The sequence below is a fragment of the Eptesicus fuscus genome, chromosome 12 (genome assembly GCF_027574615.1).
Source record: "Eptesicus fuscus isolate TK198812 chromosome 12, DD_ASM_mEF_20220401, whole genome shotgun sequence".
In the NCBI taxonomy this organism is placed as follows: Eukaryota; Metazoa; Chordata; class Mammalia; order Chiroptera; family Vespertilionidae; genus Eptesicus; species Eptesicus fuscus.
Window position 1 is genome coordinate 78,436,126 of NC_072484.1, and position 144,179 is coordinate 78,580,304.

At 39.8% G+C, this 144,179-nt stretch overlaps 1 protein-coding gene across 1 annotated transcript; it reads left to right on the plus strand.

Moving 5' to 3' along the window:
- Positions 1-14,993: 14,993 nt before the first annotated feature.
- Positions 14,994-91,513, plus strand: PIK3C3 (phosphatidylinositol 3-kinase catalytic subunit type 3). The gene is made up of 25 exons (XM_028136118.2): positions 14,994-15,110; positions 17,977-18,165; positions 21,020-21,163; positions 25,678-25,807; positions 34,272-34,358; positions 37,359-37,454; positions 40,438-40,509; positions 44,248-44,352; positions 44,987-45,079; positions 52,320-52,505; positions 55,318-55,472; positions 58,064-58,154; positions 59,417-59,484; positions 62,778-62,883; positions 64,490-64,606; positions 67,765-67,896; positions 69,362-69,490; positions 70,154-70,223; positions 72,536-72,600; positions 74,637-74,721; positions 75,725-75,799; positions 85,758-85,926; positions 88,444-88,534; positions 89,622-89,747; positions 90,877-91,513. The coding sequence occupies exons 1-25, from the start codon at positions 15,043-15,045 to the stop codon at positions 90,889-90,891; spliced, it is 2,664 nt and encodes an 887-aa protein (XP_027991919.1). The 5' UTR covers positions 14,994-15,042; the 3' UTR covers positions 90,892-91,513.
- Positions 91,514-144,179: the final 52,666 nt, after the last annotated feature.

Below are 144,179 nucleotides of genomic sequence, written 5' to 3' on the forward strand. Positions count from 1 at the left end.
ATGATAAATAAATGGAGCCAGGCAAAACCCGAGGTGGTTTGGAGTTTGAGCTGGGAGTATTGCATTTACACTTTCCAAGTTTCCTTTCTTAACTTGTGACTCTGGGGCTGAAATAATGATCTCTTTTTTTCCCTTTAAAATAAATCTTTCCCTGCTTCTAACTACCAGGGGAATATTATGAAAACATTCAGAACTAACATTACAGAACTAACATAGCTAAAAACCATGCATCAGCATTGTGAAAAGGCCTATAATCCCAGAGAGAGAACAACTCCAAACATTATCAGCCGTGCAGGGCTCTTTACTGTTGATTCCTAGAAACAATAAGTTTGGGGTTCTTGCCTGCTCATTTAGCAAAAATAAAACTTTTTTAAAAAAGGAAGGAGGAATAAAATAAAAAAGAAAACAGGAACCACATAGAAAACACTTCCCATGTTACCCTTCACCTTGGTCCTCCATGATCAAACAACCTGAGGTGAGAGCTTTCATCAGGAGAGGTGGGGAGGACAGCTTGAAAAGAAGGAGGGACAGAATAGGACCTTCAGGCCTCTGGGGTGTTACCTCCTCCTCCATGTTGCTTTGCTCATCCAGAAAAGAAGACAGATGTCAGTTTTACTCTGCTGTGCCTTCTCAGAGTGGAATTGAGCTCAGGTTAAAAAAGCAGATGTCCTCAGAACAATTATGACTGCCTCCCTACACAGAAAATTAAACCAAATGCTGCTATCTTGCCGCAAGTCCTCTGGTTCCTTTCAGTATTTAGTTATTTTCAGTACTAGAGGCCTGGTGCATGGATTTGTGCACCAGTGGGGTCCCTCGGCATGGCCTGCAGGGATCTGGGGAGGAGCCACTCCCGCTCATTCCAGCCCTGCTGTTCCTGGTCATCTGAGTGGGCTCCCACTGTGGGAGTGCAATGACCATCAGGGGACAGCTCCTGCATAGACTGGTCGCTTAGGCTTTTATATATATATAGACTAGAGGCACAGTGCATGAAATTTGAGCATGGGGGTGGGAGGGTCCTCAGCCCAGCATGCACCCTCTCCAACCCGGGACCCCTCGGGGGATGTCTGACTGCCGGTTTACGCCTGATCCTGCAAAGATTAGGCCTAAACTGGCAGTCGGACATCCCTCTCGCAATCTGGGACTGCTGGCTCCTAACTGCTCACCTGTCTGCCTGCCAGATCGCCCCTAACCACCTCTGCCTACTACCTGATGCTCCTAATTGCCTCTGCCTGCCAGCCTGATTGCCCCCAACTGCCCTCCCCTGCCAGCCTGATCACCCCTAAATGCTCTCCAAAGCTGGCCTCATCACCCCTAACTGCTCTCGCCTGCCAGCCTGATCATCCCTAACTGCCTCTGCCTCGGACCCTACCACTGTGGCTTTGTCTGGAAGTACTTCCAGAAGATGTCCAGTCTAATTAGCATATTACCCTTTTATTAGTATAGATAGTTTCACTGTGTATAGCTCTCTCACAGCACGCACAACTGTGTGTGTGTGTGTGTGTGTGTGTGTGTGTGGAGGAGGAGGAGGGGTAATTTTTGTTTTGCTGTATCATCACTTGATTATGAACTCCTTGACAATAATCATGAATCCCTAACAGCTTGAAAAATATCTGGCACATAGTAAGCATTCAATAGTAAAATAATTATTATTTATTGAGCAACTACTAACTCTGATAAATGGAGCAAATTTTACATGGCTTGCAAACAGAGGTTTAAAGGAATTAGGTAACTCATCCAGGGTCACCAGCAATTAAGGGCAAGTTAGCCCCAGGTGCTAGGCTCCTGACAAGCAATAAAGCCTCCCGCATTTATTGAATGAAAATAGGAATCTATTTTACTTTCTTCCCATTGGGGATGGAGCCCACAACCTGGGCATGTGCCCTGACCCCGAGAATGGAACCATCCATAGTTCGAAGCTCAGCCACTGAGCCACATCTATCAGGAAGCCTGCTTAGTTATTTCACAGATCATCCCAGCAGGAGGGAACATTCCCTCTGAGGTTAAAATAGGCACTCCAGTGAGCTGAATTCCCAGAGTGGAACTCTCAGGGACCATCACCCCACTTAGGAACAACTCCGACTGCTCCAAGGACATCAAGCCTCCCAGGCATGTGTCCCTCACCACCCGAAGTCCAGGTCCTCTGTCACTACCTGAATAATCATTCCCATTGGGCCACACCAGAGCAATCTGACTCGATTTCATCCTTCTCTCTGAATGCTTTTCCTGGGCCTTCCGGAACTACCTTTTGCAATCGGACGGTAACGTCAGCCTCATTTCTGAGAGCTGTTGTCTCATTTTTCCTCTTAACACACCACCTACTCAAGGCCAGGAGTTGGATTAAACACTGGACCCTCACTGCTGTATCCAACCATTCTCCTTTGTGCCCCTTCATAGGAAGGGCAACGTACCACTGGGCACAGCAGGCACAGTACCTGTGCTACTTTTAGGAAACTAGGAACATATTTTGATTTCTTTTAAAATCAGAAGAAAAAATAAATATGATCCAGTGGAATTATATTCATCTTTTATTAATGAAGATGTAAAATATCCTTTTCAGTATTTTTTTTTTATGCAGGAAGGGGCTAATAAAAACATAACATGGCCTTGCTTTAAACTCCATGCTCTTTCTGAGCTCCTGCCTTCAGAGCCCATCCCCTCTCCCTCCTAATGGCCCATCTCAGGACTAGGTTTCTGCCTTTATTGATTGAAGACCTGATCCTTCCACTCTTCTCTCCATCCTCATTCTAATATCCAAGGTTGGCCCAGCTGTATCCTAAGACATTAATACAAGAGGCCACACTTCTAGATCAGCCTCCCCACTGGACTAGAGGAGGTCGTGTGTATTTGGGTGTCTGCAGGGGAGAAGGGTAAGGAAAGAATCAGAGCCTAGAGCTGGACATCTCGATGTCCAGAGCATCGCAGGCTGCAGCGGGACTGGCAGGCCTGGTGAGAAAAGCTGAGGAGGCCGAGAAAGGGAGCACAATCAAGTGCCTCCCCCTTATCCACGGGGATGGGTTCCCACACCTGCAGTGGATGTCTGAAACCACAGAGAGAACCAAACCCTAAACATACCATGTTTTTCCTATAGGTACACAGCTGTGGTCGAGTTTCATTTATAAATTAGCACAGTAAGATAGGAACGTCCATAACTACTAATAAAACAGAACCATTACAACAATATACTGTAACGAAAGTTATATGAATGTACTCTGTCTCTCTCGCAAAATATCTTTTTTTTTAAATATGTTTTATTGATTTTTTTATAGAGAGGAAGGGAGAGGGACAGAGAGTTAGAAACATCGATGAGAGAGAAACATCAATCAGCTGCCTCCCGCACACCCCCTACTGGGGATGTGCCCACAACCCAGGTACATGCCCTTGACCGGAATCGAACCCAGGACCCTTCAGTCCACAGGCCGACGCTCTATCCACTGAGCCACACAGGCTAGGGCTCTCGCAAAATATCTTACTGTACTCACCTTTTCACTGAAAGGAAGCACGTGATGGCCTCTCATTGGCATATCTGACTTGCCAGCATCGCTACTCTTGGGCTTCGGGATCCTCTTAAGTAAAAGAATGGTTATTAAACGCAAGCACTGCGATGCGAGGACGTTCCACCTGGTAACCAAGATGGCTGCAGCGTGACTACGCACGCACGTGCACGTGGCGGCGTGACGACGCTGCGTCTCATCCCGCGGGAGGGAGCTGTGTGTACCGAGATTTCATCACTACTCAGAACAGCGCGTAATTTAAAACGTATGAGTTGTTTATTTCTGGGTTTTTCCATTTATTATTATTTTTTAATATTTTTATTGATTTCAGAGAGGAAGGGAGAGAGAGAGATAGAAACATCAATGATGAGAGAGAAGCATTGATCGGCTGCCCCCTGCACTCCCCACACTGGGGATCGAGCCTTCAACCTGGGCGTGTGCCCTGACTGGGAATGAAACCGTGACCTCCTGGTTCATAGTTCAATGCTCAACCACTGAGCCATGTGGCCGGGTCCCGTTCCATTTATTATTTTCAGGCCATGCTTAACCGCAGATAACTGAAACCAAGGAGAGCGAAACTGCAGGTAAGGGAGGACTGCTGTACAGCAGTTTGGGGTCGTTCACCAAATATTCTCTCCCTCTCTGTCACCTCAGGTCCTCTCATTTACCTGGCAGGGCTGATGGACCATGGAGGGAGGCCAGGTGGCTGCTCCTGGCCCAGTGCTGATACGCACCTCCTGATGCTTTAGTCCTGGACCCGCGGACCACACGCCTTCAGCCTCAGTGCCCCTAATGAAAGCCACATGTGAGTTTTCATGGTGCTTCAATGCATTCTGAAGGAAAAACACTGCTCATCACAATGGAGGAAGAGAGAGAGAAACACACACACACACACACACACACACACACACACACACACAACCTGAATTCTTATTTCCCCTGAAGCTTCAGAAGTTCTTGAAGTGCAAAGCAGAGAGAAGGGCTCAGTGTGTGTGCAGAGGGCTCTTCATGCTGTAAAAGCCTGTCTGAGAGTGGCAAGGCAGCGCTCATTAAGCGGGATCCTGAGAAAGCCTCTTCCTCAAAAGGCAGGAGGCATGGTAGCCGCTGATGGGGCAGATGTGTTTGTTTTAACCTGGGCTGGGACTGCCCTGTGGAGTAGGAAGATTGCTTGGGGTCAGAGAATGACCCTGCCCCAGGCATATCTCTCTCTCTCTCTCTCTCTCTCTCTCTCTTCTCCTTCCCCTTTTCTCTCTTTGTTAAAATACAGCTTTACATCAGGAAGCAGCCCAGCTTCATAATGATAGAGACCGCCTCTGTGCAGATATAATCTCTGATTGATGGGGTATAGAGAGGGGAGGAAAAAGACAAAAGAGAATTTATTATTTCACTCCAAGATTCAAATCTGTCAGGGGGCCTGCCAGTCTCCTTAGACATAAAATGGGGCAAGGCAGAGGTCAGCACCTGCGGTGATGTTTTACTTGCCCCCCCCCCCCCGCCCCCTCCCCTGCCTTTCCTCTAAATCTATTTACTCACTTAACAATCTACTGCACTTTCAGAAGAGAACCTTAGCATTCCTTCTACATAAGGCAAAACAGAAAGGGAGATGCTTGCTTTTTCTTTTTCTTTTAATCACTGCTCTACCCTGGGGACACTAGAAAAACTGAATTTCTTGGTTCAATTTTAAATTTTTTTTGTCTATGGTTTTCCCAGTGGAATGCCCCAAGGTTATTTAATTTACTATTTGTCTCAGTATTTAAAAGATCAACATATTAATAAAAACAAAGATTTGCTCATTGTCACGCACCTAGGGGCAATTACTCAAAAGATAATTATATATATATTTGTCCTGGAACCTTTTGTGATTATAGAAAATAAAGGTCATATTCCATGCTAATCAATGTGAGGTGAAAAAGCAAAGAAAAAGTAACGACAGGCAAAACCATGTCCCTTACACATTCTAGGTGTTCCACACATGTATTGAATGAATAAAGCTTATATTTTTATATAGCAATACTGACCTGTAAATGCATTATGCCATTTCATAATTCTGATTACTTTACCCATATAACATGCAAATCATTTTGTTTCAATGAAATTAAAAAGAGTGAGGTCAAAAAAAAAAAAAGAGAGAGAGAGAGAGCGAGAGCGAGAGTGAGAGAGAGAGAGAGAGAGAGAATGAGGTCTTTTTCCTTTCCAGGTGAAATCACTTGAGAGGCTAAGAAAAAAAAAAAATCAATGAACCACAGAAAAATTCTAAGTCAAGGCAGAACTATTTAAATCAGTATAAGCAAAATGTGCATTTTAAAAGGATGCCTTCTATAGAAAATGGGAATCCATAATTTCTGTGTATTGCACTGAAAAACACTTTCAGTAGCCCAAAAGTCATCTGGAAATGCAAATACTGAAATGCATGTCATCAAATGATTCATATGATACTAAATGATTTTATGCAGCAGGTACCACTAAAGACAAAATAGCATTTGTATAATTTTACCTGCAGAAGTTTTTTCTCTTTATATAATTTTAAATTGTTTCAGTTTAATTGTAAATAGTTACATCCAATAAGAAGTTTGTGGGTTTTTTTTAATCAGAGATTATTGCTCCCAATAGCAATATATTCAAGCAATAGATGCAAGAAATACAGGATGAGACTTCAGCTCTGGAAGGGAAAAGAGAAGCAAACTGATTTGACATTGAAACTAAGGTTGACAGGAAATAATAATTTCACTGAACCTACAAGTTGATTATTAAATTCTAGATTTCACTCCAATTTCAGGGCTATTTGGAGGTACTTGGACTCAATGATTGATTGGTTCTTGTCAAAGACAAAGACCAAAGAAGGAAGACAATTATTTTAATTCAGGCTACAACTATAGGGAGAACACTCCAGATCTAAAGATCAGAGTGTTTCAGCAAGATGGTTTCATCTTAAACTTTTATAGGGAGAAATAGATAGGTTATAGCTGGAGAGATTTTACAGTTGGCATTGTTTTTATAATGGGGGGAGGGGTCTCACTAAGTCACTAAACAAGAAATATTTCTCTCTGTGTCTGGTTAATTTGGGGAAGACAAATAGCTTAGTTAATTACTTATGAGACAAAAAATAGAAATTTAGAGTCTGTGTCTGGACTCGTCAAAATTAAAAAGAGATTCATTAGCAAGTTTTGTGTAAGTCATAGGGAGAAGGGTGGTTCTTCGTAGTAAACTATCTTCCCAGATCACAAAGAGTAGAGGTTTCTTACCATCTCTGTTGTCCAAGAACACAGGGTTCAAATAAAGTTCAATATTGTCAATCTCAATCCAGTCATTAACTAGAACTAAATTATCTTCCTATTTTTTTTTTTAGTTCAAAAATACTGACATGAGTATGTAAATTAAGGTAAAATTGCTTTTTCCAAAGATGGTGGAGGGAAGTCAATTTTGATATGTCTCTAGGAATTGTTTTGCCTTGCTATTAGTTGCCTACAACTTGCAAAGTGGTAAAATCACTCAAAAACAAGGAAAGACTAAAATCACATAATCTGGAGGAATGTCAATGGAAAATGCATTGTTCTTCCTTTTTTTATGCCTTGCCTTTAACGCTAAAGTCTGAACTTTTTAGTGTTCTTTAACTAGGCCCTGGCTCCTCCTATCTCTAACCCTCTTTCATAATCTTTCCTGTCAATTATAGGTAGAATTGTTTTCCCTCAAAATTCTTATGTTAAAGAATGCGACCTCAGGTAGAAATAGGGTCATTGCAGATATAATACAAAATATAAGTACAAACTAAACAATCTGTTTAGTGCAAATTAATTTGGTACTAAATATATGGTGTCCCCCCCCAAATGTATACACACAATGAGGGTATTTCCTTCCTTTTAGGTCTCTGTCATTTTTTTCCTGTCCCTTTACAGAATAAGGGTAGGTAGCAAAATGACTTAGAATCCCTTCAGGAATCTCAAAGAAGTACCCATGTCACCAATTATTGTATATAATTATAATTGTACCTCTTCCTTCTGTCTCAGAGAAGCAAGTCTGAGTGTTGGGTCAATAACCTTTCTATGATTAAAATTCATGCACAAACACAAATGCACACAGGAAAGGCAATAAGCATTGCCAAAAACACAGCAGCTTCTCTGTCCTGTGGGGCATGTAGGAGCACAAAGTGAAGGATGAACACAGGACAGAATTGCAGATCAAACATAATGTGGGCTGAGGATACATTCATTGCAATGGGTTTTCTAACAGTGAATTCTCAGAAATATAGAAAGGTAATATTGTAAACCCATGCAACCATTCTTTTAACCCTTTGCACTCGCTTGCTTTTTTCTCAATTCCTTTATTCTACTCGGGATTTAATTTTTTAAATACCCCAGATTTTACAAAGCGCGGCAGTAGAATGAAAAACTGGAGTTTCTTTTCATAAAAACTTATTTATTTGGAATTTTTTATATTTCAAATTATTGATACATTCAAAGAGTAATTTTAATCTCGACATCCGAGTGCAAAAGGTTAATATTGCTTCTGTAAATGATGACTTGTAAATTCACATGTAGCTACCGATAAACAGCCTGTTTGCTTAAAGGATTCCAGGAACTAACCTCAAAGGAATCCAACTCCAGCCTTCAGGCATTTCAACTCCAGGAGATTTGCTCCTGGAGTTGAAATGCCTGAGGAAAAAAGAGACCATAGATTGACCAGCTCCTAGATGGTTAGCAGAGCCAACTGTGCTGAGTAGCACATAGCATCCCCAATGAGAGCCCACAACACCCTCCATTTTCCTTTGTTCTGCCTTCCCCTTCCTGGCTCATAAAAACCCCTGTCTGCACTGAGATGTTAAGATTGTCTTTGAGCCGAAACCGGTTTGGCTCAGTGGATAGAGCGTCGGCCTGCGGACTGAAGGGTCCCAGGTTTGATTCCGGTCAAGGGCATGTACCTTGGTTGCGGGCACATCCCCAGTGGGGGGTGTGCAGGAGGCAGCTGATTGATGTTTCTCTCTCATCGATGCCCTCTCCCTTCCTCTCTGTAAAAAAATCAATAAAATATATTTTTTTTAAAAAAAAGATTGTCTTTGAGACAACATCCCCCTATCTTACGAAGCTGCTGGTTCTTGAATAAACCTGCTTTCCTTCCATCAGACCCTGTCTCTTGATTATTGGCTTTTGAGCAGCAGGTTTGGTGTCATTATCATCCCCCAATATTATAGAATAAACTAGAGGCCTGGTGCACGAAATTCATGCACAGAGGGGGGTTGTCCCTCAGCCCAGCCTGTACCCTTTCCAATCTGGGACATCCCTCTCACAATCCAGGACTGCTGGCTCCCAACTGCTTGCCTGCCTGCCTTCCTGATTGCCCCTAACCGCTTCTGCCTGCCAGCCTGATCACCCCCTAACCACTCCGCTGCCAGCCTGGTTGATGCTTAACTGCTCCCCTGCCAGCCTGTTTGCCCCCAGCTTCTCTCCTCTGCCGGCCTGGTCATCCCTAACTGCCCTCTCCTGCAGGGTTGATCACCTCCAACTGCCCTCCCTTGCAGGCCTGGTCCCTCTCAACTGCCCTCCCTTGCAGGCCGGGTGCCTCCCAACTGCCCTCTCCTGCTGGCCATCTTGTGGTGGCCATCTTGTGTCCACATGGGGACAGGATCTTTGACCACATGGGGGCAGCTATATTGTGTGTTGCAGTGATGATCAATCTGTATATTACTCTTTTATTAGATAGGATAGAGGCCTGGTACAGGGGTGGGGGCCAGCTGGTTTGCCCTGAAGGGTGTCCCTGATCAGGGTGGGGTTCCCTTGGGGCGTGGGGCGGCCTGAGCGAGGGGCCTGTGGTGGTTTGCAGGCCGGCCACGCCCCCTGGCAACCCAAGCAGAGGCCCTGGTATCTGGAATTTATTTTCCTTCTACAATTGAAACTTTGTAGCCTGGAGCAGAGCCAAGCCTGGGGCTCCCTCCGAGGCCCACAGCCATTTGTGTTGGGGTTATAATTGAAACTTTGTTGCCTTAAGCGGGTGGGCCCGGCCAGGGTGTGTGGAAAGCTTTGCTTCCCCTGTTGCCGGCGGCAACCCTGGCCTGCTCTCTCAAGCTCCATTCTACCGCCATTTGTTTGAATTTGTTTACTTTCTATAATTGAAACTTTGTAGCTTGAGTGGAGGCTTAGGCCTGCAACGGCTGGCAGAAAGCTTGGCTTCCTCTGTTACCTAGGAAACCTTGCTCTCTGTGGCTGTAGCCATCTTGGTTTGGGTTAATTTGCATACTCGCTTTGATTGGATGGTGGGTGTGGCTTGTGGGCGTGGCTTGTGGGTGTGTCGGAGGTATGGTCAATTTGCATATTTGTTTATTATTAGATAGGATGAAGTACAGCTCTTTGGGCCTATGTTCTTATAGGACAGATTGCATGGTGGCATAGAAAACACACGCTGAGGGGTGCTGGGATGGTACCATATGCAGATGGTGTTCCCATTGTCTCCCTGATGAAATTGGAGAAGCCAATGTCTAAAACAATGCTTGGTGTAGTTCATGGCATATTTTAAGCACTCACTAAATATCCTTTATAATAAAAGGCTAATATGCAAATAGATCAAACAGTGGAACAACCAGAACTGAACAACCGGTTGCTATGACGTGCACTGACCACCAGGGGGCGTGTGCGGAACATGGCGGGCATCGGCTATGGCGGGATGGTGGAGCAGGTGAGCAGGGGTGCCAGAACAAGGTGGGGCACCAATCGCTGTCATCGGGGCGAGCCTCTGGTGGTTACTAAAAATTCTTTGCCGTCACGCGCCGTGGTCCTGCCTGGTGCTCACACCCACTGCCGGCGCCAGAGCTACCACTTGCACCCATTGCCAGCACCGGCCCCACTCGCAACCATAGCCAGCGCCAGAGCCACTGCTCACACTCACTGCTGGCGCCCGGCACCGGTTCCAATCACTCAGTGCCGTTAGCCGGTGCGAGAGGCAGCTGCTGGCCCCGATCACCCCTAAGGCTTCTCCACCTCCCCTTGCTCCTGAGGGGCGATCTGGGCCAACAGCCGCCGCTTACACCCACTGACAGCACTGGCCCCGCTCACACCTGCTGCTGGTGCTGTCACCAGGTGCGGCCGGTGCCCTCAGTACATGGGAGCGGCAGCAGCGGGAGTAGGGCTGCCAGCAGAAAGAGGACGGGGGGGGGGGGCCACGGGAGGAAGGGCCTGGCAGGGGCACAGAGGATGGGACAAGACCCACCCCTGTGCCCACTGTAGCCTTGCGGCCCACAGTTCCTTTCATGGTGCATGAATTCGTGCACTGGGCCCCTAGTTTGTTAAATAAATGGATGACTTGCAAAGATGCTGAATGGGCCAAAATCTCCTCCATCCATGTAGTTAATCTGTAGAGAGGAAGAGGAATCAATAACAGTGCTAAATAACACCAAGGATGCTAAAGATACTGCCATTAGAATTTATTTTCTGTTGCAAAAAGTAAGTCCAAGAATTGCTCTGGAACATATCATGGTAAGTATATCATGTTTATGAAGTCAGTGGTTCTGCCCTGTATTTGCTCAGAATCATATACAAATTACCTAACCCACTTTACAGTTACTTTTCAGTAAAATAGGAGAACATTACCTAATCCACTAATTTGTTGAAATAATTAAATAAAATAATATACCTGAAATTGACCAATGTGTTATCAGGAACATGGTGGTGTGTTGAGCTCTCTGTGCTTCCTCACCCTCCTCACTCAATATAGGAGTGACAGGTCTGTAGTGCTCAGACCTTGGAACGGAGAGCCAAAAAACAAACAAACAAACAAAAAACTGTGTGAGGAATGTCTGATTATTATGTTATTTTCAATCAAAATATTTAAATTAAAAAAAAAAACTCTTAGCCCCATGAACTCTGTGAATTACAAAACTGCACTGGGCCCTGAGGGAGTACCAGTCTTTCTCCCCTACCCCTGCAAATAAAATTCTTTTACATCTCAGCATTGCAAGCCTAACATCACATTCTCAGAGAAGTCTCTTCGCACCTCACCCTCCTCCCCTACACTAGTTAAATCAGCACACTCAAAAATCTATCCCTTATTTTGTTCTTCTTTCACAGTGTTTTCAAGAGTTTCTATTATAATATGGGTATCCCCACTTTTCAGAAGTTCAAGTTGCACCAATTCACTTTTACTTAAGACCTGCATTAGTACCTGCATTCACTAACCAAAAGAAATCCAAAGAGGAATTTTGCTTTTAAGGAAAAAGAGAAAATAGCATTCCTTGTTTGTTTTGCAGAGAGCTATTATAGAGGCAGCCACACCTGGAACAAGGAGAATGCACACCTCCCTACCCGCTTCCCTGGGAACTATACTCAGCATCTCAGCATAAAGCTACCATCATTTTGAACTGCATCTATATGGATCTGTACTTTATCTTGATTTATTTTTGTGCATCCATTAGCAAGATGTATTCTAAGGTATCAGAAAAGACTTTTGCTTTTAATCTTTCACTTTTATAGCTGATTGAAGTTGCCTTTTTTTTTTTTTTTTTTTTTTAATGGAACCACCCAAGCCTTGTGAGTTCCTGCTCCAGGATCACTAGTAGACATTCTCAAGTACATAGCTTTCCACAATGTCACTTGACAAATGGTCAAGAGTCTTGGCTTATGAGGTAGGATTTTTCAATTTTCCTCAGTGTTATCTGTTCTACCATGTTATTAGATTCCAAATGACCTGGAGTTATTAGAAAACTCCTAGAGGCAATTTTTAAATTGGAGCAAAACTTTGTGAGATAATTTCAACTTCACAATATCACATTTATTTTTTTCTTGATGAAAGCTCAATAATAGATGGCAGCTTTTTAAATCTAAGAGTGAAATTTTTTATTACCAGCTAAAGAGGATTAATTGGGTGACAGAAATGGACAAAAACAAACCTGTTTATCACTGCATGAGTCCTGGGTCACTTAAAGGAATGGACCATTATCAAAAATTTTCTTCACCATTATTAAAACCTGTTAGTTGAATAATTAAACATAAAATTGAAGCAAGATTGCATAAGAAAACAAAATCAAAATGGCAACTCCAAAGGTGAATTAAATATGGAACCAAATAGTCAATGAAGTAGCCTGCCACACAAAGAAACATGCATGTATAAAAGTTATTTTTTTAAATATATCTTTATTGATTTTACAGAGAGGAAGGGAGGAAGGGAGAGGGAAAGAGAAATAGAAACATCAGTGATGAGAGAGAATCATTGATTGGCTGCCTCCTGCAGGTCCCCCATTGGGGATCAAGCCTGCAACCTAGGCATGTGCCCTTGACCAGAATCGAACCTGGGACCCTTCAGTCCGCAGGCTGACACTCTATCCACTGAACCAAACCAGCTAGGCAAAAGTTATTTTTTTTTAAAGACAGGCAGTGGTCTGTGCTATGGATTCTTTCAATGCAAATTGTGTTGTGTTGTATAAGTGTATGCTATATTTATGAGTTGTGAAAGATCACCTGGGAAAGAAAATATCATGTTTTTTCTCTTTATAATAAAGTTTCCATAATACATTCCATAATACATTTCCATAACACATTAAGAAGTTTCCAAAATACATTTTTAATTTTTAGTTTTTCTCCATAATTATCTTTTAAAATTTAACATAAGTTTATGCTGGATTCTATGAATGAATATCTTAGCACTGAGTACTGACATTTCATTTTTATGCTTTTATCTGTGTTGTGTTTGTGACATGACAGTTGGTGTCAATTACTATTACTTTAACTGTTATGAGTTAATGAGAAAAGGACAGAGATAGACTTAGGACAAAAAATGCTTTGGGGGCCACGTAAAGGCCAAATGCTATTACAGTACTTACACATGAAGATTTCATAGTCATTTGAATAGAAAATGAGGCAAGAAAATTGAACTGCCATGTGGTATGTAGTAGAATAGACCTGCAGAATTTCAAAGAGCTGGTACTGTAAGAGTAGTCAATACCATATTCATGTTGTATGCAGTAGTTTTAAAAAAAGATAGTGTTACTTTAAGATTGTTAATTTCAAGTTTTTATATTCAATTTTTAAATTTGGTTTTAAAATAATTTATAAGAAATATATGTGTATGCTTATCTATGAAGTTTCATTTAGGTTTAGACATTAAATAACACTATAATAAAAGTAATTTAAGTCAGTACTGGGGTCAGAGAATTGAGTTCTTTACAAATTGTCAATGTTTTATTCACGTTTGAGAAACTTGAAATCAAACCTCACACCCACTGCTGGAATTATCCAGAGACAGGGCACTTGTAACCATTTGTTTTACTGTTGGACAGCTCTGCTGATTCAAAAGTTCAATTTTTATTCATTGCTGCAATTACATTTTTTTGGTAAGTTCCAACCATTGGTGGTAGTTATACATAGGAACAAATTAAGTCTGCTCTCTTTCTGTTGCACCTTTTAGTTATAGGAGAATAGCATGTTTTGCCTTAATCTTGCTTCCACAAATATTTTTGAGAACTTACTTTGGACAAAAAATTGTACATTAGCCTTTTTTTTTTGCCCTGAAAGGCACTATACTTCCTTCAACCTTTCCTTGAAAGTTATTTTTTTCCTAATCACTGTAAATTATACATACTCTAGCGATTCCTCTCTTACCATGTGACACTTAAAAATAAACACATAGAAAAATGGAGACTTTTATTCATATCACCAATAATAGTAACAAGGAAATATTAAACTCATTAATGTGCTAGGCACTAAAGGGGGCAGGTACAGAAGTATACTGACACACTATTCTTGCCTTCAAAGAGTTTGAATCTAGTTGGAAATGAAGATTAAATTTTTACATAATATTAAATATAAAGACAAGAATTGTAGGAGTTCAGAGGGTTCAGTAACCCGAGTTCTGGAGTCATTACTGGACGTTTATGGGTTTCAACTAGAGTTCAGTCTTCAAAGCTACAGTGGGTCTGAATATACCCAGTGCAAACAAGCACCCAACTGCTTTGTCCAAAGTAACATAAATGCCAAAACTGGAAGTAAGTGTTTTTTGGTTTTTTTTTGCTTTGTGTCTAGTCCTTTCTTGACTCTCTAGAGCAGAAAGAGAAAATCGTTGCGTGAGAAATCAAAATTTTTATTAAATCTACAAATTTTGGAAAGATCACTGAAATTTAAACTTGGCAAAATTCTAATTCTTGTGACTGTCCCTGGTTTAGCCTGTAGCCAGTGAAAGTTGCTACAATTATTTTTGAAACGCATTTTCTTTCGGATTGATCTTAGGAACAGCTCAAGCTCAAATGACAGCTTGCTTTATTTAAAAACAAAACAAACAAACAAAAAAAGTCCTGTCCAAACAGGAAGAATACCCAAAGTCTGGGAAGTAACCAGACCGCCTGTGTTGCCGTAATTCTATTTACCTCTAAGCAAGACGGAAGGCTGCTTTGCACATGCGCAGAAGGGAAGGTTGGGCGGGGAGTTCCGGCGCGTTGGGTCGCGCCCCAGGCAGCGATTGGCTCCGACCTGGCCGAGAGGCGGGACCGGAAGCGCCCGTGTTGTGGGACTCAGCTGGTTGAAACCCAGCGTCTTTCCAGCGCCTTGCTTCCCGCGGTAGGTGCCCAGGCAGAGGCGCCATGGGGGAAGCGGAGAAGTTCCACTACATCTACAGCTGTGACCTGGACATCAACGTGCGGCTTAAGATGTAAGAGGCTCTGGGGACAGGGACGGGGGTTGCTGGAGTTTAAGGAGAGGAGGCGGGGGCCTGTGGGTTGAGGGTAGAAGATGATTATTGGCCTGGAGGCCGGCCTGGGGCGGCGGGGAGAGCTGTGGCTGGGGCCGAGGGGGAGAACGCGGCGTGGAGAGGGCGCTGTGGGAGAAGGGGGGCGGTAGGAATAAGCCCTGGAGTCCAACGCAGTTTTACTTTCTTCAAAGCATTGTGCTGTGCACAGCAACCTTTTGAGGGGTCACTAGTCCCATTTTACAGATGAAGAAATCTAGTCTCGGAAAAGTCTAGTCCCGCAGTCAAGTCTAGTCTCGGTGAAATCTAGTCCCGCCGTTGATAATTGGAAGATCTTCACTTTAACCCGGGGCCGGAAGGTGGAGCAAAGACTGCAGAGTTATGGAGACACAGGCAGATGAGGGTGAGATGAGCACATGGATGTACAGTAGTAGAAGCCCGGGAAGTGACGGAGGGTTGGGGTGAATCTTTGGACAGTCTGGCGTGGTTTCGCTAGAGGCGCGGGGAGTGAGTCTAAGATGAGGGTGCCAGTTGCAAAGGGACCAGAAGAGAGGAGACAAGAGCCTTGCAGGGAAATCTTGGGGCTTCGCTGTTGAAGTCAAGGTCCAGGGCATGACATCTTGAGATGAGAATAATGGAACTGAGGTGGGGCACAGGTAGAACCGAGTCGGAAATTATGTCCACTTCCAGGCAGTCTTAGAGGAGTGTTTTCAAATGCAAAAATTATCCCAAATTATTCGTCGTAACATCATTGGTAATATGTCAGTAGGTAGTGAACAAATGTTCCTCAGGCAGAGGGCTGCATACCTGCAGTAAATACATCTCAGTTGTCAGGTGCACCCTTGACTGTTTCTTTTTATTTTTCAGAAGTGACATAAGACTCTGACAATTTACTCTTTGTTTTGGGTGATGGTAAAAATAATATGTCAACAACTGTACTGCTCATTTGTATAATACTTTATACACCCATTTAAGTTAATTTCTGCATCAAATACCACTAGATGCTTGTACATACATAGGACCTGTATGTATGCCATCATCTAGTACAAGGCTTTTTCCTTCAGTCTCATTCCTCTCAGTATTTCTTGGACATGTTCATGTATTTCTGGAACTTTTGGCCATTAAAAGGAAAGAACAACAACAACAACAAAAAATGGTCCATTATTAACAGATACACACATTGACTCTTTTAAGGCAAAGATAAAGCATTAATCAGAAGTTTGGTAAAATTTGGTACTAACCATCTTGTAGCTTCTCAGACTGACATAATTTTTCGGGGGGTGGGGGGGTGGGGCTGGAAGTGTCAATTTAGAATCATAAAATCAGAGAACAGTAAATTTTTTAATTCTGATTTTTCTCTCCCAGGCCTTTTAATCTATTTCTTTGGTTTTAATAACAGTTTGCACTTTGATGTCCCTTTTCTTAGCACTGTCATTGAATATCAAATGGCCTATAAGACATGGTCACTTTAGATGTCCCCAAGCACTTTAAAAGTAACTGGTTCCAGATTGAGCACATCATTAGCCTACCCCTCTAACTCTGAACTTTCAATATTGTCTCACCCTATTTTGGTGATTATTAGCAACATTCATCCAGTTTAAGACACAAAACTTTTGAGTCATGCAGACATCGTCTCTTACCTTCTTTATTACATCATTCACAAGTTGTCTTGAATCTACTGGCTAAATATCTTTTCTACCCCACTGCTCTAGCCTTAACCTGTCTTTTTCCTTCATAATTTTTAATGAAAATGTAACTGATCTTGCTTTCAGTTACACCTCTCCATTATGTTCTGAAACTCCTGCCAAAGGTATCATAAATACCAATCCGACTATAGTACTCTCATGTCAAATAATTCAGTTAGATTTTTGAATGTTCATTGTGTAAGGCATTGGACTGAATTTGGTGACTGCTTAGCCTCATTTGCCCCCCCACACACCCCCTTTTCCTTCTCTAGCTTCTTCCCTCCTTGAGCTTTATGCTTTAACTATACCAAACAACTTGAAGTTCTCTAAACATGCCATCTTTCTCTTTGCTTTGGTCCATGCTGGTCTTTTTTATCTTTCTGGGACTTGGAGCCCCCAGGCTCCCAGACCTTCGATGTACAGTATCTTTCTGTGGTGGGAAGAACATTGGCTTTGGCCTTGTCTGCCCGGGCTTTTATTCTCAGCTCTGTTACTGTGTGACCCTTGAACTCTGAGTCCCTGCTTCATCATTTATAAAATGAGAACATGGTTACAATTTTGATTTCCAATTGGTGTTTCTACCTCTTTCATAGTTTCCTGTGCCTGTCTTTTATTACTTTTAATTTAAAGAAATGATCAGATAGTACATCCACATAGTAAATAAATTTTAAAAAATTGAAAAAATACAAAAAGAATATGCAAATAAAAGTAAGTTTTCGCCCTAGAAATAAGGACTTAACATTTTCTTGTAGTGCTGTATTGTTTATCTTGTCTTTCATTTCTGGGCCACTATGCCTAGTACAGTAAATGTTTTGAAAGAATAGATAAATAAGTGTTCATCTTGAAATTAATAAAAGTGAAACTAAGGCCTGGAAAGCTAGTGATGTCTGGAAGGTAGACCAAGAGTTGATGACAAGATTTGAAATTAAGAAGCTTAAGATAGGGAAATATATTGATGAAGATAGAAATGATTGTAGGCATGTTAGGATTTTAAGATTTATTTACTAGATGTAAAAATAATTTTAACTTGATATACAGGAAAATAGGTAGCATAAGGTTGCTGTGATGCAATCATAAACTTTAGTATTTGTTGCCTATATGCTTAAAAAATGTTTGTCTAAACATTATTGTTCTTGTACTTTCAGAGGAAGTTTGGAAGGGAAGAGAGAACAAAAGAGTTATAAAGCTGTTCTAGAAGACCCAATGTTGAAGTTTTCAGGACTGTACCAAGAGACCTGCTCTGACCTTTATGTTACTTGTCAAGTTTTTGCAGAAGGGAAGCCTCTGGCCTTGCCAGTGAGGACATCCTACAAGGCATTTAGTACAAGATGGAAGTAAGTTGTTTTCTTGAATATGGTGAGTTCCAGACTGTTCTCCAAAGTCTTTATAGATGTTGTAAGTATGATTTAGTAGTGATTACAGAGGATTTAAAAAAAATCATTTAATACTTGTAAGCATTGATTGACCTAGATAGTTAAGATGGAAGTAAATTTGTTTGTATTCAGTATATTGACATATTTTTATGAGAACTTGACTGATTCACAAAGGACCCAAATCAAAAACACATTTTTATTATATGAAACCAACTTTTTAAGTTCATGTTTTATTGAGATGGTACATTAGCAAACCATTGTCAGGATGCAAGGGACATATAATGAACATGAAGTTCCTGTTTTTCCAGAACACACAATATTGTGGGTCCTTAATTTAACCTCTTGATACTCCTTATTTGATAGGTTATATGGAGCAGTTTTAATGCTCAATCCATGAGTGTTGTTCATTACCCTGGTAGGCTACACAGTTGTACCTTCAGGAAGGAGCTTATGCCCACAGTGCTCATGGAAGATAAGGTGTGGCCACATGGACTGCCAGGCTCTGGTATTGAGGGTACAACCCTCTGTTCACCAAGCGCGGCCCAGCAGGCTGGGAAGTCTTTTTCAGAGAGAGCAGAAGCCTGAGCTCTGGTGATCTGGTTGCATTGAAACCAATTATTTAAATGATGTAATTTCTTTAGTAGTCTTTTTGTGAATGAACACACACACACACACACACACAGAGAAGTATGTATTTATGTATATACTTGTTATTCTGGAAATTTTCAAATCTGTAAAAGTAGAGAGTATAATAAACTTCCAAGGCCCCATCACCCAACTTTGATAATTACTAACTCGAGGCCAATCTTGTTTTATCTATACCCAGTGTTATTTTGAAGCAACAATACAAGAATTAACCACAGAATTCGTAAATAAGTGCAACAACAAATTGATGCATGTGTATCTCTCTCTTCCCCCCTTCCTCTCTCTCTAAAATCAATCAATAGTAATAATAAATAAATAATAAAGTACTAAAAAAGAAAAAACATAACTCATGCTAGGTTAGGTAACAGTAGGATAGGCTTTTTACTTTGCACATCCATCAATTTCTATAAGCACTTACTTAAGGTAAAATTCTCATTTTTAGATGTGGAATTCTGCAAATTTTAAAATTTTATATATGAAAATTATTGTGTAGGCAAGTGATTTAATTTTTTTTTAAATTAAATATTCTTGTCCCATGATGGATTTAAAATGGCTCTAGAGAGACACATATACTAACAGCCTAACATAATTTAAAAATTCAAACGTTGGGATTTAGGAGTGTATTAATCAGACTAGAGAATTAGTACAGTGGTCTAATTAGTACAGTGAGGGTGGGGGTGGGTGGGATTAGACCATCAAGAATCAGGCTTTAGATCTCGCAATATTGTGGAAGTTTTATTAGGTGAATTTGTCTTGAGCTTAATGAAGGGGATGGCATAGGGATGATGCATGGGGAGGTGGAGAACAAAATGGTATTCAAAATACACATTTTTCTGATGTCTGACCAGATCTTTCCAGAATTCCTAAAATATCAAGAGCAGTTTTCAAACTGTATATTAGCTGTAAATTTCATTTTCTTCAAAATAACTCTTCTGCAGAAGCCCCGTATATAAAACAGGTTCAAATACCATTGCTTTGATTAAAGCCTGGGGTTAGAGTGCAAAAGATTTAAGGCAAATGATTGTTTGATTATATATATATATTGTCTCCTTCTCAAAGGACAAAATATAGATGTGAGAATTTTCACAGTTTATTTTGGATATTGTCGCTGGCTGACTTTCTTTAATTGTAGCCTGTGTTAATAATCTCTGGTTTGTTCATTGGCAGAACATGACACTGCTTAGTATTTTCCTTTTCAGCATAGTCCACCCTGTGGATAGTAACTAAATAAATTTGTTCCTCTAGCTTATCTGTAGTGGAGAATGGCTTTTTCAGGGTGTGATTTATTTGTTCGAGACTTTTATGGAAGAAAAGAATGACTGATTCTCTTTTAAATGGCTAGCCATCTCCAATTTTCCTGTAGGCCCTTCACTTTATATGGTGGGTATAAATGATTTATCCTTTTAAGTTTTTGAAAGTTCTATTCAATATGTTGAGCTGAATAAAGAGTAAAAAAAAAATTAAAAAGATAAAACCAGCTGTGCTGTCATTACTTTATTAAGAACATTCTTTAGGGAAATCATATATACAAACATTCTTTAAAAAGCATAGAAAAACTAATAGGTAAGCATTATCAGTATTAATGAAATAACTTCAGGAATAGAAAAATCTCACATAAGAAAATGTGACCTTGCTGTCCAGAGCTGTCTGGTAACTTCGTTATAAAGTAGTAGATAGTCTACTTCGACATTTTAAGGCTTTTGTTGTTTTCTGCTTTATTGAGGTACATTGTAGGGCCATGTTATCCTCAGCATCACTTTGAATGTATTATGAGTAATTCTGATTGTTTTTTTTTCCATACCTTTGTTCCGGGGAATGCTTATACGAAATCACAATTTGGTTCAAAACAAGTTTGGTTATAACCAGGTTTAAGTGTTTTTCCAGATTATTATTAGCCATTATCATATTTCTTGTGTCTTAGTGACATTGTCTGAGTTTTTTAATTAAAAGATTTACCGGTGTTGTTTTTTATGAGGTTTTTTTTTCTTTTTAATGTATTCTGTATTTAAAATTGAAGTTGCTTAGAGTGAAACTAAGGTAACTCACATTATTTTTTGTAGTATTAACTTAATGAGGCATTTTTTCTTGCCAAACCTTCTTGCGTGGTTTGTTAATTTAAAAGAAAGTTTTAAATATATAACTTATGCTTATGTTGACTTTATTTCCATAGCTGGAATGAATGGCTAAAACTGCCTGTGAAGTACCCTGACCTGCCCAGGAATGCCCAAGTGGCCCTGACTATATGGGATGTGTATGGGCCAGGAAAGGCAGTGCCTGTGGGTGGAACAACAGTTTCGCTCTTTGGAAAATATGGGTAAGCATTCTCTTCTAATCTTTAGGGATGTTGTAGTTTCCCATCCTTTTTCTTTTTGGGAAGTTCATGCCAGTCTGGTTCTCTGTGTGTACATGTTTGCTACATGATTCCATAATTCTTGAGACTGAATTTCCTATGGGATATACAGATAGATTAATTAAGAAACACAATTTATATGACTCTACTGATAGTGATGGGTAATGTGATTCCTATTAGAAAATAGTATTGGAAATTAGAATCTTTCTTTTAGGAAAAAAAGACTATATGGCATATACTGTGAGAGCTTGGTTTTTCTGCTTTGTCATAATAGTGATAAAAAGAACAATGAGTAGGGTTAAAAAGCACTAATTTGCTAATAGTGGTAATGACTATAATAGAAGAGTTGTTAATTCAGTTTTTAAAGATTTACAGATAATAGAAGTTTATTTTGAAAAAACTCAACCCATATCCCTTTTGTTGATATTCTATTATTCTTTCTGTGTATATTAATTGGAATTTTTCTTTGAAGAACTTGATCTTTTATCAAGTTTAAGAATGAGTTGGTGCCCTGGTAACATGCAAAAGTAATTGATGGTTTTTGTTTTTTGTCTTTAAGTTTTGTCATGAACTTGTAGTCTTAAACATTTTTGAAATGTTTCCATTGCTATCTTTATTCTTTATAATGTTCAGAAACTCCCCTTTTTGGTCAATCAGAGCTCCTTCAAGTTGACCCATGTCCTTTGGGTAGTACTTCAGTAGTCATTAGTAGTTTCTGTGCTTTTTGGCAGACAAGCTATTCCAGGCTCCTTGGGCAATTTTCTGCCCCAAACTTGGTGTCTCTGAACACATCAGATGTTAGATACAAATGAAACATGATAGCGAGCAGCTCTGATTCTGATAAATTACCTCCCTTAGAGCAGGGTTTCTCAAGTATGAGTCATTGATTTACCACTTTCAGAATTCCTGCATATCTCTATATTAAATACATTCAGTCTTATTTACTTGGTATTTTTATTTACATCTGCTCACTCTTTTTACTTCCATTTAATTGAAAGCAACATTTTAATATCTTTTGCTGTACATGGAAAATAAGTGTTATTTAACTTTGGTGGGTAATGAAAAAAATAAATATAATGAAAATAACTGTGTTACTAAATATTACAACTTTAAGCAAAAAAAAAACACAAGAAACACAAATCATAGTAAATCTTGTTTGCTTTGCAAATATATATATATATATATATATATATAATACCTACCCAAAAAAATCCTTTAATTAGAATGGTTCTATTCATGTCTAGTCAGATATAAGGGGATATTCAGCTCACTGTCACTTTATTTAAGGTAAAGATAAGGTTTTACATTAACATTTCCTCTTACACCTATATGGTAGTAGGGCATTTATTCAAACGATAACATTAGGTAGTAATAGAGCTCTATGGGTACTCTGAGCAGTGGGGAAGGAATGTGAAAAACCTGTCCTATTCCCTCTAGGCTGATGCTTCTACTGACCTTCATCTCAGAAAAAGGAATTCAAAGAAAACCTATGCAATTAAAATAACTCCTTTTTCTCTCTGTGTCCTGGGCCTTTCCTTGGGGGTGAACTTGGTTTCATGGGAGACAAGCCCAGGGAGTCCCTAGCATGGCCTTGCCCTTCCTGTGCAGCTTTGGATTGTGGAGGAATGTGGCATTCAGGGTGTTCAGGGGCTACAGCAGAGTGCAAACATGGACTGTACTGCTGCACAGCTGTGCGTGGTGCTGCTGACATCCAGGGGGAGAGCGCAGCATGAGGCTTCTGCGTGGCCTTGGCAAGGAGCCTGTGCAAACGTTCTTCCACCTGCCATTAAAAATCCTGCCATGTGCCTCCACATTCTCATGACTTAGGGAAGCGGTAGTTTCCTCAAATGTTTCTTAAACAATGAAATAACACCAGATGCTCCCCACCGTGTTCCCTAAGTAGTCCTGGTGTGGGCTTAGTAGCTTTTAAAAAGTGGTCCTCAAAGTGCCTAATAGTTGCATTATAGTATTGGGAGTCTTGTGACTATCAGCTCCTGCTATTTGCTAATATCTCTTTTGTATACTTGAGTCAGTGTGAAGCAATACTTCTTGGAGAATAGTGTAATTAATAATTGAAAGACTAATCTGTTAGAATATGGCTAGAATATTTAATTGTCCTCATTCTGAATGTCTAGCTTGTAAGATTTCTAAGGAGGTGAGGAATGGATTGATCGTTAGATTGAATTGGCAAAGAACTATAGGCAAGCTGCAGATTTCTCTTGCAGATACTTTTTCCAAATGTGAACTCGGAAGTCTGGGCAGTTGCTGCTGCAGTGGCTTGGCATGGGAGCTGGAGCAGCAGCAGCAGCTGTTGCTGGGGCCTCTGCAGGCATCTGAAGGGGATCCTGCTGTGCTTCCTTTTGTCTTGCCTACTTGGCTTAATTTCCCAGGTGGACAGGATGCTCTGAGCATCTTCTGGCTTGCCACCTGGAGGCTGTGTAACTAAAGTTTCCATTAGCGTCAAAAGAAAGTAATACATTCACTTGATCATTGAGTCACTTGCTACCACCCCTGCCCTCCATGTCCCCTGTCCTTAAATCTTCTCTCCAGATCCATTCCAAGGCACGTAAATCATTTAGTAAACTGACTTCCTGCCAAATGTACTTATTTTTCATTTAAGTTCAGCCAGTCAAAGTATTCACTGGGGTACAGGGAGGTGGAGAAAAGGAAGGGAAACCTGATGTTTCTGAAGGTACATTTAAGGATAATCATTTAAAGTGATGTTGCTGCCTCATTGTACCCAGTTTCTTAGAGTCTAAGCAGGGCTGCTTGATGTTGAATCTAATACTCAGTTGAAAGGGAATGAAAATGTACTTTATGCAAGGCTTGTATATGTGTGTTTTTTGTAATGTAATCTTTTTTGAAATCTCTTAACATGGTAAATACTAAGATTTTTGGTTCTTTACTACAGTCAGTGCATTTGTTTTGGGCCTATAATGTAAACTTTCGAAGATATGGTTGCTGGATATTACCTGTTTACTGCCAACCTTAGAGCTAAACCTTGCAACAGATATGGTCTTTAATCTTACTGTGCTCATGAGCTTGCAGCTATCCTTTATAGTTCCCAATCTAAATGTTTATGGCATCATTACTTGGCATAATGTTCTGTGAAAATCCTCTTTATTACTCCAGGAAAATCTGTGAAGAAAGTTTCTATTAGTCAAAGCGTGATAATAATAGTTTTTAAAATGTATGTAAAACTTTTATTAAAGTATAATGTTTTTAAAGATAAAAAAAATCAATATATATGCAACATGCACCTTACTTTAAAAAATATTTAATGTGAGAACAAAATGCTTTGGGCTTGCCTATTCACCTGCACACACTTACAGTCTTATTCTTTCTTCCACAATTGGCAGCTTGCTCTTTCAGCTTTGGGATGATGCTATTTGAGGAGATATATTGTCTGAACAGTTTTATTAAAAAAACAAACACACACAAAAAAAAAAAAACACTTAAAAAAGAAAGAACGCATTAACAGAAGACTTTCTTTATTTTTACCTCCATCCCCATAAAAAACACAAAAAAAAACTCAGAAAGGTGACAGTAGCATATTTATCAAAACACAGTTGTCAAAACTTCCTTTATGGATTTGTTCAACCTGTATTCTACATCTTGGTAGTTTTTTGAAGGAAGCAGGACAATCAAAGGTTATAAAGTGTTTCACTTTAAAGCAGATGATCAAGCTCAGATTGAAGTTCTGATTATATATTTTGTAGACATGGGAACTTTTTCTTATATAAATCCACTATTGTATTTCCCATTAGACATTGCTCTTACAGAAAAGACAGGAGAATCAACCTGTACCTAGTGAAAAAGATAACAGCAGTTAACATTATTGAATACTTATTATGTGGCAGGTACTATTGAAATACTTTTTACTTGTGCTGATTTATTTAATTTTTCTAATAGCCCTGTGAGATGCAGGTACTCTTTATAATCCCATTTTATAGATTAAGAAATGGAGGCACAGAGAAGTTAAGCAATTTACCCAAGGTCACTTAGGTAATAGATGGCACAAGTGGGATTCAAACCCCAGCAGTTTGACTGTGCAGTCTACTATGCTGACTTGTCATGTAAAGTAGACAGTTATGTAATTATTTAAATTTTGTTTCAGTCATTGTAAATGTGACATTCTTTCATTGGGTCAAAATTTGGTCTCCATTATTTCAAGATCTCCACTGAAGTTATTAAGGGTGTATGGTCCATTATGATCCTTCTAAATATTTGTCCAGTCCACCTTTAGGATCTCTGTAAAAGTTCTGACTGCTTGGAGGAGAAAAGAATGGCATGTGAAAAGCGGTGTGACATAGATTTTAGCTGCTTAGTTAATTGCAATAGAACTCACTGGAGGCTTAAAGGTTGGCAAGAGAGACATGCATTTCCTAGTGTGGAATTCTCTCTGTTTAGGGATTGAAAATTTCCTGTAATGAATTGCACTAATTTACTTCTACCCTGTACATTCTCTTTTTGCCTAGCATGTTTCGCCAAGGGATGCATGACTTGAAAGTCTGGCCTAATGTAGAAGCAGATGGGTCAGAACCCACAAAAACTCCTGGCAGAACAAGCAGTACACTCTCAGAAGATCAGATGAGCCGCCTTGCCAAGGTAAAAAGAAACTTTTCCAACTAGTGGAAAGCTCTGAATGATGTCTATTGTAGTGAATTCTGTCAGATTATTTTTTTAATTTAGATTTAATTTTTTAATAGTAGCTTTATTGAAATACCCATATATCATAAAATTCACTCTTGAGAAGTATACAGTGCATTAAGTTTTAGTAAATTCTGAGCTGTGCTATCATCACCACTATTTAATATCAGAACATTTTCATCAAAAATGTAACCATGTACCCATTAGCAGTCATTCCCCATTCCCTCCTCCCTCCAGCCCCTGGAACTACTAATCTTCCTGTCTTGGTGAATTTTCCTATTCTGGACATTTCATACAAATGGAATCATACATTATGTGGCCTTTTGTGTCTGTAATGCCATCAGATTTGAAAATGGGGAGCTTTTGGTGATATTTTCAAGATGAACCTTTTTTGGTGACATGCTAGAGCACCTTGCGTTGTTTTGAAGTGAAGATTACTTAGTCTAAATTGTCCTCACTCCACTCCCACTTCTGTTTTTGTAAGCAGACTGAGGTATTACCTTTATCTTTCAAAATTGTTTAAATGAAGTGTTTTTATTTAGAAATACAAAAGCTAAACTCAAATCTGAGCTTAAGTCAGAACAATATAATTTATTTTGTCAATATCTGTTCCCAAAGCACTTTGCTAAATACTGTTTGAAGATAAAACTGGGAAAGAAGGTGTATGCTCATGTTTCTATTTTTATACAAAAGGAACGGAAATTGTAGATGTAATACTTTATATTTTACACACTCTCTCTTTAAGACAAGAAAGGAGTATACAAATAGATGAGGTTTATGGGGATAGAACGAAATGGTTTGTTTCCTGTTGCACTTGATTTTCCAGCCAGTGAATTTACTATGCCTGTTTCTAATTGTTGAGAAGGCAGTTGGCATAAGAGTAACAAGGTGTACATAAATCTTAATAATAGGACAGTGTAGTTACCGTGCATTGTACCCACGAGCCAAAATAAATAGCATAGTGACAGTTTTCAAACTGCAATGTAAGAAAGTTTATTTAGTTATAGAACTGCCTAAGTCTTGGCTGCCTGGGGATAATGGCACAAGAGGACTGTGAAATGAAGATGAACTATTTAAATGGCCTCTGAAAAGATGGTGTTATATAATTATTAAACAAAGAACCTCAAACCCAAGCAAGATTAAATATTCTTATTCTGATTTATTGCTCAGCTATGCAAATAGAATTATAATGGCAATATGAATAACTGAAGTTTAAAAGCCTTACTTCTAGGTTTAACAATTTAAAAATCCAATCCTTTCAGAAGAAGAATTTTAATGGAATTAACCTCTCTAATGATTTTACATTATTTTGTGAACATGTGTAGTTTTCCTTTGAGGAAAAATGAGTGTGAGAAAAGGAGACAAAACTGAATAGTCTTTGGTTTAGTTACTTTATATAACTGGATTTCTTAGACTCAGTGGGGACAGTAAGAAATTAACATAGTACAACCCCCCCACACACATACACACACACACATCTTCCTCATTATTTTCTCTTTCCCATCTCTAAATTGCCCTAATAATTTTTATTAATATAAATATTTCTGTTTGAATTGATTTGTGAAAATAAAGGCCAGACTTCTGGGACATTCATTACACTTTCATTGTCCATGACCCAGCCTTTTAATGATTGTGGCCTTGAGCAAATCTGCCCATTGTTCCCATCTGCTCTGTTTTTCAGCTTGTCATATTTTAAGAGTTTTATGACTAGGATGCATATCCACCTGGGGTTTTGGATGTGACTACCAAGCTTTAGTGTTTGATTTATACTTGAATCCATGTCTTTAGACATGAAAGGTTAGTGCAAAAGCATGCTTCTCTACTGTCTCTTTTTCATTTTAGCATCTCTGCTTGATGCCTTTGGAATGTGCTTTAGTTTCTGTCAATTTGATTAAGAGGCCGCAAAGAGAAAGTAACAACTAGATGAAAAATGTTTTGTGGTCTGAGTGACACAGATAGTGGGGGAATGTTGAGCAGTGTGTAAGTGAGCATTGCTACAGTGAAGTAGTGTAAGATGTGATGTTTTAGACTGGCCTTCAAATTGCCTGCATGGGGTCACTCTGGTCCAGGCTCCAGACCTCAGTTTTATAGCAGTGGGAGCTGGATTTTTCTAATACATCCAGAAATAACTAGTTATATTGAGAAAAGGTTCATGTCAGTCAATTCAATTGGTTATTTACAGTTTACAGCTGTAATAGTGACAATTCACATGTGGCAATTTAAGTTTAAGTTCATTAAAATTAAATAAAATTCAGAATTTTATGTTACCATAGTTACATTGTCATAATCACACTTTAAGTGCTCACTAGCCACATGTGGCTAGCAGCTACGTATTGGACAATGAGGATAGGGAATCTTTTTATTATTGCCGAAAGTGCGATTGGATAGCACTGGCCTAGAGTGCCATTTTACTAATTTGTAATGGATGAGTAACCATAAAATTGTCTTCCTGGTAATCACGTTATTTGTGTGTCTGCTACTCAGGACACCGTTTTTCAGTACCTTGGAAATTAAGTTAGTCTTCAGGAGATTGCTGATTCTTAGTGAACCATGAAGCATGAGCTACCCTGAAGGAACCAGAAAGTTGTGTGAGATATTTCTCTCATTTTGAGGGAAGTCTTAAAAGGGCTTTCTCTCTTGACATTATCTTTCTAGTTGCAGTATTACTTGAACCTGCTGTCTGCACAATATTGTAGGAACTTCAGGGTACAGACATATGAGAACCCTTTACTAAGGATAAAAGTCAAGTAGAACAGATGCTGCCCTGACAGTTGGTTAGAGTATTGTCCCCATATGCCAAGGTTGTGGGTTCGATCTCTGGTCAGGGCGCATATAAGAACCAACCAATATATGCGTAAGTAATTGGAACAAATCTCCACACACCCCCCCCCCCCGACCTCCTTCTCTTTCTCCCTCTCTCCCTTCTCTCTCTCAAATCCATTTTATTTTTTAACTTAGAAGAACAGATGCTGATAAACTTATAGAAACATTTTAGGAGCCACACAGAGAAAGCAGTTGCTAGTTTCTTTGTGTGATCAGCTAGAAAGTTAGTATTGGTAAAGAAGTCTCTTTTATTCAATCCATTTAGATTAACCTGGAAAAGGGAAGAGATTTATTGGGGGAAAAAGATGGGCAAATGTTTTGTCTTTTAGAAATATGATTTAAAAAATGAGTTTTGTTATAAGCTGGACATCATTTTTTGTTACAAATACTAGAATAGATTATCAAATTGATTTATGTGGATTTAAAATTCTGTATGTATCTTGTAGTTAGGTTTTAGAGAAATGGGGAACATGGGATTATCCTAGGAGATGTTTTGATAAATAGAGGCATTACCTTTCTTTTTATGCTTTTAAAATTAATAGAACTATCAAAACTGGTGGAAGATTTAAATAGTAATAAGTTACATTATAACTGGGTAGAAAGATTGGTAGTCAAAAGACCTGATTTATAGCTCTGACACTGGCTCATTGAATAACCAGTTATTTTTGTACTTGTGAATATTTTTCATTGAAGAAGTGTGGTTAGTTGGGCTTCATTCTCTCTATTTATAAGAATCATAATTATGCAATTATTATTAACATTTTTTAGCTATTTTGAAAATGAAAACCTCAGACCAGTTTGTTCATAGTATAGCACGTTAAGTGTACTTTTCTTGGGTTCTGAATACATTTCTACCTTGAAGTAGCTTTGTGAGAAAACATTCATGTAAAACTAGTTTAATAGAACACATTATTTAGTAGGACCTATTAATAATCTTTTTTCCTCCTTTTAATGACATAGTTTATTGTTTTCAGAATGTAATACTGAGTCCCTAGAGATAGTTTTAATTGAGTTTATGTTAGGGCTTTTCTAGGGAAGTTATTATTCTTTGTAATATCTTTACTTGATTAGGTCTCCTCACCTAAGTGTCAATGTTTCCATAGTGATACTGATTTAACTTGATAATCTTTTATTTTTCTATCTTCCAACCAGTTCACTTATGAACTGATATTAGTTATGGTGTAAACTATGTAATGCAGTATTGGACTAAATTGGGCAGAAAAGTCTCATTTTGTTTTATTTTCTTTCTCAATGTTTGTAAATGGAAATAATAACAGATTATGATGACAGATAGTGAAATTATTCAAAGCTATGAAACTTGCTTATTGGCAACATTGGCATCAAAATTATCTCTTAGCTATAGGGTTTTTTTTCCTAAATAGTATGTGTAACTTTTATAAGCATAGCTTATTTTGTTGTGTGTTGCCATTTTTTTCTGTCATAAAAGAAGGATTTGGGAATCTCTTAGGAATGTATTCCTGATGATACATAGTAGAATCTTTTCTATCCGTCATTTTGGTTTGCTTACTGTTGTCTGAGACTGTCTAACCTTCTCGATTTTTCTTGAAATTAATGGTAGCAAGTAGACAATTAGTTTGAGAAGGGAAGATTGAACCCTGAAATAATATTGATTTATGTCTGTCTTTAGAGCTATAATTCCTGCCAGAAAAAAATAGAAGGTAACATGGTTTTAAGACTAGATTAATCTCTGAGAAGTTTAGCTGAATGCAACTTTTATGAGGCAAAGACTACTCTTCCTGAGTAAGATTTCTATATAAAGTTTCAAAGTAAAATTGAAGATTTGTGGCTAAGACTTCATTAATCAGGAAGCTGAAAGCACTACTATGCTACCTAAGGACTAAATACACAGGCATGTGTGCAAATTCTCTAGGAGATACATACAACTCCATTTTTGCTTTCAGTAGTAGTTATTATATACAGCTGCATTTTGTCTTGAATTATAAATTACTGCATTGCTTGCATTTTATTGGATACAGATAAAACTCAGTGTCTTAATGTTTATTGAAGAATTATACTTTTTAATAATAAATATTTATGAATGAACCATAGTGCATTATGCAAATAGATTAGCTGAGGGTTAATGGTATTCTGTTCAATGACTATTAATTTAGCTCAGTTGTAGTCTAGGCTCAAGGAAATGTTAGAGTTGAAAGAGTTATATTATGTCCTTTAACTGAAAGGAATTTAGAGGAATAAGATAGGAGGTAGTTCAAGAAACACTCTCCTATATGACTGTGTGTGTTGGGCGGGGAGGGGGAAATAGTCTTACTTATGGCAGTACCAGGCATTTTTATTGGGCAGTGTTCCTACAAATGCTTCAAGAGAGAATTTTGAACATTCTCATAGGCTCTGTGAATCTAAAAGTTTTGTCTGGTGTCAGAGCAGAATGGATTTTTTTTCTGCTTATTTGTGTATTGTTTTTTTAAGTGGCACAGAAAAAACAAAGTAAAAAATATATAGTTTTATCATTATTTTCCCCCGCAATTTCTCTAAGAAAGCATATGTGTATCTGTGCCGATATCCCCTACTGTATAGCAACTTTTTGAGGAGAAATCCGTTTATTGTGTAACTTTCCTGTTAAAGTTTCTTGACAAGACCAAGCTTGGTGCCTAAAGCCTATAAATTTCTATATTATAGGAGTTTTTATTAACCACATATTGAAAACGGTAGCATTGCTTAATTTATATCGTTCTTCAGTTGGATCTAGACGAAAGGCCCTTGGAAGAAATAATTTGAGAGAACAATTATGTTAGTACCTGGCTTTCATTTCAGATGGAGAAGTAATGTTAATCAAATGGGTTTTTATTCTTTGGGTTTTAAAATATGAGGTAAAATAACTTTATTTGGCAGATCTTAATAAATGCTAATTTTATTGGTTTTCTCACAGCAATCTTTGCACAATGAATTGTTTTTTAAAATAGCTTTAGTTTTTAAATAACATTATTTTTTCTTATTACAAAGATAATACACATTTTTACCACAGTAGAAGGTGGTTAAAGCACAGACACTATAAAAATCACCTCTGACCCTCTGCCCAGAAATAACTGTCATTAATATGTTGGTAGATTATGCTTTCAGTATATTAACATGTATGTTATGTATGAATTTATTTATAGACTAGTGGCCCAGTGCACGGATTTGTGCACATTGAAAGGAAATTAACTAGAAAAAAAGATTCGTGCAGTAATTACATTACTGCAAAAAATTACATGTTGAAATAGTATATATAATAGCCTATATAATAAAGCCTAATATGCTAAGTGTCCGGTCGTCTGTTCAACCAATCAAAGCATAATGTGCTATTAATATGCTAAGGCTGCTCAACCACTCGCTATGACGTGCACTGACCACCAGGGGGCAGACACTCTGACCTGTTGGTTAGCTTGCTGCTGGGGTCCGGCTGATAGGGACTGAGTGAGATGGGCCGGACATACCCTAGAGCTCTCCCGCAGTCCTTCCCTGGCTAGCCAACTTCCCATGTCCCTCCCTGGCCCCAATCGTGTACCAGTGGGGTCCCTCGGCATGGCCTGCACCCTCTCGCAATCCAGGACCCCTCGGGGGATGTTGAAGAGCCAGTTTTGGCCTCATCCCGCAGACTAGACCAAGGGATCCCACTGGTGCACGAATTCGTACACTGGGTCTCTAGTAGTATTATAAAATTAATTAAAACACGCGTGCGATTGGTGCCAGCGAGAGCTTTATATGTATCACGCATGCACGAGTCAACATTTATTTTTAAATTGCCAGTGCGTGTCACATATACCAGACAGTTGGATGGACCTACGATCACTTAGCCTTTTATATATATAGAAGATATTTTTAAACTGTGATCATATTGTTGGTGTGTGTGTTTAATTGAACACTGCTATAACACTTAATGGTATCTCAGAATTGTTTCAGGTCATTTAAGATACAGCAAATCCTCAAATGATGTCATTTCCTTATAATGTTGATTAGATGCCATAGCAACAGAACTCGTGTTTATATCAATTTGCCTATGGTAAAATTTGTTTTGTTACAGGTCATCTTGTTTGAAGTCACAGAACCTATCAACAACTTTAAGTGAGGACTTACTGTACTAGTACAACATGTTTATAAAGACGAAGTTTTTGCATAGTGTAGATATGCTATAATTCATTTCCGCAATCTTCTGTGGTTGAATATTCAAAATGTTTGTGATTCTGTGCTTCTGTAAAGCTGATATCCACTTTAAATTTCCTATTGGCTTGAAAATGAAAAATGAGGGTTGTACTACACTTTTTCTTTTAAGGGTATAAGTCCTGTCTCTAGATTCATTTTTTGTATGTGGCTTTCTAGCTAGTTCTTTTGTTGAAAAGACTATCTTTGTTCCTTAGAGTTTGGAACAAAGCCTCCACTGCTTTGTTAAAGATCATTTAAATATAGTTATGTGAATATATTTCCAGGGTCTTTATTCCATTAGTATATTTGTTCTTTTGCCAATGCCAGACTGTCTTGATTATTGTAGCTTTATAATAATTATTGATTTTGGGTAGTGCCAGCCCTCAAATTTTGTTATTTTCCTTCAATATTATGTTGACTGTTCTGGATTGTTTCTTCTCCACATAAATTTTAGTGTCCTTTTGTTATCTGCAAAATAACTTGCTGGGATTTTCACTGGGATTACATTAAATTTATAGATCAAATTTAATCAAACTGGAAATCTTTACAATTTTGAGTCTTCCTATCCATGAACAGGAATATCTCTCCATTTGTTTAGTGTTGTTTTTTTAATTTCATTAATCAGAGTTTTGTGGTCTTCCTCATATAGATCTTTTACATATTTTGTTAGATTTTTACCAATTTCATTTTTCTGGGTGCTCATATAAATGATGCTTTAAAAAAAATAACAGCTTTATTGAGATATCATTTACATACCTCTGTGTTTTTATTTTCAACTAGAGGCCTGGTGCACAAATCTGTGCACAGATGGGCTCCCTCGACATGGCCAGTGATCAGGGCCGATAGGGGAGCCAGCTGGCGGCGGGGAGGTACTGTGGGAGGTTGGCCCCAGCAGCAAGCTAACCAACGGCTAATTCTGCAAGGAATCCGGCTTCCTCCTCCCTCCTGTCTGGGTCCGGGGTGCGGGTAAACCAGATTCGGGTCTGTCAGGGCCCCAGCAGCAAGGTCTGGGTCAGTGCGTGTCATAGCTACCAGCCAGTTGTCCATTCGTTCTGGTCGTTCGGTTATAATGGTCACTTAGGCTTTTATATATATATAGATTCCACGTGTTTATTGCTGATATAAGAAAGTAATTGACTTTTGTATATTAATCTTATGTTCTGCAACCTTGCTATAATTGCTATTAGTTTTAGGGTTTGTTTGTTTTTTGTACATTCTTTCATATTTTCTACATAGATGATCATGTCATCTGTGAACAAAGATAATTTTATTTCTTTCTTCTCAGTCTCTCTTATTACATTAGCTAGTATTTCCAGTATGATTCTGAAAGGATGTGATGGGCATTGCTGCCCGCCCCACCCACCCCCACCCCCCCACCCCCCCGGCTCCTTTCTGTGAGGTCTGTGTTAAAATTTTCTTCATTATATTTGTTCTGCAGCTCACCAAAGCCCATCGACAAGGACACATGGTGAAAGTAGATTGGCTGGACAGATTGACATTTAGAGAAATTGAAATGATAAATGAGGTGGGTTGTATCCTCTTTTATATTTCAAAATATTTTCTCACAACTATCTAAATCAAGAATTTTTTGACAAGATTTATTGTTGGCATCTATTGGGGCTATTGAATGACGTGTAGTTTAGGGAGTTCTATGCTGATAAGTGAAAACTTGGGATATGCCTTTCTTATATCTTAATGTTATAAGTAGGTAGTGGATATTACAAGTGTATTAAATATTATATAAGTGAAGCCTTTGTGAACTTGATGCTTCATTTGTGTTTTCTATCTCTATTTTGGCAGCTCATTATGTTCAAGTTCAAGTCAATATTAGATAAATTTATCAACAGTGCTACCTCTTCATTTCAGTTACCTTAAATCATCGTTAGCAAGTTCTCTCCCCAGTTAGATACTTCTTATTTTATGTACTGCAAAAAGACTCTGCACCCTTAATAAAGTTGCGTGGTTCAAGTAGTTGATTTATTTCTTGATCTTATGTATTGGTGTAGAATATGTTTAATTAAAAAATGACATCAATGAAACTTTCTGAAAGAACACATATTTTTCTTTTTTGTGTATTTACACTGAAATACTAGATGTCTGGTCTAACATTCAGTATCTACTAGTAGATAGCAGAAAAAACAGTTAAATTAATTACATTAGGAAAGAGGAGTGTCAATTTGGTGTTATGCCTAACTTATAGAGACCTCTACAGATCACTGTTCTTTGTAAAATGTTCAGGAGGTGGAGAGAGAGAGAAATTTTTCATTTTTATAATGAACACTTGTAAAAGTTATATTCTGGCATTATTACCTTTTAAAAAAATTAGTGGTGTTTAACCATTTATATGCAGTATGAATACTGGGCGTCATTTCCAAATTTATTTATACTACATTCTCACATTCAAACTGGAATAAAAGTTTACTTTTGTGAATTTTTATAATGGTCGCATTCCAAAAATAATTTAATCAAAATACTTTGCTATTATTTTTTTATTCTTCAACTTAGGTTCCCCTAGGGTAGAAAATATAATGTTAGGGCTTACTTTGCCCAGCCTTTCCCGTGTCCTCCCCCCTCCCCCCGCCCTCCATAAAAGGTAGGAGACCATTACTTACCCTAATCTATCTATCTATCTATATCTATCTATCTATCTATCTATCTATCTATCTATCATCTATCTATCTATCTATCTATCTATCTATCTATCTATCTATCAAATATATATATTAGGGGCCCGGTGCACGAAAATCGTGCACTGGGGGTGGGGGGTCCCTCAGCCCAACCTGCCCCCTCTCACATACTGGGAGCCCTCAGGGGATATCCTTCTGACACCTTAGGCCCGCTTTCCACGGGGAGCGGGCCTAAGCCACAGTCTGGCCTCCCTCTGTGGGAGGTGACTGGGCTGATCAGGGGAAGGCACCAGCCCCATCCCCCCGCTGCTGCAGCCACTGCCAGTCACCACAGCCACCAAGGTGTTTTCATCAACACTACTCCAGTCCCTTCACCATGAAAAAATGACAACTTTCTTTAGGCATTTTCAAGATGTCTCTTTCATAGGATATGACATTTCTTTTTTTTTTTTTTAACCTCACCTGAGGATATGTTTCCATTGATTTTTAGAGAATGTGGAAGAGAAAGGGAAAGACAGAGAGAAACATCAAAATGAGAGGAACACTTTGATTGGTTGCCTCCTGCATGAGCCCTGACCTGGGCCCCGGCCAGGGAGGAGCCTGCAACCTAGGTACATGCCCTTGATCAGAATCGAATCCAGACCCTGTGGCATTATCCACTGAGCCAAACCGGCTAGGGCAGGATATGACATTTCTTAGCCCTCCAGCAGCGGACCTTCATTTTTTTCTCCAGAGGTGTGGTGGAAAAACCCTAGATCACCTTTTTGGATTCTTATTACCCAAGTTACTAAGAATATTACCAGTGGCATACTGGAAGCTTAGCCAATGAGCAGTCAGAAAAGGTGTTTCCTCTGTAATATAATGTTAGGGCTTACTTAACCCAGCCTTTCCCGTCCTCCCCCGCCCCGCCCCCCACCCCCCCCCCACCCCCCCCCCCGCTGCCCTTCAGTAGGACATCCCCTGAAGGCTCCAGGACTGTGAGAGGGGGCACCTTTCCCCGCCCCTTCCCTCCCCAGTGCATGAATTTCGTGCACCGGGCCTCTAGTAGAGTATAATATGGTTTATAAAGCTGAAAATTTAAGTGACCTCCTAGACTTTTATATGATTTTATACATGTAGATTTAAAACCATTTTAAAAACTGTTTTGTGTCAAGACTAATCACCCTTTTGACTTCATTTGATTTTAACTTCTTTAACAACATAGTATTTGCTTTTTTTAAGGGGAAAAGTTTATACACAGAATCAATATTTTTCATGTTAAGGAGGAAGTAACTCTTTTCCAGTATACTTTTAAAAATTTGATAAAAATTTACAAATGCCTGCAAGTCATCTCAAGTTCATTTATAAATTATGAAAAACTTATAAAGTTTATATTTTTTAGGTCAAATGACCTCAGTCCTAAGTTTAATTAAAAGATGACTTCAATGAAACTTTCTAAAAGTTAGAACACATATTTTTGATTTTTGTCATAGTTGTATTAATTGCTATAGTTAGATTAGTAATTTGGTTTAAGAATGAACTGTTCTTTGCTTACAATTGTTAGAAGTACAAAACATCCTTATTTTTGAAAGTAAATAGTTCTAATGCAATATATACATAATACCATCAAGATTTTACATAATAAAATCCAAACTACTGAATAAACCTACAATGTCATTAAGTTTTAGGAGAGGGTTGTAAGTGACTAGTAGACGGTACTAGATAAAAGAGTGGTGCTGTATATAAGATATACGTGCAGTATGAAACAGTGCATTTATAATAACGAAATGAAAATTTGTCACATTCTAAGTTGTACCTGATAGATCCATGTATTACTGAATTGGGAATAACGATTCATACTGATTCTTTAAGAGAATGTTGAAAATGATTATTTTTCATAAGAATTTTTTTTTTTTTAGAGTGAAAAACGAAGTTCTAATTTCATGTACTTAATGGTTGAGTTTCGATGTGTCAAGTGCGACGATAAGGAATATGGCATTGTTTATTATGAAAAGGTACTTGCCTTGGAACTGTTATGGTCTCTAAAGTAGAGGGGAGGGGAAACATTAAAAAAAAATTACTGTTGTTCCTGCTGAGATGAATTATTTGGTTGCAGGACAGAAGACAGCTGTCAGCCACAGCTGTTTATGTATGCACAAATCATCCTGTAGCTCCAAGATTACAAAAGCCGATCATTCATGGAATGCAGTTATGGGTTACAGAATTAAATAAATATGCAAGAGATCAAAAACTTTTTGATTAATTGTTCTGAAAAGTGACAAGTAAGATATTAAAGCAATAACTTTATTAAGAATTAAAATTCATTTGAAAAGTAAAAAGGGGATCATGCTTTTTTTTTAAGTGGTACGCTATTGAACATTAAGGATTGCTTATTATTTGAGTATTTATATATAATGTAATGGAATTTTATATGTGATCCAAACATAAGTATGCTTATGAAAGACTTCACAAATCTGCATTTATTTATATGTAAAATAAATGCAGAATTAAGAAAATAATGTTATTGGTAGGCTGAGTGATAACATGCAATTCTGGATTTTCTCTTCTCTGCTCATTATGTGAAAGAAAGTGGTGTGTGGTAAAGTGGTGTGTGGTTTGACATGTAGCCTCTAGAAAATAAAATTGCTTGTTGAAGCGTCTTCATTTAAGTACCACAGAAATAACTGTATGCATAGTTCAAAACAACATAAACCAGATATCTGCAATCATTGTAGAAATACTAAGACAAGTGCTTACATCAGTATGAATAAGGACAGCCTTTTAATACATGGCATAATAAAAAAATATTTTCTCTAGCATATAACTAAGCTTATATGCAGTATATTTGTTCATTAGAAGCAGCATTTTAAATCACATTTTAACTTTAGTGTGTTAAAGCTATCACAAGTGATTTAAAATGTATTTATAACTATAATTTATTATTTGAAGGATGTATTTATAATGGAGGTGTAGGGTTTGTAGTTAATTTATGAGCACTTTTCTGGTATTTTTCAAGTTAATATTTATATTTTTCCCCTTGAGCTTATATCCTTTCTTTTTAGTAAAAGATTAGGAAACATTAACTTGTTTCATATTTTTATTTTATAAACTAGAGGCCCAATGCATGCAATTCGTGCACTGGCGGGGGGGGGGGGAGGGCCAGCCTGGCCTGTGCCCTCTCACAGTGCAGGAGCCCCTTGATCAATGGCCCCAAAGAGGTAGGCCCCGCCCACCCATCCAGGGCTCCTGGATGGATTGCCCCAAAGAGGTAGGCTGGAGCCTCGGGTCCCCTGGCCTCGCCATGCAGAGCCGCGGGGCCCACCTCCTTGCAGCGCACGCACGCAGCATCAAGCCCCTGCCCACCCGTGCACACACGCAGCCCCACCCACCCGCGTGCGTCCGCTATGCACGCAGGTTCCTGGTGATCGCTCGTTAGGGCATGAGGGCGTCACAGCATGAAGGCATCACGACCACATAGGCTTTTATTAATAGGATGATATTTCTTGGGGTGGGGTGGGGAAAGGAGATAAAAAGATAGACTAACATTGTTTATTAATTCATTAGAAAAATGATCTTATAAAAAGAAAGGGAAATGTAGGTGAATGAAATTTTGTCACCAATATATTTTAATAAAATTACATTTTATACTTTATGCCATATGTAATTTCATTAAAAGTATTATCCTCTGCCATATGGAGTTTATATTGCAAAATCATACTGATGGAGGTGATAATTTAGAACATTGGAGATGTGAAGGATCTTTTGAAAGACTGTTTTGATAATAGATGAAATAACAGAACAGAAATTAGAAGAATTTCAAGTATTTTTGAAAAGGTTCTTGACCCCTTTCTACTGCTTCTTGAAAAATTGTCCATAAATTAATGCCTGTGTACCCATCCTGTCATATTTCCACTTAGTGTAAAGATTGCTGGGCCAGTGTATTGAATCTAATGGAAATAGACTTTCTTGTCACCTGTCTTTTGTGACAGATAGCCTTAGTGAAGATTACTTGTCACAGTTGGGCTGATAAATGTGTTTTCTGGAGTTGTGACTAAGAACCAGCCTGTTAAACAATGGCTGTGGGAATTCGTGGTTTCTCTAAGACTCAATTACTGGACTAAAGTAAAGTCACAGTACTTCCCCTCTTTCAGTCTCCTGATTTTGTTGCACATATCTAAAGTTGAAATTATAGGAGCATTTGGAAATTGACAGAAAAATTTGATGTTGGGTATACAATTGTGAGGAAATGAATTTTGACTTTAATTAGTTTAGTCTTTTCCAGTTCTTATGCAGTGACATTTTATTATCCTATATTACCTTTCTTGCCTGAATTGGATCAAAATAAAAGCCAACATTTTTCAAAAAATGATAATACCAACAAAATAAGACAGCTTTATTTCTTAAGAATTGATGGACTGATTCTCGTTATTCAGGTTTGCATTGTGTTGAGTAGCTATCCCTCTGAGAAGCCATGCTGCTGAGTCTCTTGCTGTGTATAAATTTGAGTAACATTAACCCCACACTTATAATTCTACTTCTGAGTGGAACTCAATTGTGATAATTTGAAGTTGCCAATATCTAGTTAGTAGTTTTTGCAAGTGATGTAACTCATCCATTATATCGTATTTTAATTAGCTCTGTGATTTCTTACTCTAAGTTTGACAATTTGAACATCTTTTTCATGTTCTGTCATTATAAACAGTTTTAAAAAAAGACAAAAATCATCTGATTTCTAGACCTCATATCTCTAAAAAAAACTATATTACAAATTTTTTATTGTAATATTTTATTTTTCTTGAAATATTTTATCAGCAACAAAAGGTAAAAATATAATATATTTAAAAATGTAGTTGAAAGAAGATTAATTTTTGAAAGGGAGGATGTTCATTAAATAGAATTAAAGTACATTGAAGTGTACATTATCATGTATTGTTTTTTACCATTTGGTTAAACTTTATTTACCTTCTTATTTTGGAAATTTACAACATTGTAATCCAGGATGGTGATGAGTCATCTCCAATTTTAACAAGCTTTGAGATTGTGAAAGTTCCTGACCCTCAGATGTCTATGGTGAGTTATTATCCAATTTCTTATGAAAATGCTCCTATCCAGAGTGATTATGACTTAGATGGACATCATACACTTCTTTTTAAAAAGTATATAAGTACCTCAGTTACCTAAAAGTGATTCATAAATCCACTTCAGCTATCTGGAATCAAGTTCAGATGGAATTTTTATCAGAAACCTTAGCACATAAAAATAAGGTCAGGATAGTGTGGTGTTGGGAAGCCATATTATTTAGATTATGTAGTCATGCAGTGAGGACTTGGGGAACAGGTACAGGCGCACCTTGGAGGTTCTGCCCGTTTGGGTCCACGTTACCACAATTAACCATTTGTGTGCCATAGCGTCTATAGACACAAGAGGTGGACCTTTTTTAATTAAATTCAAAATATCGGGCCAGTTAGCTGGGTAAGCGGATATCCCAATAAAGCAAGTTACGGGAATTTTTTGGTTCCCGATCTCTGCTAGCTTTAAACATTTCTTCTGCAGCTTTCTCACTTCTTTCAGCCTTCATAAAATTGAAGAGAGTTGGGGTCTTGCTCTGGATTAGACTTTGGTTTAATGGAATGTTGTGGCTGGTTTGATCTTCTGTCCAGACCACTAAAACTCTTCATATCAGCAGTAAAGCTGTTTTCACTTTCTTGCCATTTGTGTGTTCACTGTAGACCCCTTTTAATGTTTTTTAAGAACTTTCTATTTGAATTCACAACTTAGCTAATTGGTGCAAGATGCTTAGCTTTTGGCCCATTTTAGCTTTCAGCATGCCTTCCTCAGTAAGCGTAAGCATTTCTAGCTTTTGATTTAAAGTGAGAGAAGCCATTGTAGGGTTACTAATTGACCTGATTTCAATCTTATGTGTTGGAATAGGGTGGCCTGAGGAAAGAGAGAGAGAGAGGGAACAGCTGCTCCGTGGAGCAGTCAGAACACATACAACATTTATCAATTAAGTTTGCTGTCTTATATGGGTGAGTTTGTAGTATCCCAAAACAATTATAATAGTAGCATCAGAGATCACTGATCCCAAATATAATAAAAATGAGAAAATGTGAAATATTGCAAGAATTACCAAATGTAACACAGAGATACAAAGTGGGCAAATGCCATTGGAAAATGGAGCCTATGGACTTGTTTGATTCAGGGTTACTACAAACCTTCAATTTGTAAACACACACACACACACACACAAACACACAACAGCAACCCTTTAATATCTGTGAAGTTCAATAAAGTGAAGCGTTATAGAACAAGGCATGCTTGTATTTGAAAGATTGTCGTCATCCAGAAGGGGAATTGGTTTATACCAGGATGTAAAAGCATCAATGATTGAAATTTTTAGGGAGACTGGGTTGGTTGCAAAATATGGAGGGTCATTGTAGCTCTTAGAAGTATTCAATTTGAGTCATGATGTCTTGGATGATTTTGAGATACCTCCCTATTGCATTTTTGAAATCTCTTTTTAATGGATACAAAGAGTAAATCCCTCTTTTGCAGCAGAACTTTAATTAGATGACTTTATATTTAGAAAGTTCCAGCCAAAAAAATCCTCTTATCAGCTTAATAGATATGATAGTCCTACTTAAAATGCATCTACATCACTTTGAACCATTTTATTCTTATTTTATGAATTTCTCATTAGATTAGCTACCTTCCTAGTCAGACCAAAGTAGATTAAAGGTAGCATATTGGAAAATGAAAACATGAGGTAAATATAGGTCATTGAATCGGGAAGTAGTAGCTGATGACCTAACATCAGAGGAAGAGACGGGGTAAAAAGAGTATAAAAGATTCGAAAAGAAAGGTCACTGGGGAATCTTTTAGAAACAAACACCCTAAATACCTTCACAGAGCCTATGCATAACGTAATAAAATTGAGTCAATATATCTAAATTTGACCCTGAGTTTTCATTATAAAATCAAATTATATTTCACATTATGGATATTTGAAGCACACAAATAGATGTACTCTGTGGGTACCTTCAAAATAGCCAAGAGTAAACAAGTTTTGTCATATTGGGATCATAGGTATTACTTTTGTGTAACTCCTATCAAAATGTCAGGTCAATGAGATGTCTGTATATTTAGTGTGTTCTTTTCTAAAGAAAATGGCCATCAGCAGTTATAGCTTTAATATTATGGATGATGTATTTTTTTTAAAAAGGAACTAGAGCCCCTGTTAAAAAAATTTTAGTTTTAAATGAAACAATCACAAAAGAAAAGTTAAAAAAAGCAAACTACTCTTCTCATACCCCTGTGCTCAAAAACTCAGTTCAGTTTGTAGCCAGCATTGTTTACTAGAGAAATATATTTTAATAAAGTAACTTTGAGTGCCACTTAGCTGGTATACCAGGTATCAGACAATAAAACAGACTGTAAAACTATAATTACAAGTACAGTACTAGCACATATACTGTATATGCACAGATAGACTGGTGGAACCGAATACAAAAATAGATTCAAGTAAATATGGAAATTAGTACATGGTAAAAGTAGCATGTCATCACTAAAGCATAGTGCTGGGGAACTGATTAGCCATTTGGAAAAGATTAAATTAAACCCATTCCTCCCCCAGATCATAAGGAAAATCTTCAAATGAATCAGGGATTTAAATGTTAAAAAATGAAACTTTATTGGTATTGTACTCTCAGTGTAAGGAAAAACTTTGTAATGATGACTCAAAACCCAGAGGCAGGAAAAGAAATGATTGATAAATTTGACTAGATTAAAAAATTGACTGCATGGCAAAAACACCAAAGCAAAGACTATTGATAAATTGGGAGAAACTGTGACATACATCTCAGACAAAGGGGCGGATATATAATACATAAAGAAGTCTTAAATACTGAAGAACAAAGGACCAAAAGCCAATTGAAAATTAGCAAAAGGACTTGAATAGATAATTTACACATGCCAAAATAAATGCAATAAAAAGTCTCTTAACCAAGACAGTGTTTTAAAACATGATTTTGGACCTGGCGGGTGTGGTTTAGTGGTTAGAGTGTTGGCCAGCACACTGAAGGGTATTGGGTTCAATTCCTGGTCAAGGGCATACACCTGGGTTGCAGGTTCATTCCTGACCCTCGTTGGGGCATGCGTGCGGGACAACCAATCCATGTGTCTCTCTCACATTGATGTTTCTTTCTCTCTGTCTCCCTTTTCCTCCTTCCCTTCCACTCTCTCTAAAAATCAATGGAAAAAATATCTTCAGGTTAGGATTAACCAAAATTTTTAAAAATAAAATGAAACATGATTTTGGCCATAGGTAAAATAGTTAACACCAAATATGTACATTTAATTATTATAGTCACTGTTTCTGCCCTCAAGCTACTATTGGAAGTAAAACTGCTGAGGTGATAGTCCTACAGTGTATCACAAGGTATTAGTAGCTCATAGGAAAAGGGGAAGCTTTAGTCTGGGTTGCCAGGGAAGATCTTAGAAGGTGGTATTTGCATGGAGAGAGAACATAAAAACCTTGAATACCTGGAGAATAGGGATAGATGTTTAAGAAGCTGGAGCGCCATGTGCATATGTATTAGGGCAATAGTGTAGCATAAAGCATGTTCAGTTTTATTAGCTCAAAATGGCGATATATTTTTAAAACACATAGGAGACTAAAGTTGTAACCAAAATAAAATAGTATTATAAAATGGTCTTAAGTAACTTTTAACTTTTCTATTTCTAACTGGTATTGAAACTTCCTTTTGGTGAAGTTTACATCATTGATAAATATTTTAAAATAATTAATAGGAGAACTTGGTTGAGAGCAAACACCACAAGCTTGCCCGGAGTTTAAGAAGCGGACCTTCTGACCATGATCTCAAGCCTAATGCTGCCACAAGAGACCAACTAAACGTAAGAATTTATAAAGTGTTAATATAAAAATAATTACATGGATATGTTGGTTATAATTGATATGATACCACTTCACTTTATGAAGATTAATGAACCCAAAGTAATTTCAAATTTCGGTAGTTTTTTTTTATTATTTTGGGGCTTTCAGTAAATATATCCATCCTGGAGATAGACCTACAAATAGCATATACTTTCACACAATAGCACTCTTACAACTGTCCCTACGGCCCTAAGCTGCATTGCCCAAGAGAGGCCTTGGTGTGCACACAGGCATGGTTGTGCATGTTGACTGGATAAGAGAAAGATTTGTTGTTTGGATTTTTCCTGTTTAAGGGGGAGGCTTTCGTTATTTTGTTTGGTTTGGTTTGGTTTAATTAAATTAGGTCTGTAGTTATATACTTTATATGGAGTATGATTTTTTTCATCTTATCTTTTTCTCCCCTTTAGTAATACCTTTTTTGGACTGATAAGAACAGTAAATTTAAGTCTTACTTGGCTGCATGCACATTCTCCATGCTTCCACAGTAGTTCTATAATAGAAATATTTAAGTAAATGAAAAATTTTAAATGAAATGGAAATACACAGGAAGAATATCTTTGATAAAAGTCGTTCTTTTTTTTTTCTTTGTTGTAGATTATTGTGAGTTATCCACCAACCAAGCAACTCACATATGAAGAACAAGATCTTGTTTGGAAGTTTAGATATTATCTTACTAACCAAGAAAAAGTAAGTTTCTTTAATGTTTTCATGTATCAAATGTATCTACAATGTTTGTTGCTAATGAACGAGGTGAGGCATAACTGCCATGGAAATACAGAGTTCTTGTCAAATTTATTAAAACGTTGCAGAACAATATATGTGATAATCCATTTTTTTTAAAAATTATAGAGGTAGACACACAAAGACACATGTACCCATTTGTTGATGTGTAGATAGCGACTGAATGGGTTAGGTCAGAGGCATGAGTTTGGTTTCTGGTGCTGCAACTTATTATTAGTAGATAAGATGAGGCAATTTACTTTGGAAGCTTGGTTTTCCCATTTTTAATGGTGAAATGCTCCTTAGCAGGTGAGATAATATAGGTGAATAACCTGTCCAAGTACCTGGTAAATAGTAGGTACAGAATAAATGTTGAGTTGCCTCTTTTATTCTCACTTCTTTGAGCCTGGATTGGCTAGCAAAATATTTACATCACTAAAGGACTGTAGAATTCTGGAGGATGAATGGCTAGAGAGAGTATGAGAAATGTAATTTGAAATGTATAAATTGAGTTGGTAGAGTGGCAGCCAGCTTGGAGTGCAGGATAGAGGCTGGGTCAGAACTAAACATTTGCTTTCCATAATGAAGCCATGGAGCAGATAAAGTCTCTGGGGAGAGGGAATTATGATGAAGTCAGCACTAGACCTTCGTCTGCAGACTTGGTTTTGACTCTCAGTATTGCCACTAATAAGCTTTTTACTGCAGGCAGATTATTTCACCTACCTAAGCTTTAATTTCCTCAGATAGAATATGATTGATTAAATGACAGTGAACTTTAAGTCTCTTCCACTTCTTAAAATAGTCTGCAAATTCTTAGAACATTGGTTCAAAGACTTTTAAAATATGATAATAGTAGCCAGTATCTATTAAACAGCCTTTTAACTCAAGGATCTTTTATGCCCCATAACAACCCCACAATTTAGGTATTAGTATTAATGATAATATGTTTTTATTGATTTCAGAGAGGCAGGGAGAGAGAAAGAGAGGAATAGAAATGTCAGTGATGAGAGAGAATCATTGATCAGCTGCCTCCTACATGCCCCCTACTGGGGATCAAGTCTGAAACCTGGGCATGTGCCCTGACCAGGAATCAAACTATGACCTCTTGGTTCAGGGTTCAATGCTCAACCACTGAGCCTCACCGGCTGGGCCAATTTAGATATTATTACTGTTCTACGGGTGAGGAAACTTGAATCTTAGATTAAGGAACCTGTGCAACGCAAAGATTTTCAATGCTGCTTCTTGATGTGCTCATATTTATGAGTTAGAATAGAAAGTCATCAGTGAAGACAAAATAGAGGATTGTAGAGATTCTAGTTTGTAGCATCATGCACATGCCTCAGCAGAAATTATGAAATGCATTGGGGGCAGAACAGAGAAATAAAAGGAAAATTAATATCTTTCAGAAAGCTGTTCTATAATTCTGTAAGAATGAATAAATCCTCCTATATAATAAAAGGCTAATATGCAAATTGTCCCCTTGGGAGTTCGCTCTCTTGCTATGAGGTGCTCTGGAACATGGCAGGCGACCAGTGGCGGCAGCAGGGCACTGAGGGAGTGAGGGAAGGAGGAGGTGGGGAGGCCGGCAGGCTGGGAGGCGGGGAACCTGATTAGCCCTGATCACCAGCCAGGCAGGCCTAAGGACCCTACCCATGCACAAATTTCATGCACGGGACCTCTAGTATGTTTTATATCTCATGAGATAGTCTTTAGCTGCTTTAACTTGTTTTCTGAAACAATTGTATTTTCTTAATTTCAAAATAAAGATAAAAATCCAGCTGCAATTCATCTTAACTCTTCAGCTTTGAATCTTTATCTTTTATTGAGGCCTTTGGAAATTCTTTGTAGTTGAGTCATCTTCATTCTCTTTATATCCATAACAAGAATGAGAGAAGAATTTTTAAATTTACTCTAGCTTTGAGTGTTACTCTCTTCATCACCACAAGAAAGAAAATATTCCTCAATAGAATCACAGGTTTCTTATTTTGTGTTTTATAAAAATAAATTGAGTTAGGATATGATACTTTGTTAAATAAAGAATAATGTTGGTCACAGAAATTGTATTTTGAATGCAGCAGTCTTGTCTAAAATACACAGTAAGATATTGAATTAAACTGTTAGAATGTATAGGCTCAAGAAGCATAGAATAGATTTACAGAGCAGAACTGCCTCAGATAGAAAGGCTCGCAAGAAAAATAGTTTGTTTAAAAAGTAGTCACTTCCCACTGAAATTCAATTACTTCTAGATATGTGCAAAAGAAATAAAATGCTCAAGTGATATAAAGTGTATGACAAGTTTCATTTAACCAGTTGATTTTAAGTTTTCGAAGAGTGGGTGATGAAACTTCAATTCTCAGGACATATTATAGGATTCTTATGATCACTAGGCCAAGTGGACGATATTTTCCAATGTTTGGGAAGCACTTTTCAATATATTGGCCTTGAAGTGACCAGAGAACATATTCACACAGACACATTTGTATCTTTGTAATAATTTAAAATGGGTTTTGTAGGAAACAGATACTCCTGTACCCTTGTCCTTTAATTTATCTACACAAAGAAGGTCGATTTCCCAGGAACAGTGCTTTAGGTTATTTAGCATTTGGTCCCTGAGGCTAAAAAGATTTTCTGGAGGAGATAGCAGTGCCCAGAAAACAAATTGGTGGAAGTTTGTTCTTACAAAGTTATACTTATTTTTTGTTGTTAAATTTGGTCTTTCTACCTATTTTTGTCTATGTGACCTTCAGGGCTTGCTGGAACACAGTCTTCAGTACTGCCAATGAAAGCCATCTAGCCTAGACTTGATGTTGCACTTAGAAAGTTTATAGCAACTTGTCCAACAAAACCAGTTAAATTTATGAAGTATTTTAAAATCTGTGGTCCATAGCATTTAAGAAGTGATTCATTTTAATGGAACCCAAAATGTGAATATTGTAACTTTTCAAAACTAGCTTTTTTCCTGGTAAACATCCTTTCTTCTTATAAAAATGTTAATTTAAAAAAATGACTGTTATGTGTACTTAATACCTTTCAATTATGTTTGGGGGAAATGCAGCAGGAAGAGTCATGTATGGTAAAGGTAATGGTGATACACTGAATGTTCTGAAGGTAGCTACTGAGACAGTGACATTGGCACTGTCAGGACACAATCATATTTTTGCATCCTGACAAGAAGTTGGTGGCAAACCATGGTGGGAATTCATTCAGTTCAAGAAGCACTTGTTATCAACTCTTGGCCTAGTATTATTAAAAAGTTCATACTTTCGATATCATTTCTTAGTCTTCATATAAACTAAAACTGTTTCAGGGAAAGAACATCTATAATTCTATAATAATAAAAGCGTAATATGCTAATTAGACTGGACAGCCGAATGACCTTCTGGACGAAGCCACGGGGGCCGAGGCAGAGGCAGTTAGGGGCAAACAGGCAGGCAGGCAAGCAGTTAGGGGTGATCAGGCAGGCAGGCAGAGTGGTTAGGGGTGATCAGGCAGGCAGGCAGAGTGGTTAGGGGCGATCAGCCATCAGGCAGGCAGGCGAGCCATTAGGAGCCAGCGGTCCCAGATTGCGAGAAGAATGTCTGACTGCCGGTTTAGGCCCGATCCCTGTGGGTATCGGACAGTCGGACATCCCCCGAGGGGTCCTGGATTGTGAGAGGATGCAGGCCGGGCTGAGGGACACACACACACACACACACACACACACACACACACGTGCATGAATTTCGTGCACCGGTCTTCTAGTTTAAATATAATCAAAATGGAGAAGTATGTGATAGTAATTGATCAAGGGTTATTCTCTTAGCAAACGTTTAGGTAATTACTGTAACAGAAATGTTGAGTAGAGCAAGGTCAGTGTGCTGTGATATGAAGGAGGTTTCACAGAGCAAAGACTGGTCTTTAAATTTGAGTATGCTTTCATGGTATTTTTTATTTGGTGATCATCTTCATGGGGATGAAAAGCATGAGTAAGGCAGTGTTAGGCTTAGAGACAACGCCTCTTATGAAATAGGAAAGATGGAGTCGGCTTGTGATGAGCCTCCAGTTCTGTGCTTGGGACTTGGATTTCACGGGCAATAGGAAACCACGAAAGCATGTGTCTTAACAAGTGATGTTTTAAGGAAGACTAACCAGGGTAGATGGGAGCAGAGCTGAGAATGAAAAAAAGGCATAAAGAAGACTCAGGGTACTGATTTTGAGAGCTAAGTTGGAGGACAGCGAAGAAGAGAATGTATAAAATGACTTGGAGACTGCTCCCAGGACTTCGGCCTCAGTGCCTGGACAAAGGAAATGTGGCCAGTGAAATGAGCAGGGTGAGGAGATACTTTCATTTTTTAATGTTTTGAATTGAATTTATTAGAAAAACAACTGTGATACTGCAATATAACAAGGAATATACATTTGGTCTTTAGTTCCTGGCATAGTTTTTAAAACCCAGGAATTCCTGAGTGGTAGTGATAGGAGGAAACATGTTTATAATGAGTTCTTTTCAACTACACCTGAGTTTATGCTAATGAGATGGCTCCTGGAGGCTGGGGTTGGTTGCCAGAGGAACCAACTTGTGATTAGAGGGTTAGAACTTTCAGCCCCACCCCCTGATCTCTGGGAGAGGGCCTGGGAATTGAGAGGGGCCAGTGATTTAATAAATCATGCCTATGTAATGGAACCTTCATAAGCACCTATAGTGATGGGATTCATAGAGCTTCTGGGTTGGTGAACAGGAGAGTGGCACCAGAGACTGTATGGGGACAGGAGCTCTTAAGCTTGGGACTCCTCCAGACCTTGCCCAGTGTACCTCTTCATCTGGTTATTCATTTGTATCCTTTATAATATACCAGCAGTAGTAAGTAAAGTATTTCTCTGAGTTCTGTGAGCCAGTGTAGCAAATTATTGAACTGGAGGAACGTATTCAGAAATCTGGGCAACCTGGGGATCCAAAGTTGGCATCTGAAATGGGAATTAATCATGTGAGACTGGTCCCAGGTGTTAATGTCACAATTGAATTAAGTTGTAGAATGCCCAGTTGGTGTCCTCAGAAAATAAGGGAGTTGAATGGTATAAAAAACGCACATGTTTGGTATCAGGATTGTCTTGAGTAGAGGAATAGGTTTTCCTTTAGCAACAAAGTAGAAATTTCCACTAACTGAGTTGGTAGGAGTTAAAATTAGAAATATATATGATAAGTATTGTATTTTCAGCTATAAAGTGATTGTCCTTATGATTGTAAGAATAGGCAGTACCAGTGAGGTGATTCTAAGATCAAAGGGAGTTTAACAAAAATATTTATTGCTATTAATATAAAACATAGTAATAAGTGTGATAATGTTAACATTTGATGTTTGACTCAACATCAGAAATGGATTAAAATATTGGATAATAAAATATTAGCATTTATCAAGTATTTATTATGTATTAGCTATTGTCCTAAACATTTTTATTCAATAACTTATTTAATTTTAACTACAACCTAATGAAATAGGTCACTTAGAAGTTAAATAATGTGCTCCAAATGACTCAGCTAATAATTGATGGAGCCAAGAGTTGGGATTTGACCCCAAACACACTGGTTCTCAAGCTTATGTGTGCACTCCAGGGATCACATTATGTTTGAATCCTGTACTTTTACAGAGATCAATAAAGCATCTTTAAGAATTTAAGATGAAGTATCATCATTATTATTGCTGTCTTCAGAGTCTTATGCTTTCTGTCTTTATCATTTCTCTTCTTCTTGTTTCCTTCATTCTACTACCTCCTTGTTTATATTTGTAACATTTAACGTTATAAAGTTGAGAAAATCTTTGTACAGTGCCTTATATATCTTGGCAGTAGTGTATGCTATAAATCTTACTAATAAGTCTACAAATCTGAAAATGTGGGAGTTAGACTGTTTCAGTTATTGAGTTGAGTATATAGGCATGCTGCAAGATTTGCTTATAATAAGCACATAGCCGCGTGTTTCTATTAAGGTTGCTGATGTAAGATGAAATGGAAAACCTTTTGCAGTAGTTATTTAAGAAGTATTGCTTTGTTTCCACATTCAACCTAGACATACATTTGAGAAGTGAAAAATAATTGCATGGATGGTTCCTAGGGCAGTGTGTGTTCTTGTTGGGAGGGGAAACACTGTACTAAACTGTGTGCAGGAGGTGCAGGAGAAATAGATAGCTATCCTTGGGGAATGCAGACTCCAGCTGCAGAAATAAGAAAGCCCTCAAAAGTATTTGGCAGTTAGAAGAGCATCATTTAAATGAAGGTAGTAGGATTGAGGCAGCTACTGAAGGAAGGGCTGAAAGTTGCCAAAAACTTCGTGGAAAGTTGAATTTTTGACAGGTAAGCACCTTTCTTTAAAGAGCATCTATTATGTATGCAACCATGAGTGACATGCTCCAAGGTAATTTACTTAACCTGACAGTCTGGTGAAAACTTCAGTATGCTACCGATCTAAAGTAGTGAGGTTTCAGAAAGCTACTAAAAACAGCTGAATCATAGAATATTTGCTACTGCTTCTGTGTTTATCTATTTTTATACTTGTTTCTGTGGAGTGTTTGTGTCTGTGAAGAGATATATAACATAATCATTTATTTGAAGCCTTATGTATATGAGTATCTAAGAAACCCAATGACTCTAGAGAAATGTTCAAGGTGAGTTAGTGGTGAGGAGTCTACCCTTCTAGTGTTTTAAAATACCAAAGCATGCCCGGCTGGTGTGACTCAGTGCTTGAGCATTGACCCAGGAACCAAAAGGTCTCCAGTCTGATTCTTGGTCAGGGCATATGCCTGTGTTGTGGGTTCAATCCCCAGTGGGGGCTGTGCAGGAGGCAGCCAATCAATGACTTCCTCTCTCATAAACGTTTCTATCTATCATTCTCCCTTCCTCTCTCTCTCTAAAAATCAATTATACACACACACACAATTAAAAATAAATAAAATAACAAAACATAGTGAAAAAAAGTAGAAGAAAACTGAAAAAATTTATAGTGCTCTGAAAGTAGTTTGATCTGTGAAGTTAGAGGGAACATGCTTTTGTATTTTCCTGCCCTGTATTGTGTTTCTAGGGTGAAATCTATGACTGTGCAGTGTTCACAGGAGTCTGTCACTGACTCTGCCACTCTTCCATCAGGACCAAGGGGAACCTGCTTCATAACCCTTGACCTTCCCTGCCCCAGGTCATAGGCTGCTGGTTCTAATTTAAACATCTTTTCTGATTTTAGGCTTTGACAAAATTCTTGAAATGTGTTAATTGGGATCTACCTCAGGAGGCCAAACAGGCATTGGAACTGCTGGGGAAATGGAAGCCCATGGACGTGGAGGATTCCCTGGAGCTACTGTCCTCCCATTACACCAACCCCACAGTGAGGCGCTACGCTGTGGCCCGGCTGCGCCAGGCAGATGATGAGGTACATCAGTATTCATCATTCCTCTTTGGGTACATGTTAAACTAGAGCCTGATCCTAGGCACTGAGTAAGAGAGAGAGAGAGAGAGAGAGAGAGAGAGAGAGAGAGAGAGAGAGAGAGAGTGTGTGTGTGTGTGTGTGTGTGTGTGTGTGTGTGTGTGTGTGTGTATTAGAGAAAGGAGGGGTAGGGAGAATTTTTCAGGGGAGAAGAGGATATACTGGGTATGTTTTCAGAAGTAAAATTAAAATATTCCTCCAGGGACTCCTCTGTGAAATGAAAATTTACTTCCTGATCTGTTTCATGATAGGACAATCTCTCCCAGGACACTCACCTGGCAGCAGAGCTTGCTTCTCTCTGTCTGGAAAGAGGAATTCTAATGAAAAATGGTTTAATGCAGCACCAGCTAGGGAATAATTCAGATCCCCTCTATTAGTCAGTATACAACAAGCCCCATTTAATTGTAGCCTTGCAAAGCCCTTGGGGCCTCTAAAACAGAGGTGCATGGTCATCTTATTCTCCTTCAAACTCCTTTAAACTTTCCATTGCTGACAGTTGTGTGTATGTATAGACTTTCTGAAGGTGGTTTTGAATCCTCTGGAAAGCAAAGCCTGTAAACTTGATGCTGGCTGTTTTCATATCTCAGGCCCCAAGGGATGGAGGAACAGTCTGTGTTGACACAAAGTATTGCTGCATCTTGAATTTTAATAATTCCTAATAAGGTAGACTAATCCAGCAATATTTTTTACTTATGAATTTTTATAGGGTGAATGTGCTCTCAAACATAATCTAATAGTCTATGCCAGCCTGCAGTGCTTTTGGGATATGGAATAACTGCTCAAACCTCAGTATGTATCTAGGAATGCTGATCCCATAGAACATTATCAAAGATCTTTATTAAGCACAATTAAATCATTTTGAATTCGTAGTGGTATCTGAATTTCAAAAAGCAAAACTCAGCCTTTATTAAGGTCGATATTTATATGTGTGTATTTAATTATTGTAAAGTTTAAACACTAAAATAAGTAGAATAGTAAGTGCTCGCATTTAAAATACCCATCTTTAACAAATGCCAACTCATAGCCAATCTTATTTCATCTATAACACCTCTTATTCTCTCCTCCCTGTTCCCTCCCATTCACTTCCTTCCCTGAGGAAAATCTCAGATATTGCATAATTTTATCAGAACAGGATGTTATTCACTCTCCTTTTAAAGAGCAGTTCTTAGCCTTGTGATTTGGCATATTATCTTCTCCTTCCTAATTGTCTTTACTGTATTGCAATTAAAAAATTATTACATATTTATTTGAAATGTCAAAATACTTATTTTTAAATTCATTAGAAATTTCACGCAAGTCATTAATTCTTTATGTTTGACATGAATCATAGAGTTTAGATAAAGGCCTCTATGGTGTTGTCAACACAATCCCTCAGTGTGAGTTCATAATGTAAATAGAAAAATTGTAAATCATTATTTCTGATTGTCTGGCTTTGGTTCCCTCAGTAGAGGCTAAGTCTTTGTGTCTGGAGTTAATCAGTGTTCATGTAGATACTGAGCTCTTTCTAGACCATTTATAATTTTTGTTATGAGGTAGAGAATAATAGAAACATTATTACATGCATTCTAAACTGCAAACTATGGTTCAATGATTAATTTTTAGGGTGGGTTTTTTTTTGAAATTTCAAAAATATAGCATAAATACTATGGTGGTTAAGTTAGCTCATGGTTTCCCTTTCTCTGACCTTACTTCAGTACTGAATTATATATACTCAGCTAAAAAAACTATTAATTCATTAGATGTACTAGTACCGTGGTCTGCAAACTGCGGCTCACAAGCCACATGCAGCTCTTTGGCCCCTTGAGTGTGGCTCTTCCACAAAATACCATGGCCTGGGCGAGTCTATTTTGAAGAAGTGGCGTTAGAAGAAGTTTAAGTTTAAAAAATTTGGCTCTCAAAAGAAATTTCAATCGTTGTACTGTTGATATTTGGCTCTGTTAACTAACGAGTTTTCCGACCACTCTACTAGTATATTAAGATCTGAATTTTGTCTTTTCTCTGACTCTATATACCTCTATGCACTGAGTGGCCAGATTATTATGATCTCTGAATGCATAATAATCTGGCCACTCAGTGTATATCCTATATAATAAAAGGCTAATATGCAAATTGTCCCCTCGACCAGGAGTTTGACCAGCAGGCAGGCCGGCCAACCGCCCATGTCCCCTCCCCCTGGCCAGGCTGGCCGGACCCCACCCATGCACGAATTCATGCACCGGGCCTCTAATATATATATGTATATATACACTGAGTGGCCGGATTATTATGAATTCAGAGATCATAATAATCCGGCCACTCAGTGTATATGTCTTTGGGAACACTACACTCTGTATTATTCTCACCTCAGTTTCCTTTCCAAAAAAAGAGTGCTAATAGTTGCTTATGTCACTTGATAGTTATGAGAAAAAATTAAGTGGAGCAAATTTGTTTGTTTTTGGTGTTTGCTTTTCTTTTTGGATACTACTTTAAACAAGGCATTTACTGGCCACTTACTCTGTGCCAGGCACTATTCTGTGACTTTCTTCTATTAATTGATTTAATCCTCAGACCTCATTCCTAAGGCTTGTATGATCTGTCCATCTATAGATGAAGACCCAGTGAAACACCACAAGGTTAGGTATCCTAGTGATCTGACAAAGGAAACACAGCTGATAAGTAGTAGAAAAAGTGAATTGTTAGCATAATATTTAGAATAAGTTATGTCTATAACCATACTGCATTTGTTTTTTTAATATTATCTCATTTCTTTATTTTCCAGGATTTATTGATGTACCTATTACAGCTGGTCCAAGCTCTCAAATATGAAAATTTTGATGATATAAAGAATGGATTAGAACCTACCAAGAAGGATGGTCAGGGTTCAGTGTCAGAAAGTACATCAAATTCTGGAATAAATTCTGCAGAAATAGATAGGTATGGTTATCCAGGGAGGACTGGTTTTCACATTGGAGAGTTTCTCTCCTTTTCTAACTGTCTTCTTTCCATTTTCCCTGTGTGTACAAAATCCTAGTTGGTAATAAGTTTGAAGTTTTACCAATGAATATGGCAAGTGCACTCACAGTTTTTGCAGGCTCAGGAGTCAAACTACCTAAGTTAAAATCTTGACTCTGTCACTTACTAGTGTGTACATTGTGTAAGTTGCATATTCTGTGTGGCCCCAGTTTCTCATCTTAAAAGCAGGGATATAGCAATAGTAACTGATCTTTAAGAGTTGTTGAAACATTGGATGAGTTAATACACATAAAGCATTTAGAAAAGTGTCTGACACACAATGCTCAGTAAGTGTTAGATGCTATTTACTGTTCATGCAAATAAAGGACAGGGCATGTTAGTGGACTCAAGTATTTTATTGTAAAAATAGAGGCCCGGTGCATGAAATTCGTGCATGGAGGGAGGTTGTCCCTCAGCCCAACCTGTACCCTCTCCAATCTGGGACCCCTCGAGGGATGTCACAATCCAGGACTGCTGGCTTTCAACTGCTTGCCTGCCTGCCTTCCTGATTGCCCCTAACCACTCCACTGCCAGCCTGTTTGCCCCCAACTTCCCTCCTCTGCTGGCCTGGTCACCCCTAACTACCCTCTCCTACAGGGTTGGTCACCTCCAACTGCCCTCCCTTGCAGGCCTGGTTCCTCTCAACTGCCCTCCCTTTCAGGCCTGGTCCTTCTCAACTGCCCTCCCTTGCAGTCCGGGTGCCTCCCAATTGCCCTCTCCTGCTGGCCATCTTGTGGTGGCCATCTTGTGTCCACATGGGGGCAGCTATATTGTGTGTTGCAGTGATGATCAATCTGCATATTACTCTTTTATTAGATAGGATAGAGGCCTGGTACAGGGGTGGGGGCCAGCTGGTTTGCCCTGAAGGGTGTCTCTGATCAGGTTGGGGTTCCCTTGGGGTGTGGGGCGGCCTGAGCGAGGGGCCTGTGGTGGTTTGCAGGCCGGCCACGCCCCCTGGCAACCCAAGCGGAGGCCCTGGTATCTGGAATTTATTTTCTTTCTACAATTGAAACTTTGTAGCCTGGAGCGGAGTCAAGCCTGGGGCTCCCTCCGAGGCCAGCAGCCATTTCTGTTGGGGTTATAATTGAAACTTTGTAGCCTTAAGCGGGTGGGCCCAGCCAGGGTGTGTGGAAAGCTTTGCTTCCCCTGTTACCGGGGGCAACCCTGGCCTGCTCTCTCAAGCTCCATTCTGCCGCCATTTCTGTTTGAATTTGTTTACCTTCTATAATTGAAACTTTGTAGCTTGAGTGGAGGCTTAGGGCAGGCGGAAAGCTTGGCTTCCTCTGTTACCTAGGAAACCTTGCTCTCTGTGGCTGTAGCCATCTTGGTTGGGTTAATTTGCATACTCTCTCTGATTGGATGATGGGCGTGGCTTGTGGATATGTCAGAGGAATGGTCATTTTGCATATTTGTCTATTACTAGGTAGGATTGTATATTTTAGTAGTTATACTAAATAAAGAACATGTTACTTGAATTAAAATCAGCTAGTAACAATAATAACAATTAAGAACTCTCACCTCTGTAACAGACAATGTGAGGTAGTCTACATAGATTGCCTTGTTAACAGTAATCTACTGAGGCAGATGCTCATATCCAGAATTTAGATATCAGTGACTTACTAGAAGTTAAGTAAATTGCCCAAAGCGCATAACTTGCAAATGGTAGAGTTGACTCCAGAGTTCATGTTCTTTTACTTTGCCATTGTGTTTTCCATAAAATCTTAAGATTTGCAATAAATAGGAACCTTTGGGTGAGAACTTTGAGGCCCAGTGATAAAAGCTATTTTGTAAAGACTTGAGAATGAGTTCTGGAAATCACATTACCTGAATCTGAAGTTCAGATATTTCAGTTATCATATGGGCTCAAGATTATATTTCTGAAATTTTTTATGATTATGTTAATACTGTTTTTATCTTCTGTGTTTCATTTGGAGAAGAACTAAAATACAGGAAAAAAAACATTTTTTTATTTTTAAGAAAAAATACCCCTTACCTTTTCTCCCACTGTACATTGGAAGCCTTCTGTCTCTAGTCATGCTACCTTCCTCCTTACTTATGCCACCTAGAATGTTTTCTTAGGGTCTACTTAAGATTTTATGGCAGGGTATAAACTGTAAACCAGTATTTCCCAAATCATGGTCTGTTGGTCACTAATTTGTGTATTTTTAAAAAGATAGAAAGTTGGTAGGGGTGGTTTTGTGACCAAATATGTTTGAGAAATGTTGAAATGCTTGTTTAAAGTAAAATGGGCTTTTTTTTTTTTTTTTTAATAACAATACTACTTAGCAATATGCAGACTTGCACATCTCCAAGCAGCTATTACCTGTATTCATTGACCACAGAGCCTCTTTTCCGAAGCATACTGTGACTCTGGTGTTGCACAGAACACACCTTAGAAAGCGACACATTATCCAGACACAAGCGAGATGAACTATGCTAAAAAAAAAAAAATGTATCTGCTGTTCCAAACAGAATTTGTTACTTATCAGTGATATCTCCTATTATTTTTTCAGCTCCCAAATTATAACCAGCCCTGTTCCTCCAGTGTCTTCCCCTCCCCCTGCATCTAAAACAAAAGACGGTTCAGATGGTGAAAATCTGGAGGTGAGTGCAGAGTTTTTCAAGTTTGCTATAGGAGAGATCCTACCAGATAAACACCTCAGAGTGGTTTTCATTTTTAAAATTTGTATTTATTGATTGATTTTAATCTTCACCCGAGAATGTTTTTTCATTGATACTAGAGAGAGAGGAAAGGAGTGGGAAGGAGGGAGGGAGGGACAGAGGGAGAAACATTCATGTGAGAAATATCGATCAGTTGCCTCATACACGTGACCCAACTGGTGATTGAACCTACAACCTGGTTACGTGCCCTGACCAGGAAACAAACCTGAGACCCTTCAATGCATGGGAAGATGCTCTAACCACTTATCCACACTGGCCAGGGCCTATGGTTTTTAAAACATGGATTTTTTTTTTTTATCAGCACCTGAGGATTTTTTTTTTCCATTGATTTTTAGAGGGAGGGAAGGAAGGAGGAAAGGAAGAGAGAGAGAGAGAGAGAGAGAGAGAGAGAGAGAGAGAGAGAGAGAGAGAAATATCCATGAGAGAGAGAGAGAGAGAAACATCCATGTGAGAGACACATCAGTTGCCTCCCACCATTGGGTCTCAGGATGGAACCTGCAACCCAGGTAAGTGCCCTTGACTGCAAATTGAACCTGAGACCCTTCAGTCTGCAGGCCAACACTAGCCACAGAGAAACACCATAGCCAGGGCCTATGGTGGCTTTTAAAACATTGATTTTGATTAATAAACCAAATATTACAACTTTATTAAATAACCTGTTTTATGATGCATGTTTATGACTTTTCCTCTCAGCAAAAAGCACCAGATGATCTTCAGTTCGAGGCTTTTTATTGGTGCTTTGGGCATATGAATGGATTCATATGCAATGTAAAAATAAACTGGCTTCAGTATTTTATTAAAGAAACTCAATATTGCTAACATATTTATGAACATTACTGTAATTTTTGGTGTTTGTGATTACACTGTAGAAATGTGTGGCTTTGATACTAAGGCTGTTATACTACAAAGCTGTTTTTTAACTCATAGAAAAATTAAATCTTTTTAGATAAGTAGACCGACTTTTGAGGTAAAACAGGCCTATTTGGCTGGTGCTGCTCTGAAAAGTGCATTCGGAAGTGCATTTGCAGAAGCACTAGTATGTATTGTTAAATTTCTCCCTAAGACTTCTAATTTGAGAAGAATCTTTGACACCCCTGATGTCTAAAACAAATATGTGTTTAGATATTAGAAAGTTAATAGCAGATGGTAATATAATATATATACATTTCTTTTAATTCTTTCAGCAAGATCTCTGCACCTTCTTGATATCAAGAGCCTGCAAAAACTCAACACTGGCTAATTATTTATACTGGTATGTGAAAATAATTTTCTGTTTATTTTCTGTAAGACCCCCCCCTCCCCAATATCATAAACATTAAGTCAGTTTAAAATAACGTGTGAGCAGCCATCAAAAACCTAAGTGCGATATATATATCTAGCTGTATTCCTTTACAGCTGTGCTCGGGAATGCTTGTTAGCACCACCATTTCTCTTCCTTTCACTACCTTTCCAGTATCTAAGATCAGGTTGGGTAAGGTAATGGGTGTGTGTGTTTTTCTCAGTTTGATTTCTGTTTGCCTTTTATGGTATCTAAGTTTAAGTATGATGGTTTATAGTCCCTTAGGAGTGTGTATTTTCACATTATTTACCAACGCATCGGAAGCATACAAAAATGGAAAGTGAGAATGTGAGGTTACTTATTTTATGGGTGAAGAAACTGAGGCAAAGTCATCATATAATTGAACTTGATAGAACCTGGAGATTAGATCATTTACCTAGCACTTTGCCATTTACTGAGTATTTTCAGTGACCTTTTCTCATTTGTTCCTGTGAAGTTAAATAGGGCAAGTATAAATACCTCTATTTTATGGTCTCTTGAGTTGAAGGAAAGGAAGAAACTAAATCATAGGAAGACTAATTCACTTTTTGAGATATAATTAATATGAGGCATGGTTCCCTTTATCTGTCACAGAATCCTGCAGTGTAAAGGACAAGAAGCTTAAGCCACAAGGAGGAATATTTTGGTTCAATAAAAAATAGCACTAGGATTAAACACTAGGCAAGGGAACCTGATCCAGTTTTGCAGAGCAAACAAAGGCAAGAGCCAGCTGGGTAAGCCCTGCCTGAAGCCTCTGGACACTGAGAGAACATTTAAAACGTCTCCACTTACTTGACATATTTTAACTATAGAAATAATCTCTAAGTTTTACTGCTCAATTTACTGTGCTTACTTACAGTACGAATTAACAGATCTCCATTCTGAAAGCTCATTATTTTTTAAGAATAATGAGGCATTTCCGTTCCATGACAGAATTAAACAAAATACTGTCTTGTTTTTGACTGAGTTTAGAAAAACTGTCCAGTAGGTCAGATATATACATTTTAATTGTTCTATCTCCATTAGAACATTTTGAATTTCCTTTTTCATTTGTTCCCTTTCTAGTGATTTAAATGGGATTTCTGCTTTAGCTGAACCCTTAGGGGCCTATTGTTGTGCAGACAATCCTTTTAAAATGAATAGTGTCAACCTTTTAAGCCACAGAGAGAAGTTATAGTCTCCGATCTGTGAAATGTTGGGCATCAGGATCTATAAATCGTTTCAGAGTTTTATTTTTATAGCTATTCCGGTATGATGGAATTGAAAGTAAACTTTGGATGCTTTGACATGTTTTTCTATAACTTTTAAGACTTTTCAAGGTAATAAAGGTTATTTACCCCACAAAGCAAAATTGCCAGGAAACAGGCAGTCCACTGATGTCATCTTACAATGGGAAACGGGACAGTTTTGTCTGCCTTTCTACTTGAAGATGACAGATTTCAAGGGAATACCTTAGAGTGCTTTGTAAAATCTAGCTTACTGCTCTGAACAGAGAATTCAGAAATGATTCAAATCTACATTTTCTAGTCATGATCTAAATATACCCTTCATATTTGGAAATGGTACTGTTATTTTTATTTTATATGGACTGTTCTGTGCAGCAGAACTTTTGCTTAAATGATTTTGAGAAGTGTTTGATACTTGACCTTTATATTGAGCACCAATCTATACCCTCAATCACACGAAATTTCTGTGGACATTGTGTTTACTTGGTGGTCTAGGAGAGCAAGGAGCCTACACAAGGTGGTCATATGTGTTGCTCATTTGTAAATGAGTTTGCCGCGTAAACACACAGGAAGAAAAGGAAGAAGTTGGTAGGACTTGCGAAGACTTCCTGACAGAGATAGGGTGTTGCCCTCTGTTGGAAAGATGGGTAGACTATGGGAAGGTGGAGATGGGAAGGTGTTTGTGGACATTACTGCAACATGACCAGAAGCACAACGGGGTGGTCAGGGGATTCACCTGACTGAAGTGTGAATGCATAAAATGGACATAGTGCAAGTTTGCAAGTAAAAGCAGACCACATAATGAAATTAAAATTAATCCGTAGGTGTGTTAAAAGGAATGTATTTACCTATTTGAGAATTATCAACTTAGAAATAATGGTTAAGTCCATGAGATAAGTCATTTATTCATTCAACAATAATATATTGAATATTATGTGCCAGGCATGGAAATGCCAAGGGTAAGCTCTCGACTCTCATGAAATTTACCTTCTACATGACTGAATATACTCTTTCCCAGAAATAGTACAAGGAAATATGGTGGTTGTGACGTGAAATTTGTAAAACACTATTAGTTAACAAGGGTGACAAGTTTCTTGTGGCTTCTCAAGATAAAACAATGTGGGAGTAAGCTGAGTAGAACAGGAAGAATTCTGACCGAGGAGCCCAATGTCCTGTGTTCTGATTTTAGCTCTACAGTCAGCTAATTGTACCATGGTGGGGCAGACAACCCCTTAAATTTTGCTATTGATGAAACAAAGCAAGTTGGTATAGATGCATGATTTTCATACTGTATATCATATATAATCCATTGAAACTTTTTTGATTTATGCATCTGTGTTCATAAATGTGGCCGTGTTTATAAAGTTGTGATGGGAACCCCTGTAAATTGGTGCAGTACTGCAACATGACCAGAAGCACAACGGGTTGGTCAGGGGATTCACCTGACTGAAGTGTGAATGCATAAAATGGGCATAGTGCAAGTTTGCAAGTAAAAGCAGACCACATAATGAAATTAAAATTAATCCGGAGGTGTGTTAAAAGGAATGTATTTACCTATTTGAGAATTATCAACTTAGAAATAATGGTTAAGTCCATGAGATAAGTCATTTATTCATTCAACAATAATATTTCCACTACAGAAAACAGTGTGGAGGTTTCTTAGAAATTAAAACTAGAACTCTCATATGACCCAGCAATTCTGTACCTCAGAAAGTATTAGGAAAAAATGCTTGTGTTTTTGTGGGTTTTTTTATGCCAAAATTTTTAGAAAACCTAGTATATTGTGCAAATTAGTTACTGTTATTAATTTACCTTTTATAGATGGTTGTATATGTTGGCCCTTGTATTTCTGCTTTTAAAGGGGTGATGATAAAATACCTCATTACTCCCATTTTATTATTTTTACAAATGTGAATTAATCTTTTAGTGGAAAGGCATAAATATTTACAAAATGAACCTGAGATTCATTTCACATTATCTGAATGACAACATGTTTTTAAGGTATGTGATAGTGGAATGTGAAGATCAAGATACTCAGCAGAGAGACCCAAAGACCCATGAGATGTACTTGAATGTGATGAGGCGATTCAGCCAAGCATTGTTGAAGGTAACCATTTAACATAGGGGGACAAACCTGGACCAGATCTGGCCTGTTGCCTGTTTTGATATGTCCCTTTAGCTGGGAATGGTTTTTATATTTTCAAATGGTTCAGAAGAGTCAAAAGAAGAATATTATTTGTTGTGATACAGGAAAATTACGAGAAAGTCAAAATCAGTGTTCTTAAGTGAAATGTTATTGGAACCTAGTCATGTTTTTTGTTTTCATATTGTTTATGGCCAGTTTTGCACTACCATAGCAGTTGAATAGTTGGAATGGAGAGTGTATGCCCAGTGGGCCTAAAGAATTTATTCCTTGGCCCTTTACAGACATTTTGTTGATCCCTGATTCAATGAATAAACCTATACATGGAACCAAAAACCCCAACACTTTGCTTTTCCATTTCTACCTCTGTTTACTATTTTTATTTTCAAAACTAGGTATGTTCCAAAAAAGTTTGGCAATGGTCATATTGCAGAAACTTTCCATATAACATATATTTTCCTTCTTAAACATTTTTTAGAGATGGTATGTAAATCCATTTTCCCTTGGTGTTTGTGACTCTTACAGCAATGTCACAGTTCAGCCAGTTATACCAAGGTGGGGCAGACAACCCCTCTAAATTTCGCTATTGATGAAACAAGCAAGTTGGTATAGATGCACGATTTTCATACTGTACATCATATATAATCCATTGAAATAAATTTAAAAGCTCACAGTCTAGCATTTGTCATTTAAAGAAAAAATATGGTGCACAACAATGAACAGAAAGCACATCAATCTGTGATTTTCAGAAATACTCCTTTATCTTCTTTCATCTTATTAAATATTTAAATCACCTCTTATTTAACTCTTTGAGATTAAACTTTTATATAGTTCTCAGAGCTCAGAATGTCTCTACATCAAACTGATTAGCAAATAAGTAATTAGCAAATTGGTGCTCTTTTCTAATCTCAGTTCTATCACTTACGGCATTTGTCACTCTGTGAAGAAATCTCAGTTCCTCTGAGCTTACATCTTCTCATCTTCAAAATGAGGGTGATAATATTTTTCCAGCTGCCTTTACCAGTGTAATTGGAAAATTCACTGTATTTTATGATATTTTATGAACTGGGAATCACTATCTAAAGATTTTATAGTATTTTAGTTATTATGACTTTTATTTTACTAAGCCATATAAAATGTTGCTATTTGAGAACTTTACCCTTTATTTGGTAGATTTTTAGTTCTACCAATATTGTTGCTACCATATCCCCAGCACATTGCTAAAGATATTATAGGCATCCAGAAATTTATTGAATCAATGAGTGAAATCATTTTGTATGAATGAATTCTATTTTGTTACATGGCTGTATGTGGAAAAAAAAAAAGTGCTATTTTTGATTGACTAGTACTTGCTGAAGACTCACTTAATATTTCAACTGTGGAAAAGCTGGTGTTGTTTAAGATCTCAGGTTGCTCATCTCTGAATCAAGATAATTAATCTTTTTCAATTACACTGTGCATTGAAGTTTGCAGCTATTAGAAGAATAAATAAAGATCACCCATGCTATTAAAGAAACCCTGATCATTATGCTGCATAGAACTAATTTTCCTACCCGTTGAATACCTTCAGGGTGACAAGTCTGTCAGAGTTATGCGCTCCTTGCTGGCTGCACAGCAGACGTTTGTAGATCGGCTGGTGCATCTAATGAAGGCAGTGCAGCGTGAAAGTGGAAATCGTAAGAAAAAGGTAAACCTGCGGGATTTGCTTTTTATTTATGAGTAATAATGTCTCGATATCATAAAATTCTGAGTTTTGGTACTTTCTTTTGAGTTGATATATTTTATGAAAAACTTACTTAATTTAAACTACAGTAATAGGAACTACAGTAATAGGAACACTTAAGCATACTAATGATGTATGGGATTCTATTTTATGAGTTTCATATATTGACTTAATCCTCACAACAACCCTATAAGTTAGGTACTATTATTATTTTCCCAATTGTAAGGAAAAGTAGGAATAGAGAGGTTAAGTTAATTTGTCCAGTGTCCTCAGCAAGGATTAGCATTGGGATTTGTACCCAGACTTTCTGAGTCCATATTTTACCTATAGTGTTTTATTGGCTCTTATTTTAGAATCTTAGCATCCTAGAATATAACCCATTTGAACTGGAAAGGGCCTCTAGAGATCATTTAGATTAGAATCCGTCTGTGAACGTGAAGGTTCAGAGGGTCTTAGCCAGGGTTGCAGAATAGTTGTTCGGGACAGCACTGGCTTTGACTCTGATGCATGGCCTGTGCATTGATCTTTCTCTCAACAGTGAGGCTTCTGCTTGATGAGGACAGTTGAGCATCTGTTCTTCATGCATCACTTTTTTCTAATCAATAGCCTACATAATATGAAGGACTCAGTTGATATCTTCTCTTTACCTTAGGGGTGGGGCACCTTCTTACTGCCAAGGGCCATTTGGATATTTAGAACATCTTTTGTGGGCCATATAAAATTATCAACTTAAAAATTAGCCTGCTATGTTTGGTCATACATTTAATTAACTGACCCCTAATGCCTTGGCAGAGCCAGACCAAATGATTTCAAGGGCTTTATACAGCCCGTGGGCTGGGCATTCCCCACCTCTGCTTTACCTAATCCTATAGTAGGCAGGTCTTTCTCAGTGACCTTTGTTAACAACACAATCCATGTTCCTGTTGTTCTCCAGGCTTGTGAGATGCAATTGGAGAGAGGGAAAGGAAAAATTGAGTCAGGAGTTCAGAGACAGGGGATCAGGTCTAGAGAGAATTGCTAGCAGAGATATGTGCATAGAATAATGTTCACAAGGTTAAGAGGGGAAAAAATAGGATAAAGAGGAAACACATTATATACACCATTTTAAGGACTTTAACTTAAACATTGAGTGAGAGTAGAAGCTACTGGAGGTTTGAACAGGAGAGTGACATGAGCTGACTTTCTTGTTAGCAGCAGCACTCTAGTTGTTTTTGATAAGAGACTGTAAGAGGCAGAGGTTGAAGAAGAGGCACAGTCAGGAAGCTGCTGCAGGAATCAAAGTGAGAAATGGTGGCTTGGACCCCAAGGCTTAGAGCAGTGGAGGTAGAAAGAAGTGGCCGGATGTCTGGCCCTTCTCTTATTATCTGCTTCTGGTTATTTTACTGTTTACGAGCACATCAACTAGAAATTGGTTATGATGGGATAACTGGATATTCGGATTAGTTAACATTACTTTATATTAGTACTAGAGACCCGGTGCACAGATTCATACACTGGAGGGGGGGGGGCGCCTGCGGGGATCGGCCCGTTGTGGGAAATCGGCCTGTTGTGGGAGCACCGCTCATCCTGGAGAGCCGAGTGGCTGTGGACCCGCCCTCTGAGCGGCTGCTGAATGAGGAAATTAGTCTGAGCTGATATTTTGGGGTAATGTCTTGGGTAAAAGCATGTTCTGTGTCCTGGAGGAACCTGGCAGAGAGCTTTGCACCCCAAAGCGACTCAGTGAATGTCCTTGATGTGTGATATCAGGTCAGTGACATCATCGCGGATGTTGAGGGCAGCCGTGCTCCAGGATCCTCAGCCATCAGGACAGACTCCCCGGGGAGTCCACAGTCATGTCCCCTCTTGCCATCCACCTATGCCAGCTCCCCATGCTCTTTCTAGAACACACCTTAGAGGGTTTGCATCAGCTGGTGGTGGGTCAGGCCAGAGTCTGAATTGTCTCAGGTATTTGATAGGTGCAGAGACTCAGACTCACCCTGGGCCTGCTCATCCAGGTCAGCCAAGCAGCACTCCCACTGTGGGAGCACACTGACCACCAGGGGCAGCTCCTACGTTGAGTGTCTGCCCCCTGATGGTCAGTGCACATCATAGCGACTGGTCGACCGGTCATTCTGGTCGTTCCGCCATTCAGTCACTGGACTTTTATATATATAGATATGTCTGATGGCACATTAGGTTCAGTAGACTTACTGATTTTTGTAGGGGATATGTAGAAATTCATACTAGTTTTTAATTGATTTTAACTTGAACTTGCCAATTCAAAAGGAGAATTGAGATATGACTAAAGGGAAAGAATTTAATTTTATGTCTTGGTGGTCCTTGAAACATTTTTCTGAACTTCTGTCTTACTGATTCAGAGCTCTCCCTTTGAGCACACATATTTTCAGTAGCATCACAGTTCAAGTGCTCTATGCTGTGGGGACTGACAAGTCAAGTTCCCCCTTAAAGAACAAGCTTGCCTGATCAAAGAGTGCATGACTCTCACAGTATTCAAAGGAAATAAATGTTATTTTGAAATGGAATGGAAGAGCTTGGTCTAAATAGGACAGGTGTTGCTCAGTGACGAAGCTATTTCACTGTGACTTGAAATGTTGGTTCAATGCAGTGTGGGTGTGAGCTGAAGAAAATAAGTGATGATTTCTTAGGAGAAGTTTGATCAGTCAGAGTCAATGAACAGGAAATGGTAGGGTTCAAGTTCCTCTGTGTGGATTGAGTTTACTTTTTAAACCCAAAACTTGCACAGGAGCAGCATCATGAAATTCTTGCTTGATAATTGGTCATGCACAAATTAAGCTTCAAATGAAATTAGTTTCTCTTTGTGGCTTCAATATCATTTGAAAACAAAAATGGAATCTTTAAGTCTAGCTTGAGTATATTCCTGATTCTCAGATGAGCAAGAGAAATGTGTTCCCTGACCGTGTGCAAGTCCAGCGCTTGGTAATCCAAGGAGTGCTCCTGTTAGAGCATGCTGCCCCTGGCAGCTCTCACTTGACACACATTTTTTGTGGTGTTTTGCAGATATTTTAAAGTGAACGGATCAGTCTTTATGTCTTTACCATGTTTTATAAACTACTTTTTAAAAAAGTTTAACCTAATTCATCCTTTTTGCCTTCTTCTTCTAGAATGAGAGACTACAGGCATTGCTTGGAGATAATGAAAAGATGAACTTGTCAGATGTGGAACTTATCCCATTGCCTCTAGAACCCCAGGTGAAAATTAGAGGAATAATCCCAGAAACAGCTACACTATTCAAGGTAATCGTGATGGACCTTTAACGTCTGTGATATGAACCTAGTTCTTTAAAGCTAGAACACTACAGGTAATATCTGTATTTGATTTAGTAATGCTAGAGGGAAAGGTACCCTTTATTTAACAGTGTTTTGTTTTGTTTTGTTTTAATACATTTTATTGACTTTTCACAGAGAGAAAGGGAGAGGGATAGAGAACTAGAAACATTGATGAGAGAGATACATCATCCAGCTGCCTCCTGCACACCCCCCACCGGGGATGTGCCCGCAACCAATGTACATGCCCTTGACCGGAATCGAACCTAGGACCTTTCAGTCCGCAGACCGACGCTCTATCCACTGAGCCAAACCGGTTTCAGCTATTTAACAGTGTTTTGATTTCAGATCTTGTATTACCAGTAGGCATTTTTTAAGTATGAAATGTGTAAAGTATTTTTATATATCTGGGTTGTTTTTTAATCTTTAATTTTTTGAACTACTTTTTAATAAAAGCCACACCTACTTTTTTCCAAGTGAGCTTTTATTTAAAAATAAAATTGAAAAACTTATATTATGCATTCAGTTCATAGGTTCACATGGTTAGATATGAGTCCCAGTTAACCTTTTTAACATTGCTCAACCTGTCCCTATGGCTTAACTTTTTCCTTCATATTTTTATGTAGTACAGTAATTCTCTTTAGTCCTGAAGGGCATGCTAGGCTTTCTTTTGACGAGCCACCACTTGGATAGTTAAAAACACCCAACTGGTGGTAGCTGTCTTCTCCAGTTGTGCCACAGGACCCATCATGACCTGTGTAGCATCATTATCTGCTGGGCATCGTAATGACATGGTCATGGATCCAGGCTCTGCCCATATGAGCTGGATGACCTTGCACACATTTTTTCTCCTGTCTCCTCACCTGTGAGATAAAGCTAACACCTCCTCTGCATAGCTGCTAAGGCAATCTGAAACTAGAGAGGGTCAGGAGTCCGGCACCATGCATGATAAAGAGGAGATGTGCTCGCCATGATAACTTGTAGTGTTAGAGACATACTAGAGTAAATGAGGTAAAACAGTACAGCATTAAAATGCACCAGATATAGTCAAGACCCCTTGCTTCTAATGGCAGGTATATGACTGGCTTTGCAGCTTTGAGACTTAAATTACTTTTTTATGAAATGAAGGGAGATCTCAAATACCTTTATCTTTTATTCTAGAATAACTATATGTTTTCTCCAGAATCTTTCGCTTAATTAGATGAAATCTAATGACTGAGTCCAGAGCTTGTGCTCCTTATGCCCTACAGTCCTGGCTGTTAGCTAACTCACTGTTTTCTCCAGTGTTCCCTAATGTCTCTTGCTGCCACCATCTTGTTTCTCAGGTCCTGTTTACCTGTTGGCAAATCTTACATGTCAGCATTTTCTTCTGTGTGTAGTCAATTTTCATGCATTAATTTATATCCAAATTTGAAAGCAATATTTTTATTTCCAGAGTGCCCTTATGCCTGCACAGTTGTTCTTTAAGACAGAAGATGGAGGCAAATACCCAGTTATATTTAAGCATGGGGATGACTTACGCCAAGATCAACTTATTCTTCAAATCATTTCACTCATGGACAAGGTGAACGTAGCCTTATGTTGGTGGGGAACATTATTTCGTTTCAGAAAACTGGTTTAGTACGTATTTAGTATATGGACACAGGACATATTTGTAACATTTCAAGTACAACACAGAAAGCTCAGCAGTCTCCACTTGACCTTGAACAAATTCAGCTGTTTTTTGCACTGCAGAATAGCTCTTGTGATGGAGATAAAATGAAACTGCATGTGTTTCTTTCTATAAAAAAGTTTTTCCTAACTAAATTGGTTCAATGTTGGATTTAGTAATTTCCTTCCTCTTAGTCAACTAGATCACTTTCAAATCCCATCCTTATCCCAGGATTTTAAAGGAACATATTTGCTTTTATTTCTTTTTTTTTCTGAGTCAAAAATACTTTATGAGCAGAAAAAAACAAAACCCTGCATAAATTAGTAGAAGGAAGTCTACTGTTCATTGAAAACTGACAGTGATTTAGATTAAGATAAAAATGTGGCACACCATCCAGTAAGTGCTTAATAAATTTATTTTAATGATGAAAGTTAAATTAACTAATGAATTTAGTTAAACCTTAGTTTAGGTTCACTTCCTGACTCTTATTTATTAAAGTGCTAAAATACTTACCTGTAAAACTGTTTCATAACAATCTTTACATTTAGTTCATATATTTTACCTTTTGATCAACAGCTGCTACGGAAAGAAAATCTTGATTTGAAGTTAACACCCTATAAAGTATTAGCCACCAGTACAAAACATGGTAAGTTTAGTTTACACTGTGATTGTCTATTTCAATGTCAATGAATATACTTCTCCTTTTTTAATTGAAAGGTATTAAAAATGCTAGAACTAGAACTCATTTGCAGCACTGAAGACCAGCTTTCTTTTGACCAGCCACCACTTGGATAGTTAAAAACAGCCAGCTGGTGGTAGCTGTCTTCTCCAGTTGTGCCACAGGACCCATCATGACCTGTGCAGCATCATTATCTGCTGGGCATCGTAATGACATGGTCATGGATCCGGGCTCTGCCCATATGGCCTGCCTCCCTCTCTCCTTGCTCTTCTTCCTTTCCAATCATTAAACATCATATTTGGAAGAAAAATTAAAACCTTTATAGTGTATTTCTTTGCATTCAAAGCTGGTTATAATTCACAGTAATTTCTTACATGGCAGTCTGTGTCCTGAATCATCATTTCAGAGTTACTACAACCAGAGTGGCTTTGTACTGTGCTCTGCCAATAAAAGCCACTGATTACCTAATTTTTCTATATAGATCGATAGCATCCATAGCTTTTTGACATTTAATGTCCTCTGGAAGCTGGAGTGAGATTCCCTAGGAATGCCTGTTGTGAATTTTATAGTCTTGTTACTCTTAGAGTTGCACACGTTTAGATACCTAGAGAAACAAGTTATCTCTCAGGTTTCCTGCCCTTCCCAAGCCACTTGCAAATCTTTTTGATAATTTAATTCTTCTTCTCATTTTCCTCTCAGAATGATCTTATTAAAAATGCAGATATGGTCTTTGACTATCTTGCTTAAATTGATTCATTAGCTTTCATTTGCTCTTGGGATGAAGGCAAAAAGCCGCAGCTTAGTTCTGCAGAGCGACATTCCCCCTGCGTCTGCCCCTGAACCCCGTCCTCTGCCACTCACCCCTGCTTCTGGGGTTCTCGCCACACTGGCCACCTTCCATTTTCTCCACGCACTGTGGTCTTCCTTTCAGCCTTCAGGCTTTCACGTAGGCTGTGTTCATTATCTTTAACATTCCTTCCTCCACAGCTTTACCTGTTAACTCGTTATCCTTCAAAATGTGGCTCAAATTGTCAGATGCCTTCTGTTTCTTTTGTAATTTAGGTCTCCTACCCAAGAATGTCAAACTCCCAGTGGCTGCGAGTTTGACATGCTTGTACACTATTCTCTTTCATAGTACTCTTTCATCTGTAGTATTTATCCCAATAAAACTTGCAAGCTTATAAGTTTGAAGCTTGGTCTATGAAGGCATGGTCAAGGCTCTATGTTTTACCTGGCAAAGTTCTTGCTACATAGTAAAGAAACAATAAAAAATCTTAAGTGAATTAATGAAAACTATTTTGTGTTTATTATATAGTAATGAGACATTTCATATTCTAAAATAGTATCTAATCTCTTAATTTGCATGCAAATAGCTGATATGAGGCTCACCAAAGCCATATCATGATTGTTTATGATCCTGAAATTCTTTCCTTCATTCAACTTTGATTTTTTTAATATATTTGTTGTTTATATTCCTGCTGTTCCCAGATTTTTCTCCTTGTTCTCCTGTATATTATCTCTTCCCTCTTCTTTTTGGTAGTTTGAAGGATTTATACATTTCTTCTATCATTTCCATTAAAAGGCAGAAGATGGAGTATTAAATAAAAAAGTTAATGACCATAATATAGTTTTAAGGTTAGGTGACTGATATTACACAATTTCAGATTCTTAAAGTGATTTTAAATGTGGAATGGAAAATTTTTAATTGATATATTTAAAAAAATACAGAATACAGGAAGAAGAAATTTTTATGCCAGACTTAAGAAGTTTGGCCTCTTACATGTTTGTGTTCCTTGTGTACAATTATAAAAATTGGCCTAGCCGAAACCGGTTTGGCTCAGTGGATAGAGCGTCGGCCTGCGGACTCAAGGGTCCCGGGTTCGATTCCAGTCAAGGGCATGTACCTTGGTTGCGGGCACATCCCCAGTGGGGGGTGTGCAGGAGGCAGATGGTCAATGTTTCTCTCTTATCGATGTTTCTGACTCTCTATCCCTCTCTCTTCCTCTCTCTGTAAAAAATCAATAAAATATATATTTAAAAAAAGATTTTAAAAAATTGGCCTAGAGAAACATACAGATTAAATTAGCTTAATTTTTTAAAAGTTACCTTATCCTTTGAGATAACTGCCAGAATGAATCTAAATAGTGTTTGCAGACCTTTTAGAGTTATTCAGATATGTAGTGTATACATTTGCAAATGAAGGTTATTCTTAGCAGAACCTTTATTTTTATTGTTTAATCAATAACTTAGCTCAGAGCTATGCATTTATTTCTGTGTAGGCTTCATGCAGTTTATCCAGTCAGTTCCTGTTGCTGAAGTTCTTGATACAGAAGGAAGCATTCAGGTATGGTACTTATTTAAAGATTTATAGAATTCATGAATATATTCTTGTTATAAAAATTTCAAGCTGTATAAAAGTATGTAAGTTAAAAATGAAAGTCTCCTTTTATCACCCTTTTTCCTGCAAGTATTTTTCATTTCCTTAGAAGTAAACAATACTAACAGTTGGAAATTCTTACATATTAGGACATACTAGTATAGGTGCTCAAATATGAGACATAATTAGGACATAATAGGAGATCAGTAATTAATTGGTGAATAAATTAAAAATGCCTTAAGTTTATGGCTACATTTCAAAATGTGGAAATATTATAATTTAACCATTAATGAACAGTTTGATTATCTCAAATTTTTGTTTAGTGCTCTAGTGATACTCTTGCTCGTGTATGTTTTGCACAATTATTTTCTCAGGCCCCTGTCCTCCTCTTCCAACATTTCTGCCTCCTTTAATATAAGAAAAGGCAAGTAGATCCTAGTACTAAGCCATGTGTGTCTTTGGGAATATTTTACATTTTAAATATATGGATTCATTCTTATTATATCTTATAATGGTTTATTTTTGTTAACTTTTAAATATCGTTTTTCTTTTTCCCTAACTAAGAAAAATGAATGATATTCTCACAGAATAATGAATACCCCTGAGATGAAAGATAATACAACGGGGGCTTGATAGAGGACATTTGCTACTGTGTGTTTTTGTCTTTTTCAGTTTAGAGTGTCCCTAATTCAGTATGGAGTTTAGATTTCCTGGAAAGCATTACTCTGATTTCTTGGCAGAGCAAGTGGTTACTCTGTTCTTATGTTTGGGGTACATTTATGTGCAGTGGTTAAAAGCTCGGGGTCAGAACATCAAACTGCCTAGGGTTGAAGTTTGGCTCTGCAGCTTTCGCTATGAACATTGAGTGACTGCTTAACCTTTTGTGCAGGCCAAGGCTACTGTCTTTACTAGTAGAAGGCCTGATTGGTTGCACAGGCAGCCCTTGGCTTGTATCAGGAAATTTGGCTTTCAGTGTGTTCCCTCCGTTCCATAACTGAGAAGGGTGGTTTGCTGTGCCTATGCTGTATAAATAATATAATTTATAGCAATCAACCTGCTTTCCTTTTAAAATTTTGATAGTTGCTAGGCAAAGGATGCTTATTGCTATAATAAATCTTATTCGTGCTACAACTATATGTTGAATCTGTGACTCCATCTAACAAATCAAACCTATTGGAGGTCTGGGAACCACCTAACATACCCTTCAAGCCTCAGGTTTTGCAACAGGTAACATTTTTCCGCCCAAATATTTTTGGTCTGTGGCTGGTTGAATCTATGGATGTGGAACCCCTGGATACCAAGGGTTTACTGTAATTAAAAACAACTCATGTTCATTTTCAGGAGAATGTATGATATAAAAAAATCCCACAGCCCTCATATTTACTTTTAGAAGAAAGATGAAACAAGTGATATGTTAAGGATGGAGATATAGCAGTAATTTATTGTCTTTTCTTTAAGCATATATGTGTGTTTTTTGTTTGTTTGTTTTGTCTTAACAGTTTGTAAGCATAGCAATAGACTTATTCCTGAGGAATATGCGTCCTAAAATCCACATTTTATAATTACAGACTAAATTTTGGATCAGATACCTATGGTAATTACAGGCAGTCCTCGGGTTATGTTGGACTTGACGTAAGTCATTTCATGGTTACGTCGCCATCTCCCATTTATTTATTAAAAAAAAAAGTTCCATCATGTCAACATATGTACATATGTGCTTTATGTTTTTATCATTTATTTACCACAAGTAAAGGTCAGGAATTGTTATCTTTCTTTTAAATTATTTTTACTGTTTCACTTCATTACTGCTGTGTATGTGCTCCATGTGAGTGACGTAGGTGCTTATGTAGGTGGGTTCCGACTTAACGGAGAAAATTGTGTTGCGCACTGTAGGAACGCATCTCCGACGTAACCCGAGGACCTACTGTATTTACAGTTTCGAAATGCCTAATGTGTTTAAGAATTATATTGAATTTGTTAACATGTAAATACTATCTTTTCAGAACTTTTTTAGAAAATACGCACCAAGTGACAATGGGCCCTATGGGATCAGTGCTGAGGTAATGGACACATATGTTAAAAGCTGTGGTAAGTTTGACAGACTATTTCCTTCCATTGATGTTAGAATGAAGGGAAGTAGGCTACTCTGCGATTGCCATATTCATACACATTTAGAGTGTGTTAAGGTGTCTCAGTCCGTTCGGGCTACTATAACAATATTACCAGTTCTGGAGGCTGGGATTCCGAGCATGGGTACCAGCATGGTCAGCTGAGGGTCTTCTTTGGGTTGAAGACTTCTTGTGTCATGTGGTGGATGGGGCTAGGGAGTCTGTGGTGTCCCTTTTACAAGAGTACTAACCCCATTCATGAGGGCTCCACCCCCATTACCTAAGGACCTCCCAAAGGCCCCACCTTATAATACCACCTCTTTGGCATTATGATTCCAACATGTGGATGTGGGGGAGGCATAAAAATGCTCTATAAGAAGACTAAAATATATAAAATGTTGATAAAAGAAGTGATTAGTGGTTTTGATTAATAGTAATAATGAGGTATTTAGTAAATCCTATTGTGAATTTCATAAATGTCTTTACTGCTTAAATGAATTCATTTATTTTCTATTGGCTGGCACTTCAGAATTGTTTCTGTAAATTTTTTGTTTGTTTGTTTTTTAACCCTGCATTTACTTTGTTATCTTGTAGACAGCACGATTTGGGATGATTGACTTCATTATGTGAATTTCTGTAGACACTTTTTTTTTTCACCATCATCTTTAATGCATGTCCAATAAATGAGAAATGGTAGACCTGAAACCTGGTTTCACTTTTGAAACAAGTGGCTTTTATAATTTGACAATATTCTACATGATGTTTTTTTCTGTTGCAAATAGTAATTTCTTTTGAGTTTCAAATACTAAACTTCATAGAGTCAAAGCTTATAAATTTAATTTGAGAATTTAGGTGAGAAGTCAAAAACAGTAGTAAGCAATTTGAAAGTAAAGTAGCACACATTGCTTTTATATTCAGCGCTCCATATAACCTGGTTTGCATGTGTTATTCACAGTTTGTTTGTTTTTTAACTGTTACTGCAGCTGGATATTGTGTGATTACATACATACTTGGAGTTGGAGACAGGCACTTGGATAACCTTTTGCTAACAAAAACAGGTAACGTATAATGGCTACTAGCAGATAGACATTTTATGTGCAGTGATTTTCTTTTTCTTTTACCTTGGAATCTTTTTACCTTAGTAGTAACAAAATAATATGCATAAGTGAAGGTAAATCATTATCTTAAAAGTTCCTTTAAATCAAGGGTGGGGAACCTTATTTCTGCCAAGGGCCATTTGGCTATTTATAACATCATTTGCTGGCCATAAAAAATTATCAACTTAAAAAGTAGCCTGAGATATATATATATATATATATATATAGATATATATATATGTATTTGTTCAAACATTTAGTTAACTCATCCCTAATGCCTTGGCAGGGCCAGACCAAATGAGTTCATGGGCTTTATATGGGCCAAGGGCTGAGGTTCCCCACCCCTGCCTATGGTAACTTTGAAGGCCATCTAGGGGAAATTCCCATCCTTTATAGGAATCACTTTAGTAGTAATCTTCCAGGTGGTCATCTAGCCCTTGCTTCTTAAAACCCTCCTTTGGTGGACAGTCATAATGTGCGTAGGCAGTCCGGTCCCTTTTGGTACAACTCTAGTTAGAATGCTAAAATGTTCTTTCTCTTATTAAATTCTCAGCAAACTTAACTCACTTTATGTTGGTTTTATAAATTGATTTTTAGAGAGAGAGGAAGGGAGAGGGATAAAGAGATAGAAACATCGATGAGAAAAACATCATCGATCGGCTGCCTCCTGCACTTCCCCTACTGGGGATCAAACCCACAACCCAGGCATGTGCCCTGACCTGGAATCGAACTGTGACCTCCTGGTTCATAGGTCAACGCTCAACCACTGAGCCACACCAGCTGGGCTGAACTCACTTTAACTTCTATCTTTAATTCTTTGTTTTTCCATGGAATAATTACTCCCCCATCCCCTTCTTCCTGATAACTCTTTTGTCCCATGGCTTTAAACATCATCTCTGGAAACAACTTCCAAACTTATAGCTCTCTACCTCAGTCTATTTTATTAGCTTCAAACCGAAATACATAACCGCTTACCTGAACTCCCAATTATATCGCTAATTGTAAAAGTTGTTCCCTTCCTCCATCACCTGTCTGAAACCTGCTCTTCACCTCACTTTTCCATCTCAATAAGTAGCCTTATCCACCCAGTTGTTTAAGCACCAAACTTAGGAGACATTTTTAATACTCCTTGGCCTCATTTCACATATTTAACCTATCAGCAAATCTTGTCTCCTCCTTACCTCAAAAATAAATCAAGAAGTTATGTGCTTTCTTTTGCCCAAACTGTTTGAATAAAATCTGACTTTTTACTATGGCTGCCATGGCTTGCCCACATGACCAGTCGGAATGTTTCAGTGTCAAACCACTCCTGCCTCAGCCAGTGCCCTGTTTCCTCCTCCTGGAAAGTTCTTTTTTTAGATCTTTGCAAGTCTGACTGTGGTTATTAAGTCTAAGTTCTCATAGCATTTCCTTAAAAGGATCCTCCTCTGATTCTCCGATATGAAATAACATACCTGCCACCCCACCTTTCCCCATTGCTCTCTATTGATTATTTTGTTTTGTCTTCTTTATACTAGTCATCACTAGCTGAAGTTTCTTTTTTATATAATTCAGTAAATATTTATTGAGCACCTACTATGTGGCAGGTATTGTTGTAGATGCTGGGGATACCAAAGTGAATAAAACACAGAAATCCTGACCCTAATGAAAGATGTTGATTCCTTATATTTATCTTCTCCCATTCAAGATGCAGGTTCCAGCAGGGACCATGTTCGTCCACCTAGCCACCATGGCTCAGAGCCTTGATAACAGCTGGTTAAAGTATCAATAAATCAGTATTCAATTATCTGCTCTTCTATGTAGCCTTTTTCTTCTCTAGGCTAAATAATTCTGCTGTTTTCAGCCTTCCTCAGAAATTAGATTTAAATTTTTTTTAAAAAAATGGTCTCTCTGTTAAGGACATTTTCTGTTTTGTTAGTATTTCTCCAAATTGTGATGTTAAGAATTTACATAATACATAGTATGCCGTATAATTATTAATGGATAACCCTGTTAATTCATATAATCTGGTATTTCATCTACTCAGTTTTAAATTACTAATGTAAAAACCATCTGTGGGGCCCTGGCCGGTTTGGCTCAGTGGATAGAGTGTCAGCCTGCAAACTGAAAAGTCCCAGGTTCAATTCCGGTCAAAGGCACATGCCCCGGTTGTGGGCTCGATCCCCAATGGGGGACTTGCAGGAGGTAGCTGATCCACGATTCTCTCTCATCATGGATGTTACTATCTCTCTCCCTCTTCCTTCCTCTCTGAAATCAATAAAAATATATTAAAAAGCAAACAAACAAACAAAATCTGTGGTAGAACTTGCAGGTGGGAACCTTGTCTGTGCCAGGCAATGCTTTAATAACCAAGACCAAAGGACTGTAGCTGGATTGCCCTGGAGGTTGTCACCTAGTTTGTTAGTTTAGCAAAAGCTACTTATGGAATGTTACGGTGTGTTTGGAGAGAATTGTGTTTTTGAAGAAGTGTTCTGGGTTGTTTCCTTAGTTCTCTTTTTGGTTGAATCTATTAACCACATGGATCAAGCTACCAAAGTGATTCCATGTGTTTCTTTGACTTAATCATTTTATAACAATGTAATCTTTAATGTATAGAGTAGCATACATCTATGATGTTATATTAGCAGATCTGTATGCAGATATATTTGGGGGAAGGGGAATTGATAAATAATAGACTTTTTTTCTTTAAGAGTTGCTCTGTTTGGGGTTGGGGGTCATTTAGAAAAAGGAGTCTTCCTAATCTACTTTTTTTTTGCCCAGGTTATAGTTACTTGTTTTATGGCAATTGAATTACAGAATTTCAGAAACAGAGCTTTAACTTTTTGTTACCAGTTTTCCACTAGAGGGTGCTTCAGATTTGCCTTTAAATACAAAACTTTCCTTAAAATGTGCTAAGTGAAAGGCACATTGTCTTTTTAAAAAACAGCATTTTTTGAGTAATTTTTTTTCTTAACTGCTTTATAATTATTTTATCCAGATGTATATAGTACAATTGGCATCTTAAGTCTTCCTCACTAGGGTAGATATTTTCAATTTTCAGGTTTAACTTGAATGAAATTAGGTTATATAAGGAAAGTCTGGTTCTGTTTAGGCAAATGGAAGTATAATACATTCTTCAACTTTTAAAAATTATAATGATTTATTTTAAAATATTTGTCTTTAGTTATCTTTTACTAACAGTCCGTATATTTCAAAGCAGTTTCAAGTTATATTAATTATATAAATGTTGTAAATAGACTTTGTATAGTTTAGACAACTATTATTTATTCAGAGTGCATTTTCAATGTTGTTTATTGCAGGAAATACATTTCTGTGCCTATAGTTAAAAAATGCCTTGAGTATCCTGAAGCAGCTTCCATTGGATATTTGGGTCCATTATACGTTCAATACAGACTGTAACATATTAACCATTAAGAGCTTTATATTTTCTTGTGTAACTGTACAGTCTCTTGTTGTTAGTGGATCACTTTTTAAAGAAAAGTAAGATTTCTCCCATTTAAAAAAAATAACACCTTTTGTCTTCTGTTCTCTTTTGTCAGTTTGGGCAAGTTTAAACACTATAACTCAGCTTTGATTTGAAATTGTTATCAGAGTTCCACTGATTCATCTACATTCAGTTCTCTGGTATGAGAGGTGTAGAGAGAAAGGAGATACCCAGATGTCATTTCACTGGGGTCTTTTGGGGACTTGATCCTAATACATTGCTCTACCCTTTAAATATAGATGACAGAAAGGGTCAGACTGAGAAGTTTAGGATTGTGTGGAGGAAGATACATCACTGTATGTAGAGAATTTTAAAATCTTTACAATAGTAATTTGGGGGGGGAAAAAAGTGAAATATGAGTCTCAGTTACTGATTTCCAAGAAGCCCCATGCTTTTCATTTGGTTTCAGATAACCTTGGGACTTATCAACTTAGCTTGGTTGACATTTCTTCAGCTTGTGCAGCAGAGGGCGCTGTGTATCCACCATAAAAGTAAAGCACTGTCCGTTCCTTTGTCAGTGTATTGCCATGTGCTCAATTGTAACCTTGTTTTATTGAAGCAAATTTGGGAGTGAATTGTGTTTCACTTATTAATGCATTAATATAGCATTATTTGAACAACAAATGTTAAAATTTAAGTGTTATATGGGAAAAAGCAAGTGGATTTTTTTGAGTTGGTATCCTTTGAGGAAGCTTTAAGTTTATTCAGAGTAATCATTTGTGGCAGGACTCAAATGAAACATGATTTGGATTTATCCCAACTCTTTGAAGAAAGGCTTATTTTTATATGTGAGAATTTGAGGGGATGAAAAAAGGACCACTATAACTGAAAAACCTGTTCATTGTTTATGGTATACAGACTTTATAATAGAATTAACATATAGCATTAATATGTAAATAACTGAAAAACATTCACAAATGAAAACAAGGAGCTAAGTGTGTAGTATCAGGGAAGTTAGTTGTTAAGTCCCAACGGTGGCCCTTCCAGTCTGGATTTACACATTTCTAGAGTGAGGAATGATGGCTTTTTTGTCTGTCTTGATGCTTCAGAATAATCCCCTTTGAGCCTCTGTCAGAAAGCTCAAAGTAAAGAAAAATAGTTATTGTTATCCTAATTGTAATTTTTAAAATATATTTCCTATCCTGATCTTATTTATCATTCTTTAATTTTATGTGAAATTGATTCATTTTGTTTTTTAATTCTTAGGAATAGTCTTACATTGCATTAGTTAATATGTCAGGCTCAAAATCAGATTATTTGAGTTTAAATTGCCTTTCTACCATTTTGTGACTATGGGTAAGTTACCTAACATACCCGTGACTCGGACTTTTCTTCTGAATGTGTAATTAATAGAACTCTCTCCTGGTAGTGTTGTGAGGGTTGAATTAGATACATAATAGAATTTTCCATGGTACTGAGCACATATAATTCTTGAGGTTGGCTAGCTTTTATGGTTTTGTTTGCTTTACCATCAGGAAAGAATGCTTTCCATTTTTTGACTTATGTAGCTGATATTTGGAATCTTACTCTATAATAATAAAAGCATAATATGCTAATTAGACTGGATGGCCGAACAGCAGAACAGTGGAACGACCATCCGGACACGAAGCCGGGGCAGCCACTGCTGCTGCGCAGCCGCCCGGGCTGCGAGGGCCAAGCCCCTTGCACGAATTTTATGCATCAGGCCTCTAGTTTTAGAGATAAGGAAATAATTAACTTATTTCAAAAATTCCTTTTTACCACTCTAAATTTCAAACATGTTAAAGTTACCGCCTTCAAATTCTCTTTTGAGTGGCTCTTTATTTTAGTAGCATAGGAAGTTATAGAAGAGAACAATCAGTTTGCTCATTGATTTAATGTTATCCTTTCTGTGTTTTAAGGTAAAGCTTGATATTTAAAGAATATATTTATTTGTCTTATTTTTTTCCTCAAGACATAATACAGTTTATGATATTCAGAATCTTCTGATATGGAAATAACATAGTTACTATTCAAATAGTGGTGCCTTCTCAGCTGTTTGTATTTAAGTTACTCAGTTTGGTAGATTAAGTATGTTGCAAAACCTAAAGCTACAGACTTATTTTCTCAATGTGCTTGTTTATTTTCTGGGAAATGAGATAAAGGGCTATAAAAACTTTTATGTATTTAGTAAGCACCTAGTAAGTGCTTTTAGAATGAATAAATGAACTAGGGTTTTGTGTGGTTTTTTTAATGTCATTTTTATCCATTTTTAGGGTTTCCAGGAAAATCTGTTTCCTGTCTAAACTTCCATTGTAAACTCTGGACATACTGTTATCTACCAATTTGATTGGTTTTCCTCAATACAAAACAGAGCCAGGCCCATAAGACCTTCACTTTTTAGCCATAAATTCTTTTTTAGTCTTCTATCATTACTTTAGTTATTTAAATGAGAAGGACTTATCTTCATGTGAATAGTTTTCTTTTTAGACACTATTTAAAATCTGATCTTTTGAAAGTTTCTTGAATATTTAGTATCAAGAGGTCTTCTCGTGTTTACTGAAATCTTATCATAAAGAAAATATTAATGGTTGCTGTGTGTTTTTTTAATTAGATAGACAAAATGGAAATTTAAAAACTCTATTAAATATTATTAATTTCAGTAGTACCCATTCTCTTTAATCCAAGATCTGCAAATGTCTTGAACTATAATTTTAGAAATAAGTTCTTGTCACTTATGCAAATAACAGGAAAATTTAATTAACTCCTCTTACCCCTTGTATATAGGAGATAATTACAGTCAACATTCAGTTTGTTTTATGTACACTTTACCTCCTGACTATTTAAGGTAATAGATTTGAGTAATCTTCCTGAATTTCCTAATTAAACTTTTAATTTTATGAAGTGCATTTTTTAAATCCTTACAAGTTTCCTTTACAGGTATTAACTTTAAAAGAGCCATTCATTCCCTTTGCTATTTAAGAGGTACATTTTCTTGAAGCATTAATAGCCTCTTTTCAAAATACATGACTCTGTGAACTTGCAAAGCATAATAATGGTTTCATTGTTAGATACTGAATCTTTTATGCCTTATAATTAAGCAGTAATCCTGTTCCTTGAGAGTTTTCTTGTAAGAAGAATAGAAATACACTCTTCATTTGAAAGCAGCGAGGCATAGTTGACATTGGAATTCCAATAATGCCTGTAATGAAATGAAGAAAAGTGGGACTGGGTTTCCTATTAAAAGCAGAGAGCACATTAAATAAACCACGTATGATGGCTGATAGCTTTTGATACTGGGATGTCGTGATTCATTAAGGGTGGCAGTTTTGAATCAAAGCTGGTCAGATAGGTTATCTGCTCAAGTGCTGAGTACCATTAAGAATTATACTCATAACAAAACAAAGCATCACTTACATAATTAAATAAACCAAGGAAATTTTAGCTATACCTGTACGAATAAGGGTAGAATGGTGTTTGTCTAACAAAGCAGAAAATAAATGGTAACTTCAGAATGAGAATAAAGCACAAAATGAAGTGTTTTGCTTAGTTGGACAGAGGCTATATATAGGGCGGATGGGGCAAAAGTAGGTTTGCAGTTGTGGGTATATGAAATACAGAGTTTATTCGTGTATTATGACTTATTAATCATGGTATTATTTTCCATATGAACAACTGTAAACCCACCTTTTCCCCACCCTGTATTTAGTTTAAGGCAGTAAAATCCTTAACAGAAGTTGATCATGGACTTTTCACCAAATTCTAGACAATTCAAAGATAGCCTAGTCCCTTGAACCTTAAGAGATTAGGAGATGCCTCTGTTTTTATATTGTTCATTAGGTTCAACTTGTAGGGGAAGTCATATGGTATTTGTCTTTCTCTGACTGGCTTATTTCATGTAGCATCGTAATCTCCAGGTCCATCCATGCTGTCGCAAAATAAAAACAGAGGCATGGATACATGGAACAGACTCACAGCTGTCAGGGAGGAGGGAGGGAACTGGATGAAAGAAGGCAAAGGGATTAGCCAAAGAATGTACATGCATAATCCATAGATACAGACTACAGAGTGGTGATGGCCAGAGGGAAGGAGGGATGGGGCTAGGTGGAGGTGGGCAAAGTGGGGGAATGGGGACATCTGTCATAGAGTCAACAATAAAAATAAAGTTAGAGAGAGATTAGGAGATGATGTTTTCCCAGGGAATACTGCAATTATCAAATCTTATTCTAAAACTAGTTTTTTATCTTTTTGGAATCATGGACTTCATTTGGGAATTTGGTGAACTCAGGATTTTCCAAAAACTTGATTTCATTGTGTTTAGAGACCTCTGGAGCCTATTTTGGAATTCTGAAATGTGTTTTTCAATCATGAGTAATACACAAAACTGTTTTAAACAGAAATGAAACCCCCTGTGTTGACATACTGCATTTTATAATCTTAAATATGTACCACATAAAACCTGGTATTAACTTCTTGTACATGTTCTCTTACATAACTAAAAAACAGATTTATGAATTAAATCATGTTACAAACTTGCAAAATTTAATCTAGCAACATTAATATGACAAAAGTAAATTGAAGTTGTCACTTGCAGTGTGACGATGGTACAGATAATATAGTGGAAGTTTGAGTTCAGAGTGTTGTTAATATATCCCATGTGAATATTCTTATACCACTTTTCTCTACTTGAACCTACTTCATAACCTCCATTGTTCAAGATGCTGCCATGTAATTTCAAGGTAGAACTAATCCTGCTTCTGTTAGTATCAGCCTGCAACAATTAAAGTTGCCTTGCTGTTGGATACTAACTCAGTCAAGAACACTGAAATAACACTAAAGTACTACTACTAAGGTAGCATCCAGAAGATACAGATTTGGCCTCTTTCGTTATTATTATTTTTTAATCCTCACCCAAGGATATGTTTCTATTGATTATAGGATAGAGAGAGAAATATCATGTGAGAAACATCTATGGGTTGCCTCACTGGGAATCGATCCCGTAGCCTTTTAGTGTACAGGACAATGCTTCATCCAACTGAGCTACCCTGCCATGGAGGCCTTTTTTGTTTTTATTATAGACTAGAGGCCCAGTGCACAACATTTATGCACTGGGAGGGGGGTCCCTCAGTCTGGCCTGCTCCCTCTCACAGTCCGGGACCCCTCAGGGAGATGTCTGCCTGCAGCGGAGGCGGGAGAGGCTCCCGCCACCATCGCTGCGCTCACCAGCCATGAGCCCAGCTTCTGGCTGAGCAGCGCTCCCCCTGTGGGAGCACACTGACCACCCGGGAGCAGCTCCTGTGTTGAGCACCTGCCCCCTGGTGGTCCGTGTGTGTCATAGTGACTGGTCATTCCGCCATTTGGTCGATTTGCATATTAGGCTTTTATTATATAGGATCTTCATGGAAACAAAGACAAGAAATTTTAAAACAAAACAACCCATTATAAGAACTTGCAGATTTCTAGAAGAAAATTTCTCACATCAACAATATTATTGAAAGTTGTCTAAGCTGTAAATGTGAAATTGAGCTGACTTTGGTTAAATAAATGCAAAATAGCCACATTGAATCTCCATTATCCCAGGTTTTAGAACTATAACAAAAATAAATGAAACAGGGTTTTTTATTATAAGACTCCTAATGGTTCTTTAACAGTTTAGTGTGGAGAAGAAAGATAAGTAAATAATTTTAATATACACCTAGCTGAAATATTTGAAAAGAAATAGTAGCATCCCTGCCTTATACAACTTCTTGTAAATCACAGCATGTTTATGAATTCTATAGTGAAGCATTCTCTAAAGGTGGTCCGTGAGGTCCGAAAGGTTGGCGATCGCTGCTCTCAAGTGAACGATCCTATTCTTACATGCCTGGTCTGTGAGTTTAGATGACTGCTCCAGGTTTGTCTTCATGGGCAGTGCAGCTGTATTCAGCTCTTGGCCGACATGAACACTGTGCTTGGTTTCTTAGTCTGCAGGTATTGAGTGACACAGATTAGTTGGAAATGTTTCAGATGAAGCTAACAGTATAATGTGTAATATAAGGGGTTTTTTTGGCAGGGGATTGTGGCTCCGTCCTAGAAATACTTAAAAGAAATGGTCTTCTGCTATATGAAGGGTAGCTCGCTTAAATGTTAGCATGAGAAACTTGCTACAAGATACTTATTTATACTAACATCTTAAAGAAGTTGTTCAGGCTTTACTAACTGGATTATGGAGATTTAGAAGTAGAATTTAAAATTTTAATATTACTGTGGGATGATTTTAAGCATAATTTTAGCTGGAGGAATGTGAGTTTAATGAACTAAGATATTCTCTGAAGGCTACTCCCAAGCCTGGGATTAGAGGTTCATCAATTTAATAGACTTTGTCATGAACTGATAGTCTTTATGAAGAGAAACCACTTTACCGAATGTATGACATAATCCACTTCCTAGTTCCTTAAGATAATTATGGAAACAAATGTGTTTCTTATCAACACCTAGGCAAACTCTTCCACATAGACTTTGGATATATCTTGGGTCGGGATCCGAAGCCTCTTCCTCCTCCAATGAAGCTGAATAAAGAGATGGTGGAAGGCATGGGGGGCACGCAAAGCGAGCAGTACCAGGAGTTCCGGAAGCAGTGCTACACGGCTTTCCTCCACCTGCGAAGGTAAGTGGGTTTGCTCGGCAGAGAGGATTTTGGTAAATTCATTTCATAGAGCAAGAAAAATAGAGCTGTTCAAACATCTACTTTAGAAAGTTCCGTTTTCACTGTTTCCACTTACTTGCCTCCTTTTCTTCCTTCGCCTTCTCTAGTAAGGCTGCTAGTCTTACTCGGCTGTTGAAACTAATTTCATCAGGATATACAGGTGTACCTATTGCCATTTTTGCTCCTAGCATCTTTGGCATAGCTGACCATGTCTCTGTTTCTAAAAACCTTTCTTATACTTGGTGTAGCCCTCTCTCCTGTTTTCTTTGTTCCTTACTGGTCACTTCTTCTTTGCTGGTTCCTGTCCTCTTCTGTCTACCTCTACACAATGAATGTCTACAGTTTTCATTATCAGTCTATGGGTTCTGATCTTTTTTCCCTTAACTCTCTCCGTTAGCATTTAATCCAGCCTTGTAACTTTAAATAGGATCCAAATGCTGATGACATCAAACTAATCCCATCAGCCCTGATAGCTCCTCTGAGATATACCTAACTGCCTACTTGATATCGTTGCTGTGAATTTAGTAGGCATCTCAGACTCAGTATGTTTAAAATGGAATTCCTGATTCCCTGCCCTAAATCCTGTTCTTCATTCATTATTATTTTGATGGGTACCACCTTACCATTTCTAAGGCTAAATCCTTGGTGAGATTCAGTCCCTGTTCTCTCTCCCCACCTCCACATGTGTGTTACCCACTCCATCCCCAGAATATAGCTCAATCACTTCCTATTGTTTCTCTTCCCCCTGGAGTCTATGAAAATCCCCTGCCTCCATTGTTATTCGCTACTAGGTGGCCAATGTGAAATGCATATCTGAGTGTGCTGTTCCACTCTTTAAACTCAGTGACTTCTCAGTGCATTTAGAATAAAATCATATTTCCTTAAGGTGACTCCCTACCCCATTAATCTCTGATCGTTTCTGTTTTACTTTATTTTTTAAATCTTGTATCAGTCACCCAGGTATGACATTATTTTCTTAAACAGTTCATTGTATGAGCTCCCAACCTCCTCCAAATGTGAGCTTCGTGAATGTAGGAGCCTTGATTGTTCAGTTCACCACTATGTCCTTCGTGTCTAGAGCAGTGCATAGAGTGAGTGCTCGGTAAATAATTGTTGGTTGAATGAATAAAACTATTTGAGTAGAAGTAAAATGACATCTGTGGTATGCTTTTTATCAGTTACCACAAGGAAACCAGTAACTTCAAGCTAAGTTAAAACTGTTTTGATATCATCATATTTTTTTTCCCACAGAGAATCAGTGAGTTAGGGCCTAATTTTATGAGAAGATTATATCAAGGTAGAAATTTTCATTATAGTTCCTCTTGGCTTTCATGAGCAATATAAAATATTTATATTAGGTAATTTGAGGTTTATGTGTATAGTCATTTTTGTCTTTAGTTCCATTATCATTACAGTTCCAGTAGTAAATGGTTTTTATGTCACAGGTTGAGCTTTTTCACACTATGGATAGGCAGATGGCTGAAATGAGGATTCTGCACCTCCTGCTTCCTGGCCTCCGTGTCCTAGAGAGGACAGTTGCAGGGCACCTGTGTTGGCCCTTCTCCTGAGAGCAGCTAGACACCTGTATCACCTGAAACCAAAGCTGTCTTACTCACACCCCCCTCCAAAGTCTAATCTGAACCTCCTTTCATCACTAGAGTGCTGAGGGGCCACTGAGAGCATGGCTGTTCCAGGAGGGGGTCTGGGGCAGGAGGTGGATTGTGCCTCTGTGCACTCATTTGCCCCGTCCCCTGGGCTCCACCTCTGGATGAGCATGTGGAATAGTAGCACTCCTTCTCTTTGTTTGGAGTAAGGTGCAAGTTTGAGGATTGGTGAGGATAAACCTGTAGTTCCTGTTGGGGTCAGCATAATCCAAAGATGATGATATTTTAGTATCTTGCCCATTTTTAATACTATAGAGTACTAGCTGTTTTCTCCTTCATTTAGCATTGCTTCTATTCAGCCCAGTCACTGTGGTTTCTAAAGTGGTGATTCGTGTCCCTCGAGGGTATCCCGAATGGTTAGTGGGATGGCAGTGTTCCCCTTTCATGCATTTACCCCTGGCACTGAGGTGGTCTTAGAATGGCAGGTCCTTGTCATCATTTAGCAAAGGCAGATCTTCATTGCTTAGCCAAATGCTAATTAGGTATAAAATGGATTCTCTTACACCCCATTAAAAAGAATGTACTCCCTAAAAACTGAAGAAAAAAAAAAGTCATTATTAGGTGATTACTCCAAAAGTTTGTTCCATAGTGTAGGACCTGGAAATGGCATTATATCAAGACCCCAGAGTAAGATATTTTTTTCGAGGCTTGCTTTTCATTGAGACAGCTGGTGAATTGTCTCACATTCTGTTTTCCTTCGGGGTAACAGTAATTGTTATAGAGATCCAGGTACCACTATTTCTAGGAGTGTTTTTTATATGAGAAGAACTGCAAAATTCTAACGAATTGCTATTTTTTCCCCAATCACCCTTAGGTATTCTAATCTAATTTTGAACTTATTTTCCTTGATGGTGGATGCAAACATTCCAGATATTGCTCTTGAACCAGATAAAACTGTGAAAAAGGTAATTTCTATACATCCTCGCACATCGCAGTCTACTTTTCATATATGAAAGATTTAACAACCCATTTCCCCTTGTTTTCTCGGCTCCTAGATTCTTAAGTAACAAATTTTAAGACAGAGACCTTGTGGATAATTTTCTGCATATTCCAGAACACAGTAGCCTCTCAGCTCTGCCCCCTCCCTGCCTGCCCCCTCCCAGTTCATACCCACAGTCACAAGAATAGGTCACTGTATTTGGAGAGAAAGCTTTCTACCGCAGCCCTTACTCTCTGTCCTAAAAAGTTTAGCTCTTCTTTAATATCCTAATAGGGTACCTGGTTCCTGGGACTCCCAGGCTGAGCATGCTAGGCTCAGAAGCAAAATACTCCAATAGCATATAGGAGAAATCAACCATTCTTTGTCCTTCCCACCCATACCTATGGTCACAGGGGTTTCTACTATATCAGGAGAGCAGAGACCTGCTTCTTCACTCGGCCTGCAAAGAGAAGAACACAGGAAGGCCATCATGTAGATGAGCAGTTATTCCAAGCTTTTACTGTGAGTTTCAGCAAGAGATGGAAGGAAGGGTAGTGGATTTGAAGATTTTTATTCAAATCAATTTCTGACTCTTTATTCATGGAGAGGAAGGGGTGTGTATGTAAAGCACTTTATTTACCCAAAAATAACACAAGATGATCTTAAATATCAGTATGATTATCAGTATTCAACTTCAAAGAAAGATAGTATAGCTTTTTTAACTTGAATTATAAACTTTCTAAAGGGCACGAGCAGTGTCAGTGATGGAATTTCTCTGGTGGTAGAAAATAATAATTGGCACCAAAAGCCCTGAGTTCTGACATAACTGGTCCTTTCTTCCTCTCTTTCTAAAACCAATCAATCAATAAAAACATTTTTTAAAAGAGCATATAGCAAAAACAGTAAACTTCCAACCTCAAATGAACAGTTTTCAGAATTCCTTATAAGTCACAAATTATTTCTTTGGCGTAGAAATAGCTCATACTGCATTGTATTGTCTACATCCATTTAAGTATCTTTGAAATACACCTGGTTCTCTTTGTTCAGAAGACTAACAGACTGTGGCCTTGTAGGTGCAGGATAAATTCCGCCTGGACCTGTCGGACGAGGAGGCGGTGCATTACATGCAGAGTCTGATTGACGAGAGTGTCCACGCCCTGTTTGCTGCGGTGGTGGAGCAGATTCACAAGTTTGCCCAGGTCAGTTCCCTGAGGGAAGCGTGCTTCTCCCGCTTCTCCGCCTGCTGTCCAGAGTCCTCATGGAGCCACACCCCTCATGCCAGCTCCTGTCTCTTCTGGGATGTTTTGGGGGTTCAAGCCTTTTTGGATATTTCACCGGTCATCTGACATGAACATGTTTCATGTACAGTTAACTCTCAGACATCCCACTTACATTTTCTTTCATTCTGTAGTGGAATGTCAACATGGGTGTCTTCGTCCTTTGTGGTCAGTGATGATTATAAGCCCTTCTTGAAAATGATTTTGGGTTTAGTGGAGGCCATGGCAACTGAGACTTAACACTTGTTAAGTTTTGGTGAATGGTGAAGTTTTAGGGAAGGATTTGGAGGCTGAGAAAAGCAATGCATACCACACACTGAAAAGGTGTATCCGTAGACTTGCTGTTAGCAACATCTTTCATACAAATGTCTAATGAGGGAAGACCTTTCCACACTAGCTGATGCTGATAAACCTCAGATTTAAAACCCGTTTTAATTATGTATTTCATAATGATGATTAGGAAAATGGTTAGCAAACAGAAAAATTAGGCCTCTTTCCTCTCCACCCTCACATGCCTCTCCTTGTGAACTCCTTCCTGACTTCTTAACACAGTTACTAATACTTCTAATTTTCCAAGCTCAAAGCCTGTCTGCTTGGACTTCCCCCTCACCCAGTATCCACTGTGTCATCAAAGCCTATTTGGGTCTTTAATCATTTCTTTAATTTTCCGTTTCTATAATTTCTGAGATGAAGGGGGAGAGAGAGAGAGAAACATCAATGATGAGAGAGAATCATTTTTTGGCTGCCTCCTGCAGGACCGCCCCCCCCCCCCCGCCCCGCAGGGGGGATTGAGCCCACATGTGCCCTGACCAGGAACTGAACCATGACTTCCTGGTTCATAGGTCAACCCCCAACCACTGAACCATGCTACAGAAGACTGTTTTTTTAAAGGACTAGAATAAGCCTAAGGGTTTGTTTTTTTTTCTGTGAAAAGAATGTGTTTATCTCTTTCGAAGCATCTTATAAATCTATAACTATAGTTTATCTTTCTTTGTGAACATTGAAGCTAATTATTTTTCTCTTTGTTTCTTTATGTTTTTCATTTTTATAGTACTGGAGAAAATGAAACTGGTTTGGTCCCCCAAGAAGCAGCCTGTGGATAATGAAGACTTCAAAGTAACAAGCAAGCAAGAATGTTTAATCTTCCAGATACTATATATCCTAAATGTTACATGGTGTCTGAATCCCTTGGATGGCAGTGCTTAAATATGTTCTTGAAGGTTTTTGTTTTAAAATATTGTATATATTTATTTTCAAATGTACACATTGTTAATAACCTAGGACATGAGAAGTTAATTCTAGGCTCATGTACATATATATGAGAGTTTGGGAGGAATTTTATGCTCTGTAACTAGAGGCCCGGTGCACGACATTCGTGCACTGGGTGGGGGCGGGGGTCCCTCAGCCCAGCCTGTGCCCTCTCGCAGTCTGGGACCCCTTGCTCCTACTGCCTGCCTGCAGCAGAGGCAGGAGAGGCTCCTGCCACCGCCGCTGTGCTCACCAGCCATGAGCCAGCTGAGCGGCACTCCCCCTGTGGGAGTGCACTGAGCACCAGGGGGCAGCTCCTGCTTTGAGCGTCTACCCCCCTGGTGGTCAGTGCGTGTCATAGTGACTGGTTGTTCCACCCTTCTGTCGATTTGCATATTAGCCTTTTATTATATAGGATAGTAAAACACTATAGTCTTTGAGTTTGAAATGTCCTTTTTTTCCGTCATCACATCGGGAGAGCAGTTATATGAATTTGGATTAATTGTCTCAGTTTAGAAGTTTTTTTGTTTTGTCTATCTCTCCCTTCTTCCCTTCTGTCCACAGTATTTGATTTTGCCTAATTCACAATACTTAACCCTTTGCACTCGCTTGCTTTTTTCTCGATTCCTTTATTCTACTCGGGATTTAATTTTTTAAATACCCCAGATTTTACAAAGCGCGGCAGTAGAATAAAAAACTGGAGTTTCTTTTCATACAAGCTATTTATTTGGATTTTTTTATATTTCAAATTATTGATACATTCAAAGAGTAATTTTAATCTCGATGCTAACCGTGTCGAGTCACACTCGACATCCGAGTGCAAAAGGTTAAAGATTTACATGTTATAGCTCATTCTTTTACAGTTCATTTTAAATAAGACATTCATAAATATTGGTTTTGGGTTGTTGTTTTTTAAACTATAGTTCTCAGTTCTCCTAGGTTGTATATACTTAAAGTAGGATATGAAAATGTAGCCAAAATGTAATCTGCAGCAGCCTTCAGTATGGAGCCCAAGATATTTTTACATGTACGTTTAAGCATAAACTATTTTTCTGAAGTAAATCTTGTTTGATTCAGCTTAGTTTTTAGATGAATTTTGAAATAGCTCCCCTAGAACTGTTAATATATCTTCTCTGATTTTAACCAAGTGATTTTTTGTCTTTTAAGACTAGAAGTCCCACTAATCCATCTAGCTTTTTTGCCTCATGCAACTTTGAGAAAAAGGAATAATCAAAAAATGAGAAGAGCAATGCAGTAATAATCCTTACAAATTAACATGTGCATAGTCATGTGACTTTGTTTTGGAAGGAAAAGAATAGTTTATTCTCTCGGTGCTAAATAAATATTAAATATCAAATGACAGAGATTAAGAAGGTTTACTTAAGACACCGTTTCAGAGAATGCCATTAATTATAATGTTTATTTCTCCCTAAATTCTCATCTGTGAGTTTGTCTCTAGAGTGGGGTTACCAGCTAGAAAGGAAGCATGTAATTAGGAGACATCCTAGAGGCACATGGTCTGTGCTTTCTATAAAGTACACGTGCAGATTAGAAACATGGTAATGATGAAAAGTCCTTGGCATAGCTTCATATGGGAGTTTATGCCCAAACTAATAGGCAAGCTCCATCCTCTCTCTTGCCTTTTTCTTGCTTTACATATTTAAATCATTTTTGTTGCCTACAAGCTTTTAACTTACCTCTATTCTTGTTTTAGTCCTATTTCTATTGGCATCTCCTCCAAAATTTTCTCAAAACAACCCTGTTAAAAATGACCTCTCCAACCTTTTGAATTCTTGTAATTCTTTAGTTACAGCTTTTTAATTGGCACTTGGTAAAGTGGGGTGTTTTGTTAAATATGCATCTCCTTTAGAGGAGATAAGTGAAGGGACAGGAAAGAGGATGTTGGGTAAAGGGATGATTTTTTTTTTTTTTAACATACACAATAAGAGAGCCATAAGATGATGGTGATGAGTCAAAAGAAGGAAGAATAATACTGCAAAGGGGTCTATAACTAACGGAGTGAAACCTCCCAGGTGAGAAGGCATGCCATCTCTGTCTGAGACAATCAGAGAGTTTTGTTGTAGATGGGAAGATGAGTTCTGGATCACCATCCATCCACCTTCTCTCCTGTAGACCTCTCCCTTACTGCCTGGCTAATATCGTTTCTGACCCTTCAAACCTTGGGACACTAGGAGGGAGGAGAGTAAGGGGCCTGGAAAGTCATTCCCTGAAAAGTACTGCCCTGACAAAGCTGTAATGTTCTGGCCACTAAGTGTTTGAGGCTGTTTCTAGAGCGTGCATGCTTGGGTGGGCTTTTAGAGGCTCCCGTAGGGACTACCAGTGACCAGTGACTTTCTCTGCTCAGCTGCCTTGCCCTCAGTCCTTCTCTTAGGCAGTTTGTTTCAAAAACACTTTGTTTGCCGAAACCGGTTTGGCTCAGTGGATGGAGCGTCGGCCTGTGGACTGAAGGGTCCCGGGTTCGGTTCCGGTCAGGGGCATGTGCCTTGGTTGCGGGCACGTCCCCAGTGGGGGGTGTGCAGGAGGCAGCTGGTCGATGTTTCTCTCTCATCGATGTTTCTAGCTCTCTGTCCCTCTCTCTTCCTCTCTGTAAAAAATCAATAAAATATATTTAAAAAAACAAACAAACAAAAAAAAAAACACTTTGTTTGCTGGAACCCTCCATCCTCCCTGGCAGTTTTTTTGCGTGAGATTTTACGTAGTTCTAGCCCAGCTTTCTCTCCTGTGTTGGCCACCTCTAGTCCATGAAAAATTCTTAAGCATTTTTTGCCGCACCAAAGCAGTGACTCTGTCTTACTCTTCCTCCAGAGTCATACACTGACTACCTCTTGTCCTCCGAGTTTCCTAGAATGGAGCGAGACACCAGCCCCCTGAGCACTCTCCTTACGCACAGGACCCAGAGAGACTTTACCTGTCTTTCAACTCCTTAAAACGTAGTTCTAGGCCTGGGTTAGGAGAAGCCGGACCACAGGAGAAGCTGACTGAGAACACAGCTGGGCTCAGAATCTCTTCATCCCTCCAATCCTGAGTAAATGTCCTTGAACTAAGGACATTTCTTCTCTCCCCTTTTCCTTTGTAGTTCCCCTGAGCAAGCCACTCCAGAGACCCACTAGACACGTAAAATGAGGATAATAATAGTCCCTACCTCATAGTGTCGTGTGAAGGTTAAATGAGTTAATGCACGTAAAGCACTTACAACAGATCCTGGCACGTCGTAATTGCCATGTAAGTATCAGCTATTATCGTAATTACAGTGCCACTCGGATGAACCCTCTGGTTCATCCCTCTGGTTCTGTGGGCTTGAGGCAGAGGGGTGGAGGTGGAGGTGGGAGGAACAAAGAACATCAGTCTTGAACAGGTGACTTGGGACTGTAGTGGGTGACTTCAGTACTTTAGCTTTATTAACTGGACAGGAAGTAGCTAATTAAAAACAGCATTATTGAAATTTCGTTGAGCGAGGCTTCATGAAGACGAAATGCTGAATTGTCAGAGTGAAATATTCAAATTATGCATTCACTGGATTTAAAGAAGCATTGAAGCTTTGTTCAATATATACAGTAATTAATCTTCTATTCAGTGAACTAGGAAAATTTTTAAAATCCTGGTTTATGCCTTAAACAGTGTCTAAGTGACTTGACTGAAGCCCAGAAGGAATGAACATGCCAACCCATTAGCCAGGGCAGTCATGTCTGCCTGTCAGCAGTTGAGTTTGCCCAGGTCAGGCACTGAGTTGCTATTGTGTGGTGTCTTAGGCTACTGAAAGGTGTAGAGTGTGCATACCCGGCCCAGGTAATGCCTGGCAGTGAGGCCTCATCCCGTGTCACTAAATGTGGGACTCACCTACATGCGTTCACCCATTCAGCAAAAGTCCTACCGTGTTTTAGGGTTCCTGTGTTTTCCAACTTTTATAAAATGAACACATTCTTGACAATCACATAAAAGATCCCTCCAACCTAAACGAAGCACTGTGTTCAGTGTTTACCTGCTTTGAGTGTTCTTTCTACTCATTTCATGCCTGGGTTTCCCTCGGCTCCTGCTGGCTTCCTGTCCCAGAGCCTCGCAGGCCAGTTCCTCCTTTACATGCTCCTCCAGACCCTGCTAGCTGGGCCTCCTCTCCCCCAATGGCTGCATGTAAAACATGGATGTTCTGCACGTTTTCATTTAGCCTCATCGATTCCATCGATGTCTTGTCAGATATGCTGGAGCCTAAGGCCTCATCAGCCACACAAGACAGATCAGAGATGGGCCCTCTGGTCTTTTGACCCTGATTATTCTTTATTTTTATTCTGATTCTCTCTAGGCATTATAGAATTATGTGGGGGAGGAGAGAAGGAAGGAGACAGGAGGGAGCTAGAGGTCAGTGCTCACAAAAACAAAAGAACAAAAGAACTGCAAATTGGGACCTCTCTCCACAGGCACCTTCCTTTCAGAAAGTCAGTGCAAAACCATCCATCATCTCCCAGGGACTTCTAGCGCAGGGCTGGCCCGTCCAAGGGAGACCTGCCCAGGCAGTCACTTGTCAGATCAATCCTAGGGCCACCTTTGTGCAGACATCCTGCCTTCCCTGCCTGGGCCCTCCCACTGCCTTCAGGGATTCTGCATCTCATTTATTAAGGAGACAAAAATGAATGGTGGATGGAGCACTTGGGGAAAGCAGGAGGTCTCCCTGGGCTGCTGCTACAGGGATGGACTCTTGCTTGGCAAATGTTTAACCAGGTTTTTGTTATTTTAAACTAGAGGCCCGGTGTGTGAAATGTGTGTGTGGGTGCAGTCTCTAGGCCTGGCCAGTGATCGAAGCATGAGCGTCTGGTGTGGAAAGGCAGGTCCCAGCTGACCTCTGGCTCCTGGGAAGCACCTGGGCCCCAGAGCCCCCGCGCGCCCCCCTCACCTGAGTCACGGCACCTGAGTCCCCAACGCAGAGATGTGGTGAGCACAGCCAGGCGCCGCGGGCTGGGGCGCAGCGTGGGCCTCTGGGCCGCCCAGAGGCACCGCATGGAAGCCAGGCCGGCAGCTTGCTCTCTCCCGGACAGCCTCGCAGATCTGCTCCTGCGCAAACCCACGGGGTACCCGACCGGCCCCTGCGGTCCCGGTGGCTGCAGCCCGGCTCACCTGGAAGAGGATGCATGGGTGCAGGGCCGGCTCCTTGTAGGCACCTGGCACCTGAGTGTGGGGGCTTCCCCAGCGCGCGAGCTCTGGTGTCCCGGGGGAGGGTATCGGGCAGTGAGAGCGAGCTTGGTGGACACCCTGCATTCTCACCACACCTCCACCCCTGTCACCTCTGCCCCTAGGTAACCAGCGAGAGGTCACAGCCCGCTGCCTGGGCGCTGTGGGAACTTGGTCACTGCCACCCACCCCCAGTTCCCCACCCCAGCCCGGGGCCTGGTTGCCGTCTGCAGGGTGATCGATCTGGTCCAGGCCCCCCCACCTGGCTCCTTCAATGCCTGGGAGCTGGGCGGCAGCCCTGCCCCCCACCACCACTGCTGGTCACCATCTGCGGGGTGATTGGCGGGTTGATCAGGCCCCCACTTGCACCCACCTTGGCCTGGTGCCACCCGCTCACCTGCTCCACCATCCCGCCATAGTCCCGCTCTCGTCGGGGCCCATTGGAGCCAGCAGTGCCTCCACTGCCGCCCACTGCCAGTGCCACGTCGCTGACACCCAACGTGTCCCGCGCCACCCCCTGGTGGTCAGCGCACATCATAGCAAGTGGTCAAACTCCCGGTCTAGGGGACAATTTGCATATTAGGCTTTTATTATATAGGATTTTGTTTGCATTTTTTTGCTGTTGTTAATGAACACATCCAGAATACTTTTTGATAATTCTGATCATCTGTTGGTTTTTAAATTTCAAATATTGGAGGTTCCTTCAATATTGGAGTCTGATTTGTACCTGAAGGTGGATGGGGGTTGGGAAGTCTATGAATAATAGATGCAATTTGTAACCATCTGTTGAGCTGAAAATAAAATAGATTGAGTGCGTGTGTGTAAAAACTCTATCTTCATCCTGTGTTTAGAATTTAGTTTTAGCTGAAGGTTGGTGCCTTTATCTGACCTGTCAACATTATAGATGATACTGTAATATTTATAAACATATTTGCATATCTTTTATCAGATGGGTGCTCTTAGTTGATTTGGTGTTCCAGCTTCTATTTGGAAAATAAATCAATATTTGAAATGAAGATGAAAAGCTCAGGGGGTATTTTTCATGCCAGTCCTAGGTTTTGCTTGCACTTGAGATGTGTGACCTTTTGGGGTCAATGCTGGGTATAGGTAGTAAGTGAAATAGGAGCCCTCCCTTCTCTCTCTCTCTTTTGTTACCTCCAGGTTACAGAACTATACTGTATCCAAATCCTCTGTGCTCTGCTGTCATCTGGTTATCATATAAAATGCACCTTCCCCTATTGAATTTTAAATGGACATTTTTTTAAGACTTAAAGAAATGGAGTTCCTTAAGAATTTCTACAATAAAAGCAAACCTGGCTGAAAAAGTGCTTTTGCATATATAACCTCATTTTGATTTTTCATTCTAAACTACAAAAGCCCTATTTGATCAGAAGGACCAGTTTTATTATGTATATTCCACAGGCGATAAAAGTGATATTCAGTGAGGTATGTATGGGATTTAAAGCCACAGTAAGCCTCAGTCCTGAGATTGAGGGTTCATTTATCTCACTTGAATTTCTTTCCCCCTGATACAGCACTGTCTTCTCCAATGATGGAGTTTTGGGCAGAGGATAGAAGAAGAGGGAGAGAGAATTTTGGTGGAGAAGCACTCAGACCCTTGTGGATGATCTCTGCTATACCTCTTCTTGAGGAAGAAGGTAGAGCAGAACCCACTCGTAGTCAGGAAAATTCAGTTCCAACCCAGCTCTGCAGTACGCTGGCTGTGTGATCTTTGCAAGGTATTCAACCCAGTTTCACAATCTGTAAAATGGAAAAGCACTGAAGAATTGTGAGACTTTGAGAGGTGCATACAATGTTCCTGGCTTATAGTGAATAACCAACACTTGATATTGCTGATTATCAACACCTCACACTTGCTTTCTCCTTCCTGGGGGCAAGAAAGGCTCAAATAAGAGGACATTTCAGGCTATACATACATACATACATACAAGTGTTTACACACGAGTTGGTTTGGGGTTAAAAAAAGAAAACTGGTCTAATTTAGATAAGCAAAGATTTTTCTATTATGAAATAGCTAATTGAATCCTTCCAGTTCTAAGTGGAGATAGAGTCCCATTTCATTGAGTTCTCACCTTGGCTGCCTAATAATATCCATCCAGAGGACGCATTTTGGGGATTAGAAAACAAAGTGATGCTGGAGGAATTAATAGGCCAGACTTCCCAGACACGAGTGGACTTGAGGCTCTTGCATTATCTTCAGAAAATGAATTTTTTTACGACTTTCAAGGATGGAATGTGGAAGAAGGCTTTATTTGCTGAAGTTACACTTCCTGGGTTCCAAAGTCCCCTGCCCCTTAAGCCAGTCCTGGAAAAGGGGCAGCTGGGAGTTCAGCAATGTCAGAAGTAAGACCAGTGTCCAGCGTTCCCCTTCCATGTTGTAGGTGGGTGTGGTTCAGCATTCAGGCCAGATTAAAGTCCAGTCCACGTGTGAAGCCCACGTGGCCATGCACCTTGTGGGCACAGGAGAGCACAGAGCCCTGCAGCAGGGGCCACAAGAACCAGGTGCCCTGGAGCCAAGAGAGAGGGAGGAACTTTCTTTTTTGGAAGCTTTTTGGCAAAGCTGTGTAAATGGCATGCCTATATTATTTGGTCTTTCACTCCTTTCCTGTTAAGTAACCAGCTTATTACAATGGTGTCAGAAGCATTAATGTCTGAGAATTTTTTCCTTGCAAACTAACAAGTTAGCCAGCTTGTCATTGTTCAAGTATTTGTTATTGAGGACTGACTATGTACCAGGCTCTGCTGATGCTTTTCATGAGTTAGCTAGTTAATTCCATGCTACAGTGAAGTATGAAGGCCACTGAACCAGGCTCACATGGGCAGTTAGTGGCAGGGGTTGTACTGAAAGGTCTTCAGGTTCTTTATAAAAAAAGAAAAGTGTATCTTGGATGCGGTTCTTCCTCATATACTCAGAGAGGGGAGGATTGGGTGTCCATCGGACATGCAACTGAGAAGCAGGGGCAGGAAAAGTGGGGGAAATTCTCTGCACATTTTATAGTCACCATTTAAGTCACTATTTATACAAAGGGTGCTTGGGGAAAGCTATAAAATAATTAATAGCGCAAGGGAGGAACATTTCTACTTCAATTGTCTGCATTTAAGAAACACTTTGCATATCTGTTCAAGGTTTCAGATCATGGTCTTGAATATGAATGAGAATGAGAAACAGAAGACCCAGAGGCTAGAAAAGGCAATTAGTGGGCCTCAGACAGGGCACCTCAATCCCTGTGGAGTCCTGGGCGGGACCTTGTTGCCAAGCCAGGGAGAAGCCCAAGTCTGCTTTTGTCTGTCTTTTTCCTGAGGATGGCGTCCCCTCCCTGGGCTCCTCCGAGTTTTACCAGTGATGGCATCAGAGCTGGGCCCATAATTTTCCTTTGTAATTGGCTTGTGTGGGCCACAGACCATAGAAAGGTCCTGGGCAGTCACTTCATACGTTTTCAGAAGCACTAAATAGGTTAACACAGTGGTCGGCAAACTCTTAGTCAACAGAGCCAAATATCAACTGTACAACGATTGAAATTTCTTTTGAGAGCCAAATTTTTAAACTTAAACTAAATAGGTAGGTACATTGTTATTAATTAGGATACTCCTAAGCTGACCTTTGCTAAAAACTCAAGGGGCCAAAGAGCCGCATGTGGCTCGCGAGCTGCAGTTTGCCGACCACTGGGTTAACATATGCCACAGTTCTAGCAGGATAGAAAACCAATAGTTTTCAGCCAAACTTATCTAAATTCACAGGACCTTGAGGATTCTGCTTTCTGTTAGCATCAAAGCAAAAATTAACTTTCATCTTTCCAGCGAAACTATGAACTAATAATAAAGACCCCGAGGCTCTGCATTACTTCATATATATACTTTTTTTTTTTTTTTTTTTTTAACTCAGGAGCTGAGAAGGTACCAGCACTGTAATCCCCAATTCTATGCAGGAGACTGCTGATGCTGAGTTAAGTGACTTTTCTGAAGCCATCCAGCTAATGCTAGTAACACTGAAACCAGAAACAAAGTGCTGCCACTAGATGGCGCTGCCCACTAAGCTAGAGGTTTGGGGCCCTGCCTACTGTCCACAGAGCTGGTTTTCTAGTTTAGAAGCCTGAAAGTTTTTCCCTCTAAATAACTTAAAGAAGAAAGCCTCATTGTATGGCCTAGAGTCTTTTTAACTTCTCTCTGCTCAACCATAATTTAGCGTCGTTAGTATCATGGTGCAAATCTTAACACACATGTTAGAGGCAACATTTTATAAAGTAACTTTCTGAAGATTGGACCTTTTGTAAAACTTTGATTTACATGATTCAAAATAGAGATAGGTATTAAAAAAGAACTTTAACATCCTAGACAAAATACGGGCTTACAAAAACAAGGAGATTTCCTAATTTTCAGTTGTTTCAAGAGTGTTCATAATTGCTAAATGAAGACATTTTATGATGCCTGCTGTAAAATCCATGTCAGATAATTCCAAAATGTTGGTACTTGTTAGTTGTCTTTTATCATTCAGTATGTGGTTGTCCTGGTCCTTGGTATGAAGAGTAGTTTTCACTTGTATCCTTGACATGTTTGATATTATGTTGTGAGACTTGGTTAAATTAATAATTATATTTACACTAAAGGCCCGGTGCATGAAAATTCATGCACTGGAGGGGCGGGGCCCTCAGCCCAGCCTGCCCCCTCTCACAGTCCGGGAGCCCTCAGGGGTGGGAGGCGATCCGGCGATCAGGGGGAGGTGACGCCCCCAACACAACTCTGCTGCTGCCACTGCCAGCAGCACAAGCCTCAGCTGGCCCTGGTTACCTGAGCCTCAGGCAGCCCTGGGTGGCTGGGCAGCTGCCATCCAAGGCTTGCCTGTGCCTTGGGCCGGCCTTGGGCGGCTAGGGGGCTGAATGGACTGGGGGACTCTGGAGACAGGCCACAGAGCAGCCGGACCCGCCTGGGGACGGGCCCAGTCCTGCCGAGTGCCTGCTGCCCCAGCGAGGCTGAGGGGACTGGGCGTTGCCATCTTTGAGGGCATGGCAGTCAATTAGCATATCCCCTCCTTATTGGCTGTGGGCGCCACCATCTTTTGTGAGGGTGTGACAGTCAATTAGCATATTCCCTCTTTATTAGATAGGGTATGGAATTGGTAAATACATAAATTCAGCAGATCACTGGATGCCAGCAGCTGGGGGGAGGGGCAATGAAGAGGAGCAATGGGTATGGTGTTTCATTTTGGGGTGATCAGAATGTTTTGAAACTAGATAGAGGTGGTAGTTGCATAACATTGTGAATGTGTCAAATGCCACGGAAATGTTCCGTTCATTTTATGTTATGTGAATTTCACAAGTTTAATTTGGACAAGAGAAGTAGGGAGGGGACTGAGTGGTCCCTAAAAATGAGCCTGTCAGAAGGATTATTACTTTCTAGATTGAGGACTGGGAAAGTACATACATTTGTGAGGATTGTGTGTAAAGTGAAATATATATATGTATATATATGTATGACATCAATTTCCACTTTCCAGAAAACTGCTGTGCTTTATGTAATGCTTTTATATAATATATTGGATGTAAGAATGCTCTAGAGAGATGAGCTCTGGCTAGATAAACTGTTATTTAGCCATGCATGTATATTTTGTGATACTAATTTAAAATTTGTGATCAAATGAGATAGAATATCTGAGTAAAACAATGACATTGAAAAATATTAAATACAAGCTACTATTCAGGGATTTCTATGCCTAAAATAATACTTGCCAAATGATTTTTAAAAATGAAAACCCTATTAAAAACTGAATGCAGGGGATGGAACAAGGTGAATAAGAACCGGATCTTCCAGGGCCTCCCTTTGGCCCGAGAGGTGGCTCTCCACCTCGTGGAGCATCTTCTTGGAGCATCTTCGTGTGCGGAGTGAGGGGAGCGCCACGCCCAGCCCCAGGCAGCAGAGCCCTGATTGAGCTGTAACCCCTGAGCCTCCCAGGTTTATCGTGTTGTTTCTGGGAGGAGAGTGCTATGCAGTCCGTAGGCAACTTTCTTTCCAAGCAATTAAGTCCCCCATCTTCCCATCTCCAAAGCAACAGAAAGGAAGTAAATAAGAAGGGGGCCTGGGTGGGGGCACCCAGGTTATTTATGACTTTAATAATCCGGGCTCCTGCAAGCCTGCCTCCGACTCCTGTTCCTGCCAGGCTCGCGAGGACAAACGACCACTTAATTGTGGGGTTTGTGGGCCGAGGTGGGCGCCAAGCACAGTTTATCGTCCAGGAAAGGCTGTTAAGGCGATGTGATAGCTCCCTGGCTAATACATCATTAAACAGAAATTAAAAGCAGAAAACGGCCCAGTAGCCGCTCTCTAACTTGTGTTAACCTCTCCAAGGCGGAGTCTGTTGTGTTGGGCGCTGAGGGTGAAGTGGGAGAAAGAGAAGAGCAAAAGGAGGTTTAGTATCATGGTGTGTGTGTGTGTGTGTGTGTGTGTGTGTGCATGTGTGTGTGTGTGTGTGTGTGGCCTGGAGGGCGTGGCCCCTCACCTGCTCCATCCAGACAGCAGGTGCCACACCTGGGCTGGGAAGGCTGCCGAATCCCTGGCAGTGTGTTCTCATCTGTCATTTCATTCAACTCTATTAGCTCCTGGAAGTCCATTGGACACGTTACTATTGCCACACCACACCAGGCGGTGTCCAGTGCTTGGGACTCGCTTAGGTCACACCATCGGTTGGAAGTCTGGGTCGGCCTTGAACATGGGTCACCTCTTCTTAGCTGCTCAGCTTCATGGGGAACAAAAGCCTCTCACCTCAGGGAATCTGGGTCCAGCTTGCATTCATTCAGACTACGTGACACCCCCTATGGATTAGAGAGCTATTTCTCCCCTCTGGGTTTGGCTGACAACGTTGGATAAAGGTCAAGCGCTGATCACTGCTTCCTTCTAACAGCATCACAAAGAAGGGAATGGAAATCTCAACATGCCTTTATTTCCAGTTTCACTGAACCACTCTGTTTTTGCCTATACTTTCTCACTTTGCTCTTTTAACTCATCTCTGATTGTCTCTTGCACCTTCCTGGTTGTGACTTGATCTGATTCCATCTCAGTTGTCCCCTCCCTTTTCCTCCTAGCCTTCTTTTTTTTATTTTTTTTTTTTTGCTCTTTGATTCCTAGTCTGGTCTTTCACTCATTTCTTCTTTATATTCTCTCTTTCATTTCTCTGCCTTTCCCCACCTTCCCCCCACTTTCTTCCATTCCAACTTCCGTAAACATGAAATTGGAGGTTAATACATATTTTCAGTACACATTGGTTGCATTCAATGTATTAGTTAACTCTGAATCAAAAATAGCAAGTATTAAGCATTTCATATTTCTCTAAGGGAGGCAGCAACAAATTCTTTTTTGTTTGGAGCTCTTGATTTATTTATTTATTTTCCTGTGGGGTCAGTAATTCTCAAAAATGATTGCCTACCCCATTATTAGTCTATTCACAAGGATTTTTAGCAAATGGCAATAAATAATTCTCAACATATTTCTAATCCTGTAAGATTATCTACTCCAGCCTCTATTTCTCAGATTGAAACTGAATCTTATTTTCTCTTACTCCATCCAAAGGCGAGAGTGTTATTTTTCTCCTAATAATGCACTTGGGTGGAGGGTTGAGTAATGACCTTGTCATCCCAGCTCTTCCTTCAGTTGTAATGATGCTTGTTTCCACTGTTGCTTTCTTATTCATATTCCATTTTTGTTAAGGAAAGTTTTTCAAAACTTGGAACTAGGGCAGAAAGAATACTCATCCCTTTCAAGGTCATCTTAGAACAGTTTATAGCCAGTGCACCCACAGTTCATCTCACTCTGGAGGAAGGTAACTTTGTTTGGCTTATTAGTTATTATTTGATTAGGGCTCAGATGCTCTAAAATTGGGTGCTAAATTGTGAAAGATTTATATGTTGCAAATGATTTTTATTGTGTAGAAAAGATACCTCCAAGCTATGTTTTTATTGTTCTGTTGGGCATTACCCAGTTTTCAATCTAAGTTTGCAATATTTCCTTTGTCCCCCCCCCACCCGCTCCCGCCCCACCCCCACCATTGACATCTATCTGTTTCTCAGCTCCTTCAAATTGGCTTTGCCGTCCTGCTGGTTCCTTCATTAAAGAGTTAATATATCTTGGACTCATCTCTCTCCTCATATGACAGTTAAGTTATTGAAAATCTTCTGCCGTCTTCAAGTTTAGCTCAAGTGACACTTCACCGACCTTCCCTTATTACTTTTGCAACATCCATCTTGCCTTTCACAGAGTTTTTGTAATTGATTTAAGTGAGTTAATATCTTTTTATTTAACAAAAAAAAAAAGAGAGTACTATTTTAGAGACAGACCCTGTCTTGTGTATTTCTATCCCCAGTTCTTATCTGTCCATGAAAACAGAGACAGCCTCCTTAAATGCTTATCGGATCGGACAGAACTGGACTGCATCTGTCTCGATTGTCTCCAGCCTCCGGCTGCTGACAGTAGCTGCCTGGAAGACAGCGTCAGCCCTCACAGAAGATCCGGTGTTAGAGATCTCCATTGCTGTCTCTCGGGAATATTTACGCTGGCTGGCATTTTTCCTGTTGCTGTCCATCCCTGGCCCAGTATTTGAGCTTTTCCTGGACTCTCTCGGTCAGCAGCAGAGCAGATCTGAGTCATCTCGCTTAATGCAAGTAGAATGTCCGTTGGATTCCCCCTCAGAGTGTTAGTTGGGCTAAAACTAACTGCCTCATTCCCTCCTCATCTAGGAGTTGTATCCATACTGGGCTAGGCACTGCCTGGGAATCATAGAAAATGTAACATTTATGCCCTTCTTTTTTTTTTATTTTCATATGTTGAAGCTAATGTGTCATTGTGAGGATTCTAAACAGATGGGGAAAGGTCAAGGTTTCTTTGTTGCTAAGTGTGTTTCCATGGCTACAGCAATATGGGTGCACTATCAGAAAGCCTTGTTTGTTTGGCTGTGGTGGCTCATTAGAGGAGGGAGAACACCCCCCCCCCGCCCCCCAGCCCCCTACGATGGCTCTGGGTGGTTTATTTCTGTTTTACTTTTCATCTTGCTCTGAGAACCATGGTGATAGGTTGAAGCACAAATAAACCTGGTAGCTGTAGGTGGAGAATGCCACAACAGCTCAACACTTCCACATAAATAACCCAAACAGACTAATTGGGACAGTTCAGCCAGATTAAATACACTCTGAGTAAAGTGAAGCAGTATCCAAACAAATGCAGGTCTGGTTTTCTCTTGTCTCAGGGGCGCTGCACTGTGCATGCACCTGCCTCTCTGTTCTACTTCCTGGTACTTTGCTGCCAATACCTCGGGGGCCCATTTTATTCTCGGTTTCCTGGAAAATGCTGGTCCCACACCTGTGGCTTTTGTCCTATCTCAGGGGGGTTTGCTCCAAGGCATTTTTGGGATTGCAGTGGGGAACATGTGCAGAGGAGTCCCTTGGACTAGGAGAATTAGGACTAAGAAATTTACCGAGTTGACCCCTAATGAGTCGGCCTGCAGTGACAATACCTGACTACAAATATAGGGTAAGCTGGGATTCAATTCAAGCAGAATTCAAGAAATTCCGATATGGGTATAACACAGCAGCGAGTGTCTTTGGTCAGCAGGGCTGCCGAAGTCCTATCCGTGGCAGGCTGTCTGGATTCGACCCGTCAGCGGTTAAAGATTTCAGGGACGTGGCTGGCCCCAAGCGAGAAGTTGACAAGGCAGGCTTGAAGGCATCTCCTCCAACAGAGACCGAGTTTCAAATCAATGCTTCAATTCCTGTGAATGCATGGAGTGCTATCAGTACTATCAGTAGTATTTCCCAACTTAGCAACAGCAAAAATAATGCCAAACTCTACTGACCAGTGGGCCCAAGCTGTCCACCTCAGCAAAACACTACTCACCTTGGCAGGACTCATTTTAGACCTCATTGTGTTTGCATTTCCAGCACCAGGGCTGTTTCTTAGCAGGGTTCAGTGAACATTGGTCAGTGAAGGTGTGATGGGGAGGCCTGTGCCCCAGGGATGAAGGACTTGTGCCTCTCTGGGCAAAGGAGAACCTAGAGCTGAGAGCATGCAGGAGGCAGTCAGTCAATGATTCTTTCTCATCATTGATGTTTCTATCTCTCTCTTCCTTCCTCTCTGAAATCAATAAAAACATATTTTAAAAAATAAATTTATTAATAAATAAATGAAATGAAATAATTCTTAGTGAATACCTTTGATTGATACTGTGAACACACTCCACCTCCATCTGATAGATGAAAGAAGATGTCTGATCCTTCCATTTCTCCTGATGAATTTAGTCTGGGCCATCACCATTTTGGGCCTGGTTTATTTTTGTAGCCAGCTAACTAGTTTTCTCTGTCTCTGGTTCTTCTCCACCTCGGCATGTCCAGCTAGCTCACTGTTGCCAGAATGACTTTTCCTAACACCATCATTTGTCTGCTCAGGAGACTATTCTGTGCCCCTCCACTCACAGGCTAAAGAATACACTCATTCTCTGTGTATTGAAAGCCATGCACAAGCCATCTTTATTTTCCATCCCCATTAACATAAAACAGATAGGCTGGGCTCTTTTCTCTCTCCCAGACTGGCCATGTTCACCCCCCTGCATGCTACATGCTTTCACATGCAATGGTATACACTGGAACCAGCTGGGCTCCTGGTCTGAGATGTGGTCTACTCCCATGTCATCTGGCTAACTTTTATGCGCTGACTGACTCACCTGCAGCATCCTGGGCACGCCTCTCTCATGGGAGGTACCACATTACATTGACCTTGGGGGCGGGGGGCAGAACCTGTGTCCCATTCTTCTCAGTTCCCCAGTTCAAGGCATATGCATGTGATTCCTGATCTGACTACAGATCTCTGCTCATGTTATTTCTTCTTTTCTTTGGGAGTCTTCTTTTCTCTCAAGTCTCCCCTCCAGCCATGCCTCCCCCAACCCTGCTGCATTCTATGACTAATGAGTGACATTTTATCATTCAGGAAACTGGTATGTGTCATCTTTTATAAAACCTCACCTAGCTCTCCCCTCCCATTTAATTTTATTGCAAATAGTTGGAAGGAAGCAGCCAGGGAAATCACCCCAGCCCAGGCTCTCAACACATGTTTATGGAATGAATATTATTAATTTTATTTCTATGACACTTTAAATTTTATAAAATTCTTTTGCCAGAACTATTTTAATAAAACATGAAGTTTATATAGTTAAGGCAGGCAATGTTAACTTTTCTTTTTGATACATAAAGGGGTCAAGATTCATATGAAATGAACCTAGTCAAGATTAGCATTGGAAAGCAGATGTGGGATTCAAACTGTTATTTTTCACTTGACCCACATTATTTTTGTAACTATTTGCCTAGTAAGGTAATCAGCAGAGTCCCCTCCTCATGCACTCTGGAAACCCACCCCACTCACTTCAGACTGCCCGAGGCCATCAATATGATGCTTCCAGTCCCCCCTACGCCTCCCCTGACCTCTTGCTGTTCTGTAGTTGGCAGGCCACCTGTTTGACGTGTGGTGAGAGGGAGCTGACATTTGTGAAAAGATGTAGAATATTCAAAAGAGTCAATTTATTCATTCATTCATTTCTTCATTCATTCTTCCAGCAGTTATTTATTTACTCCTTCTATGTGAAAATAATCTAAAACAATGCTGAAAAACACCTATTTGAATAGTGCTTTATATTGTAAACACTATTTTATTTTATAGTTTCATTGTCTTACTCTGTAGGGAATAAACAGCAGGTTAGCATTATTCCTGCTTAAGAAGAGAACAAAGCTCAGAGAGGTTGAGTTGAATAAATGTCACAGAGATAATTCATTGGAATTAAAATTCAGGCTTTCTAGTTCAGCTGGCGTGGCTCAGTGGTTTGATTCTCCCATAAGGGCACATACCCTGGTTGTAGGTAAGATCCCCAGTAGGGGACATGCAGAGGCAGCTGGTCAATGATTCTCATCATTGATGTCTCTCTCTCTCTCTCTCTCTCTCTCTCTCTCTCTCTCTCTCTCTCCCCCTTTTCCTTCCACTCTGAAATCAATAATATATATGTATATATTTTTATATTTTTTTTATTTTTTTTAATTCAGGCTTTCTTATTCTATAAGTCACAGCCATGGCCATCTGCTCCTATAAGTTCCTAGTTTTGCCTTATCAAGGGGATGACCATGGGCCCACCATGTTAATGTCCTTTTTCCTTCATTTGCCTACTAAGAACATAGGCATTTAGATTGTGTCCAATAGGAGGTGGGAATGTGCATTCTCTTCCCTAGAGTTAACACACCCTTAACCCTGGACCACAGATGAAGAGGCTGAAGTGAGGCTCCTGGCTCTGACAATAGCTTCACATTAACTTATCTGAACCTCAGGCCTACACATGCCACACAGGTGATAACAGCTGCCCAATCCAGTGTGGAGTTTGTTTCTAGCCCCATGTCAGGTAGAATATGTAGAAGCCCTTTGAAAACAAGAAGTGAAGCATAAATGTGTGGTGTGGTTGTTATGGTTGTTAAGTGTATGTTTGGGAGCATAGATAACAGCCAATGCTGGCTTGACTTCTGGCTTGGAGATCAAATAAATCCAGAGGAGAGGGACTTGGAGACAATTCTTCAACAAAAGAGCAAAGTCCATCAGCAACTCCACGCTTAGAAAACAAGGGACAGCTGGGCTCACAGCTCGGCCAGGCAGGAGCCTTGGCACCACTCCTCCGATGACTGTGTCTGCCTGCTGAATCGCCTGAGCCTCGCCAGGGGCTAGGCAGCAGCCTCCTTCTGGCTGGAGAGAAGCAGAGGAGGTTGTGACCACCTGTTCTGCTCAGGGTGACACTGTACCTCTTCACAATTTGCTGCAAAGGCAAACCAGGGCTAAGCCAGGTCCTTGGCAAAATCGCAGAGTAAAAAACTTCTGTCTTCATCCTCCCCATTTCTTCTTCGATCTCCCCATTTCCTCGCTGCATAGTGCCCCTCGAGTGACCCCTGCTAGCTCACACCTAGGACTCTAGTCAAAGCCAGTGTGTGGGGACTTTGACATCTCTGCTCCCAAATCCACTGAGACTGTACTGCCCCTCTCTTGTCCTGTGCTCAGAAAATGGCCAGCTGGAAATCTGGGCTGATAGGCCGCTCACCCTGAAGACCTTAACATGATCAAATTTAAAAGTAACTTCTCGCAGAAATATGGGCATGTTGATAATGGGCTCTTAAATAATTTTCCCCAAGAAAAAAATCATAAGTGCCAAAATGATTATCTGCAGGAAAATCAATGGGATGTCAGGATTGATATAGTTTTTTAAATTTTATTTTATTTTTTTGAAAATATATTTTTATTGATTTCAGAGAGGAAGGGAGAGGGAAAGAGATAGGAACATCAATGATGAGAGAGAATGATTGATCAGCTGCCTCCTGCCCGCCCCCTACAGGGGATTGAGCCCACAACCCAGGCATGTGCCCTGACCAGAATCTAACAATGACCTTCTGGTTCATAGGACAACGCTCAACCACTGAGCCACACCGGCCATCCAGGGTTGATACCTTGAAGCTAAGGCTTGAATAGAGGCAGAACTCTCCCTACTCTCCACCAAAAACCTTGCATTTTCTGGTCCTGACAAAGTTCTCTTTAAAAAATAGAATCATTAAGTAAGAACCAAAAAACACCCCCCACTGGAGATCGAGCCTACAATCTCGGCATGTGCTCTATCTGAGAATTGATCTAGTGACCTCTTGGTGTATGGGACAATGCTCAACCACTGAGCGCACTGGCTTGGCAAGGTAGTGGTTTTTAAATATTTTGACATGATGCACTATTAGAAATATATATATGTATTTTAAATCAAACACTGCCTGTGTGTATGTGTATAAACCAAAATTTTCATGAAACAATATCTGATCTTTTATGTATAGTGTACTTTGCCATTGGTTCTAGTCTATCAAAATTGTTTAAATGCTGTCATTAAACTGATTTCATATATGACTGCAGGGTTATCACCAGGTGTTTGAAAAACCTAATTTTTATTGTAACCTTTTAATTCAATTATTCTCTCGCACTAAGTTTTCTCTCATCTCTCAAGCTTCTCCAAGCAACTGACCATTTATATAATCTATATTTAAGTCCTTTGTGCCCATGTGGAGTGACATTGGAGTAATGTTGGCCACGGCACTTCCAACAGCTTTGAAATGCCCTTTGCCTTTGTTGTATCTGCTCTTTCTCTCCCGCCCCCCGCTCCCCAATTTTTATGCTGTCCTTTTCATTGGTAGAGAAAATCCACTTTCCTCCCAAACCTCAACTTCATATAACAAACCCCGGCCCATGGCATAAGGTACCCTCAAGAAGAGCACAGGGACCGGGTGTTCTCAGGAGCACGCTCTGCCCCTGCCCTTTCACCCCTGGAGGAGCTGGACTCTAAGAACATAATGTTTGCACCAGAACCGCCTCCAACAAAGGACAGGTGCTTGTGAAATAGAACTGTGCACTAGAATGAAAAAAAAATTGCACTTTCTGATAAAGAAATAACATATTCCTGGTTTTCTGAAGAGCAAGTTGGGCCAAAGATGACCCTCCATTTCTGTGTTTGGTTCGTTTCCCAAGAGAAAAAGGAAATTTCTAAAGGTGGTGAATCTAAGTTTTTCAAATGTGTGTTATAAGAATGTGACCTGCTCATGTCCAAGAGGCCTACCAGCCTTAATTAGAGAATATAGTTTCGTGAATTCCTAGGTGGTAGAGATTTCATGTTCATTATGCAAAAACCCTTTGCTCTACCTATTCACCTTTTATTAACTCATCCTACATCTTCATGAGCTCTCATAATCTGTTAACTTCTTCAGCTCCTCCTTCTTCCCAGTACATCATTGATTAAAGTTAGATAGATGGTCTTTTCCCCTTTTCCTTTAACTGGATGTCAGTGTTTCAGGTGCAACTTTGACCCCAAAATTATGGGTATAGTCACCAAGCACTATTCATGAACCCTAAGATTATCAATGACAGTGCTTCCCCATACCCTAAAACACTGAGAGAAGGCTTTCTGAACCAAATGGCCTCACTTCCCATTCCTGTTATTACCTCTACCCAGCAGTTCCTAAGGAGTTTGCCTAATCACAAAACTGTAGGACTCTACAGGGGAACAGATTTGATTCAAAGAACCTCAGAGCTGAAAGGTTCCAGAGAAAACATCTTAACCACTCTCTTTAGTTTTCAGAGGCGGCTGTTAAGGTTGCCAAGGATTAAAGGGCTTTATTGGCTTACTGAGCTATTTAATGCAAAAACCACCAAGTCCAAAACTCTGGACTTACCAGTTCAGTGGTCTTCGCAATTTATTATCCGGGGAGGAGGCTGCAGAACGAGAAAGCCAAGGGAACCCTAACCCTGTCTTCACTTGGGGATTTTCTTAGACGGAAGAGTGAATTTCAAAAGGTCTGAAAACTGTGTCTCTGCCTCCCTCGCCTTCCTATTTTGAAGACCTCTCTTTTTTGTTGTTAATCCTCATCCAAGGATATTTTTCCCATTGATTTTTTTAAAAAGAGAATGGAAGGTAGGGTAAAAGGGAATGAGGAAAGGGGGGGGGAGAGAGAGAGAGAGAGAGAGAGAGAGAGAGAGAGAGAGAGAGAGAGAGAGAGAGAGAGACATCGAAATTAGAGAGACACATTGATTGTTTGTCTCCCGCATGTACCCAGACCAGAGCTGGGGATCAAACCTGCAACCCAGGTGTGTGCCTGTGACTGGGAATCAAACCCATGACCCTTCCTTGCACAGGCCAATGCTCTAACCACTTAGAAACACCAGCCATGGCTGAAGACCTCTCTTAAAGACTTCTTCAGCCTTTGCAGTACCCTCCAGTGCTATATCCTGCTGGAGCCAACTGTTCCAGGCAGTGTTATTTTTCTGATTTATACTTTAGGGGACTCAAGATTTAGTGCCCACCTTCATACAGTGGTTTTGGTCATTAGATTCCACAAATAAGTGAGATCATGCGTCATCACCTAGTTTTTAAATGTGTCAATTAAGTAGATACATGCTTAAATATGTGTATGTGTATGTGTGTATATAATGGTTCAGTGACTTGCTCATTGTGATAATAATTAGTTAACTTTGGGCATAAGGAAATAGTGATTATTTCACTATCATATCTATTCTATACCACATTTATGTAAAGATGAGGTGAAGAAAACAGCAGTCACCTCTCTTCACATGGAATTCATCTCAACATCCCTGAGGTATATTAAACTGGCTACAGAGTCTTTGCTATTTTTCTCATTGAGAATTGGAGTCTAGTTCTGCTACCTAGTGATTTGGTTGACCTAAAGAATGTGACAGAGCCCTGGCCAGTTTGGCTCAGTGGATAGAGCGTCGGCCTGCAGACGCAAGGGTCCCAGGTTCGATTCCGGTCAAAGGCATGTACCTTGGTTGCGGGCACATCACCGGTAGGGAGTGTGCAGGAGGCAGCTGATTGATGTTTCTCTCTCATCGATGTTTCTGGCTCTCTATCCCTCTCCCTTCCTCTCTGTAAAAAATCAATAAAATATATATTTTTTAAAAAGAATGTGACTGAAATGATGTTCCGGGATGTCTGAGATCAGTCAGAAGTTACCCAGAATCTGCCTGAGCCTTTGGGTGCCCTCACTCTTGGGATGCTTTCTCTGGAACCTGGCCTCCTGCTCTGGGAAGCCCAAGCCACGTGGTGATACCGAGTGTCAGCTCTCTGGCCAACAGCCACACCTGGGCTCCCAGCCACCAGCCAGCATCAGCTGCCAGGCATCCAGCCCAGGCTTCAGAGCAGTAAGTGGAGATACTGTATTGGATGTGAACCCTTCTCCTTCAGCTGCTTCACTCCCTCGTCACCCTCCCCCCGCCCCCACCCCCAGCAATGCTGTGTGGTTCAGGCTTTCCTAAATCCCTGGCCCACAAAAGTGTGAACAAACAAAATAGTCGTTTGAAGTGACTGCATTTTGGGGTAGTTTGTTGCACAGCAGTAGATGACTAGCACAATCCCTTTAAGTAGTTTTCTCAGGAAAAGACTCCAAAGCTGCCTCCTCCACCCACTTTACCATCACTTTCTCCCATAGAAATGTCATGTGCTCCTGGGACCTTACACAGGCCTGGTTGTGCAGAGAAGTCATCTTTCTAAAGGACAACATGGGAGGTTCCATCTTCCTAGTCAATGCATTTGTCCAGCCAGACTATTGCCAATGGTAAGATTTTGTTCTTTTTTATGGCCAAGAAAAATTCCATTGTATATATGTTCCACAACTTTTTTATCCACTCATCTTTTGATGGGCACTTGAGTTGCTTCCCTATCTTGGCTATCTATAATAATAAAAACATTATATGCTAATTAGACCACACATCCTTCTAGATGACCTTCTGGACGAAGCCGGGGCTGCTAGGGAAGCCCGGGAGGGAAGCCCAGGTCGGGAGTGCCAGAGGGAAGCCGGTGTCGGCAGCCGGGGGAAGGATGGCCTACCCTTGTACGAATTTCGTGCACTGGCCTCTAGTTGTAAATAATGCCACAATGAATGCTACAATGAACATAGGGGTGCATATATCTTTTCAAATTAGTGTTTTGAGTTTTTTCACAGACATTCCCTAGCCTTGTGATATGAAGTGGAATTGCTGGGTCATAAGGCAGTTCCATTTTAATTTTTTTGAGGAACCTCCATAGTATTTTTCCAGTCTTCCTTCCTTCCTTTCTTTCTTTCTTTCTTTCTTTCTTTCTTTCTTTCTTTCTTTCTTTCTTTCTTTCTTTTCTTTCTTTCTTTCTTTCTTGAATCGGATATGAGAGTTTTTATTTTCCAATATTGCCAGCAGCATGGGAGAGCAGCAGGTCATCCACAAAAATCTGCTCTACCACCCCTTCACCCCAGGAACCAGCTGCTTATATTGGGTAGAAGGACAAAGATTACATAGGGAAGTAGGCAAATCACAGGCATGGGGAAGTAGGCAAAAGGAATAAGAATGGGAATAATGTTACAGATCACCGGCAATTTGGGCTGGGATTGCAAAGGGCAGGCACCTCCTGGACTCCACTGTTTTGCCAACAAGGCTGTTAATCTCTCCTTGATGACAGGCAGTTCTTCGATAAGGAGAATGGACCGAATTCCTTTTTTTCAATATGGTTTTATTGATTTTTAGAGAATAAGAAGGGAGAGAGAGAGAAACATCGATCAGCTGCCTCCTGCATGGCCCCCACAACCTTTTTGGTATATGGGACCATGCTCCAACCCACTGAGCAACCTAGCCAGGGCCCTGGCTGGGCCAGGCTCCTTTTAAATGCTCAGTGAGGAGCAGTGCAGATGTTCAGAAGACGAGGCTCCTTGCCCTCCCAGAGACATGCCTCATTGTGATATTTACATTCCGCATGCAGACTGTGGTTTGGAATTCAATGAGAGAAAGGTTTTCTACAGATCAAATTCCACTGAACGGTTTATGTACACTCAAGGCGAAGGCTGTCAGAAATTTTTACCTACCGTGTTAGTTTTTAAAAATCACTTTGGATCAGATTATGAGTCTTTTGATGGCATTCACTACCTAATCTATCACTATTTCCAATAGCTGCTGAGCAAATACCAGCCCCTCACGCTTCCAAGTTTACACTCTGAGTTTCTTGCCTTAAGGAAACAGGCTACTGTATTATTTATTTTTTTTTTACCTTTTTTTTTTTTTTTTTTTTTTTCAGTTAAATTTTGGCACTGAGGCTGATTCACCTACAGTTGAAGACAGTGAATGCCAAGCTAGGGACAGTGAGATGAAGAACTTAGAAGACGGAGGAGGAGGGAATCTGTGTGCTATGCCAATTGTGTCCCAAGACTCTGAAAGTCTCTGCATTTTAATACTGGGCTGTCATATTCTGTGAAGATTGGATTCCCAGAGAGAACTCTGAACACTGGCCTCTGCCTCACGGACACACAATTTTTCTTTGGGAAGTCTCATGAGTTTTAAAGTGAGGAATGGGGCGCAGCTCCTCAGGCTGGCTGGGGGGTGTTATGTGGCGGAGGGAGAGTGGAGGGGGACCAGCTTTATAGAGTGGCCTATCAGGTAGATATACATTTGACACAAGCATGCTGAGTTATCAAGTTTCCTCCAAGGGCAGTCATATATCTTGGGAATCCAGAGCCAAATTATATTTGACATTTCATTTAAAGCCGGAGACACCTTGATGTTAACCGGAGCCTAAGAGTGCAAAAGCACCAGCTGCTTGCTGTGACAGAGTGGATGTTCCTATTCCTGTCTCGCCTGCGTGGGTAATGGACAAGCCGTGATAGCTCTTCCTATTTCATTCAGACCAGCTTCACCCAGTTAGCTCTCGGCCGAAATGACACTTGCTCCAAGTTATTCTCTCTGCGGCAGGTGAAGAGCCCCCGTCTGGAGGCACGGACGCGCCTCATGGCTGGTGATATTTATGGAGGGGGTGACAGAGCTGCATTCACCTGGCTTCATACCAGATCCGAAAGGTGTGAGTGTGTGTGAGTAGAAGACCCATGAGCAAGACCCATCACGTGACCCACTTCCTCCAGATGCAGGGGGCTGAATAGGAGGAGGCTGGGACAACTGCTTTTGACTTCTGGTAAAGACAATTCCCATGTCCTTGTGGATTTTGGAAGGAGGGCAAGGAGGAGGAAAAGGGACAACAAGAAGGCTCATTTAGTCCAGTATTTTCTAGAGGTTGTGGAAATAAAATAAAGTGTTGTCGAAAAATAAACATTTAGACCTGTTATGTTAGCATGGTAGTATGTAATCTGTATATAATTGATAGATAAAAATGTGCATACTTTGAGAGATAATGCTCACTTTTGTTTGTTTTTTTAAACTAAGGAGGAGAGTACATGATCAAAAACATTTTGAGATAACCAGCCAATGGCCTGTACTGGCTGGTGTGTTTAGTTATTGCCTTAGGAAGTTAAAAAAGCAGTCGGTCCATCTGGTAGTCAGTAATTATTTTATGAGTAAAATAATTACTGACTACCAGTAATTATTTGCTAAACTTTGCAACATAAATTAAGAAGAATGAACGACCTCTAAACACTGTGTAATGGGAAGAGGAAGAGCAACAAGTTGAATCCCAGGTGAGACACTGAGGGCTGCGAACAGGCATCCTCCTTCATGCCCAGCATCTCTGTCGACCTCCCGAGAAGCCAGGGCTCAAGAACAGTTTGTGGAGTGGAGAAGTGAGTGACTGAATAAACGAATGAAGAAGTGCCCCATCAGACTGAAGCTACGGGGGAGCTCATGGTGGTCTGGGCTGCAAGGATCACCGAGAACTCAAAGGAGGGAAAACAGATGAGCTGTGAGTTTCATTTTATCTGTGAGCTTATACCAGTGCAGCCAAGTTTCTTTCTCAGAGGCCTCAAGCAGGACCCAGTGGCCAAATAAAGCTCCTTGAAGGATGAGAACGAACACATCAATGCCTCAAGCACCACCTATCATGGTACCTTCTGCTCCAAAATGTCAGTTTTGCCTCATTTGTCATTTCTCTCTTAAAAATACCCCTATAATGTTATAGCCCCCTGTATTAGCATCAGTAGAGGTGCATTGTTGAATCTTACTGAAATTTTTTAAAACCCAACACCAGCATGTTCTCATTACACTGTTGGTACCGGCTGCATAGCCCATCTGTGCATAACTACCATGTTTGACACCCAAATGAGACCTGTATACACTCTCTTGCCACCTGCTTCTTTTCTCAATAATGATGTCCATTGTCTCATTTTACTAAATTGTAAACTCATCAAATATCCTCCCAAATAATGTGCAAATGACTTGTACACTTGGTTTCTCCAGTGTCAACCCAGGACCACATGGGATAGCTTATGTCCCCTAAGCAGTGGCTTGGGACAGCTGGCTTATACTGCTCATCAGGGATGCTGCTAGCTGTCTGATGTCACACAGGTAGCTTGAAATTTCCCTAGTAGGGGTGTTCCAGTAGCAACACCGGCAAGTATTGCAAGTCGGGGCTTCCCCATCACTTGCCCTGGTTGTGAAACATTTATCAGCTGATCTTTGCCTCTCGTATCTTTTAATGTAGCATAGCAGCTCACCTTTTTTTTCTTATGACACTGATGTGTTAAATAAAATAGGTCAGTTGTCCTGTAGAATGTATTGCAATCTTCAATTGTCTGGCTGTGGGGTCATTTGCCCATATACGTGTTATATGTGTTTGCTATATACTGGAAGTTGTGTTGAAAGGCTTAATAGATTCAACTTAAACATTTCTGGCTGATTTTAGATATATAATATTGTAGTATGTCAGAAGACTTAACATTTGGTTGACCTGTCATTAATGATAGCAACTTTGACCCCTGGATTCAAATAAGGGCAATCTAGTCCTTCCTTTGTAGAATTACTTTTTTTCTCTTGGGACTAGAAAGTAATCTGTGTGCTATTCCTTTGCCTATATGAATGTATAACTGTACAAACCATTCACCTACTGGTTTTGACACCAATTGATAATCCTTGCCTGAAGCAGTCAATTAAATTAGTTTCTAAATTGTTTTTAAAAATCCACCACTCCTTTAATTATAGCTGGCATATATATGTAACCTAAACCCAGCTCCTGCAAGAAAGACAAGATAGATGATCAGTTTTTCCCCTTTATTTTTCAGTTTTCAGAGGAGTTGTGTTAATACATACCTCAAATGGTGACAAGTAAGATTTCCATGACTTTCTTTTTTATAATATCATTATTCACTCATTGACTTTTCATTGATTCAGTCTTTTTCAATCCCCTACAGTCATTATTCTTTTTGAGGTCCAAATTGTCACAATTTTGACCCGTGGTAGTCTCTCCACATTGGCTCCTGGTTCTGTTCAGCACAAAACCACTAATCTTTGCAGCTCCTTTGCTTTCTGACCCAACAAGAGGTTCCAGGCTCACCTGTCTCCTTTTCTCTCCCAGACTAGAATCAGCTAAGGAGCTTTGGTTTCTTTTCATGGGGAGCAGTAACAAATGCCATAATCTGAGCATGAGGATGTTCATTGCTGCTGAGATTACATTGATTCTAGATCCTTTCAGGGTTTTTATTTTTATTTTTGAAATAGATTTTTATTGATTTCAGAGGGGAATGGAGAGGGAGAAAGAGAAGGAAACATCAATGATGAGAGAGAGATCAAGCCTGCAACCGGGATATGCCCTGTTCAGGAATCGAACTCTGACCTCCTGGTTCATAGGCGGATGCTCAACCACTGAGCCACACAGGCTGGGACAGGGTCTTTAAATATATATTTTAAAAGTCAGGAGCTCATATTCATAATTTAAATTAAAATGCTCACATTAGAGTGTTTTCACTTACTCTTTTAAAAAATATTCATATTAGTTTTTATATGAAAGTTTACATTTCTAAAATATCAATATGATTACTTGTTTTAGCATATATTAAAAATAGTTTGAAAAATACCAATTTTATAGCAAACAATATAATTACTGAGAGTGGTTATTTTTGTGTGTGTGTGGTTATTTTTTCCTTAGAATACTTCACACTAAGTATTCAGAGTCAAAATACTATATTTTCATGTCCTCTGAATGAAATATTTTTTCTATTATCAATATGATATATGGTTAGGTTCATTTGTTTCCATTTGCTTTCAATTTGAGGTGTTTTTTTTCTAATTTAATTTTCTTGAAAATTTAATATATCCACATAATTCAAAGGTTAAAACAATACAGAAAATATATTCAGAAAAGTCTTGCTTTAATCTTTTATCCAATTTCATGTAATCATTTGATAATTAGCTTCTGCTTATTGTTCCAATGTTCCTTTTTATATGTACTTTCCCCAAAGACCATGTACACCATTCTGTGTCTTGTTTTTGTTTTTCTACAATATTTATTGGCTTTCTTTCTATATCCGTTGATGAACATTGTCCTCATTCTTCTTAACCTTGCCAGAACCTTCGTTCTTGAGGCTCTATCACAGGTGGGGAAGGGAGAATAAAGGCAGAGAAAGGGCAGCTAAGAAAGAAAAAGCCACACCCTGTTGCTTAGGGGGATCACAACACAACCAGAGACAAGGCAGAGTGGGGAAGTCCAGGCATATTTTGGGCTGGATAATGTTTTCTCAGCTTATTCCAGACAGCTGCCTTCCTTCTTAGTGGCTACAACTTTCTCCAAATGAGTCCTACTTACTCAGCATGACAAGGTGTGAGGTTCCATAGGCTATGGTGAGCCTGCAAATCAGAGGGGCCAGCATTCCATACCAGGTATCGGGGCTCCTCTAAAGGGCTCTGGAGACCGATGAGAGGTTGGTGAGGTCAGAGAGCCTGATGGCTGGGCTCACGGAAGTTGTTCCTCATGATCAGGTCCTGAAATCTGTTGTGCTTATTTGATGAAGATGGGCTGATACAGAATACAGGAATATAAAGTGTGTGGCCATGGTCACAAATCTTTCTTTCTGGTAAGGTTAAACTGGGCACTTGATTTGTCATATCCAGTACCAGGGAAGGATAAAGACTCCTCCTTTCAGATCTATATATGATTCTTAGCTCCTGTTATGTTATGTATCCCAGGCTATGTAGTCCCTATATCCTCATTATACAATTATTTGAAAAGATTCCGATACTGTCTACTTATCAAAGGTGTCTGGAATACACACCAAACCCTCTGATTAGGAGTGACTAGGGGTGATTAGAGAAAGACCTTATACCAAACTGTTTTCACATTTCCTTCTGTATTGATAGTGATTATTGTGGCTGCTCGGCTGGCTGTTCTCATTAGCAACCCATTGATTGTGGTCTAGTTATGGTTCCTCATGCCCAGCTAAATGTACTCCTTTCAATTCATGGTGTGAGGCAGCCAGATAAGAAAAAGAAAAATTAAGGCCAGCATTTTATTGTCCAAGCTCTGGTTAAATCACTCCACCTTCTTAATACTTTTCCAGCTCCCTCCCCAAAGAAACAACATTAATTAGTCTTCTCAGCTATTCAGTCTTTGGAAGCAATACTCTTGATCTATTGAAGGCTGCGTTATTAAAATTATCTGCTGTGTGTGTGTCCTTAATAAGGTCAAAGAAGGAATCTATGAAAGCTGATTCATCACAAAGGCCCTGGGGATGCACATCCTTGAGAAAGCCAACTTTATTTTCCTATTGCAAGATAGAACTTGCAACCTCCCTTGCTTATCAGAAAGGCAAAGCCCAGCCCTAACCGGTTTGACTCAGTGGATAGAGCATTGGTCTGTGGACTGAAGGGTCCCAGGTTCGATTCCAGTCAAGGGCATGTACCTTGGTTGCAGGCACATCCCCAATAGGGGGTGTGCAGGAGGCAGCTGATCGATGTTTCTGTCTCATCGATATTTCTAACTCTCTATCCCTCTCCCTTCCTCTCTGTAAAAAAAATAAATAAATAAATAATAATAATAATAATAATAATAATAAAATATATTCCAAAAAAAAGAAAGGCAAAGCCCAGAGAATCCAACATTAATTTGGAGAAAGGCCTAATCAGTCCATCTGGCCTTGTTTGTGGAGGGCTCCTCAGGGCCAGGCCACCTATGGGGGATGGAGCAGTGAGGGAGGGTCTTAACTCTCTAAGTGAATGATAATTCCTCTGGGGAGAGGCTTATTGGAATAGATTTCCCTTCTGGCTTTTAGCTTACATTTCTTTAATAGTTATTAATGCCACTGCATTAGCAATGTTCCTCTCTTACCAAGATAAAATCTCCCCAAAGATGATTGCTATCATGTACATGCAGCAGGATTTAGGAAGACAAGATGCAGGGAAAGAGAATTGATTTTTCCTCTTTCAGGAGAGGGAGGTGATGGGGATGCCGGTGTGTCTTACAGTACAAAGTCTGTAAATTACTTCAAAATTGCACAGGGTTTTCTCAATAGTTCCTTCAAAATGTAAAGACTCTCAACTTGATCTATTTACCTTAATGTGTGCTTTCTGGAAAAAAGAAGTTGGTTTCCTATTTTTACGGAAAAAACATTTAGTTTTTGAATATTGGGAACAACCAGTGTAGAAAAAATTTGATGTTTGGTCCCATATTGCACTAGACACATAATATACACTGAGTGGACAGATTATTATGATCTCTGAATGCTTAATAATCTGGCCACTCACTATATATATATTAAAGGCCCGGTGCATGAATTCATGCATGGGTGGGGTCTGGCCAGCCTGGCCAGGGGAGGGGACATGGGCGGTTGGCTGGCCTGCCTGCTAGTCGAACTCCTGGTTGAGGGGACAATTTGCATATTAGCCTTTTATTATATAGGATACACACTGAGTGGCCAGATTATTATGCATTCAGAGATCATAATAATCTGGCCACTCAGTGTATATCCAGGGAATCTTTGCAGACTTGTGGATATGTTGCCAAAATAAAAGGCTAAAATTCCTCATGAGTCATTTCAATACAGCATCCACTATAGCAAGTAATTAGAGTTTGGTACTTCACATAATGTATTTATTGCATAAGTGTAACTATATAACCATGGAGTCTAAGTACTGGAGGTTCTCCAAGCTCTCCCTCCCTTCATACTCAAGCATCAAGTGAGGAGTCATCAGTCAGCCTCTAGCTCTGGGAGCATGTTAATTACCCCACCATTTAGACTTGCAATGATATTTCTTAAAATATGTGAAAAATTTGTTCTCACCCCTAGCCAAGTAACAGGTATGTCAATAAGTTGAGTGAGGAAGTAGGTTCTTTTTCAAAGCCTTAAAAATATTATATTCTTAAAAAAAGTTTTGGTTAAATATGCTGTGGAAAGTCTTAATTACTAGGTCATATTTGACATACCAGAAACAAGTATCTGGCAATTTCTAGAAGGTTCTGGGGCCTTTGGAGTTAGAGGTACAAAGATACCTACATCACGTCCTCTATCGAAGTCACTCCAACTGATTAGATTAATAAAATGTAATGGGATATGGAGAGAATAAGATTTCCTTGTTGGGTATGCCAAGTAACAGAATCCTAAAAGATCTTAATTAGTCCTGGAAAATCTCCTGTGTCTGAAGGTGAGTGGCTGGATGAGAGCTTGAGATTTATGCAGAGGCCAGATCATTCAGGACCTGATAGATCAACCTGGGGAGATTTGATTGCTTCCTGCATGGGCAGCAGAAAAATTTAATGTAGGATGACACGATCATCCTTGCCCTTTAGAAAGTTTGTGGCTGTGCATAAACCCAAAGAAAAAAGCAGAAATTCAGGCTACAATATGCCCCCATCTCTAAAATATCCTGAGATTCACAGCCCTGATCATTACATGATTCTGGTAAGGCCTTTTTATATTCTTTGCAACTATTTCAATAATCAACTTTAAGGATACATCTCAGTGGGGAGATCACTAATTTTTATTTCTCAGCACCAGCATCACAGGGAAAACTATCATTTGTGTGGCTCTAGGTAGACTGACTGATCTTCAGGTGGGATAAAATATTCTGCACATAGTCTTTATTTGATTTCAGTTTTACATAGTAGCCCTCTGCTCAGCAAGGAACATCCTGCATGGCTTCCTGAAGCTGACCTGGATTTTGCTTACAGCTGCCCTAAATTGTGTTATCATGGTATACCAGTTGTTCAGTATGCACCCTTGTTCCTCTATAACTTAATATTATGATTTATTTCTGACTTGGCTATTCTTTATCGAATGCTGACTTTTCCTAAGAGGTTCGTGTGGTGATGTGCTGCATGGAAAAAAAAGAGCACAGTTTGGCCTCAGGGCAAAAACATGAATACTGACTCAGGGACATGAATACCAGGCAGAGAGATGGTGCCATGAGTACTTAAGCAGCCAACACAATTAACTCATTCCTGTGCCTCTTGCATGCTCCTAAAGGTTGTGGCGTGACTGCAAATTTGAGCACAGAACCGAAAGTTAGGGAATAATTGCTGTCAGCTAACAAATTTTTCTTTCAACCTTGAATTAAAAAATACACTTGAAAATTGACATTTCCATTTAATGTTGGCCCAATGAACCAAGTTTTAAGGTTTGTGGTGACTCTGATAATACCTAAGTGGCTTCTGAATGATTTGAGTGAGCTCAAAGCAAATGACTCAAAAAAAGATAAAATGTCCCTTGAAATGCACTCCAACTTAATAATTAGGAAGAAAGTGCTTGAATAAACATGTTTAGAGTCTTATTGAACATGTACAGCAGGTCCTCAAATAATTTTGTTCAGCATTGTTTGATTATGACATTGATGAGATGCTTTAGGAACTTACCTCTAGTATTTATATCTATTAGCCTATGGTAAAATTAGTTTTGGTATATACTGTTTTGCTCAAAATCACAGAACCTTTGGATAGTGTTAGGAAAGGACTTACTGTGTAAGCTAAGATGGTCTATCTTTGGAAAAGGCAGTGAGTCTAAGGTACACTCTTTGGGGGTCAGCAGATTACACCATTAATAGAAATGGCAGTGGAGGCATTATTTTTATCATTCAGTTAAGCAGGAGCATTCTCTCATATCTAGAGGGACTTAAAGTAAGACAACACACAAGCAAACCTAACCATGAGAACAACAGAAAACAATATGGCATTACCATTCAAGAGTATGAAATCATTTCTTAGAGTCTGTTTCTGTTGCTAATGTCAAACTGAAACTTCCCTCTAAAGCAGCAGACATAAGTAGCTTTTAATATCCCACCCAGGGCGTAGGGTCTCCAGTTATTCAACTATCATCCCTTCATATGTTTCCAAATCACTTCTTCCCATTTCTTCAGCATTCAGAATCTACTGGGTAGAGTGTAGGTGTGGGTTCAAATCCTGCCTCTGGGGCTAGCTTGTTCTCTGATCTTGAGTGAGGTACTTAGTATCTGTGAGCCTCAGATTCTACATCTGTAAGTGAGGTGATGTGAAACACCAGCCTCTTGACTCTGCTCTGAGGGTTGAATGAGGTAACAAAGGAAGGTGCTTGGCCAGCATTGTAACAACCTCCTTATTCATCAGGGGACCCTCTTGGTAGGCAGCGTCAGACATGGCTTCTGGTCTCATCTCATGCAGCTCTACTGGGCTGCTGTATTTTCCAGTCCATGAATAAATATCCTAGACATTGTCTGATACCTAAACTCACTCCATGTTATTCCCACATATGTGGAACCTCTAATGATAGTGCAATGTGTAGATAATCTGTGAAGTGGAAACATTACTAGCCCATAGTGAATATAAAAATACTCTAACAAAAGGAAAGAGTGAATGTGATTGAAGATAAAATTATGCATTTCCTGGGGACATACATACTAGTACATAGAAAGTATTCAATTTTTACTTTACAAAAAGAGTTAAAGTTTGGGTGTCTTTCTGTCATTCTCTAGCTGACCTAACCATAGAGAGAGGCTTGGTTGGCCACTGAGGCTGTGATGTACGATGCTCTGTCTGGCTCACAGAGATCCAGCCGTGAGTCTTTGCTGAAAGGGAGGAGCTTTAAGTATGGCTGGAAGGGAGAGTCTGTGAACTCTATTGGTGACTTTCCGAGGGACCCCTCTGGAGCAGGCAGGAGGCCTCTCTTCTCAAAGCTCTGACTCAGACATGGCATCCACATGACTCATTACCAAGTGGTTCTTCCCCAGAGTTTTACTGGCCTGCTGCCTCTGCCCCCTCTCTGGGCCAGCGAGTCCCTGTGACTGGCAGCTGGCCCTGACTTATCGAGTTGAAGTTCTTCCTGGAGGCTCCCCCTTGCTCATGTTGGATGCTGCTCCTCAGGGTCACTTCCAAGCCCTCCTTGTCTGTGGCAGCCCCACTTCAGTCTATTTGCAGAGCTGTCTCAGCACCCAGATGGTCTGCAATGTGATTTGCATTTAAAGAACTCTCAGACCAAAATGCCTCTTGGAAATGCAACTGTAAATATGTCGCCCCCCTGGGGTATATGCCAGTCCTCTCCCTGTTCAAATGCATATGTTCCTGGGGAGCACACGTCAAGTCATCTCTCCATCGTTAACAGTGTGCATCTCACGTGGGCTGGGATGAGTGCGGTGGCATGAAAGGGAGGGAAAAGGGGCAAGCAGGTGAGATGGACAGTGTGGGAGATGCCCATGAAGGGAGCGGGGAGAGGGTTTGGGACAGGTATGCACACATGGAGGAGGACAGAGAAGAACCAAACCAAACCTAATTTTGCCTTGAGCTGGCCCTGCTCCCCACAGAGCAGCCACAGGCTTTCACAACACTTTAGTGACAGCAGCCACCTGTACCTCTCATTAGGAGCACATTCTCCTATGGGAGTAGTACATCCCACTTCTTCAGAGGATAAATGTCCTCTGCTCAAACTGGCTTTCTCAGAATGGCATTCAAGTTTTCAGAAAAGCACCAGCATATTTCTTTTCGATTTGATTCTATTAATTTATAAATCCTTTAACCACATGTCATTCTTGGTCCATATGCCTTCCTTCCTCCCTCCAACCCTGGGAAAGATCTCTCACACCCCGCCTCCGTACTAGTATATCTGAATGTGAAGTGCGGTGTGGTTATCTTAGTCCTCTCATCAGAAGGTCAGCAGTTACCTGGGGCTTTTCCCATCTGTCCTCTGGCTGAATGCTGGCATTTAGTAAATAAAAAATTGGTTACAGATTCGAGAAGCTGACTGGCTCACGGAGATCCAGCCTGGAGTCTTTGCTGAAAGGGTGGAGGTTTAAATGTGGTTTGAAGGGAGATTCTAGGTCAGTGGTCGGCAAACCGTGGCTCGCGAGCCACATGCGGCTCTTTGGCCCCTTGAGTGTGGCTCTTCCACAAAAGACCACGCACGGCCTGGGCGAGTCTATTTTGAAGAAGTGGCGTTAGAAGAAGTTTAAGTTTAAAAAATCTGGCTCTCAAAAGAAATTTTAATCATTGTACTGTTGATATTTGGCTCTGTTGACTAATGAGTTTGCCAACCACTGTTCTAGATGAACTCTATTTGTCCAAGCCATAGAGTAGCTGTGTAGATGAGATATATTCTCCAGGGGAAACATATCAGATTGCAGAGGGGATGGGATATTTCACAGGTGGTCATTGGATTTGAGCGTTGCTCTAAGTGGATTAGGCATAGATGTCTCAGATACAAAGACGTATTTGGACATAACTTTCTCTACGTGTTTCAGCCGAGGAAGCAGCAGGGAAGCCTCCTGTTTGTTTCTAGAGGACACAGGATGCCTTTCAAAGCACCGGGAAACACACACCTGAGATCCATTCCCCCAGATGAAGTGCTAACTTGTGTGGTGTGGATTGCAGATGCATTCCCACACCGGAAAAGGAAGGAACAACCGTGTAAGCTAAGAACTTGCAGGAAAACTTCATGCAGAAGTTAACTTTTGTTCTGGGTGTGGTTTCTACACCAAGGGGAGAAGAGAAGGAACTGAAGGGGAGGAAATATACAGGGAATGATGAGAGTAGCCAGGGAGAGTGAGTACACCTGTCCGCTGGAGCCGAAGGAAGTGCTGGGAAATGGCGTGAGTAGTGGGAGGATGGTGGTGGTCCCCGAAAGACTAACCAAGACATTCAAAGTTGATATTTTAGATCAAAGGATCCACTGTGTTTCTCAATAACAGTGTAAAGGGAAGATAGAGGTGGGGCTTTAGTACCCATCTGGCCGCTGGGGTTGAGATTGGGACGAAAGTCAAAGAAAGATGAGTATAATAAAGCCCAGCGTGACTTGATGGAACTGGCCTATGAGGAAAAAGTGGAGAGAAGCCACAATTTTTCAGTGAAAATGTCAATGAAAACCAATAATCCTGCATTACAAGACAAAGAGGACTTTAACAAATTCCCAACTGCAGGGGACGGAAACGTCTCTCTAGCTGTGATGGGCCTTCCCCACTGGAATGATTCCATTTCAGACAAATGTCTCTTCATGTGTCTGAAGCCTGGGCCCTCCCTTTAAATAGGAAGAGGTTTGATGCCCCTCTCCGTATGACCTAGCCATTCAGGTGGGCTCAGGAACCAGATGGCCACTGTGGGGTCTGGATGCAGCTCGAAGCTGCTGCTCTCCTAGTGGAGAGCGTAACAGGTAACAGGTGGTGGTATAGAGGCATCAGGGTCCTGAGATTTGACAGCCCAGCCTTCTCTGTTTGTGAAGGACTAGGAGCTCCCTGGCCACTTGCACCTGGTTTAAGGCACGGAGGTGAATTGCACTTGCTGAGAAGCAGGTGGCAAAGGTCAGGTGATGGTGGTTTAGCTTGTGTATGCACCGGGCCCACCTCCCAGCATTTAGGTCTCAGAACGAAGGTCAGAAGGCGACACTGAACTTTTTCCCTTTAGAACAGGAGTGGGGAAGGTCTGGCCCAAGTGCCATGTAAGGTGAGTCAATTAAATGTTTGACCAAATAGAGCAGGCTAATTTTTAAGTTGATAATTTTGTATGGCCTGGGAATGATGTTATAAATATCCAAATGGCCCTGGGCAGAAAAAAGGTTCCCTACCCCTGCTTTAGAGTTCATGCATTTTTATGCCAGAAATAATATGCTGAAGTCCTATGTGCAAATGTAAGCATTAATGTAGGTCTGTGAGCATATTTGTGGGTATCAGAAGCCCAGTTGAATCATGTTGGGGCCTGGGCCTGGGTCTAGTCTTGGTGTTGCCTGAATGTGAGGGGGCTGTGTGTGTGTGGGAGCGGGGGGCAGGGGCAGATGCTGGTCAGGGATGCAGGGTCAGGAATGGACATAAGCTGAGGGCAGACAGGCTGGGCAGTTCAGTGAGATGCTGAAGCAAGAGAAAGAGACTTGCTTTTTCTACAGCTGTTTTGTCTCAAGCGCCCTCTGTGGTGGCGATCACTGATGGTTGATGAAGGGTCCAGCCTGGGGAAGCTGAGAGAAGGGAGGCCAATGACTCCTTTAGAACCTAGATGGGGTCCCTGCTGTTGGTGGGTTTTCTGAGCTGGTGGCAAGGGCCATTCTTTACTCAATGTGGCCTAGGGATTGTGAGGATGTCAGACAGGAACTGAATTCCTGAATCCCCAGGGCCAAACTGTCCTATTTGGTCCCTGCAGCAGGGGGTGGGGGCGGGGTGGGGGGGGAGGGCGAAGGCTCTGAAATGGGGTGTGTAACTAGGGCTCAGACTCCCCTTAGCAGTCATTTTCAAACTTGCAAAAAAATGATGTATTTTCCCAGGCAGGCGTGTAGCCTGTAGCAACCTTCAGCGAAATGAAAGCATTTTCTTGGTCTCTGGGGAAGCAGATGCTAACAGACAGGCTTTTAGGATGTAGAATTTCCTAGGTTTGTTATTTGAGCCTAACAAAAGAGAAAAATCCATCCTGGGTGCAATTAGACCATCTTTTCTTTGTCTACCCCACCCCCAAATAGAGGAAGTAACGTGAAGGACAGAATTGTACAGCTGTTATTGGTAATTTTAAGCTCAGTGTGGGTGAGATAATATCTGATAAATAAAAGGCTTGTGTGTGTTCTTTTAGCTCTCTGAACACGCTGTAATGGCTGTAATGTCATGAGAACACTCTGAACAGGGAGGAAATTCTTAATATCCTATTAATAAAAGCCTATGTGGTCGTCATGCCCTCACACTGTGACGCCCTCATGCCACAATGAGCGATCACCAGGAGGGTGTGTGTGCAGCAGGCACGCGTGGGTGGGCGGGGCTGCATGCGCCTGCAGTTGGGCAGGGGCTTGATGCTGCGTGTGCGGCGCAGAGGCGGGGCTTGTGGCTCCGCGTGGCAAGGCCTGGGGGTCCCGCGGCTCCGTGTGGTGTGGCTGGGGGTCCTGCGGCTCCACATGGCACGAAGGCGGGACCCTGGCTCTGGCCTACCGCTTTGGGGCAATCCATTGAGGAGCCCCGGATGTGTGGGCGGAGCCTACGTCTTTGGGGTGATCAATCGGGGGGCTCCTGCACTGTGAGAGGGTACAGGCCAAGCTGGGGGACCCCCACCCTCTGAGTGCACGAATTTCATGCACCGGGCCTCTAGTATTCAAATAAAGTAAAGGATACTTTTATTTTGATACCATGCAGTAAGGCTTCTGCGCAGGGCTAGGGGCTCCCAGAGGAGCATGGTTTCAGAGCAACTAGCACAGCTGGGCAGGGCACGTTGACACACAGAGTCTCATACCCACAGGCATGTAGCAATCCATTGTGATGTATGTCCTCCCAACCTTGTTATTACTGATAAACACTGGCATATGTGATAACTTCAATTTTTAAAGTTAACTTTGTTGAGTTTAATTTACCTACAGTAAGATTCATCAATTTAAAAAGTGCAATTTGACGAGTTCAACAAATGTGTAGTCATACTAGTATATTCCCATATACGGAATTTCCTAAAATATGCCCCCCTACCCCCCATCCCTGGTTGCCAGCCACTGATCTGCTTTTGTCTCTATAGTTTTGTCTTTTCTTTTCCTCTGCTGTTATTTCTGAACTAACCTTTTTAACTAATAACCACATTGTTTCTATATCTATGTTAATGTTACTAATCACATTTTAGCCAAGTCCTTGTGACCTTCTAGCCCTTCTGTCTCTGTAAGGTGATGTTGTAGATTTTCATGACATGTGACCCATGTGATTTTAGTTTAGCTCAGTGATGGCGAACCTATGACACGTGTGTCAGCACTGACACGCATAGCCATTTCTGATGACACGCGGCCGCATGCCGAGTATGAAACATTTGCTGCTCCTGAGGATGAAACATTTGCGACTAGAGTCTTGGAGTTAGTTTTTTCCTCAAAGTGACACACTACCCGAGTTATGCTCAGTTTTTTGGTGAAGTTTGGCACACCAAGCTCAAAAGGTTGCCCATCACTGGTTTAGCTGGTTTCATTTTTATTTTCCATGTTCTTGGTGGGGAACACCTCATTGTCACATTTATACTTTAAGAATTGTGAAAGGAGATTATATATAAGGTTTACAGTTGTGAGTATGTGAAACACAGAATTTATTGATTTATTCTTGCATTATTATTAATTATTATATAATTTCCCATATGAATAACTGTAAACCTACTTGTGCCCCACCCTGTGTGTGTGTCTATATTTATATCATCTACTAGTATATCTCTATCTCTATCTCTATCTCTACCTCTCTATCTCTATCTCTCTCTATCTCTATCTCTATCTCTATATAGATTAGAGGTGAAGAAATGTTACCAAGTCATGTCATGAGAATGGGTAGAATTAGGGATTCTGAAGCATGTGCTAGAGGTTCACAACTATTGGAGAGAAATTGCTAAGGGCATCAAGGGACCCATTGCTCCTTTAAGTACCACCTGGGCACCATTTTCCATGGGTTCTTCTTTGATCAGACAAATCCTCAGTCCTTCTCAATTAAATTTTTATTAAAAAACCTTAATATCTTCAGAAAAGTTTCCAGAATATTACATTGCACTCCCATACATTTTTCACCTAAATTCAACCCAGTTTTAACACTGTGCCACATTTGCTTTCTCTCCCTCTATGTAACATAAAACATCCACCATATTATTCTTATGATTATTATAATAACAAGAGGCCTGGTGCACAAAATTTGTGCATGGGTAGGTTCCTAGGCCTGGCCAGTGATCAGGGCCAATCAGGTTCCCTGCCTCCCTGCCTCCCACCTCCTCCTTCCCTCGCTCCCTCAGCACCCGCTGCCACTGCTGGTCACCTGCCATGTTCCATGTCGCCCCTGGTGGTCAGCGCACATCATAGCAAGCAATCAAACTCCCAGTCTCCCGGTAGAACTCCCAAGGGGACAATTTGCATATTAACCTTTTATTATATAGGATTATTATTGCCTTGCTGAACCATTTGAAAGTAATTTGCAGAGGTCAAGACTCTTCACTCTTTCAGCACATTTTCCCTAAGAACATGGATTTTTTTTTTTTTTACTTTTTTACTATAACCACAGTTCAGTTTTTCAAAATCAAGAAATTTAATATTGATATAATAATCCAATATGAAGTACATATCAAATTTATGTCACTGTAGGGGCTTGCATTTTAAATGGCTCTCTTGAAACCAAAATAGTCTCAGGACTCAAAAGAATGGCCCTGTTGGCTAATGAAAGATTATAGGAGAGAAGAGGGGGACCCACTGACCACATATGAGCCTGGTGTTATGGAAAGTGTTCAATAAATATTTGTTTAATTGACCTAAAGTATTGGTACATTGGTTAAGAAACCATTCGCTTGTTTTTCACTTTTTATTCTGAGCTCTGGGGCCCTTGCTGGTAACAAGTGGGCATTAGCTGTTTGGAACTCGCCATCTAGGCTTCATTTCTCCAGCACCTGGTAGCAGGCAGGACAAAACACAGAAAACCCTTTTAACTGCCCCAATTAATATCAATCAAAGACCAAGGAAAGGGTCCTCATATCTTTCTAAAATGTTTTAATTTGTCTTGGACTTGAGTTGTCATAAAAATTATATGTTTAGAGCATCCATTGGGTGTAAATGGTCCCATAAACCCTTGCACCTGAGCGACATGTAATAATGAAAGTACCTTCACAAAGAACAACGAAATAGATTTTTTCAATTATTTTTAGCATCAAATAGTATGCTCCACAGTATGGATTGAATTATACATAAACCTGATATGGAGCTGTAACAAGGATGTTCACATGCTGGTTTCAAACAAGCCACATAGATCAGGCTGCAAGAAATAACCTTAATTCTAACAATACCCTGCCTCTGCTGGGGGAGCCACTAAACAAAAACTATTTCTGGATGAAATTCTTTTCTGCTTGTATGTAATTTCTTAGGGTGTACTGTGAGAAATTTCATCAATCAACAAGCAGAAAATGTGCAATCAAAAAGGAAAGAGACATTTATTTAGGAGGTAAGGTTAAATACACAGGAGGGTGGCTAATAATCCAAGGTATTCCCTAGTGAGTCACTATAATAGAATTAATGTTCAGAGGAGAACACAGTTTCCAAGGTTGGAAAAATTCAGGGAATACTTTGTGGAGAAAGGTGGTTTTAACGAAGTATCTATTTTTGTATATTTTTGACTTGAAATGTTTAACTGTTTTAAAGAAATCTGGTTGTTTTTTTCTTTAAATTTTCCATTTTTCCTAGGCAGAATATTGGAATATTGGGTTTGGAAATTCTGTGTTCCTCTGGTTCATTTCTCCCTGATGAGGAAACACTTAAATATCCCTAGCTGCACAGAACATTCTAGAATAAAAAACATACAGCTCTGATGGTTTTCTGTCAGAGTCTAAAACAAAGAGCAGTTAGCATAAAAATGCAAAAGGAAACTTTGGAAGGCCAATGGACTTTGATATTCAGCAGGGCTGAAAATCAGCATAAAACTGCCCTTCTTTGGGCTCAATGGCTCAAGGCAATTTCCTAACCTGATAATCCTTACATTGTTTACCAAACTTAACCTTTGATCTGCCTGTATGCATTGCTAAAGGGAAAATGTGTATTCAAGTAAATAAAAGGCAGACCAGGCCAGAAGTAGGTGTGCCTCTTCAGGAAAGAGGTCTCCATATGGACCCCCAATGCCTTCTAAATTCATATTTCTTGTATAGCATTTTCATTTGTGCATTGGCCCCTCCTTCAGATCCTGAACCTTGCCGTACAGGTTGCAGCAGTTTTCTTCATCTTAAATTTCTGTTCCCATTGTGTGCCCCATGCTTTCTCATCTTCACACCTCTGCTCATGCTTTCCACTCCTGGAATTCACTCTTCTTCATTTCTGTGTCCAAATCTTGCTGCTCTCAAGGTCTACAGATCCTCTCATGCCCCAGCTGGGAATATATTCTCACCTTCCTTAATCTCCTTAAATCCCTCTAGCTGTACATCTTTTATGGCCCTTGCCACTTCCTGCCACATGTGATGAGCATCGATAAGTATATTTCCTGTTTCTTCTGGCCTGTGAACTTTTGGAGGACAGGACTTGAACTTGCCTTTTTTTTTTTTTTCCTCACCTGAGGATATTTTTTCATTGATTTTTAGAGAGAGTGGAAGGGAAGGGAGAGACAGAAACAGAGAGAGAAACATCAATGTGATAGAGACACATCAATTGGTTGCCTCCCATATGTGTCCCCACCAGGGGATTGAGCCTGCAACTGAGGCCAAGGCTCTATCCACTGAGCCAAACTGGCTAGGGTTGGAGCTTGCTTTGTGAAGCACCATTTGTTGGTGCCAAACTTGTAAAATTTGTAATGAACATCACAGATTCAAAAGCAAAGTAGTCATGACAGCATATGACATTTTAATGAATTAGTCTAGAAAAAAAATGCATTTAAAAAGAGTATTGCCCAAACTGATCTTTTCACAATCTGTTCTGTAATGTTAAAAGAACCTTAGGGACTCTCAACATTGTTATAATTATGTAGATGCCACTTATATAGAACTAGTTAGTATAGCTGGATCCAAGGTGGAGGAAATATAACATTCAACCTTAGAACCTCTCAGATTCAGTGCTAGGCACTGACATGCAGTCAGTTTTCTTGTTCTGGAGGGGTGTCCTGTGCATGGCAGGATGTCCAGCAGCTTTCCTGCCCTCTGCTCACTCCAGCCCACAGCATTTATCTCTCCAGTTGTGAAAATCAAAAATGTTTGCAGATGTTGCCAATTCTCCCAGGGAACAAAATGGTCCCTGTTGAGAAACAGCACTCTACATGAAGAATTTGCAGTTTGACTGAGTCTTCAAAGCAGCTTCTCTTAATTTATTTAAAGCTCTTTATTTACTTCTTGGTTTATATCCAGCTGCCACTGTTTATGTATTTTTTTATTGTGCTCTTGTATCATCTTGAGTAATTTTTTTTAAAATAAAGGGTGCGTGGATGGTTAAAGAAATAAATTTGGGAGTTTCTCTTTGGAGTCAGATGTACTCATATATGGCTAACTTAATTTTGACAGAGATGCCAAAGAAATTCAATAGGTAAGGGCAATTTTTTCAACAACTAGTACTGGAACATTTGGATAGCTATATGTAAACAAAGAAGCAAACAAAAAAATTAAAAATCCATTTTTACATAACACCATATAAAAAATTAATTTGAGATGGATTATTTTTCCAAATGCAATAGCTAAAGCTATAAAACATTTAAAATAAAATAGGAAAAAATCATAGTGACTTGGAGTTTGGCAAAGGATTCTTAAATACCACACAAAAAGCACAATCAAAAGAAAAAGCAATGAAGTAAAAAAAAAAAATTGAATTTATCAAAATGAAAAACTTTTGCTCTTATGGAAATAAAAAAGCAAAGTCATATTCTGGTTCAAAATATAGAAAAATGGATATAGAGGACATATCTGGAATATATATATATATATACTAGTGGCTTGGTGCACAAATTTTGTGCATGGGGGGGGGTCCCTCAGCCCAGCCTGCACCCTATCACAATCCTTGACCCCTTGGGGGATGTCCAAATGCTAGTTTAGGCCCAATTCCGCAGGGATCCCTGCAAATTGGGCCTAAATTGGCAGTTGGACATTCCTCTCACAATCCAGGACTGTTGGTTCCTAACCTCTTGCCTGCCTGCCTGATCACCCCTAACCACTCTGCCTGCCTGCACAATTGCCCCTAACTGCTCATCTGCCTCCCTGATCATTCCTAACTGCTTGCCTGCCTGCCTGATCTTTTCACAATCTGTTCTGTAACTGCAGGGGAGAGCAGTTGGGGGGTAGCAAGCCTGCAGGGGAGGACAGTTGGGGGCAACCAGGCCTGCAGGAGTGGGAAGTTGGGGGGAGGGCCCAGGCCTGCAGGGGAGGGCAGTTAGGGGTGACCAGGCTGGCAGGGGAGGGCAGTTAGGGGCAATCGGGCTGGCAGGGGAGCAGTTAGGCATCAATCAGGCTGGCAGGGGAGTGGTTAGGGGGTGATCAGGCTGGCAGGCAGAAGCAGTTAGGGGCAATCAGGAAGGCAGGCAGGCGATCAGTTGGGAGCCAGCAGTCCTGGGTTGTGAGAGGGATGTCCAACTGCCTGGTAGGATCGGGCCTAAACGGGCAGTCAGACATCCCTGGAGGGGTCCCAGATTGGAGATGTGCAGGCTGGGCTGAGGGACAACCCCCCCCCCCACCCATGCACGAATTTCATGCACTGGGCCTCTAGTTTTAAAATAAAAGAGCAAAAGATTCTGAAGATATTATACATAGAAGATGTACAAATGGCAAATAAGCACATAAAAAGATGTTCAACACCAGTAGTCATCAGAGAAATGCAAATTAAACCATTAGTAAGGTATTACTACACCCCTAATAAAGTCACTAAAATGGAAAAGACCAGCAATATCAAATATTAGCAAGAATGTGGAACAACTGGAACGCTCATGTACTACTCCTTGGAATGTAAAGTGCATTGACTACACCAGTGATGGGCAACCTTTTGAGCTTGGTGTGTCAAACTTCGCCAAAAAACTGAGCATAACTCGGGTAGTGTGTCACTTTGAGGAAAAAACATTATTTCGCAAATGTTTCATCCTCGGCATGCGGCCTCCTCAGCGGCCGCGTGTCATCAGAAATGGCTACACGTGTCAGTGCTGACACACGTATCATAGGTTCGCCATCACCGGACTACACTGAAAAACACTTTGACAGTTGTTGTTTTTTAAGTTAAAAATATACCTCTCATGTTACCCAAATATTACACCCTTAAGTATTTTCCCAAGGGGGAAATAAAGCATACATTCATACAAAGAATTACACAAAAATTTTGATAGCAGCTTTATTTGCGGTAGCCAAAAACTAAAAACAAAAGGTGAGTATACAAACAAATTGTGGTATATTCATACCTGATGTGTGTAGAATATTAGTTGGCAATAAAATTGAATAATGATTGATACGTACAACAATGTGGATAAATCTCAAAATAATTATATTGACTGAAAGAAGCCAGGAACCACCCCCCCAAAAAAAATGTACCTACTGTAAGATTATATTTATGCAATGTTGTAGAAAATATAAACTAATCTATCATGAGAAAAAGTAGATTAGTTATTGCTTGGGGTGGAGAAAAGGAAAGAATTCCAGATGATCACAAATGAACTTTGTAGATGATGATTGTGGGTGTTAATTTCTCAGTTGTGATGATGGTCTCGTGGTGTATACAAGTTAAAATTGGTCAAATTGTATACTTTCAATATGTGTACTTTATTATATGTCAGTCTTGCCTCCATAAAACTAAAAATAAATTGCTTCCAAAGTGATACTTTTACAATTTGTTTTGTAACTTCAAAGTAACCTCTAGTTTCTCTTTGGAAGGTAGAAATTATAAATAAAATGGCCTGTTAAATTTTTGGGTTTAAACACTGCTTCCTCTAGAGCTTTCTTTTAGAATTCACATGTTCTTGGGGAGAAGGAATCACTCCCTAAAAAATTGGTGTGAGTCACTCATCAAAGTTCTTTTGAGTTTTAGAACCTTAGTTTTCTCTTTCAGAAAATGGGCATAATAATAGCTACCACAGAAGACCGATGGGACAATGACACAATGTAGGCAAAGCACCACCACAGTGATTCCCTGGAAGAATTCTTTCTCTTCTCTTTCCCTTCTTCTCTCTTTTCCACAAAGCCAAGCATGTGTAACAAGTGCTCAGTAAATCCATGTTGTTTGAATTATTCACCATTTGCTTGTTTTAATTCAGTTAGTAAAGGCATCAAAAACACTGAATCAATTTTTAATCTTTTTTTTAATGTATTGTCATAAAACAATAGCAAATTTGGAGAACATATAACTAGAGCACATGGGACAAATTCAACTCCTGACATAATTGTGTATTCACTAAAGTAGTTCCTTATAGAAGGGTGACCCTCTCCATATATACAAAACAACTAGACAAAATTTAATCATAAAATTAGAATCTTGATAATGGATTTTTTCATTGGGAAAACATAATTATTTTAAAACTTCAGTTGTATGAATTTGTCCAGATTATACCATGCACATTTCTTTAATCCAGGAAAAAGAAAAAGGTTTGACTAATTTAATAAAGCAGAGATACAGGAATTCATATAAGTGTCTTGATTAAGCTTTAAAACACTGTCCATTTGGAATATGCCATTGATGCACTTGTTTTAGGCAGTTCCTTCTTACCTCCTCCTGGTTCCCAAACAATCTCCTATTTCGTCAACTTCTATTGCACGGTTTTCAAACTCCTTACAGTCCTGTCTGCTCTTCTGGTTTCATTATTCACAGGTCTATCTTATCAAAAATGGCTTTCACACATGACCACAGTATCTTTGCGTGAGCCCTGAGTATGGTGGTGATATTACCACCTGTGCTCAAAATATCTCACTTCTATAAATATAGGTTAAAATTCTAGAAGCTATAAAAAAAATCAGGGTCACATAATTGGTTGATATTGGGCTTACAGTCAACCAGGGATTTTCACTTGCATTCTGGGTAAACCAGGTGTTGACTGTTGGCTTGAATGGAGCTAGCGTCCAAGAACCCTCCCTGCTTCCGTTTCTCCAGGAGCAGGTACAGTGAGGAGACTGCGGTCTAGGAAGGAGGGCCTCACAGAAGATGAACCTATTGGCACCTTCTTCTCAGACTTCCCAGCCTCCAGAATGGTGAGAAATGATTGTATGTTGTTTATAAGTCACCTGGCTGATGGTATTTTGTTATAGCAGCTCAATGGACTGAGACAATATGATTAATCAGCACGTGTATGTGTATCAGCTCATTGAGCAGCGTAAATCTGTGAAATAGGAGCAACAGGTATTACGACGTCTTTTTGCAAATAAGGAAATGAAGGCCAGAAAGGTTAAGTGATTTGGCCATCATCCTATCATTTCTAAGTTTTTAAACAAAATACATTTTGACTTCATTATCTCTTTAGTCTGGTAAAATAAGATGTATTTTTGTTTATAGAATTTACAGTAATGCCCAAGAGTTAATTGTCTTGTAAAGTATATTTATAGCATGAGCATACAGAGTGTTAAATGGATTTTAAGGACATAAATTATCCCAAGTCACAACTCTAACAGAGTAGCTAATATCATTTTAGCATATTATTTTTCAGTTTTAGTTGGCATGTATCACTTATATAATTATAATAGTAGGAATTATACATTTCTGAATCTGAATTGTTTAATGCTATAAACACTTTTCCTTGTAGGTGCAGAATTCATTTCCATTGTTTTTTAAAAGTACATATCATATTGAGTTTAATAATTTATTCAACTACTTTTTAAGAATATATAGTTTAGATAATGCTGCAATCACAACATTAAAAACTATTATTTTCTAAAAACTACATTTCTTACATTAAGAAAGACATATTGATATGGGTAAAGCTACATATATCCATATTGCATTCCAAAGAGGTTGTCCTTATGTTCTAGGCTTATAGTAAATAATGTAGACATGACCTGACATTGGATTCTAAGAGACATCATTTATTTTGTAATTATTTTGTTAATTTTCAAGTAAAATGCTGTTATCTCATTTTCATTTTTCATTACTGGTAAACTGAAACATTTTCTCATGTCTCTGGTATGTCTTCATAAACTTACCCCTCCATTCTTGGCCAATTTACCTACTGATTTTTATTAAACAACCTACCGAACATTTCTGAATCCTAGGGATGGATGAAGCTTAGGTTGTGGCCTGTACTCTTGATGACCCTGTAATTAACTGTAAGACTGAGTAGCTCTAAGAAGGGATAATTCTCTAGATCTGTTACACTTGTTTGTTTTGGGAGATCTATTGTGCCAAGGGCTCAGGTGGTCCCCTGCGGTGTCCCTGTTTTGCTGGGTCTCCCATTCCTGTGCAGAGGGAAGTGCTTCAGCCAGGCACACCTGGACTTCCCTGGAGGTTTTGCTAGAAGAGGGAGGCCTTGCCCTCTGTTGTCTTCCCTTTTCATGGGGACATTACAGAACAGCCTTTACAGCTGGAGATGAGCACACTGCCTCAGCCTCAACCGCTTTGACCTTAGATGTCAACTGTTAGCACCTGCTTTCCTTGTGGGAAATTGGGTTTGTACACATCCTGCTCTGCCTGGAAGGAGCTCCCAGTCCCAGCTTGCTTTTAATCAGGCACAGCTTCCAGGGTGGTGATGGTGTGTGTGCGTGTGGGGGCGGGGGGTCATTTATTGAATAACATGCTTGTGCAGCCACATGAAATAAGACACTTGGAGCCATCACAAAATGTAATGTGATAGACATAAGGTCAAGGTCTGGCATGAGCATTTCTCCACCATTCAGGGTGTGGGAATGTGTTTTCTAAAGTCTTTCCTAACTCTAACATGCGGGTATTAAAAGGGTTGTGTGTGTGTGCATGTGCATTTATTTTCTATGAACAGAATGTTAAAATCAACAGAACAAAACGTTAAATGTAAAAACTTTTAAGTGTTTTACTTTTAGAAATAAACTTTCTATTGAGGTCTAATGTATATGCAGAGGGTTGCATATAAGTTTACATCTCCATTTCCACAAAGTGAACAAATCTGTTTAACTAGCACCAGATGGAAAAAAAAAATCAGTGATGTTCAGGTCCCAGAAGTCCTTCTGGGCCCACTGTCCAGACCCCATCTCCACACAGGTAACTACCATTCTCTAGTCTCGTGGATTAGTTTTGCCTCTTTTTGAAATTTATGTAATGGAATAATTCAGTATATATACTATTTTGTGTTTGGCTTCAAGAAGTAATTAAATTTTGTAAGGGAACTTCCACATGTACTAAGAAAGATTTGTATTTGACTGTTTTTCTAAGTTCTTTTGCAATTATATAAGCCCTGCATGATGAGTATAGAAAATTTGAAAAGTATAGAAAAGTGAGGAAAAAATAACAGACTGTTCATATTCCTGTCACTCAAAGACAACCATTTTGACATATTGCCTACTAGTATTTAATCAATGCATTCATTAACTAATACATTTATACATTGAGTATTTATGGAGCATATATAAAATGTAGGCACTGTGCTGGGCACATGAAAAACCAACAAAAAATACTTGTTTTTACATTTAAACACTTTGTAAAGTTTTACACCCCACCTTTTCATTGAACGTTGTAGTGCAGGCCTCGAGCGTGTTCTTGCTGGCTGGTTAAAACGGGCCAAAGGGGAGAAGAAACCCTAGTTCTATGGCAGCTCTGAGGTCTTCAATTTGCTTATGCCTGATTGCACCATCTCAGAAAGAACAAAGATTTTCTCAGGACCCTCTTGGTGGAGGGGGTGGAGGAGAGATGGGAATGAAGGAGAGGTGGAAGGGTCCAGTACAGGATGCCAGCTTCCTGCACCATAATGATGGCATAATGATGTCGGGGCCAGTGGCTGATGAGTGAATCACGACTGAGGCTTCAACACTGGTGGCAGGCCATGGGTCAGGAAACCTGGAAATGAAGGCACTGACTAGGGGGCAGCTAGGCAATAGAAGACAGTGAGCCAGGGAAACTAGTAAATTAATCTCAGGAGTAGATGCAAAGATTGGATATTCATAAGCTCTGAAAAAGGAAGAAGTAACAGAGGGAAGAACTGTAAGAAAAGTTGGCTCTTAGGTCAGGGCCTTGGGCTCTGGATACTAAGATCAGTAGAAATGGAGGCTACAGGCTGGAGGGTAGGGCATGGGCTTCAGGTGTGCCCATTTGAACCCACTTCAGGGTTAAAGAGGAGCCGGTGTTGCAGGCAGGTTCTCTTGGCCTCATCCTAAAGGCACGGGAGTGGGTAGGATCTGAATAAACTGATAAACTCGCCAGAGATTTTGAGGTCTAAGAGTGAAGATTAAAAAGCCTGCTGCTTTCATTAGAAAAGCCTCACTTTTATTTAAACACATTATCTTCTGACAATATGATGGAAGGTAGGAATAGCCCTTTGAAACTAGTTAGCTCTTCAAGTAATACCTGCAACATTTGCTTCAACCATTAATAAGAGCTGGTTAAAATGTATTGAGGGCCTTTCAGTCTTAGCCCTAATGAAACTAACCTCATCTTTACAAAGATTATAGGACACTAGTGGCCCAGTGCACAAAATCCGTGCACATTAAAAGGGAATTAATTAGAGGAAATATTTTAATATTGCTATTTGCCCTTCTCTATAATAGAAGTGTCAGAGATGAAAGAAAATTAGTAAAATGTATATGAAAATCTCCCTCCTGTCAGAGTGTAGAGTGTGCCATGGGACCCAGAGTCAAGTCCCCACCCACCTACACGCCTCGAAGTCACATGAGACCCAGACCCGGCTGGCCCCACCCCCATTAGGCAAGATCCAGACCTGGCCGGCCCCACCCCCATCAAGCCCCACTGGGATTGGGGACGAAGCCTCCTGCTGATCTCGCATAACGACAATTTGCATATTAGCCTTTTATTATTAAGATAAGTCTTTTCCCATTTTACAGATGGGAAGCTGAATTTCAGTGTGGTTAAGAACTTTGTCCAATGAGACTCAGCAAATACACAGCAGAAGGAGTCTATATGCCATCTGGACTTTCTGCTAAGTATTATGAGGGCAGGAATCACCTTGGAGGAGCTCCCGATCCAGAAGACTCCATCAACAATCACTCTTCCCACCTCTGGGAGGTGGGAATGGGAGGAAGGGGCACCGAATGGGTTGGGGAAGCACAAGTTCACCTGTAAGTAGGCCCCCCAGGCTCAGGGGACAGTCGCAGGACACACATGCATTTATTCTGTTACTAAAGGGGTCACTGAGATGGTGGTGCTGGAGGTGCAAAGCAGCACAGAAGTGTAGCCGGGCAGGGATGTTGGCATTAGAATGACAACAAGCCCCTCTCCCCCAGCACAGGCGCCAGGTGCTAGCATGTGTGAGCATCTTCAAGAGATGGTTTTGTCAGGCTCCAGGCAGCATTCCCAGGCCTGTCAAATTCAAACACTGACTGCCTATTCTCAGCTGGGTTTGCTTTGTAATCTGGTTAGCATTTCCACGTTTAAAAAGTCTTCATGGATACGGTAAACATTTAAAAGCACCTTAGGAAGTCAGGGGCTTTCAAGCTCTTTTATTCCTGGGATGATTTCACTCTGGTTTTGTGAGCTTGCTCAGCAGTGTACTCATGTCAGGTCCTTCGGGAGCAGTGCTCCCAACCTTTCCCTGAGAGTATGTGTGTGGCATTAAGGGGAGTGCTGATGGGGATTTGAGAGGATTTTTCTCAAAAATGGTGAAAGCAGTTATTACTCTTTCTGTATCCATATAATAAAAGCCTAAGCAACCGTTAAGGTGGAATGACCAGAACAACCAGTCGAAATGATGCACACTGTCCACCAGGAGGCAGATGCTCAACGCAGGAGCTGCCCCCTGGTGGTCAGTGTGCTCCCACAGGGGGAGCGCCGCTCAGCCAGAAGCCGGGCTCACAGCTGGCAAGCACAGCGGCAGTGGCGGCGGCCTCTCCCACCTTCGAGGCAGTGAGCTAAGAGCCAAGCGGTAAGGAGCAGCGAGCAGGCAGGGGTAAGGAGCAAGAGGTCCTGGACTGCAAGAGGGCACAGGCTATGCTGAGTGACAACCCTCTAGTGCACTAATTTTGTGCACTGGGCCTCTAGTATTCTATAAGAACAATAAATATAAAAACGAAATAATAAATGTTTACAAAATTCTAGATAAATACTTTTTTCTTTTTATTGAGAAACCTGAGCTTTCTTTCATGGATATACTTTTTTAATCAAATGGCTAATGCTTAAAATGACTACATACACTTTCTGATTAAGCATTTTTAATTATAGCTTCAAATCATTGATTATCTTTATCCACAGAGAAATTTCATTCCACAGTTTCACAAAAAAACTTAAAACAATTTTTGCAATTATTCTACAATTTATTTTTAACAGTTGAAATTATATTTAAGGCTTCACTAGCTCTTCCTTTCCTTCATGGTCTAGTATTGACATTTCTTGTGGTAATGTGAAAAAGATTCAAATCTAATGGGACTTTTTTGTACCAAGTATTTAGAAGCAGCGGAGTTCTAATTTGCAGGATGTGCATGAATTGTGAGAGCTATCCCTCTGCAGATGGCTTGGCTGCTAATCAAAGGGCACCTCAGTTGCTAATTGAGAGAAGTTTCAACATATATGAAGGCAGGAATTCAGAGCACTGCCTGGAACTTTGCACACCAGGCACTTGAACCTGGGCCTCCACCGCACCCCCAGCTGGCCACACCTTGGGCTACAGATAGAAGTGCTTCTTGTTTACCCAGAATAGTAGCAGTGCTGTGCTTTGCAGCTGGCTTCTGAAGTATAGTGCCAAGTAGCCTAGCACCTCCCTGTCCATACCACCTCCCAGGGCACACAGCGGCCATGACAGGCATCGCTCCTCTTCCCAGTGGCCTGGGGTGTGTAATACTTCAGACCCCCTGGGTGTGTAATTTTTCTCCAACCTGCTTTAAGGAACCTGGAAAAGGCAGATGTGGTTGCAACTGGTCTGTTGGCTTTGGCTACCCTAGACACCATCATCTGGCTGCCGTAGGGCTAATGGGATCAGTATCTCCTGGTACCTGTTACATAATACATTTTTTTGGAAAGCTCAAATTTAGAGAGACACGTTTCTTGTTTTCCCTGAGTTCTTAGGAACTTGAGCTTCCTGCTTAAAGGTTTCTAGATTACATTTACTATCTTACTCAATGTTCTTGCAAGCAGCCCATTGGGCAAGATAAGAGGCAGCAAAGTGTAATTTCTCATAGTTAGACCCTGCTGTCAGACTGACAGGTTCCAAATCTTAGCCTAGTCAGCTTGCTAGATGTATGCCTGTGTTCCTCTCCTCGTTTATATAAATTAGGGACAGTAATAATGCTGTTTCCTGATGATTCTTGAGAAGACTAATTGATTAATGCATGTGAATTTCTTACAACAGTGCCTACCAGAGAAGGGTTAATAGTACTAATTGGTGATATTATTGTTGTCAATAGAAACATAAGATGATGTCACCAGTGTTCCAAGAGTTCATTATTACTCCAGTGGAGGGTTTTTTTTTGTTTTTTTTTTTAATGGAATTTGACTCAAGGGAAAAGTAAATAATGGCTATGAAATCTGAAGGGATTTAGCTTTATCCACTTACCAGACTATCCTCTTTGCTTTGGGTTTGTAATATTTTTCATTTATATTATACGTTTTGTAACCAGAATTGATATCACCCTTCCATTTTAACCACTTACAACAAGGTAATAAGCCAGGATTAAGGTTAGGATTTGAAGTGTGGAATAGCTACCTACCTGTAAGAAGATTGAATTCTATATTTATTGTC

Coding starts and splice junctions, on each gene's coding strand:
- PIK3C3 (XM_028136118.2), top strand. CDS start 15,043: ATGGGGGAAGCGGAGAAGTTCCACTACATCTACAGCTGTGACCTGGAC. Junction 40,510..44,247: donor CTGACCCTCAGATGTCTATG/GTGAGTTATTAT, acceptor AATAATTAATAG/GAGAACTTGGTTGAGAGCAA. Junction 58,155..59,416: donor CAGATGGTGAAAATCTGGAG/GTGAGTGCAGAG, acceptor TAATTCTTTCAG/CAAGATCTCTGCACCTTCTT.